The 144179-nt window shown below is 35.8% G+C and overlaps 1 protein-coding gene across 1 annotated transcript; it reads right to left on the bottom strand.

Moving 5' to 3' along the window:
• Nucleotides 1–26332: 26332 nt before the first annotated feature.
• On the bottom strand, nucleotides 26333–122536 carry LOC124361868 (bestrophin-4-like). The gene is given in 12 exon segments (XM_046815912.1): nucleotides 26333–28645; nucleotides 28647–29211; nucleotides 30958–31177; nucleotides 45937–46161; nucleotides 47896–48003; nucleotides 48911–49045; nucleotides 53803–54044; nucleotides 55493–55622; nucleotides 59158–59329; nucleotides 64138–64248; nucleotides 101610–101697; nucleotides 122458–122536. Coding segments are annotated over 11 exon segments (2106 nt in total). The 5' UTR covers nucleotides 101681–101697; nucleotides 122458–122536; the 3' UTR covers nucleotides 26333–28518.
• Between the last annotated feature and the right edge of the window lie 21643 nt (nucleotides 122537–144179).

The raw sequence follows: 144179 nt of genomic DNA, 5'->3' as shown, positions 1-144179 counted from the left end.
CGGTTTGTTACAATAAAACACATGTATAAATCCAGTTATGTTTGTTACACCTGTATGTTAGGCTGCACAAAATGTTTTAAGTGATGTAACAAGAAGCTGTTGAGTTAAAGAAGTGACATTTATTGTAATAAAGGGTACTTTGGGATTATACCGACCACACCAGTATGAAGAACACAAAAATAGAAATTTATAGAAACAAACATGATACAACGAAAAAACAACTCTTCAATTACAAAATTACAAACTTACAAAGCATTTCCAGGTATTGTGATCGGTATTGTTGTCGCTGTTATCTTATCATTCTCGAGAATCCTGATTACGGCAGGCCGCGCGGCATCACGTGATTTGCACGGTACATCATTGCCTTTCCATTACAATTCAATTTATATTTCTGATTAGCCCTCTAGAATTTGATATTTTTACTGATAGGTACTATCTCGAGGGATGTTTTTCTTTCGTCGACATCAGCGCGGGGCAGCACCGAAGGTGCTGCCCCGCGCTGATGGCCGGAGGCACTCGCATTTTGGGTGGCGGAATGTGATCAAGAATAAAAACAAGTTTTGAGTGTTTTTTTAATAAAAAGTTTAGTTTGGTAAATGTTTGTTTTTGTTGAATTTTTGTGTTTGGAGAAATGTAGAGGTAAAACACGGAAGTACAACAAAGCGATGCACCAGCTGAACGGGCGGCGAGACTCTGCAATCACGTTATCTACTAGACGCTCGACTTTGACCTCTGTCTGAGGATGGGGAGTGTTTTGCGATAAGACAATTCCTGTTTTATATTGACGAAATATTGTTCTACGCTAATCTAGTAATCAGTAGAAACGAAATGTGAAATAACGATTCATGTCTGGGTGTGGTCGGTATAATCCCAAAGTACCTAATAAAGAAATGAAAGAACCTATAATGAATGAAAAATGCTTTTATTAAAGATCCAGAGTTAATTCTGTCAAATCCACTCTAGCACTCAACCTCAAAAAATATTCAATTGTTTATAGTGCTACATATTTAAGATGAAATGAAAAGTTAAAAGGGTAAAATTATTAGCAAATACAACTGAACATACAATAATACAAATTTTAAATGGTATATTCTTTAACAAGGAATAAAAAGTATACACTGGAAATTAAAAAAGTACATGGGCTAAAATAATTAAGTGTATTGAAGTAAGTGTCATGTTCTGCCAAAAACAGTCAAGCGTTAAAGGGTTGAAATTAGACATTAGTCACACAATGAGATCATTAATAAGGTGTTAATTTTCAATGTTCTAATATAAGATTAGTTTACATACTAGAATGCAAACTATATTTTTATCAATATTTCACATGATTATTCTTCTTTAACGGTAACAGTGCATTTATCTTATATTAATCTTTCTTAGTTAATTGCACATATGTAATAAATGTCATGAAACCTATATCTTTGAGCTAATAATGGCCAAATGAGTTACTGTGTATATAGTTAGTGTAAGTGGGGCAATAAGGGACTAAAATGATAAGATAGTCACATCTACAGTCAAGTTTACTGCCTATTTTAAAATGATTAGGGAATTATGACAGTGAAACACAATTGTTAGTTTCCTTTTGTTTGTACACTAGAAAATTCTTTGTTGTTAATTCATGTGGCAAGTGAGTGATACCTTAACAACTAATTCATTTTTTTTAACCAAAATGTCTAATTGAGTTGGTCAGTTCCTAAATGAGTCTTGTCCACAAAAAATCGAAAATGAGATTTTAATGACTTTGGATTCAGAATTTTTAGTTCCTTTGATTGGTTAACAGATTTTGTTCCAAAAAAAAATCCTGTCCCAGTAATAATAAGGGTATAATTTAGTGGTTATTTCCAAGATGAGTCTTGTCCATGAACAACTTTTTCAAAGTAAGACATGTCCATTTTATCCACATAGACGTTTCAAACGAAGTCTTGTCCCATGAATACAGTTGTGACTTTAATATTTTCCTGATTGCACTGAATAAGACCGGCTGTTTGACTTTATTGCAGTACATAACGTGTTTAATTCTTAGTAAGAATTATTTTTTACACGTTGGCTAGCTTGCTGCTTGAGTATTAAAACATCTGATGCTGAAAACCTCCCATTTTTGGCTCTTCTTTCAGAATGTTACGTCTGTGTCTCTGTCCTTGTCTTCTAGTGTCAGGACATTCGTACATACCTCTCGATCGAGTATTCGGGAGGATAGAAAGGGAAAAAGATACGATTGTATCTCCCCAGGAGTATTTGGACATATTTTCTCAAGTAGCCATTGTTCTGAGGCCAGATATCGATTTCCAAATTTTTGATTGGAAGACAGCAAGTTTAAGTGTGTTAAAGCGACCAGGTAATTGGCATATCAAAATTCCAAGCAACAAAGAGATTTATTTTGAAGAAATCAAGAACTAATGTTCTTGTGCAGGGAGAGGCTGGTTATAGAGTAAGTATAGGAGTGCCCAAAAGTGTTTGTCAACAAGGGAAAACTGCCAGTGACATTGTCCCAGATGTTGTGCCGTTAGGTGTCAAGGTAAAACCGGTCAAGATAAAAGATGTAGAGAATCTCCTAGCAAAACACTTTGGAAATGAGTGGAAAAATAGACCCGATCTTAACTGGTATGTGAAAGTGCTGGAAAAAACAACAGAACTGTGATCAAAACCGTGAACCACACGTAGAAGAAGATGATGTACCAATGCTGGACATTTCTAACATTATTTGATTTTTAATATTGTTGCAGCTTTAATATTTTTAAGTATCACGTACTGTTTGCTCATTAATGAAGGCTACCATTTAGTACACCAAACATTTTAAAGCTAAAACTAATTAAATGCTGATGACATCATTTTACATTTGTAGACTAAAAGAATATTCCTTATGTTGACTATTTTTATTTTCCTGTATTTAATATGATTTGTTTCCATAGTAAGTCTTGTCCACAGCCAGCTGTTTCAAAACGAGTCTTGTCCAAAGTGACGTTCCAAAACGAATCTTGTCCAACATACAATTTGCTATAACTGCTTTATCTATATATGTAGGCCACTGAAAATTTATATAAAATGTTCAGATCATGCATACAAATATTTTAGTAAATAATTCAAGAAAACTTTTATCGTAGAATTAATTTTAAACGTTTTTTTTCGTTTACCGAAAGTTTTGGAAAGTGGACAAGACTCATTTAGGAACTGACCAACTCAATTGAGGCATACAATTTTCATTGTTTCAACTATCAGGTACTAGTAAATTTACATGTTTACACAGGTTTTGATTCAAAACACATTTTTATTATTATCATAGTAAATAATTTCATGATCGCAACAAGATTTGATACAATGTTTAAAATAATAAAGTTACACATGGTTTTTGCATGACATTTCCAGCTAAATAACAGGAATTTCATAAGCATATCTACTTTTTAAAGGAATAAGTACCTAATACCACTGTGATAGAATCTGGAAGTTATACAAAATCTCTAGTTGATTCATTTTAGTAGAGCAGTGTTTCGCGGCTCTCAGTGAAAGAGGTTTTAAAAGTACCAATGAAATGGTTTGGGTGTTTGTGCAACATTCCATGATTATTCATTGAATTGCTCTAACGAAATCAGTAACAATTTAATTATGAGTATTTTAGTCCAGCCTGATGCAATACAGGTTTCCATTGCCCTGCTTTTTAATATCTAACACTCCATTAAACAGTTAAGAAGTTTTATAGTACTAGCAGTTACCCGCGGCTTCAAAGCAATTTCGCAGGTTTTGCACCTGGATGAGTACTCTTGGTTCGTCGTAAGTGAATTATATTTCTGACGCTGTAGTAAGTTTGCCTTCATCGCACAATCAACAAATAACAGATCATAGAAGCCTACTTCTGTCAAAAGAGAACTAAATGTGTTGTATATCAGTTTTTAAATCTATTGTAAATGTTTTTTAAATATTTTAGATCATTTAGAGTTGGAGTAGGTAGATTAGTTCAAAAGAATAGTGCAGTCAAATTCAATCTAGTATAGTTTCTTACCGACTGTGTGGGAGTCTTCGGAGTCAAATTCTACCTAATGTTTTTAAGACTATTCTAAGGTAGATTAGTACTTAGGCCTACCTTATAGCAGAAATCTACCTAAAACTGTGTTAAAATTATTGTTACTTATTAGAATATTTACTTCCTTTAAATGTAAACAAATTGAAAAAATAGACAATGTTTACACAAAACAGTTGATTACATTTGACAGGCTCATTCAATTAATATAACATAACTTTAGAGACCAAGATGGGAATTTTTTGCTACTTCCAATACCAGTGGGGCATAGCTCGGAAGGATTTTGGAAATAAGAATAGAATTATATATTTATCCCAGAAACTGCAAGAATGTTCATGTAAAACCGAGAATTGCAGACAGCAATGTAATCCGCTATCTACACAGTTCTATCGATCACATTCGGAGTTCGGACTGCGTCAGTGGAATATGCACGCTATGTCAGACAAGCGAGTCCTTTTTGTCTTACTTTGGCGGTTTTATCGGTTAATCAAATGTTTAATATTGTGTTCCAAGATCTGACCAATAGGGAGGGATTAGTGTATATAGAGAATTGCAGACAGCAATGCAATCCGCTATCTACACAGTTCTATCGATCACATTCGGAGTTCGGACTGCATCAGTGGAATATGCACGCTATGTCAGACAAGCGTGTCTTTTGTCTTACTTTGGCGGTTTTATCGGTTAATCAAATGTTGAACATTGTGTTCCTAGATCTGACCAATATGGGGGGATTTGTGTATACCGAGAATTGCAGACAGCAATGCAATCCGCTATCTACACAGTTCTATCGATCACATTCGGAGTTCGGACTGCGTCAGTGGAATATGCACGCTATGTCAGACAAGCGTGTCTTTTGTCTTACTTTGGCGGTTTTATCGTTAATTAAAGGTTAATATTGTGTTCCTAGATCTGACCAATATGGGGGGGATTTGTGTATACCGAGAATTGCAGACAGCAATGTAATCCGCTATCTACACAGTTCTATCGATCACATTCGGAGTTCGGACTGCGTCAGTGGAATATGCACGCTATGTTAGACAAGCGAGTCTTTTGTCTTACTTTGGCGGTTTTATATCGGTTAATCAAATGTTTAATATTGTGTTCCAAGATCTGACCAATAGGGAGGGATTAGTGTATATAGAGAATTGCAGACAGCAATGCAATCCGCTATCTACACAGTTTCTATCGATCACATTCGGAGTTCGGACTGCGTCAGTGGAATATGCACGCTATGTCAGACAAGCGAGTCTTTTGTCTTACTTTGGCGGTTTTATCGGTTAATCAAATGTTTAATATTGTGTTCCAAGATCTGACCAATAGGGAGGGATTGATGTATACAGAGAATTGCAGACAGCAATGTAATCCGCTATCTACACAGTTCTATCGATCACATTCGGAGTTCGGACTGCATCAGTGGAATATGCACGCTATGTCAGACAAGCGAGTCTTTTGTCTAATCAGATGTTGAACATTGTGTTCCTAGATCTGACCAATATGGGGGGATTTGTGTATACCGAGAATTGCAGACAGCAATGCAATCCGCTATCTACACAGTTCTATCGATCACATTCGGAGTTCGGACTGCATCAGTGGAATATGCACGCTATGTCAGACAAGCGAGTCTTTTGTCTAATCAGATGTTGAAAACATTGTGTTCGTAGATCTGACCAATATGGGGGATTTGTGTATACCGAGAATTGCTGACAGCAATGCAATCCGCTATCTACACAGTTCTATCGATCACATTCGGAGTTCGGACTGCATCAGTTAATATGCACGCTATGTCAGACAAGCGAGTCTTTTGTCTAATCAGATGTTGAACATTGTGTTCCTAGATCTGACCAATATGGAGGGATTTGTGTATACCGAGAATTGCAGACAGCAATGCAATCCGCTATCTACACAGTTTCTATCGATCACATTCGGAGTTCGGACTGCATCAGTGGAATATGCACGCTATGTCAGACAAGCGAGTCTTTTGTCTTACTTTGGCGGTTTTATCGGTTAATCAAATGTTTAATATTGTGTTCCTAGATCTGACCAATATGGGGGGATTTGTGTATACCGAGAATTGCAGACAGCAATGCAATCCGCTATCTACACAGTTCTATCGATCACATTCGGAGTTCGGACTGCATCAGTGGAATATGCACGCTATGTCAGACAAGCGAGTCTTTTGTCTTACTTTGGCGGTTTTATCGGTTAATCAAATGTTTAATATTGTGTTCCTAGATCTGACCAATATGGAGGGATTTGTGTATACCGAGAATTGCAGACAGCAATGTAATCCGCTATCTACACAGTTCTATCGATCACATTCGGAGTTCGGACTGCATCAGTGGAATATGCACGCTATGTTAGACAAGCGAGTCTTTTTTCTTACTTTGGCGGTTTTATCGGTTAATCAAATGTTCGTTATTGTGTTCCTAGATCTGACCAATGGGGAGGGATTGATGAATACAGAGAATTGCAGACAGCAATGTAATCCGCTATCTACATAGTTCTATCGATCACATTCGGAGTTCGGACTGCGTCAGTGGAATATGCACGCTATGTTAGACAAGCGAGTCTTTTTTCTTACTTTGGCGGTTTTATCGACTAAAAGATTCGTTATTGTGTTCCTAGATCTGACCAATGGGGAGGGATTGATGAATACAGAGAATTGCAGACAGCAATGTAATCCGCTATCTTCACAGTTCTATCGATCACATTCGGAGTTCGGACTGCATCAGTGGAATATGCACGCTATGTCAGACAAGCGAGTCTTTTGTCTTACTTGGGCGGTTTTATCGGTTAATCAAATGTTGAACATTGTGTTCGTAGATCTGACCAATATGGGGGGATTTGTGTATACCGAGAATTGCAGACAGGAATGCAATCCGCTATCTACACAGTTCTATCGATCACATTCGGAGTTCGGACTGCGTCAGTTAAATATGCACGCTATGTCAGACAAGCGTGTCTTTTGTCTAATCAGATGTTGAACATTGTGTTCCTAGATCTGACCAATATGGGGGGATTTGTGTATACGAGAATTGCAGACAGCAATGCAATCCGCTATCTACACAGTTCTATCGATCACATTCGGAGTTCGGACTGCATCAGTGGAATATGCACGCTATGTCAGACAAGCGAGTCTTTTGTCTAATCAGATGTTGAACATTGTGTTCGTAGATCTGACCAATAGGGAGGGATTTGTGTATACCGAGAATTGCAGACAGCAATGCAATCCGCTATCTACACAGTTCTATCGATCACATTCGGAGTTCGGACTGCATCAGTGGAATATGCACGCTATGTCAGACAAGCGAGTCTTTTGTCTAATCATCATGAAACATTGTGTTCCTAGATCTGACCAATAATAGGAGGGATTTGTGGTATACGAGAATTGCAGACAAGCAATGCAATCCGCTATCTACGAACAGTACTATCGATCACATTTGTTTCGGAGTTCGGACCTGCATCAGTGGAATATGCACGCTATGTCCAGACAAGCTCGAAGTCTTTTTGTCTAATCAGATGTTGAACATTGTGTTCCTAGATCTGACCAATATGGAGGGATTTGTGTATACCGAGAATTGCAGACAGCAATGCAATCCGCTATCTACACAGTTCTATCGATCACATTCGGAGTTCGGACTGCATCAGTGGAATATGCACGCTATGTCAGACAAGCGAGTCTTTTGTCTAATCAGATGTTGAACATTGTGTTCCTAGATCTGACCAATAGGGAGGGATTTGTGTATACCGAGAATTGCAGACAGCAATGCAATCCGCTATCTACACAGTTCTATCGATCACATTCGGAGTTCGGACTGCATCAGTGGAATATGCACGCTATGTCAGACAAGCGAGTCTTTTGTCTAATCAGATGTTGAACATTGTGTTCCTAGATCTGACCAATATGGAGGGATTTGTGTATACCGAGAATTGCAGACAGCAATGCAATCCGCTATCTACACAGTTCTATCGATCACATTCGGAGTTCGGACTGCATCAGTGGAATATGCACGCTATGTCAGACAAGCGAGTCTTTTGTCTAATCAGATGTTGAACATTGTGTTCCTAGATCTGACCAATATGGAGGGATTTGTGTATACCGAGAATTGCAGACAGCAATGTAATCCGCTATCTACACAGTTCTATCGATCACATTCGGAGTTCGGACTGCATCAGTGGAATATGCACGCTATGTCAGACAAGCGAGTCTTTTGTGTAATCAGATGTTGAACATTGTTTTTGTGTTCCTAGATCTGGACCAATATGGGGGGATTATGTATACCGAGAATTGTGCAGACAGCAATGCAATCCGCTATCTAACACAGTTCTATCGATCACATTCGAGTTTCGGACTGCATCAGTGGAATATGCACGCTATGTCAGACAAGCGAGTGTCTTTTGTCTAATCAGATGTTGAACATTGTGTTCCTAGATCTGACCAATATGGGGGGATTTGTGTATACCGAGAATTGCAGACAGCAATGCAATCCGCTATCTACACAGTTCTATCGATCACATTCGGAGTTCGGACTGCATCAGTGGAATATGCACGCTATGTCAGACAAGCGAGTCTTTTGTCTAATCAGATGTTGAAACTGTGTTCCTAGATCCTGATTTGACCAATATGAGGTGTTATACTGACTGCACACATAATGGAGCTATCTACACAGTTCTATCGATCACATTCGTTCGGACTGCATCAGTGGGAATATGCACGCTATGTTCAGACAAGCGAGTCTTTTGTCTAATCAGATGTTGAACATTGTGTTCTAGATTTGACCAATATGGACGAGAATTGCAGGACAGCAATGCAATCCGCTATCTACACAGTTCTATCGATCACATTCGGAGTTCGGACTGATCATCAGTGGAATATGCACGCTATGTTAGACAAGCGAGTCTTTTGTCTAATCAGATGTTGAACATTGTTGTTCCTAGATCTGACCAATATGGGAGGGATTTGTGTATACCGAGAATTGCAGACAGCAATTGCAATTCCGCTATCTACACAGTTCTATCGCTCACCATTCGGAGTTCGGACTGCATCAGTGGATTATGCACGCTATGTTAGACAAGCGAGTCTTTTTGTCTAATCAGATGTTGAACATTGTGTTCCTAGATCTGACCAATATGGAGGGATTTGTGTATACCGAGAATTGCAGACAGCAATGTAATCCGCTATCTACACAGTTCTATCGATCACATTCGGAGTTCGGACTGCATCAGTGGAATATGCACGCTATGTCAGACAAGCGAGTCTTTTGTCTAATCAGATGTTGAACATTGTGTTCCTAGATCTGACCAATATGGGGGGATTTGTGTATACCGAGAATTGCAGACAGCAATGCAATCCGCTATCTACACAGTTCTATCGATCACATTCGGAGTTCGGACTGCATCAGTGGAATATGCACGCTATGTTAGACAAGCGAGTCTTTTGTCTAATCAGATGTTGAACATTGTGTTCCTAGATCTGACCAATATGGGGGGATTTGTGTATACCGAGAATTGCAGACAGCAATGCAATCCGCTATCTACACAGTTCTATCGATCACATTCGGAGTTCGGACTGCATCAGTGGAATATGCACGCTATTTCAGTCAGACGAGTCTTTTGTCTTACTTTTGGTAGTTTTATCGACTAATTAGATTGATGGTTTCACTTACAAATCAATGCTCTATTTTGCATAAATAATATACGTCCTAAATGGGCTGCCATTAGGTAATTAGGAAAAATGAGGAGGGTTTAGATGACGGGTCGCTTGTCGAGCGTTATCTGCTGGAAACATTGTTTATAATGCATGACAATGCAAAAATTAGTTCTAGAATATATCTATTGCAAACACTGTGTCTATAATTCCCAAATGTTAGGTAATTGTTTTTATTGTATGTTTATGCGCATAAATATTTGTAAATCATAAAACAAACTTTAGAATCAGAAAAAATACAAAATTGATAGGGCAATATACTTTTATAATTTTAATTCATCAATTGGACAAACTATTAGGCAAAATAAATTATCCTTTTTTACAAGTATTTTTTTATTGTATTACAAATTTATAATAGTCACGTTGATAACATCGACTATTTGCTAATTAACTTAATATCCTTTTAAATAGGAAGTGTAGAAATAAAACTGTTAATCATCTTATCAGCTTTTAGCACTGTAATTGTAAAATTACCATACAATATGTGCCTATACAAACATATTAACACATTTTGTATCTTCCAACATAACCTTAGGTGAATATTAATTAAATGGTTAACGTATTTAAGGAGATATAATTTAATAATATTTATTAAATTCACATCAAAGTACATATCACTCATTTGAGGAAATCAAGCCTGTACTAGGGCCATGAGATGATGAAGTGGACCTTATCTCTCAGTACGGGTTTATTTCACAAAATATAATTTTAGAGCGCTGGAGATGAATATAATTTTAAGTTACGTTTAACACGTAAAATACCTATAAATCACTTTACTGTTAGTTTATTCCTGTCTTTTGTCCATGACAAAATAAACAAAAAAATACTTTCTCCATAGATGAAAATTAAGAAATTTACCTCAGAACTAATTAAAAATACAGCTATATTTTTAAAACTTATTACGTTGGTATTTTTCTTAGGCCGCAATTATAGTCACAATTAAGTCATATTAAACGCTTTAAAAACATTAAGCCTTACAAAGTAAGCTAAATGACGTTGACGCCCACCGCGTCAATACGTTGACAGCAGATACCGAAACAGTTCATGTTGATCCGGTTCCTTTGGTACTTGATTCGGTGTTATCATTCGAGTGATTTCGGTGGGCGACGTAAATCTCGATATTCTTAACGTTCAGCCACATTTAATTTTAAGTGAGAGCTAACGAAATTTCCTTTCGCAGCAAAGCTAAAGAGTACTAGTAATAGACTTTCACGTGTAAGTGATATATGGAGGCTTAGCTTTGGCAATTAGTACGTGGTGCGATTAAATTGCAAACGTAATTAGTCAACACAACATTTCCGTTATCTAACGTATTTTCCTTGGGAATTAAAAAAGTGGGGATTTTTATATTGTGCGGAAATTAAGCAAAGCTACATTTCTATCAAAATCCAGTAATTTCCGGAGAAATCTGGTAATATGGCAGCCGTATTATACTTAAATGGGGTAGGGTACGATAAGCGGACCCGGTTTTTTATTTCGAAATTGGCAAACGATATTAATTAATCATAACCATCGATATAATCAACCGATAATGATTAATTATTTTGAACCATTAACTTAAATAATCTACATCAACAGCTGTAAACACTTTCAAATAATACTCGTAATGTAATATTTCAATTATTTACAAGTAACATTTTATTATTAAAAATTACAGTCAATTTTAGAAAACTAAACGACATTGCTTTGAAAGATTATTTTTTGTGACTTCAACATGTTGGATTCGTACCAAAAAACCCATTATGTAAAATTTGTGGGAAAGAAACAACTGTAACTGTGAGAGGAGTAAATATGGTCGTCTTCAGTTTTCCTAATGTTGGTTATAATAATTTGTTTGATCACTGTAAATATTAAATTCATATTTTAATTTAAAACATATGATTGTTATTGAGGACTATAGATACTTTTAATCGATTGATACTGTAGGATTTGAGATGCAAATATTAGGTATCGATGATTACATTCTTCGATATAAAAAACCGGGTCCGCTTATCGTACCCTACCCCTTAAATGATTAATGGGTCAAAGTAATAGCATGTATTATGAAAATGTTTTGTATTCGTAATTTAGCGTTGTTGGGTTGGTATGAAATTATCGTAAATTTCACGCATCGAACGTTGTATAGAACTGCTGCGAGCGCGTCATTTGTTGGCGCCAGACGCCGCAGTTTAACAGGTCTCTGAAAGTGTTTATGTTGTCCTATTTATGGTTAGGGACATGTTTATCACTCGGTGCTGATTGTACAACTTCCCTTTCAGTCCATTTAATGTAGCATTAGCCCCTTAAGCGGTAGAGGTTTTCGAAAATTCTAAGAATTAACCCCTTTTGCTGCTACAACCGGTAATAGTCTGTCAGCTAGTAATTCGTTACAATGTAACCTATAGCTATTGAGAAACTTGCACTGCCACGCCCTATATAAGTGTAGATTATTGAGAAATATTTTAGGAAGGAGAGTAACTACAAGTTGTCATTAAAAGGGTTAAAACGTTCTTTCTGTTGAAAACTGAGAGTATTTTTAGAGGCAATATTGCACTTTCAAGATATTGGATCTGTGTTTTATTTTGATTGTTTGGGTAACATGCCTGAAAAGAAATCAGACATGTAATTGCGTTGAATTTTTTGCAGAGCCCATGCTGCGTAGATTGTTGGAGGTAACAGAAGATTAAAAAACTGTAAGCTTTAATTGAAGACAAATACATTAAAGAAAAAAGAGTGATTTTGGATGGTGGGAAGATTAATAATCGAAGTAATTAGAAATATTTTGCCATTAGTCGTTAAATAACAATTTTGAAAATGTAAATAACAATATTATTATTCTTTGTTAATGGATTGTAGAATTCTACACATTTTTTACTATCACTGAAATTTGCAAGACTGAAACATAATTTTGCTGTCGTTATGTTTATTCTTACTAGACCGTAATTTAAAATGGGAGTATCACAGAAAGTTGCAATTACCGTGCATACTACTGTGTCCATATGGGACATATCGTTGGGACCTCTCGAGACTAGCGTGATACAGTGGCCTTGAGTGCAGATGGCTGGGAGTTCCATGTGGTATTTATTGTGGCATTTTGCACATTAGCGAGCGGCCGCTCCTCTCGACCTGGTCAGGGTAGGATACTATCCGTTGCTCAAGTCTTCCTAAGGAAACACAGACCATGAATTCCATGTATTATACGTGTCATTTCGCACATTATGTTCATCTTGGTTCAAGGGAGGACCCTGTTGATTCTTGGACCAAAAGATCGACAATCCGTCTGCCTGTTGGTCTATGCGCAACTCTTGTAAGAAATGTTCTCGAGATTTGAAGTATGACACACAGGTTCCTTTGGGTCCAATAAAGAACTATATTATTTAGGGATCAAAGGGCAATCCGTCGTGTCAGTATGTCTGTCCGTCTGTGCGTCAACCCTTTCGTTACTTTTTCTAGAGTCCTTCGATACTCCGTAGTGTTGGTTTATTTCTTATCATAAGCACTCTTCACAATGATCAATGTACTGCGGTTACCGTACTCTACATCTTTTTGATGAGAGTTATGTTAATTGATGTAGGCTTGTGGTAGTTACAGTTGACAGGACGAGTTGCTCATGTTGCAAATTGTTGTCAACCAATCTAAATTAGCTAAATTACTTCTTATTTACAAATAATTTGACCCAATTCTCCTACAGTTGAATATTCTTCATTGGGTTCCTTCTATATCACTAATGAAATGTTGCAATGTGATTAAATGCCTACCACAACTTTTTATAAGTTTTACAGCAAAATTTTATTACTATAAATTGAATTTAAACGGAATAAACCATCATACGTAATATCATAAACACTTGATATGAACTCCGGAACTCTGAGGTACAACTGGTTGTCTCTTTGATAAACATAGGTTGGTTAGCTCACTCAGCGTTTTCTCGTCTTATCAGTGAGCTAGTCGTTCACAATCAGCTTCTCCCATATCCAGGCCGTGAGCGCGCATGAATCACTCACTGGTGCGCCGTGTCTATCACATCTTCTAATATTAGCGCGCGTGTCATTGTTCTTTGATGCAACCGGAAGTGAGGTTATAATGGTGTATAAAACTGAAATTGGTAGGTACTCATAATGCTCTGTTTAACTGCTGACGACGTGTTTTTTGTTCTATCCAAATGTACGTAAATGTATTAACCTTCCACCTGTTACACGACTACTGACTAGTCGCTAAGAAATTATAACTTATTTTATTTCAATTCATTCTATGATGTGCAGAGAGTTTACCCGATAAGGCAATCGGAGGTTCTATAAGGACACTCTTAAATGCAGATTTTCGAAAATTCAATGAGAGAATTATTATCTGAATTGTACTAAAGATAGCGTCTGTGACGAATCCAAAACGTTGAATGGTTTGGGAGTGTGATTTAAGCACTGAATTAAAAATCTCAAATGTGTCTAAGTATAGTACTCGAAATTGGCTTCCTTGACATGGCTAGTTAAAAATGACTTTGTTCCCTTAGGACAAGAAGCTTAGAAATTGAATCTAGCCCTATAAGGACTTTGGCGCATGAAAGGATATTCCGGATGGGTCAAGTCGGGGGTAGGGGCCGCCTCCTGTCGAGATCCATGAGGAAGAATGTGAGGCACTAATCTCAAATCATTTCCTCTCAGAAGAAGGGGAAGCCAGCTCTGAACCAGCCTCCACAGTCAAAGCAGGCAGGGGGTGGCACACCCTTATGTCTAGGCTAGCAAGAACCAGAACTCCACCAACTTCAACAGTCATCTCCCGCAGTATGTAGACTAGACCTATCGAATTACCCTTGCGCCCCAGAATCTCGACATTTGCGGTTAGTGATGTACCGCTCCTGGACATAAGGTTGCCCAGATTTAAGTGGCATATCGGGTTTTGCTGTGCCCAGTGGTAGGTTCAACTGGAAGGTATAAACCAGTCAGAAGTGATACTCTACTGGGTATTAAAATGGCTTAGGAAAGAAACAGAGAACTGCCAATACGAGCCTTTCTTCCCGAGGCTACATTCCGAGGAAACGTTGAGCGCAGCAAACCGGACCTATTCCCAAGGTCATACGCAATAATACTTCAGTTACAGAGTGGAATGTTTTGAGGAAACAGTTGAGTGTAGAGGCCCGTGTTGCATTCTTAAGGGCTTCATATGACATTAGCGGCTGAGGACAGAAGGAAAAGAAGACGTGCAGCGAATGTACATAGAGGTTTTATATTTGCGATTCAGATTTTTACTGGACTCCATGTTACGTGGTAGGTGCTAGGGCAATGCACCCATCACCAGGGTTACTAATTAAGTAATTCAATAGCAGTTACTGAACTATTAGAAGCTATTTAACAAAATACTGTGGAAATGTACAGTGAATTTAGGACACTATCTCGGTCTCCTACTTCGTGACTCCAATACACGATGCTTTAAATTAAAATTCCAATCATTCGAGAGCGAATGAATACATGAGCATAGCTCAGCAGTGTTTGGTACCCAATTGTAATAAGATATGCTTATGAAGCACGTGTTATAAAGAATGAAACAGGATTTTTCCGAACATTTGGCATAGTTCAGTGATAAAAAAAAATCAGTAACACTACGTTTCTAGATTTGCAATCTGATCTCTTCTTCAGGTAAATAACTAACCCAACACAACACAAACTAGGTTAAAATAAGCAAATCATACCAGAGCGTTGTGACATGCGTAAATCAGGAATTACAACCACCATGTTTTGTTTATCAACTTCACTAACTGTAAAACATGCACATAATAAAAAACTAAACACAATACTGATTATTAAAACTAAACTGCAGAATACACAGTTCACAGTTTGTATTTCCTTTACAATCCTTCCATTGTCAAAAATAAACTTCAAACAAAGGACTTGTTATAAGGCAAAGACTTACAAAGCCACACGAAACAACTAGTGGTATAATACGAAATAGAAATGCTCTAAAAAGTTTGGTTAGGGTATTTTTATGTCAGGCATTGGGGTTGTCTACACGTATGACGTTTGTCCAAGTCAAACGTTCGACGAGATATAATTTTCTAAGGATTTTTTGTATGGAAGTCTTATTGTCTACCGATAGAAAGTTGCGTAAAGTCTTATTGTACACGTTTCACAATGTCAGTTGATGGAATAAGTTGAGTGGACCACTCGAGCCTGTCAGAGATAACTCTGATATGCCAGCGGCATGTGGCAGATGGCAGACTATGCGGCTTTACGTCCCTCACAGATAACTGAGTTTTAGTATACACAGAACCGCTAATAGATTGTATACCAGTTACCGTATCTCTTCACTGCTTAGGAAAATAATCGCTTTAAAGAGCTGTTTATGTAGCGCCGTGCAAAAAGACGTCGAACGTCTTCTTGTGCAGATTGATATGTTTGGTTTCATTAATTCTCAACCTTTGAACTTCTTAAAGTTCACTCACGAGTCTGTTGATTGCAACACTGACATGCAAAGATCACTCATTAAAGTGTAGAATAAGTTCCTTCAAACATCCCTTAAACTTTGATCCGTAGAAATCTACATTTTCACACTCTAATCAAGTAACATTGAAATGGACAGTATTTGATTTGATTGTATAGTTACACAGTTGAAAATCATTCATGCGGACGAGGTATGCTGAGGTCTTGGGGATAATTTTAGTTAGTTCTGAGGTCCTCCCCTAGGGCTGCGCCACGTAACTTTGATGACGTTCAAGTATTTATTACCTGACCCCTCTCACTCCACAGATGAGTCCGAGGGCTTATTTTTTCCCCTTCGTCAATTTATAACATTTGGGTGAGTTATCTATTGTGTAACTAATGCAATTAAAGGTATAAGTTACTGAAGCTTTGGTAATGAACAGAACAAAATGTTTCTAAGTGAGTTATGGTTAACATCTGGCCTGTTTAGAAGGTTGGATACAACATTTTTATATTACCTTTATAATAAATTTTTCGAATCTACAAAAATCCGTAGATCCGTTTTAGTTCGACCGGCGTCAAATACAGTTTGAGAGGTCTTTGTTTAACCAAATTTACAATAAGATATTTTTTATTAGCTACCACTTGGGTTTTGGTGAAATATATACTGAATTTTTAATGTCAATTCATAACAAATTGTGCATGGATTATAGAATTGCTTAGAAATGCTATTTGTTATTATTGTAAGCCTCATAATCAGTTGGCTAACTTTACATAGAGAGAATTAAGAAAATAAGTAAGAGGTGATCTTTAATATATTTTATGAAAGTAAACTTTCTTTAAATTGAGATACAAGGGCCGTTTTTTTAACCTCCGATCTTATGCCGTAACGACCAGACAAGTGGTCAGTGGAGTGCGCAGTAGTCGATCGCGCATCGTCCTCACTACATTTGTCGCTGCCGAGTTGAAGAAGAACTGCAGTCGCTTAATCATGGCCACCTCTAATGATTCTCCCACCACATTTAAATTCTGAATCATGATTTGTTTTCTGTAAACACGGCACATTTTGCGATAGATTCTGCTGTACTATTCCCTTCTGCTTGCAGGAAACGACTAAAACTCCTCAATTCACCTTTCGCGGGAGAATCAATAGAAGCGATTGTGTTTATTCGACTGCAGCTCGGCGCAAACTAACTAAATGAACTCAGTACCCAGCAGTGATAAATGTTGTAGCGGGGAAGATGCGCGGTCGACTACTGCGCACTCCGCGGATCTGCCACGTGTCTGACCGTCATGGCGCGAGATCGAAGATTTAAAAAACGTCCCTCGTATAATTAGAGTAATTTTCTACACTAAAACTCTGAATCTTGTCGTAAACCTTGCAATAAAATCTCGTAATAGAAAAAGAAGTTTGTAAACTGACACTCCTGTGTCATCGGTTTATTAAAAGGAATTTATTAAATTGAAAGTTAAAAAGGGAAGTTTTCCATGGATTTTTTAGGAAAAAATCCTTGTTTCGTTTATTGTATTTTGAAGAAAGTTCAAATTTTATGTTAAGAAAGTAACGTTCTGTACGAACGCAAAACGTGACTGGTCTGTAATTATTACCGAAATTACACATTGATTTGTAAACCGTATTACTTTATTTATTTTGCAACAATTTTTCATGCTAATAATCCAGGAGCCTAGAGCCAATTTGAACACATTAGAACACTACCTGATTTTTCTTGAGATTAATGGATAAACTTTTTTCTTTAACAAAGAGATATCAGTTTGTCAGCCACGCACATTTTTTTGGAAGTCGAAATGGAAAGGCATAGGAAGGGTTAAACTATGGAACGGTAATTTTTTTCTGAGATTATCTTTTTCTAGCCTGAGACACTTAAGGCCGAACGCCTGGTCCATAAATAATAGTTATATCACCAGATGATAGAGTCAATAGTCAGATAACCAGATAAAGAGACTGAGAGACGCTACTTTAAGGGCGTGTATATGGTTAGCAAACGCTGATTTGATATTTATTTATGTGTCTGACGTATGGTTTTAAGTGTGTCAAACTCAGAAAAATATTGACATGAGAATGAGATTGTCATTTTATATTTATAAACCATTTTATACCCACTCATTTCGACCTCCACCAAATCTGGTGTGGGCTGACATCTAGCGGAGATTTAAAAAAAGTCCATCGCTTTAAAGAAAACCCAGGTTGTGTACTTATATTATACAAATTAGCTCTTGGCGTATAGAATATTAGCGGTTATCAGATTCAGTTCATTGTTGACTGTCAGAATATGCCTCGTTATCTGCTGACACAAATACCAATACGTTCCATTTAAACAAATTGTTTTTATATTCATGTCACCACCTGTCAGTACTCGTAGCACTTGTCATACTGTCATCACTGACACGTGTGGACTCAATTTCGTCTTACTCCTATCAACTTCTACGTACATATCTTGTTGTCACCGACAAATCGTTACCGATTCCTTATTATTTTGTCCATAATGAATTTTGTGATAGCAGCTCAGAGTTCAAATGAAGACGACGACCTTGTTAGCCACAAAGATATGCGAGCTTATCTCGTGCTTGATGAGTATGCCAATGCTTTTTCAAGTGTGCTTTCAGTCGTAAAGCTCTGTCTTTTTTGTTTCGATTGACAGTCAGAGAGTGTTTGCCAGATTTCTGCACAAAACAAAGGGAGTTAGGAAAGAAAATATTGTTTCTTCGTCTACATAAAAATATATTCACGAAGCTATTCCAAATTCAAACACTTATAATAATGTTAAAACTGAACGTTAATGAAGCTACAAAATAAGAAGGTAAAATCGACAACCTGATTTTGTAATAGTAACCCAACTCTTTGTTTGAAGTTTGTTCTTGACGATGGAAGGAGCGTGAAGGAAACAGGATTTTCCGGACATTTGCCATCGTTCAGGTTTACCTGAAGAAGAGATCAGATTGCAGATGTCGAAAACGTAATGTTACTGATTTTTTGCATCACTGAACGATGGCAAATGTCCGGAAAATCCTGTTTCCTTCAGTAACCACCCGACATTAGTTTAGAAGACGATTATCAGCCGCGTGGTTTTGTAGCACCCCGAATGAATGGAAGGATATCGAAAGGATTAAAGATATCTGACAATAAGTTTTTCACGAGCCTATTTCTCAGCTTCACACTCTCAAGTCCAATAGTAAATAAAAGTAATCAGCGTCAGACTAAGAGGTAAAGAGCGACTATTTGGTGGAAAATTGTGCTTTCGGTTTAGTTTGGCTTCACTGTCATAACTATTATTCAGCTGTCTGAAGGTTGGAGACATGAAAAATGTTACGTTTGGTATGTTAAACCTTTTGATATCCTCTTGTTTCGTTCGACCTCCCATAATCATAATTTACGCGGCTGACGATCTAGTTTTCTTTAAAAACATTCTTCCATCGATTTCATGAAGAACTACGTTGTGTTCTATGTAATACAAATTTGCTCTAGGCTCCCGGACATTATTGAAGTGCTCTTTTTGATGTCGAGTAAAATTATTCGAAAATGACGATAATTTCGTTTTCAAAACCCCAGAAAGTGGTAATTAATGAATAATAGTAATTGTCATACTTGTTAATAGTAAGTGACTATTGCAAATGCAATAATATCACTCGATTTAATACAAGTGTAAAATTACATCACTTAAAAATGACTTGTTATCAGCTAACTTTACTTTTTTTGTTATTACGTGTACTATGTTTCACCGTATAGAGAGAAATCAAATTTGTTTCGATTGTTCATAAGTTATTAGTATTTCAAAGTTTCAGCAGTGTATCGTACTACAAAATATTTACATTTTACAGATTAAATTTGCACTTTGATTTATAGTATCGGGGACAATACGTGAATTCTAACACACGCCCACCTTCCATTGATCAGACAGTGTGAAGGTTTATTGTTACACTTAAACTGATTGGATCGCATTGAACACAGCATTGAAACGCGCCGCTCTCATCATATTAAAAGGCTGAGCGTGATACAGCGCCAGATGTTTTTGATAAGGTCTGTAGTGGATTGTCTGAAATACGATACCCAATTTAATAAAGGCTTTTTCTTGGCTTTTTTATACATAAACTCTTATATTTACAGTCTCTCAGTTAATATACTTGAGGCAATAAAAGCAAAATAATTTCAGTATGCTTATGCTTGGCATATTTTAACGTAATTTGGCTTATATACAATTTAAAAACACAATTGTCAAAGTGTGCGTGGTCACGGAAAGAAGTCAATTCGATATTCCTTTTATATCGATGCTTGGAGATTACTTCGCCCACGATCAGTTGAGGTGGAGCAAATTACAGTTAAAAAGTTGTAATTGAATACTGGACATATACAGGGTGATACACAAAGATATGCAGAAACTGTGGGGGCTTATTCTACATGAAAAATAATGAAAAAAATATATAGAAACATGGTTTCGGAAATGCTTTGTTAGCGAGTTACGGCTAACGAAAGAATTCCCTCGGATTTAAGCTATCCATGTAAAGCGAGGTCTTCCCTAAAATTCTGGTAAGCTAAATTAAGGGGCGAATTCAATAGTTTCCAATTTTTTAAAACTTGATAAATTGAATAAAACAGATCTCATAACTGTAACTTAAGTAGCTTTCTTGCTTCGTTATATTGTATATTCGATTTCTTGATTATCATTAATATATCATAAATATTTTTATGAGACAGAATTGCAATTTTTAAGAGGCGTGTGGTTTGTATTCGCGCCTACCTTAGTGGTGAAAATTGCTTAATGACGGTCGATTGACATTGGGAGATAAAATTTCTTGAAACCCTAGACAGCACAAAAACGTCTAAACATAAAAATATGAGCATAGCTAAACTATAGATATAGTATCTCCGTAGTTAGACCTCCTGTCTGCACACACAATTTTCTCGGCTGACGATTGAGTTTTCTCAAAGGAAATTCCTCCATCGATTTCATGAAGAACCACTTTGTGTTCTGTGTAATACAAATTTGCACTCGCCTCCCAAAGAGTTAGTAGCTGAGCAAATTAGTCATTGTTGGAATTAAAGTGAATCCTACATAATGTGGTTGCTCAGAAGAAAGGGAGAATTTTATTGCATCAGTTGGTTTCCATCCAAATATAATAAAACTATAGTTATAGCAATGGTAAAGAGTTACAGTTTTTGTGTGATACATAATATCAGTTGAAAAATGACATACAATTTGAAACAAAAAAAATGTCATGAAATATATTTTTCAAGTTTATTTTAATAGGTTTGTGGAAAGGATGATTTTATTCTAATTTTGTGCGAGTGATATTAAAATAAAAATATTGTTTGATTATCAAACCAAAAATAAATAAAATTTTCACCAAAGTTTGGTATTTTTTCTTACATTAATCAATCGTGCTGTTTTATGTATAGAATTTCGTGAAAAACGATTTGTAGGTCTACAGATTTAAAGCGTCCGCCATTTGCAAACTGATGTGTACATGTAATTCTGTTGACATGTCAGTCTCCAAAAATATCTTTGGGGGGGGGGGGGGGTGGGGGGGGGGGGGGGTGGGGGGGGGGGGGGGTGGGGGGGGGGGGGGGTGGGGGGGGGGGGGGGTGGGGGGGGGGGGGGGTGGAAATTAAACATATTTCCTGGTCTTTAGTTTGGGTACTCATTACATACACAGTGATATTTAAGTTTTTCAGTCACAATTTCATATACTAGAGTTCTTGATATCTGTGGAAATTTCTTTGAAAATCTGTGATTAAGAACCTTGTCCCTCGCTTAAAAATGAATTATTTGTTTGACGAATGTTCTTCAGAAAACAATTGGCCCTAGTAAAGCTCATAATGTCTTCTCCTTGCACAGAACACAATTCAAGATGAATTGCCACAGGTTGCATTTTTGTACCACAATAAATCTTATGACGCTATATAATTCACAGTCGGCGGAGAGTAGATTGAAGTGGCCATTTTGAACACTAGTTAAAAGCGCTTAGAATGGTATCACGACCTTCACTAAAAAAGTGCCACATACGCACTGAACGTAGCTAGCTACAAAGCACCACTCAGATTACGCTACTACCCGCACCCACTTGGCAATTAGATGCCTCTATAGATTACTTTCCGGACGACCCTCGTAATACAGTGGTAGTCAAGGAGCAACCTCTTGAATCAAATTTTGACCTAAATATATTTTCAAACACACAGTCGGAGAATTTCAATTTCTTAATTTTCACTTCCGAAATTAGACTTTTTGTATCACAAAGGAAAAGTGCAGTGAAGTCACAAAATAATGGAATGCATACATTTCTGTTATGAAATTTAAGAAAAAATATTTAGATTTTCAAAATTCTATTAGTAAACTGTTTCTTTACATCAAACAATTTTTTTAACTTGTTAATATTTAAGTAGAATAATATATTTAATATGACATTTAATGACAATTATTTAATTAATGTACCTAATTTAATTGTCTGACTCCCTACAGGGCCTTAGGTGGTTTTGGAAAGGCAACCTTTGGTAAGCTACCATTTCCAATGATCATCGGAGAGTTGTGTAATGGAAAAGAACCCTACCAGACTAGCTACATATTTTGTGTAATAAAATGCAATTAAATACATTTTTAACCTTATAATGTAGTAGGCTCGTGCTCAAAATAAATTTCGTTCTTCATTCAATTGCAAAAAGTTCATATCCTTGTACAGTAGCAAAATATGTTCTCAAATCACAAAGATCTAAGGCCTGCCTGATAGTTCTTGCAAACAAATATCACAGCCTGTTGTTTAGAGCCTTCTTTAAGGCGATCTCTCTTTGTATAAAATCAATATAGACCTAACTAAGTAATGAGTTCTTTCTTGAAATCTTAATGCACAAATATTTTAAATGCTACTTAAAAATAATTTGTTCGTGAGTAATGGTATTAGCTTGTTGCAAGTACCCTACATTACCCTACAGAACTTGCAAACACAGCAAATATAGTTGAACTAAAAATCGAACACGTCTATTAAGAGCCCTTTTTTATCTCCCACTCGTGCCTGAGTATTATTCAATTTTTAGTTCAACTCTTAGTACTATTTACAAGTAACTTAGGCCAGAAGAATGCAATACAATAATAATTACCTACGTTCTACAGTAATACTAGATTATTATGTACATCTACTATTGCTATCAGCTAAGATTGAACGTACAAAGAACGGACATCACAGTACAAATTCAGGTTTCTTACACAGACTCGACTAGCAGCTTAAAAAATAACTCAGCGTTAAAAAATTATTCACGGCTTATTTTCTACGATGAATTTCACCAACGTCATTGTGTCTGTTTGTCACTTCATTCCGATTAAGTATTGTTCATCGTTATAGGAAAGAATCTATTAAACATATAATTCTTTTAACTACCATTAATAAAATTCCTACTTTATAACCGCAGATAAAGCTAAAAATGATTAATAAGCTACATATTGTTTTTTTTTTTTTTTTTTCATCACATGTCATTCATCGGTATAAAACCCAGAAGTACTTTAAAAGTGAACGAAAATAAGCTTTGTGTAAACAAATAACATTTTCATACATCTATTTACTTGTTTTATTTTGTGAAAATCCGCTTCCAACTGGAATATGTCTTTATTTCTCAAGTTCGCAGAAAAATTTTGAATCTGGTATCAACCTGACAAAGGAAAGTATTAAAAGAAATGAATAAACAACTGTACAGAATTCAATTAATTAAAGTACGATCTTAGTTCTTAGGTTGCATGTCTAACATCTAAGGTTTTAGATACACACTGCATCAAGTCATTGCTTACACAATTAAATTCTTGAATTATTTCAACATCATTGTAAACAACCATCTTCAACGGATGTTAAACAAAAAATTTTTTCAATCAATCAGGCTGAAATATTTCAAACATTTATTTGTGTAAGCAATGTTTAGACATTTTATGAACTGGAAAAGATAAATTCATTATTCCAGGAATCCTGTGATCAATATTACTACCTTTAATACTATTCTCTAATACAGAGTTCTCTCAAATGTAATTAGTGCTTTTAAACTTTTAAAAGTACTAACTTATCGAGTTCCATTATTTTCTCCTGCTTGCGAAGTAACTTTAACAAATTCAATTTCATTTGATTAGCTTTAATAAAAAGGAAAATATTGGACAGTAATTTTAATGCTAAGATTTTTCACAAATAACAATCATATATGTAAACACTGGTGGATACAGTGTTTACATTCGACTTGCTTGTTCAATACATCTCATTGGATTTAGTATGTACTTCGTAAGTATTATACGAGGGGGTACCCAAAAAAAAACCGGAATTGTATTGCTGGCAGCCGGCAGCGTGTAGTACACATTCCTGCCGCTAGGCGTGTGTCGCGCAACCCATTGCGAGCTCAGTGACCCCAGTTCCGTTGTCCTAGTGCATTCTGTTCATTCGTAGTGACTGTTTTCGCTAACCCTGTTTTGTTCTTGTTTCGTTTTTTGTCATGGCAAGTTTAAGTGAACAACGTGCAGCTGTGAAATTTTGTTTTTTACTTGGTAAAAATGCTTCAGAAACTATTTTAATGTTGAATACAGCTTACAAAGATGATGCTATGGGGAAAACTCAGGTCTACGAGTGGTTCGCTCGATTTAAAAATGGCGACATGTCGATTGAAGACAAACCTCGTTCTGGACGTCCATCAACCTCTCGAACGGACGAAAATGTTGAGAAAATTCGTGAACTTGTGCTCACCGACCGTCGACAGACAATTGAGGAACTATCAGAGAGTAGTGGGTTAACTTGGAGCTCGGTTCAGCGAAAAGTTCGCCAGAAAAGACCCGATTTGTGGCAGACTGGAGACTGGTTCTTCCACCACGACAACGCACCGGCACACACAGCCATCTCAGTTAGGCAGTTTTTAGCCAAAAACGGCATGGTTCCGCTGCCCCACGCATCTTACTCGCCTGACCTCGCTCCAATGGGACTTTTTTTATTTCCACACATGAAAAGAGGCTTGAAAGGTCAACGATTTGACAGCGTTGAAGAGGTTAAGAAAAAAACGAAGCTCGAGCTTGCAGCCATTTCTAAAGATGACTACAAAAAATGTTTTGATCAATGGAAATACCGTTGGGACAAGTGTATTAGTTGTAATGGAGATTATTTTGAAGGAGATAAGGTCGTATTGTAAAAAATTTGATAATATATAATTTTTATAAAATAATTCCGGTTTTTTTTGGGTACCCCCTCGTACATGAGTAGATTACAATAATTAAACACTAACAGCACCAAACAATCATTGTTTAACTATTAACTTTACTTCAATTATAACATTATTCTTTATAATTTTACATATTTCACATTAAACGTGTTAATATCTATAATACTGAATAAAAAGCAAACCATTTCTTTAGTTAAATGATGACCAAATGCTTTTATGCTTATCAATGTCTAATAAGTAACATATAACAGTAAAACATATAACTACGTGACAGATAGTCCTTGAACTTACATTATCCTAGCAGGATTTGTCAATTTAAATTAATCTTGAGTCTTAATCACATATAAATGTAATTACATACATTATAGTTTTATTTAAATTATTTGTGACAAAATTCAAATTCCTTTCATCCAAATTTGCTTCTTAACAATTAATTATCTCATTTATGCTGTCTTACATTTACTATATTGTATTTTTATAATTTTTCAATGTGATTTCCCTTTAATAATAGTAGGAAATACTAATTGGATAAAAGCATTGTGTCTTTTCTGAGTATTCTACACATTGCAAAATATTTTCTCTTTGCTGAGTGCTTTTTCAGAAATTTAAGAATCAATCAGCTGAATTATTACATTTATATTTTTTTAAATCCAAAATCTTCAATACAAACTGTATTACATCCATGACGTTTAAATTTAATTATTACATTTGAGGCAAAAGACTTAAATCAAAAGAATTTTTACACTCTTTAATTATTAGATTATGAAAATTTTGTAAAGAGGTAATTGTTTTACTTACAAATTTCAAAATTTGTGATTGAATTTAACCTCAAAGGATGGTTTATACCACGCCTTTATAATGCTTGTTCAAACATTTCTACAATATTCTTCTTTAGTATTTTAAAGCAAAAAAATACATGTCAAAACTATTTATTGTCTTCTATATCTAAATGAATGAAACATTTCACGAATTTCAAGGTGACAAGATACATGATTTTCTATACTTGAACAATGTAGATTTTAACAAATAGTCACTTCGAATCAGTCTACAGAGTATTTATTGATTATACCTGAAATTAAGATGAACAGATTATGATTTAATTACAAGCTTATTGAGCATTGCTTACAATTGAGTATTTCAAAATGAGTGGTAAAACTAATTATTGAACATGATGTGAGAATTATTCAACTCTAAATGTGTGTGAACAAATGTAACAGTAATTCAAGAATTAAGAGGCACTGTTTCTTCCTAGTAGTAGTAAAATTTACTGATGATGAGTCAACGACCATTCAAAATTGTACAACGCAAAGTACTTAAAACACAATGAGAATATGTATTAATACTAATTGAGTTATTATTTGTGCAATATAACAACAAAACAGTAATCATTGTATGTAATTTACAAAAAAATACTTATGGGTCTACAAAAGACAAAAAATTACAAATTGCGGGAAACCTATTACATGACATAGGAAATGTTATGCCTACGGCCACAATTTTTATCTTTGTTCCGCTAAGAATAATTGAGTAATGAATAATTAATAAAGCTACTTAACCCTCTTACTGGCCTCAACTAAAATTTAGTCAATATGGCATGCTTCTTTTTTAACCAACAATTAATATTGTGTCATCTGTATTTTGTTAATTAAATAAACTATTAAATATTTATAGTATAAAGATATTTTGTAGGTGTTGATACATTATTCTAGTATTTCAACTTTGATACAGATAAAAATTAAAGTACCCAACAAATGCTGTTTATTAATCAAAATTTTGAATTCTTAGCTATAAGATAACATATAATTTGCAATAACTTTATTTTAACAAATATTAGGTAAATGTTTTATGTAAATCACTTTCCAATGAAAAAAGTGTTGTGCTTTTCTTCAATTGTCATTTTTTTAAATTTCAGTATCACACTATTAGGTCTTCTAAATACTTATCACTTTTAAATATACTTCCCATTTCTGGATATCTTGATTTATGATTAAATTATTTTTTGATAAAAACCATGGAACACATAAGTTGAAGTTTACAACAAAATTTTATTACTATACTAATTATTGTTATTTACCCTGTGTGAGCAATTTTATGAATCTTTTATAACATAACTAAATTTCTCATTTCATACTGAAAAAGCATACACAACAAAGATACTTTTGAGAAAAATAACATGAATCAAAGCAGTTTAAAGATCCTTTGCTTATCAGAAAATAGGCGTGATAGCACAATAAAATACTGTCAGTTATAGGGTTAAAAGTTAAAAGATACCTTTAATTTAAATCCTTCAAGGCCAAAGATTATCAATTATTCTCACAAATTTGATTTAAATCTGGCTAATAAGAGTGCCAATGGATAGCAAAAATTTCAATAATGTGGGATATGGAACATTTTATAGGTAGGATGTACACATTATTGACATCAATTTGAAATTTATTCAACCAAGCATTATCGTGTTAATAAATTATCCACAAAAGTAACAAAATGTGACAATCTTAAAATGTCTTTCATGAATCTTGTTACACTGAACTCGTCTGATAAAAAACAAAAACCGGATTCAAACCAGTTTTAACCCGTTTCACATATGAGCTAACTGAAATGTCTGCTCCATGTACATACATAACATATGTACGTAATGGAGAACATTAAGCTCTTATAAGAACACCAATAAAAATACAAAAATGAGCAGTTTTATAGATCTTATAAATTACTTAATTGTTGGTACAACATTGTAATTAAGGAAAAATCCATCCAAATTAATTCTAGAGATAAAAAATTGGACTGACACATAAATTGGAGTTTCTTTAAAATAATTAATAAAACCTAGCACCAAATTTACAAAACAAATGCATGTAACTAAACTGTTTGTCCACTTATTTTTATGAAGAATATTGGATTATTACAGCTAATATTTTGTAGACATTACAATTGCCTAAAATTTAATAAATCTGTTTCTTGCAAAACTTTGTACTATTCGATACAGACATGAAAACAAGTACAATTTGCTATTGCCACTTAGCATATACTCATTTACTTCACCAGATGTAAAATACTGCCTAGGTCTGAACGTAAACCTGATTGAGAAAAATAAAATTGCCTAGCAATGTAAAGCGGGTACACAGAGTTTACTTCTATGTCCGGTTATACAGTACCAATCACAAGTTTCTTAATACTATCCTTACTTATAAAGGGGAATGTTTAGGTTTATGTTGGCGATTTACTAAGATCACGACTCGCCCCTGTCTCCGTGCAGACTGTTCCTCGGCGACCGGACTGAACCAATCCTCGTGGAGTCCATCATGTTTGTAAGTAGAGATTCACTCTCCCCCTCTCCCCTCGGCCATGCCTTGCTGTGCACTGATGGAACGTGCGTACCGTATCCTCTCCTGCATCCTCGCGTGTTTCAGCCGTGTGAATTCGTCCTCCGAGGAGTCGGTGTTGGAACCGATACTGATGGTGTCCACACCGGCTCCTAGGCTACCACTGCCCAGTCCCGAGCTGTTGTCGTTGCCCAACCCTGGGGCACTCTTCATCGACAGCATGTCGGTGTAGGTAGCTACGGAGCGGGCGGGGGATAGAGACGAAGTGGGGGGCACTGCTGACGTGTTGGGGGCAGAGTGGGAGAAGTACGTGGACGTGTTCCGACCTGGTGGCACAGGAAGAGGAGCGGACGGCGGAGGTGGTCCTGTGTTGGGGAAAATGTCCTGTATTGTCGGTCGCTGCTCTGGGGGCCTTCCTGCCATCGAGGTTATAGTCTGCTGCTCGTCCACCTCCTCTATGACCTGGTCTGCAATTCGGTCCGCTATCCTTACGCTGCCGCCTGCCGTGTACTTGGCGTTCACCAGGCTGTCTGAGCTGCGGCTGGGGTGCAGACGGTTAGTGCTGCCCATTCCCTCTCTCATTGGTTGTCCTCCTCCTGCTGCAACAAACCAACCCGGCAAAACATATTAGTTAATAAAAAATATACGTTTCACTATATTAGGTACTATTTAACAAATTCACTCTAAAATTAAGTAGTGTCTTACAACCACAATTCCAGATTAAAATACTACATTAACAATCAATTAGATTTCTGAATGTACTAATAGATTTTTTTAAGTTTCACACTATCTACTAACTGCTTTCACTACTAATGTGTAAAAATAAATCATATATCTGTTAATTCTTAGAAAAACATATATCTTATTTACCTTATTTACAGGATAAACATGAGGAAGAAGGAAGGTTATTGGGAGTTCAGCAGGATGGCAATCATCACTACAATAATAGTACCTTGATTAGTATACAACACAGTTAAATCTACAGCAAATTTTTTTCCTATGGTATTCATTTTATCTCTATTTATAGAAATGAAAAACATAGAAGATAGGTAGAAAGATAGATAGATTTATAGAAGATTTTAATAACTGGGACAGTTTTCACTCACTACTGTTTACGTGTTTTGTTTAGGGCCAGTAGTTAAAAGCTCCAAAGTAAAAAATAAATAACAATTTCAAAAGTATTTTTGTACAATTATCGTGAATTTCTCAAGACTGTATAAAAACGGCCTATTCAAATCAAACTAATGCAAGTAAATTATCTACAGGATGTTTATGAACTATTCAGAGATCTTTTGGGAATATATGTTCTTCGGATCAAGTAAAAAAAAAAAAATGGAATATAAAAATGAGTCAGAAATGCCTAATTTACCATCTGTATGCTTAAATATGTTTTTAAGATGTTGTTTTTTATTTCGAAACCAGTAAAGATCAAAATTTAAATTAGGAACGATTATTGTTTTCACAGTATAAAATCAAAAGAAACTAAATATTATATCATTATTATTTTAAATTATTATTTTCATATTATGTTTCAAGATGGCAAAGGGTTAAAATATTTAAAGTTTAAAAACATAAACATTAGATTGTAAATATTGTAAAAGAACAAAAAATTGCTAAATATAATTGAAGAGAATCTGATTCCTAGATCATAAGCACCGGTCAGGAAATAATGCAGATGTAAGCTATAGTAATGTACAACACAATGGTTATTGTTTACAGCATTATTAAACATGGTAAATTAAGCATTTCTAACCCATGATTATATAATATTTTTCGTTTGCGTCGACCCAAAGAACAAATATTTAAAAGATCTCTGAGAGTTCATAAATACTCTGCATATAAAACGTTGTGATATCAGAGCAATGTAACAAAATTGTAATACCCATGGTAACTTTTAGTACAAATAAACCACTTTATGAGTTAAAAAGAAGGAACAATATAAACACAAAATCTCAATAGAAATTACATTTGGCCCAGTAATAATAATAACTCAAATTTTATACAGGCAAATTCTTAACGGTACATTGTTATTACCTTTAGTTTTTATTTCTACAGCTGAGCCTGTATTACTTTGAAGTTAATATGCTTTCGAAAAACGACTATTTCAAGTCATCAGGTGTCAGTGAACTTGATTATCCTTTGTTTATATTGCTTTGGAATTATCTCAAAGCAGATTATCATTTTAAAAAAATGGCAGTACCAGGCTTACCTTTACAAACTGCAGCTACAGAGTTTAGTCAAATCATTAACAGTTTCTTATGACATAATGTTTGACCCTCACAATGCAGTGTTCTGAAATACTAATTTAATACTAAAGTTACAGGATATGCGTGGTGAGGCAGTACCGTCGACGGTGGCACCAGTGGAGTCGCGGGAGAAGAGCCGCTTGAGCACGGAGGTGACACTACCGACGCGGTGGAGACTGTTCGCTGTGCTGCCCATCAGCTGGGTGTTGACACTCGTGGTGGAGCCGCCACTGTAGGTGCGGGGCCGCTCGTCCACCGAGCGTCTGCTGCTCGACCTCTTTGCCACAAAGTGTATCCCGCTCTGTGCGTCCTCACTCATCTGCAACGTGCCACCTGCCCCGTGAGACTTTGTACATGTGCATTCATGCAGTGCTCATACCCTCAACATCTTTGAGGGAAATACGAGTGTTACAAGTATCTAGAATGGTAGGAGTATGTAAATACAGCACAACACGTGCTGTATGACACATTTCGAGGATTTAAATCTATCGTCTTCATCACATAAGAAGACAATTATTAAACAAACATGCACATAGAAGTTTCAATCTGTGGCAATGAACTATCACTAAAATAAGAAAGAAAAATGAGGACAGAGTTCAATCCCCGAAACGTTGTGTTATAGAGTTTGTAAAATATAACAAAGACAAATGTTCTAAATCATATCATCCTTCCAAACAAATCGCTGCCTTGAGCAAACAAGTCCTACAATATTGTAGTTCAAAACTTCAAAAATTGTCCAATAATTTTAAACTTTCCACACTAAGTGCAAATCCAATAACCTAATGAATGCATCTTAGATGTTGGATGTTTTAATGTAATAGATTTAAAATTATTGCACAATTTTTTTAAGTTTTCTACTACAATAGTATTATCTGAAGTCCTATATTGTTCAATGATAAAATCACTTTAATCCTTTCTTAAGTTTCTGAACTTGTAGAAAAGGTGTAAGTGATATGTACATTAAGTGATTCAAAGGAGAGTAGAATGCTTAACAACTTGCTTAAGTCTTTTGACCTCCACTTAACAAATTTTACTCCTACTAGGGTAACTACTGCCTTGACAATCTGGCAACTAATATATAGATTACAGTCCAACATAGGCTGCTTTAAAGTATCTGACCATGATTTTATCTGGTTAAATACAGATGCCATAGTTGTAAAAACAGCCTGAACATGTCCCCAAAAATAATTCGCTTTAGCTAATGGGAAAAGGCAATATTGATCAATTTGTCAGTAGTTTAAATAATCTGAACTGGCTCAGATTGTTTGAGGTTGAAGATGCTGGTGCTGCCTTTGATCATTTTATGGATGTTGTATGTACTAACTTTAATATTTATTGTCCTTTAAAAAATAAAAAAGTAAATTTAATTAATGGTAGAAGCAAGAAAACAAATAATAAATGGTTTACACCTGAACTAAATAGGGTTAGGAATACTATGATAAATTTGTACAATAGGTATAAGTATACTAAGGATACTAGAGACAAAAATTGTTATTTAAATTGTGGGGCAACTTATAGAAATCTTATCAGAGGGCTAAGTATAAGTATAATGAAAACCTGATCAATAATGCAACAAACAAGTGTCAAACTGCTTGGAAGGTAATTAAAGACGAAGTTGGTGTAAAGAAACAGCAACCTTCTTCAATTTCAACAGATACGTTTAATGACTACTTTGTTAGTGTAGGTGAATCTGTTGCTAAGATGGTCCAAACAGTAGTGGCAATTCTGTGAAGCATAGTCATATTGACTATATGAATAATGTCAACGAAATAAAATCTAATCCAGATGCTAGAACAGGCCTGGGATCCAGCGTCAGAGCAGAGGTGTTGCATATAACTTCTAACTTGAAAGGTTTCTATTAGTCAGACTACTATGGCCTCTCAAACAAGATGATAAAGTGTATAATGCCAGCAATTTGTATCTCCTGTTACATATTTAATAAATAAAATTTTAGATCAAGGAATATTTCCTGAAAGTTTAAAAGTTACTAAAGTTATCCCAGTTTCAAAAGAAGAAGAATGTAGATGAACTTGCTAATTTTAGACCAATTGCTCTGGTACCAATCTTTTCTAAAATTATTGAGCACTTTATCAAAAGACGACTATATTGTTTTTTTGTACAAAATAATTACTTTACGAATGCACAATTTGTTTTTTAGCTGGTAAGTCTACCATTGATGCAGTTGAAAAGGTTGTTACTGAAGTTCTCAAGGCATTTGAAAAAAATTCTTTCTTGGCTTTGACTCTGTTAGATTTGAGAAAAGCTTTTTGATATTATATCGCACAAAATACTGCTTAAAAAGCTCTCTAAGTATGGTGTAAATGGCAAAGAATTAAACCTTATACGTTTCGTGACCTTGTGAACAGAAAACAGGTGGTTGTAATGGGGATCAGGTGTCTCGTATGCGGGAAGTGGTTAGAGGTGTTCCCCAAGGGTCCTGTTTTGGGGCCACTCCTATTTGTCATTATGATTAATGATCTTCCATCCAACCTCCCCCATCAGTCTGTCCTCTTTGCAGATGATACATCAGCACTGGTTAAGGGTTACTCTCTGGATTATGTGAAACGTGAATCTGCTCTATTAGTGGAAAGGGCTGGTGACTGGTTCTCAGCAAATGAGTTAATACTTAATGATGATAAGTCAGAACAAATCATCTTTACATTAAGGAAAATAGATGGAGAGTTAGTCAATCAGCATGTCAAGTTGCTCGGTATTCATCTAGACTCAAAACTTAGTTGGCATTATCATACTGAGCAGCTAATTACTAAACTATCTAGAGTGTTATACTTATTGTTTAAGCTTAAGTATAATGTTGATTCTGATTGTTTGCGTATGGCCTATTTTGCATTTTTTAATTGTCACTTGAACTATGGCATATTGCTATGGGGAAATAGTCCTGGAGCTAACAATGTATTTTTATGCCAAAAAAGGGCAATTTCGAGTTATGGCTGGTATAAGTCAGATAGAAAGTTGTAAGCCATATTTTATTAGTTTTAAGATTTTTAACTGTACCTAGCTTGTATATATTGTGTAATTTATTATATGTTAAAAAACATTTATCTGATTTTGTTGAACGCAATGTGTATCATAGCCACTATACTAGGAACTGTGATAATCTTAATTTACCAAGTACCAGACTCCAAAAAGTGATAAACAGTCATAAATATATGCAAATTAAATTGTATAATAGTTTTACCTGAATATGTAAAAAAATTAAGTATTAATGTATTCAAAACAATAATTACAAGTTTTTTTGGTGAGGACTGCACCATATTCTATTGAAGATTTTTATCATTATTGTAGTTATGACAATTTGTATACTGCATAGTATAGTTTAAGTATTAGTATGACAATGTCTATTGCTTGTAATATAGCCTAATGACAAATAAAGATTTGAATTTGAATTTGAATTTGTTTTTGAGTCAGAAAATTACTTTATTGTTCTAAATTACCTCAAACGTAAAAGAAAAAGAGCTATACAATTTTGAAACTCACATCTAGGTTAATATTGAATGAAATACTGTTACATACATCAAATTGCTTGTTCAGCACAATATGTTTCTTTATAAAGATTTAACCTTTTAACTATAGACGGTTTGCCTGTTCAACAACTAAATCAGTAATTAAAAATATACCATTTTTTTAACCGAAAATCCATAATTCAGGATTTCAATAGGAAATACTTTGGGATATTAATTGTCTTTCAATAACTTGTTTCACTTATGTGTTGTTAAAAAGCTAAATATAGTTGGTACGATCTCATTACCTTTTGGATCCCCTTTTCATAAGACAAATATCTAACAAAACACATGCAATGCATTCAAATACATTATAAATACAAAACTATGTAACTTGATATATCTTCAAACTTAGACGAAAGTACTACAATAACATTGACCATTTACATATAATACCACAGTTATAATTTATATATATATATATATATATATATATATATATATATATATATATATATATATCACAATTTTTATGTTTTTTCTATGACTTTACAGATAGTTTTGACTTTGTATTTCCACTCAAGGTTAAACACATTTCTTTAAGAAATAGGAAGTCAAGAGCAGATACATCACTCAAGCCTGGACCAATTAAATTAAACTGGTACACCCCTGAACTAGCCCATTTAAAGTTAGATAGCCCTTATTAAAGACAGACCTAAATTACTCCCTAGGTTGTGCGGGCTTCGCATAGAGTATCGCCTTGGTATAAAGAATGTCAAGCTTTCAACTAATGCCAGTTATATGTCAGTATTGCTTAACCCATGTAAGGCGGCGTGGAATCTTATCGACCCCAATATGTTTCTGATAATAAACTTGAAGCAACGGCTGATAAGGTAACACTTACTTTGTCCAATCTGTGGATGAAATTCTTAGTCAGATTCCGGATGTTCCAGCCTTGGTAACTGATTACTTAATGAATGTTCCTAATGTTGAAAAAGAGTTAACCTGGAGTCCTGGGGTCCCTGTCAAGAAATGTTGAGTTACCACCCAATATCTGTGATACTAATGTTTGCCAAATTTTTTTAGGCAGTAATTTTTTTCCCCAGTTGTACAGCTAATTTGAAGAGCACAGTCTACTAGAGCTGACTCAGTTTGGCTTCAGGAAGAAAAGCTCTACTTTACTTGCAGTGAAGTCATTGGTTGATAAGCTTCTGAATTTGTTTGGAATTAAAAATTCCACATGTCATTTTAAGTAATCTCTCTTGCGCTTTTGATTGTATTCCACACAATGTCCTTCTGATTAAGTTGCAGCATTATGGCCTAGGAGACAGTGTACTCAAGATGTGTAGCTTGTATTTGTCTAATAGGCAACAGATTATGAGTTTAAATGGTGTCAATTCGACTCCAGTTAATATAAAAAAATGGAATGCCACAGAGTTCAATGTTGGGTCCGTTGCTATTTCTGGTAGCAATAAATGATCTTCACTATAGTTTGCTGAAAGTGTTATTCTTTTTGCAGATGATACTACTCTTTTTTTCATCTGATAGTGACTTGACTCTTGTCAGATCTGTGGCTCGGGAATTATTGCATGTAGCCCAATAGTTGTTTAGTGGTTTATGCTGAATAGGCTATCATTGAATCAGTTGAAAACCAAAGAGATTATATTTATTCTGTCAACCCATATTATACCTTCTTTCATTCGATTTTAGCATATGGTACTAGGCTCTCGACATGCAACAAATGTTCAGAAATACCTTGTACTTCAAAAGAGAGTTGTACGATTAATTTCTGGACCTTATTTCCTTGAACATTATAAACCTCTATTTGCTCAAAAATGTATTTTAACTGCGATGAACAAGTACATTTTACAATGCCTTAATGAGATTAAAATCGGACAAGATTCATATCTTATTAATCACTGTCATGACACTAGACATAATGCTAATATATCTTTCCCTAGAAATAGACTTTCCAAGACCAAGATTGCTTTCCTGTTACAGGTTTCAGATTCTTCAAAGTCCTGCCACTTTAAATCAGAAACCTTCTTCATCCACCCAAATTCCTAATAGCAACTAAGAAATGTCTCCTTGTTCATCCTTTTCACAACCAAACATAAATTCTGTGAAGCCGATCACAATACCCTCCTTAGGTATTTAAGGGACTAATGAAGACATAGAATAAGATGCTTGATGTATCCCTACACCATAGATGAGGTACGGTGACTTTATTTTCTTCTTTTTTGTTTGATTTATGCATGAAGCGTGCATGTTTGTACATAGATTGTTTTTTTCTGCGATTGCATGAAGTGACTTAATTTATTGCTTGTTTATGAATTTGTTTTATTATTTGATTATGTATTGAATCTTAATTACGAACCTGTTGTACAGTTTGTATTTATTGGTGAAATAAAGTTTTAATGAGTCTTTAACTTGTTTAAACGTACACACGTACACACGCACGCACACATATATATGATTGCAGAATTTACTAATCATGAGCTATTTAAATTCTTAAGTGTTAAATTGTGTTTTTCTTAAAATAATACATTCATGGATCCGCATGTTATCGCCTCCACAATAACCACAGAATTTCTTCACGAAGCAGCAATCCTCAGTACTTCAATGTAGAATGCTACACTCCAGTAGACCTGTAAACTATCTCTCACCTTATCACTACACTGTACAAAAACATTATTGTTCTAATTTCACCCCAAGTTTATTTTAATTTAGAAATGGTCTTTCTAATGTTAAATTAATTATTGGAATCCAACTAGACTTATTTAAGCTGTATGTTTAAATCTAATTGCATGTGGATGCACCAGTTGTGTCAACTTTCAATTGTTACTACACCTTCGTATTTATCCTTTTTTTTATTTGAGGAGATTTTTCTGACATGGTACTAACTACTTCACAAAAAGCTTTATCGTAGAGCATTACTTTAGGTTATACACAATTGGGTGTATGAGTGGGCCAAGTTTGTCACACTCTATTACATTTTCATGGACATTTTCACATAAATCTGCCTAGTAATGCTATAATTATTAGTTGTTAAAAATGTTGCATTGTTACAGCAAGTGGTACAGTCACCGAAAAGAAGCCTAAACCGAACATCTTTGAAACTGAATATAAGCAATGCGTCATTGAGAAGAATGGTCAAAAACATTGATGGTCTTCCCTACAAAGATACAAATTTGGGCAATCTTTGAACGGTATAATGAAAATATTCACAGTTCCATACTTCACTTCAGTATTAGCAATGTGCTATGTAGTCCAGTCAATGTGTTCTTCTGGATATCAAGATATTCTACAGCTGACGTTCAATCAATTTTTTAATTGTTGGCCATTTGTTGAGAAGCTCAATGTGGACCATGTCTTGTCACAGTAAATCTGCTCTAAATCAATTATTTATTATTTGAATTAAATCATTTTGGTGTAAAGATTTTTTTATGAAAACTACACAAAACATGTGTGTAATTATTTAGTAAAACTGCTGGTTTTTAAGACATTAAAATTCAAATATTTGTAATGGTCACATTATACAGGGTGTATATTATGTCTGGAAACACCCAAATATATCCTTTAATAATTTAAATATAAATTTGAAACCTCTTACAATCGTGATAGAGATTGGGCATCTACTTTTTGGAACAATGTTTTGTTATGTCACACCAACGGGGGACGTCCTGCCGAGGGTATCGTGAATATTCTTAATGGAAGCCTATACCTTGTGATACATAATTTTAAAGGTAATGGCTTACTGAATTGAATGCCACAAACCGCATCTCAAAGGAATTATTCTATCAGAAAATAGAGCATTTTTAGTATTGAAAATTTACTGATGTTCAACAATGTAATTTTAACATGGTTCTTGCCACAAAATGTGTTACACTAATTTTTTAGCATTTTTTTAAATGTTCAATTAAATAAAACAAAAATTTCATTTTAAGCTGGTTCTATTAGCACAAATTTGCCAGTTTTTATTACAGTACAATTATGGAAATACTTATGTTATTGATTTCTTATTACAAATAAAAAATAATGTATGCTGTTAGAAAAGTCTTACAACAAACGTTTTACCTGCATTTGGTGTCAAAGCAATTGTTCGAACTGTGTTCCTTCTACGGTTTGACAATGAGCCAATCTTGTGTAAAATGATTCGACAGAGTTGCCTAACATTTCTTCAGTTATCAAAGCAATCTCCTCTATAATCCTGTTTCTTAGGTCTTCCAAATTATGAGGCTTTCTTCTATAAACATTGGATTTTAAATGACCCCATAGGAAATAATCGATTGGTGACAAATCCGGAGATCTTGGAGGCCATTCGATTTCTCCTCTTCGGCCAATCCATTTATGAGGAAACCTTAAATCCAAATACTCTCTTACCTGTCTCCCATAATGGGGTGGAGCACCATCCTGCTGAAACCATACATTATCAAAGTATTCTCCTGATGCAATTTGAATAGCTGGGATTATTTCATTTTGGAGCATATTGTAGTAAAGTTCGGCATTTAAATTTCCATTGATGAAAAAGGGTCCAACAATTTTGTTACCTAAAATTCCACACCATACGTTCAGTTTTTGTGGTTGCTGTGAATGGGACTCAGTAATCCAATGTGGGTTTTCACTAGCCCAGTAACGGCAATTGTGCCTGTTAACATTGCCATTTAGGAAAAAAGTTGCCTCATCAGAAAATAGTATGTTGGTCAGAAAATCTCTATTGTCATCACATTTGCGCATCACAAGTTCAAAAAACTCAACTCTTCTGTCGTAATCATCCTCACTTAACTGTTGGACTAAATGAACTTTAAATGGTTTGTATTTATTAATTTTCAAAATCTTACTCACAGACATAGGGTGCATATCATGTTGCTGTGCAGCTTTTCTGAGCGATGTATGTGGGTCTTCAATAAATGTTTGCAAAACATCTAGTGCATGTTCTTCATCTGTTGCAGATTGTATCCTACCCGACTTTGGCCGATTACGTACACTCCCTGTTATTTTAAAACGCTCAATAGTTTTTGATATTGTTGAAACACTTATGGGATTCCTTTCTGGGAAAGTGTCATTAAACAAATTACAAACTTCCCGATAAGATCTTTGACGATCGCCATATCCTCGCATCATCAACAGAGTAATTCGTTCTCTTTCAGACAATTCCATTAAAATGCCAAATAAAACTGAACTACTGTAATTAGATAACTTGTTGACAGCAATGCTTCAGAGACACTGATTAACTCGACAGGAATGATATGACCTTTGTCCATTTGAAATTCCCAAGCTTAGACCTGTCTAGTGAAAGCTCCATGCTCAACAAACTGAAACCTGTAGACCAGATGATTAATAACACAATAATGTTTCTCATAGGCTAGTGACCTTTGTCTCTTTAAACCTTCCTGCTGACTGGAAAACACCAAGTACAGATTCATAAGTAATCAGAGAAAGTGACTCATAAGTTTTATTCATTGTAATAAAAACTGGTAAATTTGTACTAATGAAACCAGCTTAAAAATAAATTGTTTATTTTATTTTAATTGAACATTTAAAAAATGCTAAAAAATTAGTGTAACATATTTTGTGGCAAGAACCATGTTAAAATTACATTGTTGAACATTAGTAAATTTTCAATACTAAAAATGCTCTATTTTCTGATAGAATAATTCCTTTGAGATGCGGTTTGTGGCATTCAATTCAGTAAGCTATTACCTTTAAAATTATGTATCACAAGGTATAGGCTTCCATTAAGAATATTCACGATACCCTCGGCAGGACGTCCCCCGTTGGTGTGACATAACAAAACATTGTTCCAAAAAGTAGATGCCCAATCTCTATCACGATTGTAAGAGGTTTCAAATTTATATTTAAATTATTAAAGGATATATTTGGGTGTTTCCAGACATAATATACACCCTGTATTAATTTCTTCATTATAAACGCATACACTCAGATGGGAAACTAAGCACTGGAAACCTATTTTCATACGATGAAATGTGTTTGCCTTGGCCTGAGCAGTAATGTGATATACCTTTGTCCAGAGAGTTACGGCACACCCTGTGCATAAATATTGTTCAGGAAAGGTGTCACAAACTTTTGTGGCTGATAGTACTCATGATTTTAAACAAAAAAATGCCCTATAAACATAGATCAAGAAATGTGTTGTTTACCCGCTAGTTACTATTTTTTTAAATTATTATTATTATGTCTAGAACTAGTAAACCTACAACAAACAGAAGTTATGACAAATAAGAGAAAAAATTCCAAAAAATAATAGTGAAATTCGCTTTAATATTAACAAAATGTCAAATAACAAAAACCAGTATAGTTTCAAAAATAATGGTAATTTTCAAAATACCAACTATTTTGCAATTTTATAACAATTCCAACGGTACTTTTTTCAACAAAGTCCGCCTCTCAGCTGTTTATTGCTCATGGCTTATGCAAGTGTACCTTTAAAGTGCTTGTGCTCACTTATGCATTGATGGGTTTAGTTTAAAAAAGTACAATTGCAATTATATAAAAGTAGGAAAATAGTTGGTATCTTGTACATTTTTCATAAACGATGCCAAAACAGCTGATGCCTTTCAACGAATAAAATATTTGTTGCTCCTAGCTTGTGCAAGTGTACCTTTAAAGTGGTCGTTTTATGTTTATAGAACATTTTTGTCTGGAATAATGAGTACAAGTGCCACAGAAGTTTATGACACCCTGTATATATGACACTTGTTCCCTACTTCCCTTATCTGCTCTGAGTAAGTCTGAAGTGCAGGTAGTGACTTGTTATGTTTAACATTAACAGTGTTCCAGAAATGTGAGTATTGCTAGTTTCCCATCAAACATAGAACAACTTTAAGGTGAATTTACAATGATTATTTTACACTCAGAGGATCCCATACTCATAGCTGGTTGCAGTATTAGGCTGTTGTATTCCAGTTCCAACATTCATAGTGCAGCTTCTGGTATTCCATGCTAAAGGTTTCAATTTTAGAAGATCGATTCACCCACAGACTGTAAACGAAAATGTTCCACTAAATTCAGCAGACACTTTTAATCCAATTAATTTATCTTTTAGTTTACTTAGAAACCGATATTAAATCATTTTAATAAATTTAAGTCACATACCATATCATCATTAGTTAATATGGATAATAATCCATACTATCCATAACAGACACTTCCATAGGACTTAGTGTTCTCAAGTATGAACTACAAAGAAACAAGGGTGTCAAAAGTACTTGGAAGAAAGCTTCCTCAAAATTAAAACTTCCAAAGTAATAAACACAAAAGTAGGTTCATACCTTATAGCTTGTATTCTTCGTAAACTATAGTACACAATATACTATCGTGAATTACACACAACGATTCAAATAAAGCTTGGAAATTTTTGTGATTTCCCTCCTTGAGTTTGATTTGTTCATATTAAAACTGAGCACTCCTTCAGATGGCTGCTTTAGCCCTTTCCAATCAGATTTTGTTTACCTATTCTCTCCATCAACTTGTATTTATATTAGCATATTTTAATTGAAAAACCAATTTTTATATTTTATACTAGTTTATTATATTTTAATTTATTGTATCACGCTATAAAAAAGATAATATTTTCGCTAACAAGTTTTCTATCGTAACCGGGTATGATATGTTTCAATATATTCTGCAGAAAGAAGACTAGGATGTTTTTCAGCAGATTTAGAGGTAGTACAATGTTTCCCTACAACTCGTATGTTGGACATCATCCGACATTGTAATGACATAATTTTTACTTAATTTTCAGCCGGTCTACGTTGTTTGTGATCGGTGCTATAATCAGCATTTTCAGGAACTAATAATAATGAAAACTGGATAATGCTCCACAACTGCTGGTTTTTTTTTTATTTTGTAGCCAGTTTCATAACCTATTTTGATACACATTAATGCCAGTAACTCAATATGTTGTTAACGAATACATATTTTCTTTCTCATTTCCAAGTTATTGCTGAGTCAGAGAATGATGATGAGTCTAGTATTTACGAAAATATACAATGCAATGATTACATTCTTCCAACCCTGGAAAACGTAACAGACAGTGACCGTAATAATTATAGCCTAGGTCTAGGCCCAACAGCAAATAGTGGTGGTAGTGATGATGGATTAGGTAACAGTTGATCTGCTTATGAAAGAGCTGATTTTCCCCATTTTCCTTATACACTGTTAGGTGGAAAATCATCTAATACATATTACTAACGATATATAAGGAACATTGCCCTGCAATCGTAACACCAATTTTAAACAATGCAGACTAGCGAAGAATGAAACAAAAGTGACGCCATTACAATGTTGGATGCAATCTGACATACAAGGAACGGCAAAATCAAGATGTTGGACATCATCCAACATACGAGACGTAAGGGTTAACACCCACACTGCGGCTCTGTACCGAATGTGTCAGTCGCAGTTAATATGTTAATGCCAATACATCATAACAAATATCATATACTAGCAGTTACCCACGGCTTCGCACGCGATTTCCTACAGAAAAATTGGGACATAGGAGGCATATTTCTTTTGAACGTCGTTATTACCCTTCTGAGATAAATGGTAGTCACTGAAAGATACTCCAAGATCATGATCTGTTAAAGATTTAAATTTTATAACAGTCTCAATATGCACCTGTGAAATAACTGGAATTTTTCTCCAATATTCTATGATTTTTGTATATAATTGAACTATATTACCCCAGCGTGGACAGGAGACAAAAAGTCGAATTCATTAGTGCACATACAATGTAATAAATGATGGCGCTCAATGTAATTTTGAAACGAAAATAGGCATATTGTAGGTACATATCACAGTCTAATGATTATGAGCTTCAGATGTTAAGCGAAGTTGTGTATGGTTTTTATTTTAGGCTTTGCACGTGTATCACTTCTGGATCGAATTAGTTATATCTCTGATGTCATGATTGAGCTTGCTTTGTTGTCTCGATCGAGAGAATATGTACACACGGAGTTTTGAGAACCAACTTTAAATGATGTAAACATATATTTCTTTTGTCGCATTATATATGTTTACAAAGAACAGCTGATTAAATTTGAACAGGCTCTTTCACTTAATAACATATGTTTGCTGCAATGCATTTCTTACGGGTATTTCTGTAACTTTTAGAGACCAGTGGGGCGGAATCCTGAATCGGGAACGGCATACAAAGTATCCTATGTCCTTCTCCCAGTTCTTAGCTACATCCCTACCAATTTTCAGCCAAATCGGTTCAGCCGTTCTTGAGTTATAAATAGTGTAACTAACACGACTTTCTTTTATATATATAGATTAGTCACAACAGTTTTGAAATGGCACAAAGTTGATCAAACCTTGCTATGAGTGCATTTTTCTAGGAAACTATCACATAATTCATTTTCAGTTCAATACTCAGACAGGTGTTGTCTGGGTAGGTTATGTGCAGTCACAGCTAACTAGATTAGCTTCATCATAATCTTTCATTACAGTTGACTTATGAGGTCCATTATGCTTTGATGTCATCAAATTTCAGTCTTCCTTACATTCCTCTTTATTTGAATTGACTAAAGAAAGAATGGAATATGGCAGTGATTAATTTTTTGCTACAAACTAGCAAATTAAGATGGCTGCTAAGCAGTTGTACTTACCATAATCAAAAATATTTTTACACAGACTTGGTGATACTTTGTAATTCTTTCCCAACTTGTTTGATAAAATTCTGTATCACACTCAAAGTTATTGCAGAAACTTTTTATGGACCGATTGCTAGTCAAGCACAATTAAGCATGCAAATTGTTTAACAATGTTTTGACAATCCATAAAAATGACACATTACCAATAAACATTTTACTGTATAAACGAAGAAACCACTAGTGCACTGTATAATTAAATATATGTAAAACAAAATCTTACGAACACCAACTTCTGAAATAAATTACCTGAATGATAAAAACAGACCCTTTGTTTCATCTTTCTGTGAAAAACTCAAACATTTTATTAGTTACAGTTTTAATGTGTTTTGTGGTCATAATTTTGTATTTATTTATTTTATCATTAAATGACAAATATATATTTTGTTTAAAACAGATTATTAACTACTGTATTCATATTTTTAATTGAACATGTATACTCTGATTAAATCACTTATGAATTACATAAAAAATATGTCATCTATGAATCCATTATGACAAAGAACAAGGAGCAATTTGAATCGATTTCCAAAAATACACACTTCACTAAAAACACTTCCCACAACAATTCACTGATAGCTCTGAACTCAAAATATGTTGCCCGACATTCATCTTGCAGAAGAAATGCTCACTAGGGAATCTTCAACCAGTGCAATGTTATTCTGAAAACATCTTGGATACACTTATATACTAATTTATTTGATCCCATTGTTTCATTTTAGGAATGATAAGTATATTTCAATGAGGAACTAGGCTACTGTAATTCTAGTATACATTTGCACTGAGAAATCATATTTAAATAGACTAACAGTATTCAGTTTTTCAGGTTGCACGAAGACAAAACTTGTAAAGTAAACTTCACTTAGAAAACCAACATATCACAAATCTCTACTATAAATTAAAAAGATGAGTTGATTTACCACCACCAAGTAATCTACGATGAGAATGAGAATGATGAATGATGTTAAATAAGCTAATAAAAAAATATCGTAGTCATGCAAAATTCAAAGCACCAAGTCCATGGCTGTAATTTTACAAATTATAATTACACTTTATCAATAAAAGCGCAATTTTAGAATTTTCAATTTTAGCTAAGTATTGAGTGAGAATGAAAGTTTTAAATTTATGTTCATCTACTTTTTATTTAGACTGAAATACTTATAGTATTAGGGTCTGGATGAATTCTGTATATATTAAGTAGATTGGTAGCAAATATAATACATTTCTATGCCAAAATACAAAAACCGCCCCTTCTTTTCATTTCTTAAATTTGTTTTTCTTAATTACCTTTTTAAAACCTATGATTTAAAATTCAGGTAACAGAGTGAAAAAGATAGAACACAGAAGTCTCGGAAAATTTCGGCGGTGCAATCCAATGGCCAGATCTAGGATGTACAACTGACGAATCTCAGTGAGACATCTGCGTTTAGACTGCTTTTGGAGTCGAGATACATATTTAAAGTTATCAATCTTTTTCAAATAGTGTGTTTATATTAGACAGGATCGTACTATTCATCTCCCGAGTTAGAGAAAGGCAAAAACTTTGTGTAAGATCAAGTATAAATGACCACTACTTAAACCTCCCATCAATTAATTCTAGATTGCCAACGAATCTAAATGTAATTTTTCCAGAAAACTCTCATATTTAGTAAATAGATAGGTAAGGTTTAAAGATTTAATAATAGTGCTTTCATATCAAAAAGATTGTTGTTACGTTTATTAATACAATCACATTGAATTGTTACCAAATTATTTTAAAACTTTTTACTTGAAATGTCAGACTCGACATAGTATGTTTATTATGTTCCACTGCCAGGACACTCCACTACAGTACAACACTACAAGCATGCAGGTGTAGATGCAGATGATGATGATGATGATGATGGTGATGATAAGGTGAGGTGTCAGTGGTCAGGACGGAAGACTGAGTGTCGTCGCCCACTCACCAGCTTCTCCATATCACCGTCTATTTTGAGGCTTGAGGGTGCCAGCAACTCGCTCTCAGCCGCACTCACTGCAATGTTGGCGGTACTGGGCTGTGGGGCCCGCTCTCGGAATGGCTCGGATGCCACCGTATACGGCAGCTCTGTGGGGAACACCTCGTCCCAGTACTGGTCCTTGATCAGTTCAGGATGCTCATGATGCATCTCGTCCACTATCAGGTACGAAACCTGTACATTGCAGTCAGTTATATACAATACACAACATTACCGAGAGACATTAGACAATAGAATTTAAGACTTTGAATAGTGGTGTTCAGTTCTGTCCTGGTAAATCCACCATATCTAAATGTACTAAATTATACTGTCACAGCAAAAATCAAAATTTATGAGATTAAAAAGTGAAAAAAACATTTATATGGTTTTACTATAATTTAATTTCTTCCTAACAAAACTATACCTTTTTGATAATTTCCATTAACATTAAAATTATTGCTTTCATAGAATCAAGGAATGTTCCAGCAGCAGATATTCATAGACAGATCAGTGAAGTGTACAACCTTAATGCGATGAGTGACAGTAAAGTGCGGAAGTGGATAGAAAGGGGAAAATGTTCATCATGAATCGCGATTTGGCTGGCCATCAGTAATCATGAAAGATCTGGTCAATGTCAACAATGATAAAATTCGTGAAGATCGGTGATTTACGTTTCATCATTATCATTGGAAATTATGACCGAAGTAAAACAACATTGAACAAAACAGTCTCTGAACATTTGAAATTTTGCAAATTGCGATCACATTGGGTTCCCAGGCTGCTTACTGATTAACACAAAATAAGTAGAATGGGTTGTGCTCTTGAGTTTTTGGTCCGATATCATGAGGAAGGCGAAACACTTTTAGAGAACATTGTCACAGGTGACAAGACATGAGTTTCTTAACTAACCCCAGAATTGAAACACCAGTAAATTGAATGGCATCACACAATGTCACCAGTTGAAGTCAAGACCAAACAAACAATTTCAACATTCTACGTTATGGCGACCATGTTTTAGAATAAACATGGAATATTGTTAGTTGATTTTGTGGAATGAGGAAGAACAATAATTGCAGCCGCTTACTCTGACTAAACTTTGATGTGCAACACAGAATAAGCAACTTGGACTATTGAGATCTGGAGTTCTCTTGTTGCATAACAATACCCTGCCATCCAAACCTAAAATCTCATCACATCATTTGATTGAGAACAGATTGACCACCCGCTGTGCAGCCCGAACTTAGCTCTAAGCGACTTTCACTTGTTTCGGTACCTAAAGGAGTTTCCCAGCGGTAAGCACTTCAACACTAATGACAAAATGAAAGAAGCAGTTGAAGATTGGTTTTCCTCATAGGCAGTAGACTTCTACGAAATCAGCATTCAATAGTTTGTAGAACGTTATGACAAATGTTTAAACAAAAATGGAAACTATGTTGATAAATAAAGGAAGATGTCAGGAACCAAACAAAACAAATTCTTGGAAAAATTTGTTCTTATTTATTTTTTATATGACAACAGACCTTATTTTCCGAATTACCCTCATAATAGTATAGCATGTAGATAGAATAGGTAAAAGTGTAACCTTTATGTTTCTGCAATTTGGCAACACCGAACAGTTCAAACTGAATCTCTCTCCGAAGTTGACGACAAAGTGCTAAGAACTCACAAAGTACCCCATTATTTGTATGTTTATTTTAATGTTGCTGTGTTACGAAGAAGATGAATTGCTTTACAAACTGGTTAAGGTTAGTCTTCTCTCTCTAACTTCTGACCATCTACAATACAGTTCAGCAACTTACGAACGTTGGAATCTCACTTGTCACCATTATTCTAACTGAACACAAAGGGAAATACCATGTATGCCACTCAGTCAATTGCAATTAACAGTGGTAGCAATGAAGTGAACAAAAAACTAAATAATTAACTTACAGTGACATTTCTGTCCACAATCCAGTTGACCTCAAAGTCGTCGTCGTCTTCACCGAAGGGGTTTATCAAGCTCTCTGCCACTTTCAGCCATCCCATGTAGAAGAAAAACTGCACAAAAAAAATTATTGATACACAATTTTGTATAAACACAGTATAAACTACCTATCTGAAAATTGTTCGCAAAATATTTGTATGTTTATTAAATTTTCTTTTGTGAAAAATATTTGATTAACTTTCCAGAACTGGCATACCTCAAGGAACAGATAAATTTCTCATTATTTATATTTTGTGTGAGGCCAGCAGTACTTATCTTGCACTTATTTTCGATGCCTCTATCCTATAATAAGATTATACCACCTCTACACTGCTTATCACCTCTTGATAGCTTTGTTATAATCTGGCAATGTTATTCACATAAAACATAAAAACAACTTCCATGTTAAGGGTTCTAACAAACGAGTACAATTTGTTTATATCCTGTGAAATAACTGTGTCTCAGAAGAAAGACTGATGAGAAATTGTTAGTGTTTATTGGAGAAATAAAAAATATGGCTTAATATAATGTTATTATTTTGTATTTCAAAACAAAAAGTATTCTAATTATTTTGAAAAGCATTAGAACTTTCATTAACCAAGTAGAAATTGTATGTTTTTTTTTTTTAAATTAGTTTATAAATAAAAAATTGTGATTAATTTTAAAACCATTTTATCTAATATAAGTAATGTTTATCAGAGATTTTGTAAGCATTAAAGTACTTTTGTTTTTACTTTAATTTTAAGTCTAAAAGTAAATTATGTATGCAATTTTTGAACATTTTAAAACAGTGTAAAGTCCTGAGGGTTCTTATGGATATATAGAAAACATTAAATACACATAGTCCACTTTATAACATGCTCTTCTGTGGTTAAAACATTGAAAGTTAATATTAAAATTTTCTGTATGTAATGAGTAAAAAGAAATGCTCTAACACTCAGCGAATAAGTTATACAGAACACTTTTAGATCTAAGGGTCACCTGGAGTGTAGTAAGCACAGGGAAGTAGTAGTCGATAGGGTTTTTGCGACTCTTTAAATTGCCCTCATTGATGTCCAACCACTGGCGACCCAGAACTGATGTGATGAAGAATGAGTAAGTGGCCAGGGTTACCACCTGTATAAACATCAACAATATCATGTATACCAAATCGTAGTTTCTTGTACATGTTTAATGTATTAAAAATAAATATGATGCACACTATAACAATAAAGACAACTTAACAATACTACTAGATAAATAAATAAATTTCTTTATTGCCGTAATAACAATTTTTACAACATTGCATGGCATGCGTCAAGTCGTGTAGGTATTTAAATAAAATAATATTGTAATGTTTTACAAAATTATATGTAAAACTAAACAAATAAAAGAAAGCACTTAAAATTTTAATTCTCAAATAAAACAAAACTTAAATAGAGAGAACATTATGGTTTATTGTGTAGGCCTAAAGCCTAGCACCCCCCACTCAACGGTTGTGCCAACTAACCTCCCCGGTCCACGAACTCGCCGACGGAGTAAAAGGCCCCTTGCACCAATAGATTCCTTAGCTTCCTCTTAAACAGTGGTTGCCCATTTTCAGCCTGTAGCTCAAGAGGCAACTTGTTGATAAGTTTGCCCCCGACCTCAGATGGCAGGGCTTCGAAAGCCCAGAGCCTGTGCTGCGCTGGTCTTAATGCATCCCTCCCTCTAGTGTTGTAGTCATGGACGTCTCTACCCCGCGTTACTTCACATTTGTAACAACAGTACAGGACAGTCTCGTACATGTAGAGGGATGGGAGCATTAAGAAATCGAGACTTTTGAAGTGCTCCCTGCAGGATTCTCTCATTCCTATTTTCGAGATGATTCGGATTGCTTTCTTCTGCAGGACAAAGCACCTTTGGAAGTGGGTGTTTGCGCATCCTCCCCACAACGTTATGCCATAAGACATGTGTAGGTACACAAGGCCATAATAGGCCATTTTTAGAATAGGAATTGCACAAAATTCTGCTAACTTTCTCAGAGCAAAGATGCCCGAGGACATTTTGGCGCAGACTGCGTCTACATGATTGTCCCACGTTAGACTTTTGTCAATGTGGATTCCTAAGAATTTAATGCTGTTTAGTTCTTCAATGACTGTGTCATTTAGCACAACTGATGGACCACAATCATGGGACACGCTCCGCCCTGAGAAATAGATGAAATTGGATTTTGAATCATTTGTCTGCAGATTGACCTTAGATAAGAACTGCAGAAAAGAATTTGCACTTACAAAACATTCCACTTCCAATGAGGCCCTGCATTTACTCTGAAAACAAAGAGTTGTGTCATCTGCGTACTGAATCATTTGGCGAGATGATATAGATGACCTGAGGTCATTAACATAAATTAAAAAAAGAGCTGGGCCGAGAATTGATCCCTGTGGGACCCCATATTTTACGAGGGCGTTGTTTGATGAAACACCATTTATATGGATTTGTTGCAGGCGGGAACTCAGGTACGACTCAAGCCATGAGAGTGGTGTACCTCGTATCCCACAGTCAGTCATGTAGTTTTGAAATGAGAGTCTGGTGGTCCACACAGTCAAACGCCTTAGACAGGTCAAGAAATACGCTAAACGTAGGTATTTGCCTCTCCAAGCCCTTCACAACAATGTCGATCAGTTTAGTGACTGCATCAATTGTCGATATTCCCTTCCAGAAACCAAACTGTTCCTTACAGAGAATATCATGCACGTCCAGAAAGTAGCATTCTAATGAGAAATAACTTCTCAAATATTTTGCTGATTGTTGGAAGAATGGCAATGGGCCTGTAATTGCTTGGAGATTTTGAATCACCTTTTTTGAAGAGTGGAATGATTTTTGCATTTTTTAGGCCGTTTGGAAATTGCCCAGTTTGGAAAGAAAATTAATCATTCTGGCCAATGGTTTCAAGATTGTGTGGAAACACTGTTTAAGAAGCCACCTCGACAACCCATAAACATAGATGTTTGGCTAAGATCGATACCAGTGATTGCAGCACATTGGTTCATGAGGAGCGTGTTATTTTGATGTTAATAAACGTGTAGTGCCAAACAAAACTCTTATGAAATTGAATAAATATCATGAATTGGATTGGACAAATCTACATATAATCAATATTCCTTTTTATCTTTAGGTTGTTTGTAAAGCCAGTAGCTAACTAACCAAATATTGACAAGAAGAAACCACAGCCTACATATGAATATCTCCCGATACTGAACATTTAGTTTTTTCACTTCCATCACAACCTATACAGTTTCGTAAATCCAAAATTGCAAAATTGTGTAAATTTCGTACATATTTTGAATGAAGCACAATTATTGAACAAGGATTAAATTAGATACACATAACATCAAGTTCGATATATTTTTGAGTAGTTTGCAATGTGTTGAAGGTGATTTTTTTCACCATTAATTAAATTACTAATGAAGATAAATGAAGTTATGGTAGTTTTGTATCACATTGTAACAAAACATATGGATTTCCACAAAGTGCATATTAAATTATTTAACTTCATTAAGAAATTATAAGAGGCAAGTAAGATATATGTAAATGCCCCCTAAATTGATTCTAATCGGATGGAAATCTTTTTTCGATTCAATAATTGCATTATTTACTAAAATGTTACATTTAAAATGCACAAAACCCTTGATGTAAACTCTCAAATAGGCTGTACTTGTGGACTAACCCTTGATGTAAACTTTCAAATAGGCTGTCCTTGTGGACTAAATGGAATCACAGAAACATAATCTGCCCTTACTTACCCCCCCCCATCCCCAACAAACCATTACTCTACACAGCTACCTACTTCACCTTCAGTAACAAAAATCTATATATTTCACACAGCCAGTGAAATTACACACAGCAACAGTCCTGTATGTAAACCACACCACTATAGTATGGACAGGAGTTTCTTGTTTGGAGTCATTTCCAAATGATTTACGTATAGAAACTTAAAACATAAAGCTGTATTATAACGTTTCAATTGTACATAGAAACAATCATGCTTAGTTTTCTTTTGATTAATTTCTTTGAGCCAATTCTAAATGGTTTATGTTTTTGAATTCAAAATTTAAATACATTACAATGTTTCAATCCTATTAAAAACAGTAGTTAAAAATAATTAAGCTTAGTTTTCTTTCAACTAATTTTTTCTTTTGAAAGTTAAGTTTTTCATCAACTGATTGTACTTGAAAGAGGAATAATGATGTGAACACATTAATGTGCTTGACAATGTACACATTTTGTTGATTCTATGAAAAGCAATTAGTAGACTGACTAGTGCTCTCTGCTATATAAGATAATGTTTTACATAATAATATATCAAAATAGAGAAATACATGTGTAATGATTACTAGCATACATCAACAATTTTTAAAACATTGAACTAATCTCATTTATAATACAGTAATATACATTCTTTAGTATTGTTAGAATTATTAATAGATTTTTATTTGCATAAATTTAAAGTTATATAAAGTTAATTCTCTATAACACGATTCCAACGAGAATAATAAATTATTTTAAGTTGCTTAAATTTCAACAAATAAAAATGTTTAATAGAAATTACTTAAGAAAGTTATAGATGAAAAAAAAATTTGAGGTTGTTCATGAAAATAAGTTAATATACATATTCAAATCTTAAACAATATTTTACCTGTGAGCTATATCCAGAAAGTAAGTGTACTGAGGCTCTCATGGTCAGAGGGATTTTAATTTCGACATGTTAGCTACATTACAGTGCTACACTTGATTCCTCCCCTCCACATTGAGACACAGGTTCGTACATTGAGAAATGTTTATGCGATAATGTTTCATGAAAAATGTTAGTCCAATCTATCACCAAGTGCAAATTATATGACGTCATCCATTATCTCTTTGGAAGTAAAACACTCTGGTTAAGGTTTATAATGAAGTAAAAACTCCATTTAGCGATAAAGCTAAGAATCGTAGGAGTAATTCAATTGGTTTCGTATGTTTAAAAATGGTCATACGTATCTGCATATCAGAGGAGCAAAAGACTTACAATTGTGACTAAAATTCTCGAAAAATTCGAAAATGTGCTCCTTAACGATTGCAGATTGACTGTGGATGAACTTTTTGTGATATTTCCACAAGTCTCTCCATATCTCTGCTACATGAAACCATCACAGAAATCCTTGGATATCGGAAACTATCCGTGTGGTGGGTCCCAAAACAGCTGACAGACCAACACAGGTTGAAACGAGTGGAGGCCAGGCAAGAGATTTTGAAACGCTAAAAACTCCATGGAGATAAATTCCTCCACTACATCATTTGGAATTATGCAGTTTTTACTTCTTTATAAACATCAACCAGAGTTTTTCCCTTTCAAAGGAGATAAAGGATGATGCCACGTATGTATTTCGCAAATGGGGGGAGATTGCATTGACATATTTCATGAAACGTATTGTAGCGTTGACAGTTCTCAACGTAATGACCACAAACTGAACTCGTTGCGGAGTGGAGGAATCAGGCTTGCCCAGTGGTGTAGCCAACATGTCAAAAATAATATCCCTCCGGCCGTACACTAACTTTCTGGATATGCAGTGTATGTATGTTTTGCCAAGTAAAGTTTTTTACTACAACTACTTTATGGGGTTAACAAAGTCTCAAAGATAAAAATTCAATTTACAGAGGTGAAATCATACAAATAATATTATTTAAAAATATATAATGGCTTAGCTATAATTCCTCGAGCTATAGGGTCAATCAGATTATACCTTCAATACATATACAACATTTTGCATTAAGATTATTTAAATCATTGTTATACTATGGTTCATTAAAGGAGAATCTTTGTGACGTTTTCAAGCTGTTAACGATTGCGTTATTGAGACACAAGAGGCTGGTACCTGAGTATAGACGAGTGGGACACTGATGGAGTCGTAGTTGAGCAGCAGTCCGCACTTGCCACGGAATGTATTGATCTCATCAATGATAGTCTTGACGGCAAAATCGTCTCGGATCCGGCCTTCCTTCCTGGCCCTCGTCACGATACTGGCAGCCCACACGATGGGCAACCAATGCTTCGAGTGTCTGGGAAACTTGTTGTTCAGATCTACGATGATTGCTTTCTCGTTTTCCAGGAGCAAACCTTACAAAGAGCAAGCAACAAAAATTTAGCTGATCATCAGTGTTAATGCAAATCTAAACTACATGTATGATCAAATTTTGAGCAATGCTCTGAAAAACCTAGTTTTTCACTGTCTTCAGATCCAAAAATAGTAAAATCAAGTCTAACATATTTTATACGACTAATATTCTACGCAGCATTTAATAATCTGCTCTATTTTAGATCTCACATAATTTAAACCTCGCTATGTGGCTGAATGAAAAAGTGTTTCAATTTGTGAATGCGAGATATGCCAAAATTTGCACAGACACTTGTCATAATATTTCAATTTCTTTTTAAGCGCTAAAATGTTTATTTAAAATAATAAAAATAGTAATCAACCACCACTGTAAATAACAACAAATTTCTTAAAAAAGACAATAACTGTAGTTTGATATAAAACTGCACCGCAGTGATGTACTAAAGATGATATCCCAAGAGGACTAGGGCACAATAAACTCATCTGATAATAGTATAATACCCTACCTGTAACTTTTTTAAATAAAACTGTACATTTAATGTATTTTTACTGATTGTACATTGATTTAGAAATAATAAATTAGCACTAATTGCTTCCAACCAACCTTAAACCAAACACAACTTTAACCACAGTGGTGCCATAAATATGGCACGGAGGATGGTCGACCACAACTGAAACTTGAACTCTATATTCACGTCATTGCACTTCAGACTTGTACATTTAATATTTGGTTAAAGCCATCTTGCCATACACATTTATAGAAAGAAATAAAATTAAACCTTGATTAAATCTTACTTTATTCACACCATTTTTTTTCTTAATGCACCATGGGCACATTGAACTAAGCAATAATTAGAATTATTCTCATTAAAGCTAGCACTTGATATGGAGGTATTTTCTGAGGTAACTGCCATTAATACAAGATTCAGTAAAGTAGTGTGGTAGTTTACATCATCCATCGCTACATAATAGATAGAGAGCACCTTTCAAGGCTGATATGGTCATGCTTCATAGAAGTAACAAGGACTTAAGAGGATAAAAGAAAATTTTTAACCATTTTTCAAAGTTTTGGTTTTCATTTTTCAAATATCTAGAATCTTTTATAACATTTAAAAAATAGACAGTCGATCAATCTTGCCCCACCAATGAAATGTGATATAATGTGTTTAGAACCCCCAAGAATAATTCTTGGATACATCACTGATCCACAGTGCTACTCCTATGTCACTAATCACTGCATAGATAATATCTGCAGATCTACAGCTGTTGGAATAACCTGCAATCCAAGATTAGGAGCTCAGCATAACGTTATCAACAAAGCATAACTGCTTATAAAGACAATCAACAAAGAATTCATTGCAGTTGGATCACAATTTGGTATACAATGGTATTAAAAAGATTAAATACAAACACAATACTTGTATTAAGAGAGCGACAAAGGATAGTGTACCTGCATCAACAAAGTGGTCAAGGGTAGGGAACCTCTTCTTGACCCGTGGAGAGATCATGGTAAAGACCATGGTGAGGCACAGGCAGACGTATCGCATGATTGTTCGCCTCATCAACCTCCCTCGCTCATCCTGTTACAATTAGACACAACCTGTTCAAACTAAGACTGTACAGTCGTATTTAATATACTATAATAATGTAATAAGGTAAACTTTTATTTCTATTTTATTTATACTCAATATTTTCTTTTACTTTAGAACTTCCTTTAATACACACATTGTTCAAGAGATCCTTTTACATTTATAAAATGTTGTGCAAATAAAAAGTGAAAATTATACTCTCAAATTAAACTAAAATAAAATGACTCTCTCTATAATATATGTAGTTAACTCCTTTATTGTGGGTCTATACTGAGTGATCTTTTTGTATTGAGCATAATATATTTGTTGGTCTACCACAGTCACCAAGGATAAACATATACATTTTCATTTCTGTATAGTTAACTTTAATATAAAGAGATTATAAAATACATAATTATAATTTATCTGATTGTAGGTTATTAGGAAAACTGTTTTTTCTGAGGATATGCTGAGTGAAAGGGAAGTAGGATGCAAGCATACATCAATTTTACAAAAGCACACATCATTTTTACATCACATTCACAGAAATAAAAATATTAAAACAACAGCAAAAGAATCAATTTTAATAAAGTATAGACACATTATGTGAGCTTAGATTTATTTGTATAGATGAACTTGTTGCTTTGTCATTTTGCGAAATGTGTTAATTAACGTCCTACATCTAGAAGTTTAGAGTTATACCTTTACAAAATTAAATTTGAAAGGAGTTCAATTTCTTGTAATACACCTTTTTTTTGTTCTAACATAATTATTAGTAACATTTTTTGTAAAACACATTACTTTACATTATTTTTCAGAGTTTTGTTAATCTAACTACAATATTTGCCTGTCTTCCTTTTTAAATAAAAAGTTTCCAAACAATAATATGGATTTCATCAATACAATCAATCTAGTTTTTTCTATTAATTTTATTTACAAACACTAAATTTAAACTATGTACTGTATACACTGTTGATCTGAAAAATATTTAGATGTATAATATTCAGGGGAAAACAAGATCAAAATAAAACCACAACACAATAAGATAGTAAATTCAGAAGTTGTGATGAAGCAAGAGTTAAGTCACTGTGTTTGAAGGTTGATAATATACTAAGTGAATTTTGCTTTAAACTAGAGGATTAAAATTCTAAAATATACACAAATATTATCGTAAAAATTGACAATATAATAATATTAAAGTTGTGTAACGCCTTAACATTATTTCCAACTAAATTTTTTATCCAATTACTTCTAGATTTTTTACTTTATTATTATAAATAACTAGCTGTTTCCCGCGGCTTCGCACGCTTTTCGTAAGTTTTGCCCGCGTATGCATAATGTATTTTATTACAAAGTGGTCTACCACTCAACCTTTAAGTTCAACCAAAAATTTAGTTTAGACAATTATACATATTAACTTAGCGCCTTCAAATAGTGTTTCACTGTTTAATATACGTATCTATCTCGTAATTGCAGGTTATAATGTGCAGGCGCTTTGAAAACTTTTCTTCATTTTATTCGTTTATATTCACGACATAAGCGAATAATTCAGATAATAACTATCCTATCTTCTAAGTTAGACTAAATTACGGATACATGTGAAATTTGATTGAAATTGGTTCAGTCGTTTTGAAGTTTATTGGCAACATACATCGTGACTCAAGATTTTTATATATATAAGATTTGTCACCTTGAAATGTTTTTTCAAAAGTGCTTTTTTAAGACACAGTTTTTATAGCTAGCATTATTAATTATAGAGTGTTAGAAAAAAATGAGAGGGAATTTTCACCAAACAGTTGTGCGGTGACATTCTGCCATTCTGACTAACAGGCCAGTATAATGTTGACTGGCAGTGCACCAAACAGTTGAACACCTGTTTGTTTGTTCTGTACATTTTTGCTGAATAATTCTTCTAAAACCAATACTGTAAACTAACAATTTATTTAAACTTAACATTTAGGAATACTATACTGAACATTCTGTTGCCCTATCAAAATTGTCTTGGCCTGGGAATAAAAAGAGCGAATATTCTTATATGTTCTTATGTTATTATACAGTTTATTGCAAACAGTTTGTAATAAAAACACAGAAACATAAGATTTTTCCAAATTTACAAATTTGTGCCACATTTATCCTGCCATTCCAAGCAGGTACTTATACACTTATAAATGTTGAATGAGCACATCCCAGGCACTCAAAGAGTTAATAGTTAATAACTAACTGACTGACAAAGTTATTCTCAGACAGAGTGTTAGCAAAGCGTACCATTCATGGGGCTGCCCAAGTTTTTTTTCAATATCTCAAGAATGAATTGAGATATAGAATTGAAAGGTTGTACATTCTGTTATCACTAGGAAGACCGCCACCATTCTTCTGTCTGACAGCATATATTTCTTTCTGTTTTCTGCAGAAAATATCAAAAACTAATTCAGCTATAGACTTGAAATTTTGCATGTAACTTCATTTCTACTTAGGTAACAATGAATTTGATGATGGTGCATGTCCATGGAATTTGACTGCTGAGAGTTAGTATAGCCTATCTGTCACCAGAATATTAAAAAAAAAAAAAACTATTTGACCTATAGAATTTCAATTTTGCATGAAACTTAAATTCTATCTAGACAAAATAGTTTGATGATGTTGCATTTCCCTCCAAGGGATTTGGCTAAACGTCACTAAATACTACAGCTTGATGCCTGAGTATTATACAAAATATATATTATTAACCTGTTACAAAAAGGCAATGTTAAGTTGCCTATAACAATATTTGATAAAACCATTGACATTATGCTTTGTACATTTGTACACACCTTAATATTATGTTACAGAGAATTTAGTACGGAAGGCAATGGTGGCTCTCCAACTTACTTAGTGTTTTAAATGTTGTTTTGTTACATAATATAATGGCAAAGTAAATTATATGGTTTATGTTACTATTACTGCAACATGCTTAGATATAAACATCAACAAACAGACAACAAATCTTTAATAAGAGAGCTAAAAGTTGAGATAAAAACACATTCCATGGAGTTAAATGTAAAAATTAAGAGCATACTAAGTATACAAAGTATTAAATTAGGCGTACAATTTTACAAAATTAACATAAAAAAGCTAACAATCTACAAGCTTATATTAGAACTAAGATGACAGTTTCAGTGTTATAAATTAAACATGATAGAATAACAAAAAATGAACTAAACATAAAAACAAATCATAATGGCTATAAACTAAATAAAACTACATGTACAAAATCATACAAAATTAGAAAAGATCTGATGAGTGCAGTGAAAAGAACGCAAAGATAGCTACGGATATTCGGCCAGGTGCCGTAAACGCTACCTGCCCATGGATGTGGGAACTGACAAACACAGCGCAAGGATCAGGCCAGGGAATGGCTATGTACTGGTTCCACCATCGCGCCATGATTATCGTAACGTAGAAGCCCAGCACAAAGGAGAGCGGAATCAGCTCACCGGACTTCTCGCAATACTCGGATATCTCCTCAAACAGCCTGTACCAATAGAGAAGCGTGAGTGAAGTGATGTACCTGCCCGTATATGTGGGCGCTGATGTAGACTGCGAGAGAGGACGTCCAAGGGATGGCGAGGTACTGGTCCCACCAGCGCACCATGATCAGCGCGACGTAGAACCCCAGCACAAACGACAGAGGGATCAGGTTGATGAACTTCTCACAGTAATCGGATACCTCTTCAAACAGCCTGAACAGAACGCATACTAACGTAAGCTAATGCTGTGGTTGTACCTGCCCGTGAATGTTGGAGCTGACGAAGACCGCGCAGGAGTCCGGCCACGGAATGGCTCCGTACTGGTTCCACCACCTGGTCATGATCACACTGATGTAAAAACCGAGCACGAAAGACAGCGGGATGAGATTACTGTATGTCTCGCAGTACTCTGATACTTTTTCAAATGTCCTGGAAACATCATTCACTATTAGAACATTCAATAGACCAACACACCAAGGAAAACTACTTGTTGAATAATTTATTGTTAAGTAATTTGGTAGTACAAATACTTTGGTAGTTACAAAACAAAATAACAAACAAAACTTGACTAAATGAAATTTTACTTCATAAAATAACAAAACTTCTCGGATATCAGTCCAGGGTGACCTCCATTACACCCAATAATAATCTCTGACTGTTTCGTTATTATTTCATCAATTGCCTTAATATTAGTTACTTAATTGGGTTACATTTAGACCACGCCAACACATACTTAACCAATTATTCTTGCAGGGTAATAAAACTGTTAGTAAGTACAATTAAATATACAATAAAAAATAATACTTTGTCATATAAGCATTAATATTGTTAAGTACAAACTGTATTATAGCAAGTCATATAAATGTACTGTTATAAAATTAAATAAATAAATATATGTACACCACAATGTAGTTAAAAGTTAAAATACAAGTTTAAAATAATAAAAGGCCCACAAATTAGAATTCTTTAAGAAGAAAGCAATATATTTGGGAGCAAAATATCTAAACAAATTACCATCTGTAATTAAAATGAAAAGTGCTTTAAAAAATTCAAAAGACACCTTAAAGAATATTTTATTGCTAAACCTTTGTATGCGTTTTCAGAATTTATTGTAATATGAAATATTAGTTTTAGAAAGAAAAATCTGTTAATTAGGTGCATTCTATGTTTATTAATTAGTGTTATGTTATTATAGGTATAAAATACACATATTCTCAATATGACACCATTCAATGTGCAGACACTTTTATGAACAAAGTTGTTTTCAATTCAATACATATTGACCAATTATGTCAATATTCTCTTGATGCTAATTAAAACAGATCTTCACAATAACATTTTTTACTTATTCAAAGAACTCATCAAGTAAATAGCCTTGGTTGTTGGATTGCCTAACAACCAATTATAAAACTTACGAAGGAACACACTTACTGAATAATATAATCACTCAATTTATGATATATTATTAGAGAGTTAACTACATGACTTTCAAGAGTTGCTTTACAACCTGTTATAATCTAATACAAAGTTTGTCTTATTCCTACTATTACATAAATGGGTGTAGGAAACAAAACCTATTATATCTTAATAGGTCAAAAATGAATAAATTAATTACTGTGTTAATTGGCATATCAATAAAAAGAGCATTGTAATGTTGAAAAGGTTGTGATTTTGTGATAGTCCTAAAGTCATTCTTCTTTAAAACGAATATTTAATCTATTCTAGATCAATTCCCGTGAGAAATTAGGCCATATCTATATACAGACTGAAAATGGCAAATTATGTTGTTTTGACAAATTGGTTATAATATATATAATTTATCAACAGCTTCAAAGAAATATCACTCTGGACATCTTGTCAGAAATGTAATCTATAACGGCACTCCATGATAGGCAGTTATCTATGTGAACCCCTACAAACTTCACATTACAACTATAATTATTTTGTAAATGTACATCCCCCATCATAAGGTCTAAGAGTGAACAAGATGTTCTATGTTTTCTTTTTTGAGTTTAGAAGTAAACCATTACTATTAAACCATTAAGTTGCATCATGAAGTAGTATTCTTTACAAGTATTACAAGTTGATCCAAAATAGAGCTTTTTTTGAAAAATTAATATTGTATGCAAATAAAAAAGTTGAAGATTTAACTGAATTGAGGTCATTTATTGTGATAAGAAAAATTAATGGTCCAAGGACAGATCCCTGGAGTATCCTCTTCGGACCAATGTCTATTGGTAAAAACCTTCTGTTTATGATTAGATATTGTAAAACATTTAACATTGATCCAGAAACACCATAAAACTTAAGTTTATGAAGATTAGAATGACTTACGCAGTCAAAGCCTTACTTACATTACATAGCGTGAATTTGGCAGTCTTTTATTTTAAAAAGCTTTTATTTATTTTATAAGGCTATCAATTACAGTAGATTTAACGTTTCTGAACCCAAACTGAGAAGAAATAAAATAATTGCCATCCATCATAAAATATTACACATATTAAAATTTGTTATTGTTATATGAATTCTTTTTTTGGATAGAAACCATTCTAAATACAAGATTCAATTACAAGAAGCAACAGATAAAATATGTTAATTACTTGAAATAAATAATAGTTTTGGGTTAAATTTATACCACATTAACACAAATTTTAACAATCATCCTTGCAGAGTAACAGTAAAACTGTTAGGTACTACAATGCCATTCTTTGTTAAATCTAAAAAAACAACACTCTAAGATTTTAAAAAGGTTTGTATGTTTTTTCAAATTTAAGAAGATAAAATTAATTATTACTGTAGTTCACAAGTTACAATAGATAAAATGTGTGATTAGTTCAAAACATTTACCCAGTTTACTTTCAGCAAACACAGCCAAAGATAAAACCAAAACAAACAAAATCACAAGGTGAATTCTTCATCTTCAACGCTAGCGGATCTTCTACACTGTTTTTCTACTTTAGTGTTGGATTGTGTTATCCTAGTCCACTAACAGAGTAGATTCGTATGTTTTGGATGGTTATAGCCATAAGTTTTCATTTGCAATAAAGAAGTGAATTTTGACAAAAATACATGACCACTTGGTTGGTAAGAAATGATACCATTGCGTGACCCCGCAGCCCACTCAGTAAAGGGGACCAGATGACAGCAGAAGGTCGAGGTCAGGCGAGATGTACTCCCACCACTTACAGTCACTTCAATTACAGTAATGAATGAATGAATGTGACATCCAACATCCACTTACCACCTTACACAGAACTTCACAGTTTCAGGCAGCATTTTACATCTTTCACTATCATATTACTTATATGAGTATCATATGAATTTATATTTTACATTATCTGTATTCTATAATCTCACACAAAATTACTGATGCTGTGAATAATATAAATTACTTTGGAAACTGGTTTAGAAAACAAGTATGATTGAGAAACTTATATATAAATGGATTTCACTTATAAAATTTTTTTTAACAGTAATGTAAGTATTTTTTTTAATTAAATAATAATGCTAATACAGAATTTTTTTTATTAAAAAAACTTGAAAACTGCTTGTAGAAATTCTAAATCTAATTAAATTAAACAACCATTTGTAATGTTACAAATATAGTACATTGGCATCCATAACATAACACAACAATAATAATACTTTGTTTAGTCTGTAAATAACGCTGGAAGGTTTGAAAGGATAATAGGGTTTCAGGCCTTTGGACATTTGGCATCGTTATAAATTACAAAATGTATAACACGATGGTTCGAGGAGTTAAATCTATCCTCTTTATCAGGTAAGGATATAATTAGTTCATGAAATGAGAAAGAAAATTATATTTTCTAATTATATCCTCACCTGACAAAGAGGATAGATTTAAATTATCGAAACGTGTTATACAATTTGTAACATAAAATTATGGAAATTTCCGAAACACTATTACTACAAAACAATACTGTTTATCTGATTGAAAATAATAATTGAAAGTATTGTTATTATAAAATGTATATGAACACAGAAAGATTGTGCAGTAAATTAGGAAATAAGTAACCATGAGTAATTTTTGCTATATAAGCACTATAAATCAAAATACAAAGAAACCTAGTATTTTTGTATTTGGAATATGTTTACACAAAATGAACAAATTCTTTTCTTTCCAAATAATAACTTTGTGATAAATGTTTGTGGAAAGTGCAGTGATTTAAAGGAGAACGTAACTCATTTCAAGCCAACGGAACCAATTAATAGTTTATACCACTGGTTGTGAATTTGTATAGCACATTGACACGGATATAGAGATGACACAGAAACAATGAATATCCACTCTATTACCCACTAAAACACTCTCTAGACGACATTGATAAAAGATTTCAGGGTAATATGAAATATTTTATGGAGCATTTATACTTCCATTTTGTCTAAATAATCATGGAAATTGAGTTCCAGAATAATCTAATGCCAATTATATTAAAGCTGACGTATATATTTATATGAATAGGGACAATGTACAGAAAACAACCAGATTGGCTAAGGTGAAACAGGTTGATGAAAATATTCCATTCACTAATTAACACAATAAAATCACCAACATCTATAAATGAGCTGTAAAACATGATACTTGAAACAATAATCAATCTGAAAAATTAAGCAATGTTTACTATAACATATCGGCAACCATTGAATTCATCCTCATGAGAATAAACAAGTTGGAGAACTGGGATTGACAATGAAAATTGTTACTATATAAACTATGTGTCTATTATTAACGCTTAATTTAGTGTGAAGCGTGGTCAAATACTTACACTTAATATGTATTCCATCACATTTCACCAGAGAAAAGGTTATTGATTTTGGCATCACAAAGAAAAGGAGGATTATAAAGATTAAGAATTTAAAGTTCTTGAAAAAATTAATTCCAACCTCTGATTTAGAAGCATTACTCACTCACTCAAACGCCACACAATTAAATATTATAATCCAGAACACCTTTGTACTTATCTTTAATATTTAAGCTGAAAAGAAAAAGAAAACCTTACTTTTTCTGGTCAGGATCCAAGACATATCTGTAGAGGACGCTGAGGGAGTAGTATATGGTGAGGAAAGCGATCAGGTCCGGCCATACTAGCTTGTAGATACTCCCCTTCCACCTGGAAAATATATCGTTTATTTCAGTTTTTGGAATTTACTTTGCATTTTACACAACTTTCATACTTTCATTTCATGAGGCCATTCGGCACCAAGGCTGTCTTCATCAGACACTTCACAGAAAGTAAATGCAAACAAATATTTTTGTATCAGTTAGCCACATGAGAGATTTTAATACTAAGCTATCTTGTGTGGTTTACTTTGTAAAATGTTCAATAATTGAGGTTCTTCTGTATGTCAAAATACACCACTCTGGGTAGTGGCAATAGACTCTTTAACTGAACTCTGGAACCTTAATATTTATTAATCCTTTTACAAAATTATTGTGTACTTTCTTATGCTTACAATTACGTACTTGTTTATTCATAGGCACAGCTTCCGTAATGTCAAATATTATAATTACCTTACCTATATTTTGACAAATTATTCAATCACTAAAACTGATAATTAACTATTTTTTTTTTAGATTAAGTATAGAAACTTTCAAGTTAAAAAGTCTTTTAGATGATAATTTATCATAAATTATAAGCAATCATATAAGCAACCTTACCACTATCCATTTTTACAACAGTAATATATCACAACACATACATAACATACACAACATTTTACAACTTACTCTGTTGAATTTTAATACACAAGTCACGGAGATATTTTTTTCCAACATAAGACGCTCTACATACACACAAATACATTTTAAAGTGAATAAAAGATACCGTTAAACAATGATGAGGGTGGTTTGCATTGTTTAATGAGTTGTGACACAACAGCTACACTAATTTTCCACTGAATGGCTCGATGAGCAAAATTGGAAATTGAAAAGCTAACTAGGATCACAATGTAGGTTCATTGTTTCAATCTTAGAATTTAAACACATAGGAAATAATGATTATACTCATTTCAAAGTATTATAATTTTATCAGGGAGCGAGTATATGACAGTGTGGTAAGCTGCAAAATAAAAGAGAGAAAAAGTCCCTTATACTATAGTTTCCAGTCTATATATAAATACCTTTTTAAAGAAGGCAGAAACTTTTGACACAGAAACACGCTTTCGCTTTCGGGTGAAGCAGGCTTAATGTGCTTTGGTGAAGTAGACTTAATGTGATAAGTGTTACTGAAAGGAGCTTTGGTAGCAAGTTTCCAATTTCTTAGCTCAGTTTAAAATAACTATAGTGGATACCGGAATGTTAATCAGAGCAATTAATAAGTGTGGGTTGAATTCAATAATAGGCACTTATTTTGTTTACCATTATCACAATAGTTCATTACTTTTTAATACACCATTCATCTCTGTAAGTAGAATCGCGAACGCACATAGATTTATATTGACATTGGCAAACATTCAATTTTTTTTTTAAATTTGTAACTGCTACCATTAGGTTTGAAGAATGAGTTGTAAGCAATAGAGTTATATAGCTTGTGTGCTTTAAATTAAGTAATAACTAAATAGTCAAATTTACCGAAAGTAGCCATTGAAAATACATATTCAAACGAAAAGGATATAATGTCATAATAAGTTATCTCAGTTACTCACTTAACACTGGTTTTATAAACTAGTCAAAAGCTGTACCCTGTTCACATCAACGAACAGTTAGTATTATAGCTTCCACAAATTTTAAGCATTTCCCATTAGTTAAAATAATTTTCTGGACAATTTGTATCAGATCCTATTAAAGTTATAGCATTAGCATAAAAACTTTCTTGATATTACTATAATTGGAAATATTCCATTGCTATATTTGAAAAGCATAAACGTGCTTCCTCACAAGAAGAGAATTTTAAATATTTACTAAAAGGCTAAACCAAAGTAATCAATATGACGGAGCACACAAGTACTAAACTACGGTCGTGATTTGCTTCGCCAAAACAATTACAAAGTCAACGACCGCAACCGCAATGTGATGACAGAGAGACACACAACCTCCGAGACTTGGCTTAGCTCCCGCTGCGATAAACAACCATATTGGAGCAATTAGCATTAGCATTGACCCGCTCTGGCTCTCACGTGTGTATTACACTACACAATGTTATCAGTATCGTCTCCCAGTCTAGCCGAGACTTGGCTTAGCTCCCGCTGCGATAAACAACCATATTGGAGCAATTAGCATTAGCATTGACCCGCTCTGGCTCTCACGTGTGTATTACACTACACAATGTTATCAGTATCGTCTCCCAGTCTAGCCGAGACTTGGCTTAGCTCCCGCTGCGATAAACAACCATATTGGAGCAATTAGCATTAGCATTGACCCGCTCTGGCTCTCACGTGTGTATTACACTACACAATGTTATCAGTATCGTCTCCCAGTCTAGCCGAGACTTGGCTTAGCTCCCGCTGCGATAAACAACCATATTGGAGCAATTAGCATTAGCATTGACCCGCTCTGGCTCTCACGTGTGTATTACACTACACAATGTTATCAGTATCGTCTCCCAGTCTAGCCGAGACTTGGCTTAGCTCCCGCTGCGATAAACAACCATATTGGAGCAATTAGCATTAGCATTGACCCGCTCTGGCTCTCACGTGTGTATTACACTACACAATGTTATCAGTATCGTCTCCCAGTCTAGCCGAGACTTGGCTTAGCTCCCGCTGCGATAAACAACCATATTGGAGCAATTAGCATTAGCATTGACCCGCTCTGGCTCTCACGTGTGTATTACACTACACAATGTTATCAGTATCGTCTCCCAGTCTAGCCGAGACTTGGCTTAGCTCCCGCTGCGATAAACAACCATATTGGAGCAATTAGCATTAGCATTGACCCGCTCTGGCTCTCACGTGTGTATTACACTACACAATGTTATCAGTATCGTCTCCCAGTCTAGCCGAGACTTGGCTTAGCTCCCGCTGCGATAAACAACCATATTGGAGCAATTAGCATTAGCATTGACCCGCTCTGGCTCTCACGTGTGTATTACACTACACAATGTTATCAGTATCGTCTCCCAGTCTAGCCGAGACTTGGCTTAGCTCCCGCTGCGATAAACAACCATATTGGAGCAATTAGCATTAGCATTGACCCGCTCTGGCTCTCACGTGTGTATTACACTACACAATGTTATCAGTATCGTCTCCCAGTCTAGCCGAGACTTGGCTTAGCTCCCGCTGCGATAAACAACCATATTGGAGCAATTAGCATTAGCATTGACCCGCTCTGGCTCTCACGTGTGTATTACACTACACAATGTTATCAGTATCGTCTCCCAGTCTAGCCGAGACTTGGCTTAGCTCCCGCTGCGTATAAACAACCATATTGGAGCAATTAGCATTAGCATTGACCCGCTCTGGCTCTCACGTGTGTATTACACTACACAATGTTATCAGTAATCGTCTCCCAGTCTAGCCGAGACTTGGCTTAGCTCCCGCTGCGATAAACAACCATATTGGAGCAATTAGCATTAGCATTGACCCGCTCTGGCACTCACGTGGTGTATTACACTACACAATGTTATCAGTATCGTTTCCCAGTCTAGCCGAGACTTGGCTTAAGCTCCCGCTGCGATAAACAACCATTATTGGAGCAATTAGCATCATTAGCAATTAGCATTGGGACCCGCTCTGGCACTCACGTGTGTATTACACTACACAATGTTATCAGTATCGTCTCCCAGTCTAGCCGAGACTTGGCTTAGCTCCCCGCTGCGATAAACAACCGTATTGGAGCAATTAGCATTAGCATTGACCCCCGCTCTGGCTCTCACGTGTGTATTACACTACACAATGTTATCAGTATCGTCTCCCAGTCTAGCCACGACTTGGCTAAGCTCCCGCTGCGATAAACAACCGTATTGGGAGCAATTAGCATTAGCATTGACCCCTCTGGCTCTCACGTGTGCATGTGTATTACACTACATAATGTTATCAGTATCGTCTCCCAGTCTAGCCGAGACTTGGCTTAGCTCCCGCTGCGATAAACAACCATATTGGAGCAATTAGCATTAGCATTGGACCCGCTCTGGCTCTCACGTGTGTATTACACTACATAATGTTATCAGTATCGTCTCCCAGTCTAGCTGAGACTTGGCTTAGCTCCCGCTGCGATAAACAACCATATTGGAGCAGCAATTAGCATTAGCATTGACCCCGCTCTGGCTCGCACGTGTGTATTACACTATACATAATGTTATCAGTATCGTCTCCCAGTCTAGCCGAGACTTGGCTTAGCTCCCGCTGAGATAAACAACCATATTGGAGCAATTAGCATTAGCATTGACCCGCTTTGGCCCTCGCACGTGTGTATTACACTACACAATGTTATCAGTATCGTCTCCCAGTCTAGCCGAGACTTGGCTTAGCTCCCGCTGCGATAAACAACCATATTGGAGCAATTAGCATTAGCATTGACCCGCTCTGGCCCTCACTGTGTATTACACCACACAATGTTATCAGTATCGTCTCCCAGTCTAGCCGAGACTTGGCTTAGCTCCCGCTGCGATAAACAACCCATATTGGAGCAATTAGCATTAGCATTGACCCGCTCTGGCTCTCACGTGTGTATTTACACTACACAATGTTATCAGTATCGTCTCCCGTCTAGCCGAGACTTGGCTTAGCTCCCGCTACGATAAACAACCATATTGGAGAAATTAGCATTAGCATTGACCCGCTTTGGCTCTCACGTGTGTATTACACTACACAATGTTATCAGTATCGTCTCCTAGTCTAGCCGCGACTTGGCTTAGCTCCCGCTGCGATAAACAACCATATGGGAGCCATTAGCATTAGCATTGACCCCGCTTTGGCTCTCACATGTGTATTACACTACACAATGTTAATCAAGTATCGTCTCCTAGTCTAGCCGCGACTTGGCTTAGCTCCCGCTGCGATAAAACAACCATATTGGAGCAATTAGCATTAGCATTGACCCGCTCTGGCCCTCACGTGTGTATTACACCACACAATGTTATCAGTATCGTCTCCAGTCTAGCCGAGACTTGGCTTAGCTCCCGCTGCGATAAACAACCATATGGAGCAATTAGCATTAGCATTGACCCGCTCCTGGCTCTCACGTGTGTAATTTACACACACACAATGTTATCAGTATCGTCTCCTAGTCTAGCCGAGACTTGGCTTAGCTCCCGCTGCGATAAACAACCATATTGGAGAAATTAGCATTAGCATTGACCCGCTCTGGCTCTCACATGTGTATTACACTACACAATGTTATCAGTATCGTCTCCTAGTCTAGCCGCGACTTGGCTTAGCTCCCGCTACGATAAACAACCATATTGGAGCCATTAGCATTAGCATTGACCCGCTTTGGCTCTCACATGTGTATTACACTACACAATGTTATCAGTATCGTCCTCCTAGTCTAGCCGCGACTTGGCTTAGCTCCCGCTGCGATAAACAACCATATTGGAGCAATTAGCATTAGCATTGACCCGCTTTGGCTCTCACATATGTATTACACTACACAATGTTATCAGTATCGTCTCCCAGTCCTAGTCCGCGACTTGGCTTAGCTCCCGCTGCGATAAACAACCATATTGGGCAATTAGCATTAGCATTGACCCGCTCTGGCTCTCACGTGTGTAATTACACTAACACAATGTTATCAGTATCGTCTCCCAGTCTAGCCGAGACCTGGCTTAGCTCCCGCTGCGATAAACAACCATATTGGAGCAATTAGCATTAGCATTGACCTGCTTTGGCTCTCACATGTGTAAATTACACTACACAATGTTATCAGTATCGTCTTTCAGTCTTGCCGAGACCTTGGCTTAGCTCCCGCTGCGATAAACAACCATATTGGAGCAATTAGCATTAGCATTGACCCCGCTTTGGCTCTCACATGTGTATTACACTACACAATGTTATCAGTATCCGTCTCCTTAGTCTAGTCGCGACTTGGCTTAGCTCCCGCTGCGATAAACAACCGTATTGGAGCAATTAGCAATTAGCATTGACCCGCTTTGGCTCGCACGTGTGTATTACACTACACAATGTTATCAGTATCGTCTCCCATTCTAGTCGAGACCTGGCTTAGCTCCCGCTGCGATAAACAACCATATTGGAGCGCAATTAGCATTAGCATTGACCCGCTTTGGCTCGCACGTGTGTATTACACTACACAATGTTATCAGTATCGTCTCCCATTCTAGTCGAGACCTGGCTTAGCTCCCGCTGCGATAAACAACCATATTGGAGCAATTAGCATTAGCATTGACCCGCTCTGGCTCTCACGTGTGTATTACACTACACAATGTTATCAGTATCGTCTCCCAGTCTAGCCGAGACTTGGCTTAGCTCCCGCTGCGATAAACAACCATATTGGAGCAATTAGCATTAGCATTGACCCGCTCTGGCTCTCACGTGTGTATTACACTACACAATGTTATCAGTATCGTCTCCCAGTCTAGCCGAGACTTGGCTTAGCTCCCGCTGCGATAAACAACCATATTGGAGCAATTAGCATTAGCATTGACCCGCTCTGGCTCTCACGTGTGTATTACACTACACAATGTTATCAGTATCGTCTCCCAGTCTAGCCGAGACTTGGCTTAGCTCCCGCTGCGATAAACAACCATATTGGAGCAATTAGCATTAGCATTGACCCGCTCTGGCTCTCACGTGTGTATTACACTACACAATGTTATCAGTATCGTCTCCCAGTCTAGCCGAGACTTGGCTTAGCTCCCGCTGCGATAAACAACCATATTGGAGCAATTAGCATTAGCATTGACCCGCTCTGGCTCTCACGTGTGTATTACACCACACAATGTTATCAGTATCGTCTCCCAGTCTAGCCGAGACTTGGCTTAGCTCCCGCTGCGATAAACAACCATATTGGAGCAATTAGCATTAGCATTGACCCGCTCTGGCTCTCACGTGTGTATTACACTACACAATGTTATCAGTATCGTCTCCCAGTCTAGCCGAGACTTGGCTTAGCTCCCGCTGCGATAAACAACCATATTGGAGCAATTAGCATTAGCATTGACCCGCTCTGGCTCTCACGTGTGTATTACACTACACAATGTTATCAGTATCGTCTCCCAGTCTAGCCGAGACTTGGCTTAGCTCCCGCTGCGATAAACAACCATATTGGAGCAATTAGCATTAGCATTGACCCGCTCTGGCTCTCACGTGTGTATTACACTACACAATGTTATCAGTATCGTCTCCCAGTCTAGCCGAGACTTGGCTTAGCTCCCGCTGCGATAAACAACCATATTGGAGCAATTAGCATTAGCATTGACCCGCTCTGGCTCTCACGTGTGTATTACACTACACAATGTTATCAGTATCGTCTCCCAGTCTAGCCGAGACTTGGCTTAGCTCCCGCTGCGATAAACAACCATATTGGAGCAATTAGCATTAGCATTGACCCGCTCTGGCTCGCACGTGTGTATTACACTACACAATGTTATCAGTATCGTCTCCTAGTCTTGCTGAGACCTGGCTTAGCTCCCGCTGCGATAAACAACCATATTGGAGCAATTAGCATTAGCATTGAACCCGCTTTGGCTCTCACGTGTGTATTACACCACACAATGTTACCAGTATCGTCTCCCAGTCTAGCCGAGACTTGGCTTAGCTCCCGCTGCGATAAACAACCATATTGGAGCAATTAGCATTAGCATTGACCCGCTCTGGCTCGCACGTGTGTATTACACTACACAATGTTATCAGTAATCGTCTCCCAGTCTAGCCGAGACCTGGCTTAGCTCCCGCTGCGATAAACAACCATATTGGAGCAATTAGCATTAGCATTGACCCGCTCTGGCTCTCACGTGTGTATTACACTACACAATGTTATCAGTATCGTCTCCCAGTCTAGCCGAGACTTGGCTTAGCTCCCGCTGCGATAAACAACCATATTGGAGCAATTAGCATTAGCATTGACCCGCTCTGGCTCTCACGTGTGTATTACACTACACAATGTTATCAGTATCGTCTCCCAGTCTAGCCGAGACTTGGCTTAGCTCCCGCTGCGATAAACAACCATATTGGAGCAATTAGCATTAGCATTGACCCGCTCTGGCTCTCACGTGTGTATTACACTACACAATGTTACCAGTATCGTCTCCCAGTCTAGCTGAGACTGGCTGAAGTGATTTTCACTATCTTTGCATTTTTAATATAAACTTCGTAACAGCAATTAAATCCATTCAAAACATTTAGGAAACGTGAATCTTTCGTTTTGTCAATTAGTAAGTAACATACTACAGGTCCAATTACCTGTATGATTCGGGGTTCACTTTAATCAACAGGTTCCGCGAATCAACCTTACTGATAACTAAATATGTTTAGGGTTGTAACAAAATTCTGCTGCAATATAATAAGCGGCCACCACGCAAACGAATTAATCGATATGTCTGATTATTTAAACCATCGGACAATAAAAACAAAAATGTAAAACCGTATTACATTACAGGCATTTTAAATTATTATACCATAGTTCAGCTATGGTTTTATACCTAAAATGTAATAATTTAACGATTTAAAACCACGTATTGTGTATTTATTTAATGTAACAAACAAAGCAGTGTAGAACTTACTATTTTGAATGATAAACATGTCTGACAACTTGATACTCAAATAACGCATATTCATCTTTACTGTGCTTGCGGCCATTACTCAAACAAATACCACACAATTATTTTTACTATATTTAATTTATTAATCTCTTAACAATTTTTAATATCCACTTAAAAAGTCGACAATAACTAATTGTAAATAACTATAATTAGAATGCTTTTGTGTCCGATACTTCAGGTATTTCTAATCGATTTTGGTTCACTAAGTCGATTGCCGTGGTGGCCGCTTATTATACTGCGGGCCTAAAGTCCACAATTTGTTATAATATAATTTATATGAATATAGGTACTAATAATTTTTGACGGATAATTTTGAATTGAGATTTGGAGGTTTTAACATCGAGCCTAACCGGTATAAATAGCGTATTTATTTAACTAACTTATCATTGATACTTTTAAAGTTTTTATCAAATTCTGTTTAACCAAAACACAATTAACCAAGATTTCGAATTGATTGTAAACAAAAATATTATTTGCCACATACATAAATAAATAACACATAAATAGCGATCTATGAAAATATGAAGCATAGAACTTAGCACAATTTATTTCCAATGTAGTATCGCGGATCTGCAGGCGCAATCCATGCTTGATAATTATACCCTTTTCACTGCATAAAAATTATTTTCATATTATTCCGTATTAACCGAATTTTCGATTAACCGAATTAATTACCTAGGTCCAAACAAGTTCGGTTATACAAGACTTTATTTTAGTGCGTTTAACCGTCGTAGAATAATGTCTGAAATTTATGTAGTAAGCTATCTATAGAATTCCTTCGGTGATTTAACAAAAGCAAACAGCACCATTCAAGGGATATGCAAGTAGAGCGTAAACTGACTAGCAAGGTTGGCATGTCAACCCACAATCGATGTGTGCTGGGTCAATAGCCGGTCACTTCCGGTAGTGTATCATCGGTGTCGACCAACAAGTTCTCTCCTCGACTGTGGATAAATATTTCACTTTCATACCATACAGATGTAAACTTTTATAGACCCGCAATAAGTATAAAATTGATATTCAGACAAAACTCTACCAAGAATTTAGAGTTCGATAAGATAAGGGAAGTACAATCTGAGGACAACGCACTATTCGTACCGGATGGAAAGAAGTTTGTGATAAGACTGACCGCACCGAATCCATGAAGAGTTTCAAAGATGGCATGGTTAAAGGATATGATAAAAACAATTCTTTCAAATAGAGGAAGAGAAGCCAGACCTTCGGGAGTGCAGGGCTGGGATCAGGCATCCAGAGACTTGCGAACTTAAGGGAATCCACGTGAAAACTGAGTACAAAGGGTTTGGGGACCAAAATAAGAGAATGTACAGAAATAAGATTTCATAAATTACAACACTACATTAGATTTCTAATATAGTAATGGCCAAGGGCAAAGGAAAAGGATAGAGTGAATTGGATAGAGACTTACAGAAGGAAAGACAAATTTAGTTCTTGTACCTTGAATAACATATCTTAAAGATCCAGTGTTCTATATTTTGGAAACTAGACAAACAAGTCTCAAAGAGCTATCAGAATCCGAAACACTGGGGTCCGGGGCTTTAACGAGAGTTTGGATTGTTGGATATTATTGGGCAAAGGAATCAAAATGTATCAACTGGGTTGAGAATTCTGAGGCTTTTGGACACGATCAAGTGTTCGTTGGAGCCCGATCTCCCGAAATCAAAATGTTGCTTTGTAGAAGGTCGCAGTTACAGCGGTTAGCTAATTTAGAACGTAACACGATTTAAGTAACACTGTAAAAGATGTACGCTCAGGACATCTAAACACAATTCTCACGCATAGTATTTTAAAACTACTAAAAACTTTTGTTAGGTATATTTAGGAGTTACGTTTCTACCGTCCAGTAATTTTGAGGAAATGATTGGGCTGTCCAAAAACAAAAGTAGGCAAATTTTTAAATGCGGTTCTGTTACATCTGGTACTATAATTATGTGTGGCGATATATAATTTTCAATAATTGACTTTCTGAATGCTATAGCTGGTACAGAGACATTACCACTTCCACATTTTAAAGCTACCTAAGCCTGTATTTCTTAAAACTTTTCTAAACAACAAAAATGTAGTGTTTGTTTCGTACAATTTGGCCAGCGGTATACAACAAAGGGTGGCGTGAATACCCCGAGTGCGTCCTTCCGTGCAAGACGTTGACTTCCGCCAACATATCGACCGGGGTCGGTGAATAGCTAAGCATAAGCAACGATGTCATTAGGTCAGCTTTACCCACCCACACACTGTTTATAGCGCTCTCGACAATACAAAAGGGCTGTTTATAGCGCTCTCGAAAATATAAGAGAGCTGTTTATAGCGATCTCGAAAACACAAGAGAGCTGTTTACAGCGCTCTCGAAAATACGAGAGAGCTGTTTATAGCACTGTCAAAAATACAAGAGAGCTGTTTAAAGTACTTTTAAAAATACAAGAGAGCTGTTTATAGCTCTGTCGAAAATACAAGAGAGCTGTTCATAGCACTGTCGAAAACTAAGAAACCTGTTTATAGCGCTCTCGGAAATACAAGAGAGCTGTTTATAGCGCTCTTGAAAATACAAGAGAGCTGTTTATAGTGCTTTTAAAAATAGAAGAGAGCTGTTTATAGCTCTGTCGAAAAACCAAGAGAGCTGTTAATATCGCTCTCGAAAATACAAGAGCTGTTTATAGCTCTGTCGAAAAACCAAGAGAGCTGTTATATCGCTCTCGAAAATACAAGAGAGCTGTTTATAGCACTGTCGAAAACTGAGAAATCTTTTAAAGCGCTCTCGAAAATACAAGAGAGCTGTTTATAGCCCTCTAGAAAACACTAGAGAGCTGTTTATAGCTCTCTCGAAAATATAAGAGAGCTCAGTTTATAGTAGCCTCACAACAAAACCTACTGCATAACATAAAAACCCTCTAGAGAAATGCGGATAATCGAACTAAAACCAGTTTTCAGGGATACTGTGGAAGTGTTTTCTTGGAACTATGAGTTCCATGCAATAAATATCAACATTTCAAAATATAAACTAAATATATATTATTTATCCTATATGAAGCGGTTTGTTAGCATAAGCCTTTATTCCTTCTAGAGCTGAGTTTATGCCTAATTAAAAATCCAGCTCAATAATTCTAGTAGGAGCATGCCAAAGTACGACGAAAGAGGTATCGCTGAGATCGCATGCAAACTTTTAACTCTATAGCTCATTAGACAACACGTGTTACTCAATGTTCAAATGTCATATGATTGTACTCACCTTGTTTACAAATGTTTTTCTCGTTGTCATCATGGTTACCCATTGAAATTCTTGCTAACGCTCATTGCAAGCCCATGAAGTTGACATGTACTATCACCAAATTTGATGCTGCTTGTATAGAAATGCACAATTTCGAAGTATTGCATTGGTGAGTTATCGTGCGGACAGACAGACAGACGGAAATTAAATTTTTGAGCCATTCCTACAGTGACAGACTTCGCCAACACTGAGCTAATTAAATTTGTTTTTAAGAATGGTTTTCTACGATTTTACATCAATGAAAGAGGAAAGAGCGCACGAGATGCCCGTAGCGACTCGTCTGCGCAAAGTAACTCACACACAACAGGACTGCGGCGTTAAATAAATCCTTCACCGTCACCGCATGTTTGAGAATGGAAGGCTCTTTCATATTGCATGTAAACCCAGGAGGGCTGAGTACAGTTTACATTTGCAGTATTTAAACACATTGCCTTGAGTGGCCGCAGCCACCGACGTTATTGGCACACAAATCACAAAAGGAATAAGGAAAGTGAATTTAAAAAAGTGTTTCCTTTGTATTATGTACTTATAGTACGTCTTTATCGTTTGTGATCAAATTTTATTTATTATATTTGCTAAGAAACTAATGGAATGTTATTGATGTATTTATATTTCGTTTCGTATACTTATAATTGTTAAAGAAAATAATAAAGAATAAAATAATAATTGTTTAGTAGAGTGACAAGACTGCTTTCATTGTTTCTATATTGGATTCGATCAGGAGAAACTCCAAAAGGCACGGAGCGGCGGTACCGCAGGCGCGAGCTTAATTGTGCAACTTTAAAGCTGTATTAATGTAGTCATAATTCTGAGTAGTACGTTTATTCATTCGGTTTGAACCCTACTTTCTTTTACTATAGGCGTATTTACGAAAATAAAATTAGATATCCATTAATTTCAATAATTCTGTATTGTTATTATTTTCAATTATACAGAATTTTATGACATGCGTCACTAATCCTATTTTTCAGTAAAACATTTAAAATTAAAATTAAATAGACATTTCAAATAAGTAATAACACATTTAAAAATCTGTCATATCAACTAAGTCGCACACCCTTCAGCTCCCCACATCTTTCAGCTCTGACGCTGGTTTGCTGAGTTCCAGGAACTCGCCCCAAGGAATAAAATGTGTTTGCTATTAAATATTCTTTTACGCCTTTTTTAAGTTTGATTGATTTGTGATAGATTTGATTTTTTCTGGTAAACAATTAATAAATCTGACACCCATCTGAGATGAGAGTTGGCCATGAAGCTGTAGCCTGTGTTAAGCAACTCTGTAGTTTTCTCCAGCTCTTGTATTATAACCATGGACATCCCTACCTTGCACCAACGTACACCTGAAACGACAGAACATGCTCGTCTCAAGCACGTACAGCGCAGGCAATGTCAGTAATTTGAGCTCCTTAAAGGATTCTCTACACGACTCTCGGGAAGTTAAGTTATTAATCATGCGAACAGATTTCTTTTGTAATATAAATAATCTTTGAAAATACGAATTTGGACAAGTACCCCACAGTGTAATCCATAAGATATATGCGTGGAAAAATGAGTTCCATAGTAGGCAGTTCTTAATAAGGGCTTAGGACAATGATTTGATAAGTGTCTTAGCAAATATATATTGGACGAAATTCTTTTACAAATATTTTCAATATGTGTACTAAAGGACACACAAAAATCTCAAATAAGATCTGGAATATTTATTTATTGTCTATTCGGTTAACATACCTTGCGTGTGTTAGGAATAAGAGCACGATTCAAAAATGTTACCCATCACAACACAGTAGATATGGGTACATATTCCTGCACTCAATCGACTAGGTGACGATCACATACACTGGCAGAAGAAGCTATTTCTTTAAGTACAATTTTTGGGTAATTAATTTACATATTTCTCAAAACGTAAGTTAATAGGTTTAGCCCGCCTATACTGACATCCTGGGAACGCCACTAAATTAACAGTGAGTAAAGAAAGCCACGATTCAGACACAATTAGAAGCATAAAGTTTATGAATTCCCACCAAGTTGATGCGTCCGAACAAATCGTGAATATGTAAGCGTGAACGTGGAAAATACATGAAATAAAAATGAAATTAATGAAAAATTCTTTTATTGAAGAGGCGGAGTTAGGGCTATAGAGCCCTCTCTACCACTCAACCTCATATTGTATACAGTAAATTCACAATAATTTGATACAATTTCGGTAAATTATTAAATTATCATTTAAATATAAAATAACAGAATTTCTTAACCTACTCAAAAGTAAATGAGGTTAAAGTAAAAATCTACATATTGAAATTAATTCAAAACTTAAAATACAAAAGAAAAAATTTATATACATATATATTGTAATTAATACAAGAAAAATACAAAATGAAGAACAAGAAGAATAAGAATGAAGGTTTAATCACTCTAACCACATGACCGCAACAAGCAGCACCACCCGTCACCCCCACAGGCCCCCCAGCAGCAAGCCCCTAACCCCTGCTACGAAGCGTGCACAGTCCTCAATACATCTAATATCATCGGGGAGAGCGTTCCAAAGACGACAAACTTAAACAGTGATACATACACACATTTGTTCAACGATTCCAAAACATGTTTAAATTTCATTTCGTTCGACAATATATGGATAAAGTTATAGTTTTTATGAAAACTTTCATCTCTAACGAAAAATTCCAGATCTCGGCCGTGGTGATTAGGTTACGCTGTGCAGCAACGCCGTAAGTAACCCATGTCAAGCCCACTGCACACGTCCCGACACGGCTATTGTGACACAACCGACAAGGCTGGTTATCGCTCGGACAATATTTCACAACTTACGGGGAACACTTGCAGTAACCGTTAGCCTGCAATCCAGCGACCGGGGCCCACGCCTCTGCAGAAATTCGATTTAATCACGGTCCGCCGTTCGCGTACCCGGTTAGAATGGGAAATGTATTGCGGGCGCCAGCCTTGTCGAGCTCCGAGACTCATTGTACATACGACCGATACAATTGGAAAAGTACGTAAATGGCTCGGTACCCTGTGAGTCACCTGTTATCTGTTATCTGAGCTTTTAACTGTTCATTTGACCTTTCTAGAACGTGACGTCACGATTCTGCACACTCACCCACGTTCTTATCTTACAACGAGACTAGATCATCGTCTACCTTTCACGTACCCTTTCTCCCTTTAGGTACTAATTAATACTACCCATACTATTGAAGTTGACAAACGTCCTTTTGGCCCCCAAGATTTCAAATGTATTGTGAAAACTTAAGTCACTAGATCTTTGAAAACGTTGTTTTTCCGTTACAGGAGAAAATCATAATTTGAGAACTTCTTTAATGCCAAAAAATGGCTTTTGGGTATATTCATAAACTAGACACAAGTGCAAGATTTCTTCACAGTCACATTATATATATGGACAATGTTACGGTATGACCCTAAGTACTTTTACACCACAACTTTAGTAGGAAATGTTTAACTGCATAAAGGTAAGGTACAACTCACAAAATCTTTGAAAGGGTTGTTTTTCTATTATACCGAAGGCATTGTTGTCAGGTAAAAATCATAATTTAAGAACTTTTTAATGCAAAAAATTGTTTTTTTGGGTATACTGGTATTCATAAATTAGACATAAGTGTAGGATTTCTCTACAGTCACATTAACCGTATGGACAATGTTACGGTGTGACCTCAACAACTTTGACCCCACAATTTTAGTCGGAAATGTTTACCGCATAAAGTTCAGGTACATAACCTTTAAAACAACTATCTTCTTCCTTAAACTTCCGAATTGGCTAATAGATCCACCCATACACTCATTCAAGAAGTTATTTGAACTTTTATAAAAGTAGAAGCCCTAAAATTTAAATTGAACTATTACCAAAAAGGTTTGTCGTGTAATATGCAGTAAATCACTCATCACAGTGAACAAATATACCATCGGTTATGCTTCGTTCCGACTGAGACATGACAATAATACAGCTGCAACAAATTGCTTAGAACATCATAAAATCTACCTTAGGATTCAATTTTCTAAACAATTTCAACTACATGCGCTATTTTTGTGCGATTTAGCAATCTTTGGAAACCATAAATCAGGCGGCATAGTAAACCTAACAACCAAACAGGCTGTTGTTATCTTTAGTTTATGAGTTATAAAATAGGAATCTATACCGCTAAGCGATGCAACTTTAGTCACTATTACGTTAGTATCTCAGGTAGGCACGTTTACGACACAATCAAATCTCCATTTAAAACAAAAAATAACAAATTTAACGTTCTGGCAATGATACTAAGTGGCTGTCAACATAAACGGTATTTATATTGCCACTGACGGAGACTATTAATAGTGACAAACTTGTTTATTTACAACGTGTTGCCGGGTAACTGTGAAGTAAGCGCGTCGTTATCTCCATCGCACAGAGTTCAAGATAGCTTTGATGTCCCGAACTTGCCCAACAGGACGCTATTTCTGCCGGCCTGTCTCACACTATCACCCCCGATACTCGAATCTCGCCGGCCTTACTATTACAGTGATCTTTCCACATCACAAGGAGTTCAAGATAGCCTCCATGTTCCAGGCTTGCCCAACAAGACACTATTTGTGTCGGTGCCGGTTTGATGCTATCACGACCGATACTCGAATCTCGCCGGTCTTACTATTAATGTGATCTTTCCACATCACACAGAGTTCAAGATAGCCTCCATGTCCCGAACTTGCCCAACATGACGCTATTTCTGCCGGCCTGTCTCACACTATCACCCCCGATACTCGAATCTCGCCGGTCTTACTATTAATGTGATCTTTCCACATCACACAGAGTTCAAGATAGCCTCCATGTCCCGAACTTGCCCAACAGGACGCTATTTCTGACGGTGTGTCTCATACTATCACCCCCAATATTCGAATCTCGCCGGTCTTACTATTAATGTGATCTTTCCACATCACACAGAGTTCAAGATAGCCTCCATGTCCCGAACTTGCCCAACAGGACGTTATTTCTGCCGGCCTGTCTCACACTATCAACCCCGATACTCGAATCTCGCCGGCCTTACTATTAATGCGATCTTACCACATCACACAGAGTTCAAGATAACTTCCATGTCCTGAACTTGCCCAACAGGACGTTAGTTCTGCCGGTCTGTCTCACACTATCACCCCCGATACTCGAATCTCGTCGGTCTTACTATTACTGTGATCTTTCCACATCGTACAGAGTTCAAGATAGCCTCCATGTCCCGAGCTTGCCCAACAGGACACTAATTCTGCCGGTCTGTCTCACACTATCACCCCCAATACTCGAATCTCGTCGGTCTTACTATTACAGTGATCTTTCCACATCGTACAGAGTTCAAAATAGCCTCCATGTCCCGAGCTTGCCCAACAGGACACTAATTCTGCCGGTCTGTCTCACACTATCACCCCCAATACTCGAATCTCGTCGGTCTTACTATTACAGTGATCTTTCCACATCGTACAGAGTTCAAAATAGCCTCCATGTCCCGAGCTTGCCCAACAGGACACTAATTCTGCCGGTCTGTCTCACACTATCACCCCCGATACTCGAATCTCGTCGGTCTTACTATTACCTTGATCTTTCCACATCGTACAGAGTTCAAGATAGCCTCCATGTCCCGAGCTTGCCCAACAGGACACTAATTCTGCCGGTCTGTCTCACACTATCACCCCCGATACTCGAATCTCGTCGGTCTTAATATTACCTTGATTTTTTCCACATCGTACAGAGTTCAAGCTAGCCTCCATGTCCCGAGCTTGCCCAACAGGACACGTTCCACATCATGTTTTCCTTTGTTCATACAGTCGCTGTTCGCTTAAAATTTCCATTTGAGATAAATAGCAATCAATATTTTAAATTTGAGACGAAGATATATTTGTCATCTTTGGCATATTCTTGTGTAAACAACGATATTGGTAAAATTACTGAGTCAAGACACAACAGGTGTACTGCTCTTTCAATGGTTGCCCAATGCCTATTCTGCCCTCATGAGCAGGTCCTACCCTGAGGGTCGGAAATCATTTTTAAGACCTTGTATCCCAGGTTAAATGCTAAGAGAAAGCTTCATAGTCATAACTGAAATAAAATCTTCTTGTCTTTTAACTTCGAATATCTGTTATGGTCATATTAAAATAACTGTTTTAAAAATGCTCATAATCTCTTTTTTGGAATTTCATCATCTCAGAGATTTTCGGCTAGTCGTCATTGGAGGAGGCGAATACGCTCTTTCTTAATATTTTTAATCACCATAGGAAAATAGTTACAATGAAAAGTAATTCTGAAAGCGTGTTTTTTAAATCCTTGGTCTCAGAAATCTTTAACCGTGTAACCTCATTAAGGGAGTTACAATAGTCACTACAAGTACCAGGTCCAACATCAATGAGGGATAATCTCTGAGTGGTAATCATAACTCTCATTCTTTCGACTCAAAGAATTCAAAGCTGCAAACTAATTAGTTTCCTCGTGTTTCATTTTAGAACAAATTGGAATATACTGTTTAACCCAGATATGCCTGAATTATTTTTTTTTTAATTTTTTTTAATTCTACAGTTTTTTTTATACTATAAATGTATTCTTCAACACATTTTAAACAATAATTGTAAAAAATTTCATCGTCGTTTAGTAAATAATGGGTGGCCTATATATAGGACAGTAGGAAAATATGAGTGAAATGCTAAAATATTCCAAAAATGCTTTTTATTTTTAGAAGGGTTACATTTACATTGGATTATATATGTTTTATGTACTTAATTCAACTGTGTTTTTTAACAAAGATATATAAAACAAGCTTAAATAAAATTTTTAGTAAGTGCATTTGTAGTTTATGGCTTTGTGTGGTAATCAATAAAACATTTAGTATGAAGACCAACATCACACTTTTGGCATCTGGTAGTGCACTTGGCATGGCAATGCCCACATCTCGTTTGCTTTTCCTGAGGAACAACAAGGTGGTCCAATCTGTCAAACCTGGAGTCCACTTTTGATTGTTTCGATGGCCGTCCAGCCTTTGACGCGCACCCTTTACCAAATGTTTCTAGCAGGTTACAGGCAAGTCTGCGTCTGAAAGACAATGTGGTCAAGGTTCCCTCCCGCATGGCGGTGAAGTTGCCAGGCATTTTGTTCTGCACTGTCAATGCAGTCACAGATCAGAGGGAAATACCACTTCTTACCTCTGATTTGGATTCGGTACAGGCTCATATTTTGATCGCACCGGTCCACTCCGCCCATTTTTTTGTTTGTAACTGGTGTATGAGGTTTGGTTGAGGGATGAAAGCATGTTTTCTTGGCTTTAAGTGAAAAGCGTTTTACCTGATGTATGGGTTGTACACCAACAGCATTTGAAACAACAGTGACAATACTGTTGTCATTCCATCTTGCAATAATTAAATTTTCATCACATACTTTTTTCGTATTCAAAAGTTCCCCTTTCTTTTCTTTTTCAAATCTTTACTATCAGTCAGTGGGCACTTTGTATTCTGTTCTCTCTCACCGTACCAATAGCTCTTATATTCTTTTGGGACAGTTTCTCAAACAAAGGTAGACCAGAAAAAAAATTATCAAAATACAAGAAGTACGGGAAATCACCATTCTTTCTTCAGAACATCACAGTACTGCAAAACAACACTGGCACCAAGGCCCAAGTGTTCATACTGAGGGTCCAAGGTGTGGCTGCTCCCTTGGTAGGGGTCTTTCCAAACTACATAGCCATTGGGTGTAGCACCAACCCAAATTTTTGTAACCATACATAGCGAATAGGTTTGTTTTCTGATGAATTGTTTCAAACCATGCCTCCCAAAATATGGGACCATAGACTCATCAACTGAGTGGTGTTCCTCATGTGGTGCGTAATCAAAAAATGTTTTGTTCAATGCATCAAACAATGGACGTACTTTTGCATACTTGTCATCAGCATTGAGGTTGTCATTATCACAAACATGCAAATTTGACATAATAAACTCAAATCTGTCTCTAGAAATTGCATTTACAACTAATTCATTGCGAGTGTCCAAAGCTGTTTCCCAAAACATTCGTCTTCGAGGTAATGGAACATAACCACTCAACAACAATACTCCTATGAAACATTTCATTTCATCGACAGTTACATCACCTAAACGGTTATGTAATGCCGCATAACGATTTGTTTTCTCAACTAATAAATCTACAATATCATCATCGAAAAATACAGAAAAAAACTGTTCCATTGGTGTTAATTTTTTGTTGTACTTCCTGTCTATTACTCCAAATAGTATCATCTAGTTTTAGGTCCTCTTTGACCCATTTGTACTGCTTTTTAGTGAATGGCTTACTACTAACCTTTTTTTGCTGGTTTCTCTTCAGTGAAATTCTGAATTTCGTCTTACTTTTTTATTTGGTGGCTGTGCTATGTCCATCTTCGCTGAACTAGAGGGTAAGGTTGGTTGTGATAAAGAAAGGATCCTCTTCATCTTTGTTGTCACTCAGTTCAAATTCTTGGGAACTTCAGCCGGGGCCAATAGTTGGTTTCCTGGAAGATGATGGATTGAAGTCATGTCCTCATCCCCCAGAATCCTCATCAGTGACATCATCAATTTGCATTGATTTGGTGGCTGAATATATACGCCAATTTCTTCATCAGGTGGCACTTGGATCTCTTCATCTTCTAGCATCGTCAAAATTTCATGAAGGTTCAAGTTTCCTAAAAAAATTCAAAGTACGATAAATAACAAGGTTTTTTCAGAATTTTTTATAAAATAACTGTAAAAAATTGTATTGATGCTTTAAAACAAAAAGTTTAACCCAATTACTAAAAGTCAACGACTTGAAATACAAGGGTCGAAACTCATTTGAGAGTGGGAAGCATTATTGTTGTACATATGCCTACTGGACTACATGTAGGACGGGCCAATTCCAAACATAACCTATAAAACGGTCTGAATTTAGAACGGTCACATTTCAAGATAAATGTAATAACTAGTTAGTCAGTTATTAGGAAATGTACTTAAATTGGTTTAAAACTACGAAATAATAGTATTGTACTTACTTTCGCACATGGCGCAGAGCTCATGAAGTTGATTGGAAATCCTAAATTTGTAAACTAGTCTAAAGAAACAAACTAGTTGAAGCATTCACTTGATTGTTGCTCAGATGCATTCAGTAGCTCTTACTGAAGACAGCAACCACCCTGCCACCTGTTGGAAAAAGCTGAAACTACTTCAGAAGTAAGCTTTATGGAGAACACTACAAGTGTCCTAAATATAGGTCACTAGGCATATCTGGGTTAATGGGAGTCAGTATCACTCTTAGATTTTCCAATTATTTCTTACCAGAGGAAAACCCCGTCTAGAGAGAAACCTTGAAAAAGCATCGTGACGTATTGTCACGCTTGGAATAAATTGAGAGTCATTGCAACCTAAGTACATTTACTGCTCCTGAGTAGGGCGGAATACTTCCAGATGTGTCTTCTGCAACCGAAAATCAATTGTAATTGTGCATCGTAATTGATGTACCGCTGAAATCAGTCGGAGCAAATCCGATAGTTCAACTAAGAAGCGCTGTTAATTTTACATACCAAGGGAAACGTAGGTGTGGTCTAAACAAATAAACAAAGAGTACTTTTGGGATTTTCCGAGAATAACTAATAACAAGCAGCGTGGTATAATTTTGGCAACTGGTGTCTCAGTCCGTGCCAGCTCCTGGGGCGAGACGATCCTAAACACAGTCTCAAGACATTCTACGGTGGGGAATTAACTGCAAATGTGCAATTCTTTACGACTACAGACAGATACTACATTCGTTCTGTTCATTACACACGGTGACCGGCCCACTCCTAAGGAGTAACTGCGAATACCTCGAGTACCATCGACAAACGTGCGCTTTAAGTATGCTCGGGAATTCTTAATTGCGGCTGGTAGCGTAGTCGGATAACGTGTAAAATGTAGATACAAGGCCACGATATCTTAAACCACCGGTTGTCAGATTGCCCTTCTGTATACAAAAAAAATTCAATGCTATTAGTTCAGTACATTTCTTAACATAACTGTACTTTTCCTGTATAAGGCATTATACGAGACTATATATATGAGAATAATGCCGTGCAACAAACCACGTTGCGGTTCTTGCAAAATTATGACAAAACTTTAGGTAATTCAAAAGTAGCGTAACTGGTTTAACATATCCCAACATTGGCAAAGTAAAATGTGACTCTAAGAATGTAATTTACCAAATTAATTATAAATTTGTAATAATCGGCACATGGGCAAATATCTAACCACCTTAGAGCCAGAATAACAGGGCACAGATTTGATATGTTTCATAAAGACAGAGAGAAGCCATGGGCCAAACATGCCGCTGAGCACAAAAAAATACAAAATTGAAGAGTGTTATGATCTAAAGCCCATCACTTACTTCTAAAATCTAAAGACCCAATTTAAGATAAAACTAACTTTTACGAATTTCCCTTCTGTGTTATTAATAATATAACAACTGGGTCTTTGAATGTTTTCGTTGCGTATTTACATTTGCGGTTATTTTCTTCTTATATGATGTGTTTCTTGTTCCTTTCATACTTTTATTTTGCTACCTGAAGTTGTGGGTATAAAACCCTAAGAAATATAGGAGCTTTACATCTTTGTTTTTTATTTTTATTTCAATAAGTAATATATATATATATATATATATATATATATATATATATATATATATATGAGTTCCATCTTCTGTTGAGAACATTTAAATTCTACATTTATCTCACTACTAAGCACAACCACATTCGTACTATCCAGCTTCTTTGAGGCACATCAACTACATTAAATCATGTAAGGAACTTGATTTTTTTGGAGGGAGGCAAAAATAAAAAAGTTCACTTACTGTGTGACCTCTATTCATATATATATAATTTTTTTGCGTTATATACACATCATTCTCCAATATTGTTTCGAGATGGCCTTAAACGCAACTTGAAACACTTCCTAATACATCTCTCTACCTCTGACCTCTTTCTGATCATCGTGAAATCACGTCCAAGAGGCCTCGTTACCTCAATCGTATCGTTACATCACATAAAACACAGGAGACTCACTTGAGCATTGATTACAGCGCGATTCTACGGCCAGGCTCAGTACTACCATATACGGAACCTAGTTTAACACCAGGGCATTCTATTGAGTGGTTCTAGTTACTAACAAGAATCAGACTTCTAGTTTGTATTGGCTTTCACGTATGTTTATTTATTGGATCACATAGCTAAGTACATTGTTCACCGCTGAGGACTTTCTCTTTTTGGTTTTAGCTTCGTACACATCTCCTTCTCATAATACTTCTCTGCTTTCTTCACAACAGCCGATAGATATCTAAACTAATAGATATCCATAAATATTAAACTATCTAAGTTCTCAATCGCTTTAATTCACATGTTCCATAACTTTCGATGAAACAGTGGGAAAGCGGGTGTGAATTTTTACAAATGATTATCGTTCATGAATCTTGGAACAATCAGTTCAAATTCTGCATACATTATTTTTTGTTTACAACAAAGAGAGACTGTTATTCGGTCTGCGGTAATGATAGTTGAGGTCGTCCTGGAGGAAGCAGAATCCACAAAGTTCCTTAGACTGATCCTCGATCGGTTTCTAACCTGGAACAACCAGTCTGACCAAGTCTACAGTAAGTAGGGTTACATCGGGTCTATGTGCCTTGCGACATATTGCTTAGCTGGCATATTAAGCATCGCCTACTACAGTCTAATTTACCCAAAACGTTCTTGTAGAATTGTAGTTTGGGGTAGCTGCGCTGAATATAATTTTGAAAGTTTATTTAGGCTATCCGCAAACTTAAATTTAGAGAATCGTGAAAGAATACCTTCGGAGATCACGATGAACTGACTTTGCCTTGCCATTATATCGTTGAGGTGTCAATTTATTGATGGTCAAAGTGTAGTATGCTACAGACGAGAAACTTTTATCACTATGAGACCCAGGGGCAGGGACAATTAATTACAGACCTCAAGAGTACAGACTAAGCCTTTCAAAGGTTACCACCGCAGGTTGCTGTCTGATTTATCAACCGACTCTCTGAGGGAATTAAATATTTCATTAAAATCAGCCGGTTCAAAGCTTGCCTGAAACGCTTATTGGTGTCTACTTAGTTGATGAGTTTATGAAGGGCGCTGGGACGACTAAAAACCTGTTTTCGGCACCGGTACTCATCGTAAATGGCGGCTTGACTGTAAAATTGAGTTATTTAAATTAAATTTGATCATATATTTTTTTAATTCTCTTTTGAGCCTCAGTGTTAGCTACGCCGGCACTGAAGTACATTGTTTTATCGACGAAGTACACTGTTTTTATCGACGAAGTCCTCTGTTTTATCGACGAAGTACACTGTTTTATCGACGAAGTACACTGTTTTATCGACGAAGTACACTGTTTTATCAACGAAGTACACTGTTTTATCGACGAAGTACACTGTGTACCGTAAATTAGTTAATTAAATTTCATATAATGTAAATTTTTGCAGTACAATATAATATTATTTTACATCCATTTCTTCTAACCCTTTGTAGCAGCCCAACTACGTGACCGATCAGACCTCGCGCGCTTTGTCCGTAAGTAAAATTTATCTTTTCGTATTATTAAATTAGCCCTTTGATGCCAAACGTATAAAAATGAATGTAACGTAAAGTAAAGTTGTAAATAGTAAAGTAACGTACGCTTGAAGATCTTTTATTTGCTTGAGATAGATAAAAGTTGTGGCGTCATCCTTATGGCGAACACGTTTTTATAATAAGTAATTTGTATCATTAAATGGCTAATACCGTCGCGAATTTGTTTTAGGCGAGTTCACGTAGTTCACGTAGCTGATGTATCTCACGTGTTGTTTGAGTAGATGGCTACCACTTTCACAACTTCTACTCCTCTTCTAGGAATAACCGTTCTTAGACTACAGCTTCAAAGTCTCGTGCCAGGACGCCGACGCCCGGGTTGTGAGTCTACATATTGCAAAGGGAAGTGGAATCTTATTGTTTTATAAAGTAAAACATCGTAGGCATAATTCCACAGAACATTGGATATTTTAGGCCCACCTAGCAGATATACATTTTTAGTTCTTATATTCTAATTGGCAGCAACGTGGCATTACATACTTTTCCTTTACCATCTAAAAGTGGTGCTTGTAAGTATTCATAATTAAACTGAACTTATAAGTAAACTTTGCAATTCGAGTATTTATTACTACGACCTCAGAAGTCACCACCCCCATGTGTTATCGTCAAACGGTACAACTGTTTTATCAACGAAGTACACTGTTTTATCAACGAAGTACACTGTTTTATCGACGAAGTACACTGTTTTATCAACGAAGTACACTGTTTTATCAACGAAGTACACTGTTTTATCAACGAAGTACACTGTTTATATCTCTATACATGATTGGACCTCTCCTGGATTTGAACCCGTGATCTCTCAGTTAGAGAGCTGATACTATATCCATTACAGCTCTTTCACACGATCCGGCGCACGCCGTGCGGCGCCCGCCGCGCGGCGCTCGCCTGGGAAGCTGATTGTTTTCACACGAGGTCGGTTTCGTCCGGCGCGTGCCGTGCGGCGCTCCTATGTTTTGACTGTTCAGTACATGCTCAACTATTGAAATGTTAACACCGCGGAAGAATAAAGTGCTAGCCATGTACTTACTGTGGAGACGGCGAAGAAGAAGAAATAGGCGGTATTGGATTCACCCATTGCTTCAAAATCTACATACTTCTGGATCCTTCAAAGTTTTATTCAATTCATTACTTTCGTATGTCAATCAAATCGTATGATGAACTTTATGACTTTTTCCATGTCAATATCTTCATCAGTCGACTGCCACTACCTCTTATGTTTCACTCATTTTTACTTTACAATAGCCCTTCGCAGAGTAGTCCGGCGTGGACGCCGCGTGTCAGGCGTAGGGGAGTCCGGCAGGAATTTGTGCGCCGCGCGGCGTCTGCGCCGTGCGGCGAGCGCCTGATGTCGTGTGGAAAGACTCATCTACTCCCATAGCCCAACGCCGCATCAGGCTCGCGCCGCACGGCGCTCGCCGGATCGTGTGAAAGAGCACTTAGTCTACGAAGGAGAACACGTTCATATGTTAATCATAATAATAATGTTATTCGAATTTGTATCGTTCACTATTATTATTATTATTATTTATTGCTTTCATGATGCATACAATTTTATAACTGTTAACTAATTTTAGATATACTTTTACTCTTATATCCTTTTAATTTATAGCTATTAAAATAACATTTTGCTTGTGCACACTAAATATTGCACAGTATTCCTTTTCGTTCAAATCAAGATCTTTGGAACCAGCCGACTACGATAAGATAGCAGGCGTCTTAGGAAATCTGAAATCGATACGGCGTCGTGTCCCAAGTATGCTATGATTCCATTGGAAAATATGCGTTGCAAGTTACTGATAATTCAGAAATCTGCTACAGAAAAACCTAACACATACTTCGTTCGCTAAATCGTCGTTCGCGAGTTACTGGTATATCTCAAAGAAATGTTTGGTAGTTCGCGGAGACATTTCAGACACAGCTCTTCGTTTGGCTGATCTGATTTGACAACTTGACAACAGAACTAGTTTCCCGCGCATCCGTCACTCGGTTTCTATTGTTTTAGCGAGTGAGAAGTTATTTTATTTCTCGTGTGTCAAATGTATACTTTAGTCATGAGTTTATTGTTCATATACAGTACTATTCTAATAATATGGCGAGTTCCAGAAAACATTTAAAAAGTTGTTATTTTCATGTTCAATGGGAAATTTTCGATTACTTTTTTACTTACGTAAAGATCTTTTCAAAAAAAGGAAACGTTGAGCGTCGTTACAAAACCGTTCATTCCAGTATAGAAAAGGATTTCTCTCCGAATTCTTTGTTAAGGGTAGAGAATGTTATACAATTAAAATCCATATTAAATGCTCAACATTCTTTTAAAGAAATTAGACAGCTTTAAAGGAGCGAACTATGCATTTTTTCGTGTTTCAAATATTATTGAAAGGTCTTACGAAGATGGCGCCAAAGCCGCATGAAAGAAACAGGATTTTTTCCGGAAATTTGTCACCGTTTAGTGATACGATACAATCAGTAGGACTACATTTCTAGATCTGCTGTTCGTTTACCTACGTTGAAGTCATGCATTAGTTTAGTCATTTATCTGAAGAAGAAGAGATCAGATTGGAGATCTAGCCACGTAATGTTACTGATTGTATTGTATCACTGAACGATGGCAAATGTCCGGAAAATCCTGTTTCCTTTACGATCCTTCCATAGTCAAAAACAAACTTCAAACAAACAAAGTCGCCTATTTTGAATGTGTTAATACATTAGTTAACAATTATTTTTTTTAAACAATATGATATAATTTGCCTATTATTTTATATATATATATGTATATATATATATATGTATATATATATATATGTATATATATATATATATATGTATATATATATGTATATATATATATATGTATATATATATATATGTATATATATATATATATGTATATATATATATGTATATATATATATATGTATATATATGTATATATATATATGTGTATATATATGTGTATATATATATATATATATATATATATATATATATATATATATGCCACTGAGTGTAAATGCAGATATGAGAAGAGTAGAATCAATGAGTTCTGATGTGTCGTTTCACGACTTAAAACTTAAAACTTGTAAATGATTCTTATTACTGTCAAACTACAGTATAGCCAACTGTAATATACAAATTATTTATCAAGTCCTCAGACCGACCTACTGCTTCTTCGTTAAAACAATTTGTCTTTATTTATGTACGCACAGGAATTCTACAATAGTTCAACATTTTCATATTGCTGCGGTTATTTATCTACTTGTCGAATCAACAGATAAACTTTATACAGTTCAGCTGCCCATGTTTTAAGAATAGCTTTTTTGTTATTTCCAAAAAAGGAAGGATTGGTAAAAGTTGTACTCTTGAAGGACATATGTTTAGCTCCTACAAATCCCGTCAACTCTTGAGAATTTTCCTATACAAAAGTTAAACTGAGTCTTTTAACCTGGTCATATACAGAAGTTAAACTGAGTCTTCTGGCGGCTTGGTCCTATACAAAAGTTAACCTGAGTCTTGTGGCGGCTTGGCAACCGATGGAGATCCAGCGATAATAGGCAGCGATAAGGATTTCATTGCCTTATGTGGATTACACAATTTCGGTCTTAACATTACATAGTACACCAGCAGTTATTATGCGATAAGGTTTTAAATATGGGTAAAGTGATAAAAACTGTGGTAACATTAGTAAAAGAAGTGAGAGCTCATGCACCTCAAAAACGTTAATTTCAACGTAGACTATAGAGTAATAATGCCAGAATGGTAATCTACTGCTTCATACAGAGGTTAGTTAACTTACTAGAGTCAGAGTTTGTAACGTTTCAAAGAGTTACTTCCTGCTTTAGTGGAATTTTAGTGAATAATTAAGACAAAGTGAATAATTCTCTGAACTAGAAAATCTGGTTTGGCTGTGGGGTCTTGCTTTTCTTGTACACATAAGTGCAAGCGAAATACCCTTAGCTTGCATCTTGAGGATAAATATAAAGGAGGGACCATTTTAGATGAGGTTTCATCCACAAGAAATCTAGAGCTATGGGGGACAATCTTTGCCAGGCTAACAACACTTTGCACCAGAACATTATTGACCAGAAACGCCATTCCCAACTTCAAATATATTGCAGCTGTCTAAGACTTGCAAAATCAACCTAATTAACCCCTTTGAGACTTCAGAGACATTTAGATAGCACAGTTCGTCACACAGATTTTTTGTAGAGATCTATGCTGAAGAATTCACTACTTCAGAGTGTTATGCAGATCACTCACTTTAAGCAATGAAAATATTAGGCCCTTTGTTCGTCAGCAAAAGTGCTAAATTTAGGTTCAGGGAAGTTTATAAGTGAAAGCAATGTTCAGCTGAATACACCTGTATGAGATTTAATTGTCTACAATGAAATTCATTAAAAACGAGTACATGAAACTGTAACTAATGAATATTTGGAAAACTCTATTCGAATAGCTACCGTATGGGCTACACCACTCACATTAAACTACTGTACGTTTTACGAATGAAAATATTTATTTTATTTAAATTTTTATGCAAACGTCAATCCTACACTGTATGTGTTTGGTAGTGATATGTGTGGTATATTCAGCGAACGTCAATCCTACACTGCATGTGTTTGGTAGTGATGTGTGTGGTACGTTCAGCGAACATCAGTCCTATACTGCATGTGTTTGGTAGTGATGTGTTTTGTATGTTCAGTGAACGTCAGTCCTACACTGCATGTGTTTGGTAGTGATGTGTGTGGTACGTTCAGCGAACGTCAATCCTACACTGCATGTGTTTGGTAGTGATGTGTGTGGTACGTTCAGCGAACATCAGTCCTATACTGCATGTGTTTGGTAGTGATGTGTTTTGTATGTTCAGTGAACGTCACTCCTACACTGCATGTGTTTGGTAGTGATATGTGTGGTACGTTCAGCGAACGTCAATCCTACACTGCATGTGTTTGGTAGTGATGTGTGTGGTACGTTCAGCGAACATCAGTCCTATACTGCATGTGTTTGGTAGTGATGTGTTTTGTATGTTCAGTGAACGTCAGTCCTACACCGCATGTGTTTGGTAGTGATGTGTGTGGTACTTTCAGCGAACGTCAGTCCTATACTGCATGTGTTTGGTAGTGATGTGTGTGGTACGTTCATTGAACGTCAATCCGACACTGCATGTGTTTAATAGTGATGCGTGTGGTACGTTCAGCGAACGTCTATCCTACACCGCATGTGTTTGGTAGTGATGTGTGTGGTAAGTTCAGCGAACGCCAATCTCACACTGCATGTGTTTGGTAGTGATGCGTGTGGTACGTTCAGCGAACGTCAATCCTACACTGCATGTGTTTGGTAGTGGTGTGTGTGGTACGTTCAGCGAACGTCAATCGTAAACTGCATGTGTTTGGTAGTGATGTGTGGTATGTTCAGCGAACGTCAATCCTACACTGTATGTGTTTGGTAGTGATGTGTGTGGTACGTTCAGCGAACGTCAATCCTACACTGCATGTGTTTGGTAGAGATCGCGTACAGTGCCGCAGTGACCTTGGTTCTCGGATAACCACTGCCTGTGACCGCATCCAATTATCCGAAACCGGCTCAATCGACCTCTGCACGCATTTCACTTCCTTAACTCGGCTTTGCTTGTATCAGTGCGACAAATAACAATCACACCTGAATCTGCAGTCCTTGCAAACTTGGGCAGTATATTTGGGCTAAGGTAGACAATAGTTAGCGCGATCAATGTTGACACGGATAATGTCGCACTGGCTTTTCACGTCGTGCATGTTAAAGGTCGAGAGCGGAGATTAGCATGTTTTATAAACAAATAACTACAGAGCCATTCACTAAATGTTGATACTGTGTACTTCCAAACATCGCTCCCACTTTCATGGACACTGGATCATATATTAACTTTAACAAATAGAATCAAAATGAAGTGTTGTGTTACAAACGATTTGATCACTAAACCTCAGACATTGAACAATTTAATGTTTCATGACCGAGATACTATTAAACATGAATACAAAAATACACGGTATCTGTAAGTACCCCGAAATACTCAATACAGACTATTGGGTTTATTATTATTCATATAAAAATACAATAAAATTTAACTTTAACACATAACTCGAGTGAGAAGAAAAAATAAATAATCTCGCAAAATATAACATTGCGTTAAGTAAGAATAAATACTTTGTTCTGAACTCTCGATGCATAAACCTTAAATTCCCAAGTCAAAAACCCCAAATAGGAAAGAAAACTTAGTAGTAAGATATAAATTTCGAGTATGTCTGTAAGACAAACATTTATTTATGCTTACTCTCCTTAGTTATATTAATTTTGTAATTGTATTTTTTGACTCGTGTAATTGTATATATAAGCTCTTATAAATTATCTGAAATTATTTATAGTATTTCTAGCTAAGCGGAAAGTAATTATGATTTCAATTGGTGATTGTAAACTTGTATAATATATTGAATGTTTATTGTATTTGCTTGAGTTGCTGCTATATTTTTTTCAGTTAATTGAAAGTGTGTAAAATTCTCCAATCAGGCATGCCTGGGAGATTATATCTTTATTTCTCAGCTTTACCCTATTGTGTGCATGTTGTATTCATATGGTATAAGAATTATATTGTATTGCATTGTATTGCATGTAATTTTGAAGAAAATAAAGATTATTATTATTATTATTATTAGTTTTCTGCAAACAACTCAAATTACTCTCCATCACAAGAAATGTTTTTGAGTGCAAGATAGCAAGTGTTGACTGAAAGTCATTCGTTTTTGACATTATCGTTCACTTAATATGAAAAGGTAAAACTGTATAAATTACGCAAAGAATAACAGTGAAGATAGTCAAAGTTACTTTTCATAGGATATTGACAAATAACTTGTGCAAACTATTTCGTTACATATTTACACTTCACCCACCTCAATGATTGTTCGTAAACCTAATTTCACAAAAAAGAAAGATTCAATAATACAGCTTCGTATCTTTCGTTTCAGACATATTGTTTGGTATCTAATACAAAAAATTATTGCACGATTAAACGCTTAATTTGGTTTGTCTTGAATGGTTAACTTAACTCTATTTTCTGACTGGCACAGTTCAAAAATCTTTTTAATCTCTATTTGTCGCACTATGCTGAAATGATGGAAAACGACGAACCGTATTAAACTGTGATAACCCACCGAATGTCCAGGTCAAGTCATATTTATCTACATCGGATTAAATGTGATTACAGTTCTAGCGCGGTCATATTATTTATATCTGTATCTACAATATAAATACTTTCTAAGCAATGTAAAGTAAAGCTGCAATATTTATAATAACTGACTAACCACAGCCTTCTGCTTCTGTTCTGCTCTGAATATTTTACGTTAAAGGTAACCATGAAAGGAGACAGTATGTTCTTACTTTGTTTCAATGACGAAAACGAAATGTACATGTTGAAAAAATAAATCGATAAATCGACCGACAGATACAACCCAAAATGTAAACTCTTTGATTGAATAATTTAAAACAATCGAGAAGTGTACTAATTGTGTGATAATATCATTGCAAGCAACGAATGAGCTGTTGCACCGCAATCTATAAAAGTGCGTAACAGTTGTCGAACATACTTCACGTATTAAACCAATATCGGCCGTAAATACAAATGTTTTCCCGTCTAATTCGATTCAAGAGCGGTAAAGCAGATAATCCTATTAGCGGAGCACAAATTGTTGTCGACAGAGCAATAACTCACCAGCACGACGAGATAACAAAGTTGTAAAACATGTCTCAACATCGCTGCAGATATCAGGCCGAGAGCAACAAATTATGAATGACTACATTCAGCCAACATTCGACCCGAATAGTAATGTTTCCACTGTTGAACAATATCAGTTATAAAACAGATAAATTTTAGTTTTATATAATTTTAAAGACAAATTTTTAAAGTAACTCAGATAAACTCGTATAACAAAAGAGTTCTCTACGAATGTTAAATTCAGCTCCATTTCACCTTCTACTTAGTGCAGCGTCTGAAGAATATGTATTGACTCCTAACCAGATTTGACTCCTGTAGTCTGGAATCAACATCCATCTGAAGAGATCCATAACAGTCGGCTTCGAAGAAGTTCAAATCTTGTGCACCTGATGAGACAATGAGAACACCACTTCATCTGGATTACATTTTTTTGTAGTCCAGGTATTTCTGATGTCGAAACGATGTATATAGTTCGTGTTGAGCATCTTCGACGCCGACTGTTTTGGATCTCTTCAGATGGATGTTGATTCCGGATTCCAGAAGTCAAATCTGTCACAGCGTTCGATTTCAGACACTGCACTTAGTGGAAGGTGAAATGGAGCTGAACTTAAAATTCGTATTGAATCAATCCTTCCCACCATTGCTGTGTAAAAGAATTCTCATTTTATACTAAAATTTGTAGGAGAGGCAAAAAAATGGATTATGTTGTAGCAGTGTTATTAGAAATATCTTGACATGCGAACATTCCATACTGCGCACTTCCAACTCGACCACAACTTTAATCCTTTCAAAGCCCTAGATCGTTAAAATAAATTGTTAAGTTTGCGTACATACATAACAACCGCAACCCAAGTTTAAACTTACATAAAGCGCGTCAAGGGGAAGGAAAGTTAAGGGAGTGAAATATTACATCCGTGATCCAAGTACAGTGTTATCGATCTTGGAAAGGAACTCACTTCTTTTGGGAGGTAATGGGAGAACAGAAAGGATTAAAGCTGATCGTTAAAGTTGTTAAAAGGTCAACGTAAGTGTATTTATGTTTTAACAGATGAGAGAACATTGGTCTGACTTATATTAGTACGACTCTGAAGATTGCCCACCATAAACAAGGAGTGGGCTTTTTAGGACTCTCTGCCGCTGTATTATTACTGCCAAGACATAACTTCAAAATACAGTTTTTGCTTTATTACTCTTTCTCAGGCACAAGAGGAACCCTATGATTTACAAACTTTAATGTGATTTCTTACGTGTCATGTTAGAGACTTCGGGAAAAGCCGCAACTTGACCATTTGGCTGAATGAAAACTGACAAGTCTTCTGTTGACTCAAGCTGTTGTATATCGGAAGTAGCGTGTTCACCACAAAATATAAAGTAAAAGTGTTATTGGAACACTGAACTCAGCGCGATCCGACGGCCAGACCTAGGAACTACAGTGAGACATCTTCGTTTGAATTACCTCTGTGGACGTTTACTGTAATGAGGTAATTTTTTGCTATCCAATAGTTGTACCGCTTATTATAAGTAAATAAGTAAGTTGCCTCAAATTTTCTCTAAATTATTTAAAAAAAATAAACAATTGAAATAAAACCGATATCCACCTGAGTCTCACTTGAGAAATTCAGTACAAATATGTTTCGTTGTCTTTAAATACAGGGTGTGCCTCAAACTGAACAATTTTCATCTCCATTGCTTGTGCTCCTATTGGTCTCATTGATAAACACAAACAAAAAAGTGAGAAACAGGTTGGAAATGTGGCTTCCTCAAAAGTTATGATAAAATTCACATCCAGCCACAGATCTTACTCATGGCCATAATATCATACTTTCATAAACTAATTAAAGTACAGTTCGCTAAAAATGTTCCAAAGCTTTAGGTTTATCATCAAAAGTGTGAAACGGATTAAATTTGACGTTTAAAGTTTTCCCTTTAATAATTATTATTTTGAGATATTGCTACAACACACTACAATATTCTCAAATAATACCCCGAGGTTTCAGCGAATGACCAGCAGTTCATGAAAATTATTAATAACTTTTAGGAAATGAATCACCTTATTTAAAAGGAAACAGGATTTTTCCGGACATTTGTCTTCGTTCAGTGAAACAAAAAATCAGTAACACTACGTTTCGAGATCTGCAATCTGATCTCTTCTTCAGGTAAAACCTAACCTAATACATAATTACCTAGGTTCTTATTAGGTTAGTTTTTACCTGAAGAAGAGATCAGATTGCAGATCTCGAAACGTAGTGTTAATGATTTTTTGTTTCACTGAACGGTGGTAAATGTCCGGAAAAATCCTGTTTCCTTCACAATCCTTCTATCGTCAAAAATAAACTTCAAACAAAGGAACTTATTTAAATTCTTGCACCATCTATAAAACTAAACTGATCGTGATCAGTTTGAGACAGCTTACTCATACATTAAGCATTCGATATATCGATGAAGGAAATTTGTTTATTTTATTCCTCATGACGCTTGGAATATTCACGTATGAAGAACCAACATTTACTGGAATTTAGGTATCGTTAAATGTTTAGCTAAAACATGTCTACCTCCAACAGTTACATAACGATGTTATTCATCGTTCAGTTCAGCAGTGCTAAATCATTTACTCGGTAATGCTGGCGGCGCACCAGATCTCTTTGGCGCCAGACAAAGAAAAATTAGCTAATTAACTAAGAGCCACAAATATATTGTGTGCACAAATTGTGCCGACATCTTGGACTAAGAGCTGAACCGTGTACAGTACTTAACATTTTAATACTCAAGTGAGTGCATTTACCTCGCTTTACTTAATCAAAGATAAGTAGATAAACATTCCATTAGTTGTGAAATCTAAGTGCGGTACTTCGCTGGCTTCACTTAGGTACCTTTGATTCATAAAATATCGATTTCAATTCCTTTGGCACGACAGTTATAAGGATTTTTATATGAGTTTGATTCATAGCTATTCATAGTTATGACGGATGGAAATAAATAATTTAGATTTTGTTGATTAGCTTTTGAGACACGCATATATTTCTATGTAGTGAATAAATTGAAAAATTCTCCAATATTTCACGTATTTAATTGTAACAATGCATTTACTTCAACGCGAAACAATCAGCCTGATATACACCGAAACATACTGGGTTATATATACATCAAAACATGTATAAGTAGATATATTATTTATATCCTGTTTATAGAAAACACTCAACACTTGTTTAAAAATACAAAGATGTAATATTTAAGTGTACGAAACCAGTTTCATTAGATTTAGAAAATTGTACTCTATGCAATTTATGGTACTACACTTCTACATTCCTATAGCCTTTAAGCACATAATGTTTAAATTATACGTTTATGTAACAACATTATGTTCAGTTAATGTCGATCGGTATCTTGAAAATTAAAGAACTTACTGGAAATGAAGAATTATTCAGATTAATGTTATGTATATAATTCTATTTTACCTAAGCAACAGTGTGTACAATAAGAACAATATTATTGACAGTGAGTTAACAGAGTTATTGGATTACTTGAGTGTATTGCAACAATGAAGATGTTCTGTTGTCACCCACGAGCAAGCAAGCTACAGAGGCATTAACAAGGTACAAGCCCGACACTACACCGACATGGGCAGGGTGGGGGGGGGCAACTCATCTACAGATTACAGACTTCTGTGATTCTCGCCCTCATGCTCGTTTCATTAGCCGCACTATTTCTAGCCGCATAACGATAATTTCTTATTTTTTACCGCAGCCGATAGAAGTGAGATCATTTGTGTTTACATCACCCTGAGCATGGTAACATTCTGAACCAGATGCGTTAAGTTCACACACAAAATCCATGCCCTTGCCACCTTTTGTTCCCTTTACACTTGAATTTTCCAAATTATTATGAAAATTTCGCTAAACATTTTGATTCTTCCCACCTAAACAGCTCGTACCGCAAATTTTAAAGATTTCACCTTTTTGTGTAAAGTACTATAGTAGAGTAACTTGTACTACCATATTTAATATAGTTACATCCAGTGATTAAAACTTGTACAAGTTTTAAAGTTACTAAAGTAGCTGTGTAACAAATATTTTTTTCTCTTTCGATGGTGGATATTGACTAAAACATAAGTGAAGTACAAGTGTGCTTATTTACGATTGGGCACCATCGCTTAAACTTGGTGAATATTTTTACAAAACATTAAAATGTGTTTCAATAGAAACGTTCCCCGGAAGAAAGGTTCACTTCTGGCTGGTTTTATACCTTCACGTTGAACCCACACTGGGTACACCAAAAACCGATGTGTCATTTAAATCTGGGCAACCCCTTGGCACTTCACTTAAGTCCACGAGCGGCACACCACTAATCGTAAATGTCGGGATCTTAGAGTAGAAGGTGGTTCGATAGCTCTACTGAGGAGGATGACTGTTGGAATGAGTGAAGCTCCCTAGTATTAAAGGCTGTTGTTAGCCTGGACATGAGAGAGAGAAAAAGAGAGAGATAGATAGAGAGTGAGAGAGAGGGAGGAGGGAGACAGACAGAGAGGGAGGGAGAGATGTTTCATCTTCGCTTTGATTTGAAGATGATGAAACAGAGCACGCATCTCCTTCTTCCAAGTGTAAATTTCTTACATCTACAATTTCACCAAAATCAGTTTTTCTAATATGAAGACAACATTTCATTATTGTAAGTTATTGCATTCCTTCGCTAACGTATGCTTGGGATCAACCAACAGAAAAATCTTCAAATCAACCTGCGACAAAGGCATTGCTCACGCTCAGCCCATAATGGGTGTACTTTTTTCCACTCGGCGTTATGATTAGATCAACGCCCGGTCTAATAAACGTTTGTTCCAAATAATTTTCGGTCAACTGGAAGCGGTAACTGTATTGTGAATCATGATAGGTAACCTGTACTCTAAAGCAGTACTTTTCACCTGTAGGAATACATGATAATAAGGACTCTAGTGCCCACAATTTAGAATTTACCATCATTTAGCTAGTCCATCAAACTCGGCTATAAGGATTGGCACCTATTTGATCTAATGCAGCACCTGCAGCTTCGATTGTCACCTTATTCCACCTACGTTTGTGGTCACAAAGCTTCAGCAAACACAGCAATACACTAATCACAAATCTATTACCTATAGGTTCCACACCGTGAACACAGCACAACTCACCTGACGAGGAGTTTGAGGAAGCAGCCGAAACCCCTGCAGGTGGCAACCTCTGCAGTGTAGGTGACAGTCATGGCTCGTTATCTCATCACTGGAACAGCACAAATCAATACATGTGTTATATTGCAATAAAATGTTCTTACTAATCTAATTACAACAGTTTGACCACAAATTCAAGAGAATCCGTTAAGCTCTGTGGAAAGTTAGGTCTACCGCGGAGCCACCATGATGTTCTAGAGGCTGTCCCGCCATAGCCTCGGCCAGCGGTGGTCTTCAGGGTGAACAGGTGGTGCATTCCCTGCAAAGCAGTTTATAATAATCTGTATAAAGTATAATTAATCTATTAACTTTTGAAATCATCATCGTAAAATTCAAATAAACACAACATTTAGTTATTACTTCCACCTGGAATCCTATGGATCAACACGAATTCTCAATCGGTTCTTCGCATCGATGTATATTTGCTAGTAAGAACCAATTTACAAGATATCTAATAGTACTTAGAATTATACATTTAATTATTTGTTTGGAATCCCTTTCTTTTTTATGTCCAAAAACAAAGCATACAAACTTATAGAAGTAAAATTTGACATTATTTTAATCTTGTACTTGACACTGACTTGGTTGCTGAAACAATAAGTTTCAGATTTTTATCAATCCGAATGCCGAAGAGGAATTCGAAATTACCGTCTTTTTTTCTTTTTCAATAGACATACATTTGAATCATACACACCACGCTAAAAAATGATGACACGACCTCGATAAACGAATTTTAAAATACATTTTTAAACTACCTCCTTAATTTCTCAGAAATACTTTTTCAGATCTAATTGGAAAATTAACAAACCGGAAATATATTCCAAAACTGGAAATTATGAAGTTCATCGCCAAGAGAATATTGTGTTAGTATTATTTTACCAATACAATTTTTATCCTACTTCAACAACTGTCAAGGTCAAAGCACGAATTTTGGGCTGGTCAATGAAATTACTACGTATTTTGTCTAAGCCAAAATGTCCAACATGTATCAGATTGTAAAATTTGTCTTTGACTAATTCCTTGGTCTATAGTAGATATTCCCTCAAATTGTTCCAAATAACGTTTGAACGTGATATCCAAACCTCCAGTTTGAATTCTCATGGGCTTTTACTAGAAAAGCTATGAAAATAAAGCTAGTTAAAACAAATATGGAAATAGTCGACTCTCTCATTACACCAAACTTCCTACACAGACACGGTCCCCACGATAGCATGCAGCTTTGCATGAGTCATAAGTACAGTAATCATAAATATTCCACTATTCAGGGAAACGAACGAAACACTCAGCACTCCGTGTAGATAATAACAGTCTGAAAAATACTCGTTGAGAACCACGCAAAACAAGTTTTACAGAAGCTTGATGACTCGGAACAAATTTAAACTTTTCCTGTAAGAACTTGCCATTCAGTGTTTGGTTATTAGCTTGCTATATTTTCAGAAACTAGGATTTCTGTAGTTGCCTATCAATAAAACGAAATAAAACTCAAACAATATTGTTTGTGGTCTTCGATTATTGTGTGTACTTTCTACAGACATGTTCGCGTGTAATTCTGTATATCAAAACAGCGGCATGATCACACGTATCAGTAAAGCAACGCTCAACACTTTCTCATGCAGCATACGGGCAGGCGCTCTGGGCATATTGGTGGTGCAACCTCTTAATTGTTGTGAAAGTTGAGTTAAGCTCCAGTTCACCTTCCTCTTAGTGCAGCTTCTGTGATCTGGCGCCGTCACAGACTTGATTCCTGGAATCTGGAAACATCGTAGTGCACTCAATTGTGCACCTGATGAAGCAATGAGAATACCTCTTCACCTAGATTACGAATGTGTAAAATACCGCGTAACAGTTGTTGTGTAACGGTTGCGCCTTCACAACGGTTTTGGGTTGAACCGTTGTCTGATATTGACAGTTACAGTTGCAAGCTCGATTGTGGTACTGTCGATGTATACAAATGCTGTCGTTGCGCTGCACATTGCATATCTGTTGGAACTGAAACTATACGCAATACCGTCGGTCGTCGTCAATTATCGTTACCTAGAGAAAAAACAAATTGCTGTGTTGTTCAAGACTGATTCACTACGTTATCTAACAACGATCTATCGTTGTATGCTACTACGTGTTAGTACTTCGTTTATTTAGGCTTACTTTGTAATAGCAACTAAAATACCCACCATCACTATAACCGACTGTTAGAACTGTTGAGTACTACACAGTACTTTCAGTTCCACTTAAAATTTTTGTGGAGCAATTTCAAAACACAACTATTTGTAGACAATTTCTGCAACTAAACAAGTCGGTCGACGTTCAGAAACTATATAAGTTCACCGCTGCAGAGAACTGCTTCTTCCCAACAGTTGTGAACCGTTGCTTTGTGAAGCAGTTGCGACGCAACGGTTGTTTGCAACTGTTGTCTGACTGCTACTGAAACTATAGCAACTGTTGCGGAGTTTTACCCATGCCTTACCTAGATCACACTATATTTTGTGGTTTATGTCTCTCCTGTCGTAACGACGTAAAAAGTTTATTTTGGGCTTCTTCGTCAAGAGAAAGGTGAACTGGAGCTAAACTCAATATTCACAATGAATCAATCCTTCCCAATACAGTTGTGTTATGTGTCTTAATTGATGTTATTTTTATATTGAATTTTGTTGCAAACATCTTAGTTTTCAGGTTAAGGAACAGTACAAACTAACCCCTGTCATTCTGCATGTATGAAATACAATAAATCAAACTGAGCTTTTCCTCATTTTGAATGAAAGATGAACAATTATGAAGTGTGTCTAGATAAGAATAAGTCGAGGTGAACTAATATTACTAAATTAAGGTTTGCGTATAACACTGTAACTAAAAATAGATTTGTTTAAAAGCTATTACGTGTCAAGCATTATTAAGCAACTATGTAGGTTAAACCCCCTATTAACCGGGGAATACGTTTTTAATGGACTAATAAAACTATTACAACCACGCGAAGGCTTAAAACTCTGACGACACACACTGCCTAGATAAGTGCGAAACACATCTACACCAGGTTTAGAGGTGACAAACAAACTTTCCAACAGGTGGCTAGGTTTAAATAACTCGATGTGTAAAGATTTTCTTTTCATTAAATTAAAACTATTTATCATTCCACCAGCGCAAGAAAGCACTGGTTAATAACATTTACCCTGCAATTCTTTTAATGATAGTTCCACGAAACTTTCTGATGTATAAAGATGAGAAATGCCTGATGATTACAAAACATTTTCAATTTTAAGTCCACAACCCGCTAAAACGAAAAAAACATACAATTCAGCTGGCACAAAAAATTCTCAAAATAACTTTTCATATTTACAATAGTCTTAATTAAATTATAATGGAGGGATACTGATAAAGAAAGCGTGAAGGAAACAGGATTTTTTCCCGATTTTTCCGGAAGTTCTAAAAATCCTGTTTCCTTCGCAATCCTTCCATCGTCAAAAATAAACTTCAAACAAAGAAACAAAGCCTACTTGTTCCACTTGTCTTAAAAACAGATATTTACATAATATATGGTACTCATATATTATTATTATTATACAAATTTCATTTGTTTTCAAATCTTGTTACATTTATTTGTTGCTTTTTGTAACCGCACTGTACAACACATACACATTCCCTGGAGAAGGTGAGAGACTGACTATCCCTGGGAAGTGCGGTATGTGTTACGTAGTTTATGACTGATCTACCTATTCTAGGTAGGTAAATGCTTGTTTTTTTAGTTCACCAATTTTTTCTGCTGTCCACTTTGAATTTGGCGAATTCATCACCACAAATTTGCATGATTTTAATTTTTGTTTTGGCTCAAAAGTTTTGCCTTGTGTTTTTATTGGGACCCGGATATGAGGATCGATTGGATCTTCGAAGCATTATGTTCTAATTCTTTTTACATTAACACAAATGCTGTGCGTTTCAAACCTGACTTCGTCTAAAGATTCAGCCTATACATATTTTGGATTTTACGTTACTATATCAATTTGTTGTAAGATTTAAAACAAAATTATGTTTATCCAAATTAAAATTAAATTCTTTACATCTGCCACACTATTATTACCTCATGCCATTAATAACTTATTACGCCATTCATAAGTCGGGGAAATATTACTGAATTATTAGTCAGTATTTGGCTATTGAATAATAAATCAAATTTTTATGAATATGTGCAGTTTATTGACTTTCCATCATAATTTGCCTACAAATCTTAATTTCTCAACCTGTATGGGTTGTTACGCAGTTTGAAGTTTTATAACTTTTAATGTTTCTTTTTGTAATAATCTAATGAATCCAATTTTACATGTTTCTGCAGAGATCTTGAACTTAACCTAGCAACATTAAATCTTTAACTTTATTCTCCAGCCAAAGTCGTGTGTATGACATCGACCCGTCCCGCTGCCGCCACGTGCCTCCCCCTGGACCGTTCTCAATCAACCCCCTCGTAACTTAAAACTCCCAAGGTCATTCCTTTTAACACTAGTCTTAACTACCTATGTAAGAATCCATACTTTAAATAGCTTCCGAACTTTACGCCATTGCAAGTCTTATGAAACGCTTTTGTCTTCATGTATTTTACCTAAAAAACAATTAAACCAAGCTTAGGCCACTGAGCCGTAAGTGGATAAACAAAACACAGCTGTAGGATTCAATCAATCTAAAGTATTGTATACGTGTTAAGAAAATCCACACGTAAACAATAAGGCATCAAAATTCTTTAAAGTGTATAAATATTGTAGGTCTAAAAAGTTATCCTTTGGCTTGTCTGAATCGTTACGTTAAGGTTTTATATATACATTAAGTAGACTTCTTTATATAAATTTCCTGTAATATTTCGTCACTCTCAAAAAGGATTAACAAAAAATAATAAAATAGTACGTCAAACAAATAAAATTAACATAAATAAATAGAAATGTACATATATTTATTTACATCAAGACGTCTACTTAATGTTTATAATAGAGCATTTGTACAACCGAAGTGAATATATATCCCCTTTTATCTTCTATTAACGGTATTCTGATCGCCTTTAAGGACACCAAAGGATCTTAAGGACCATAAGACAAGCACGGTCGCCAGCCCTCCTATGGTTTTATATATATATATATATATATATATATATATATATATATCATGTTTATATAATCATGTCATATATATATATATATATATATATATATATATATATATATATATAACCATAGGAGGGCTGGCGACCGTGCTTGTCTTATGGTCCTTAAGATCCTTTGGTGTCCTTAAAGGCGATCAGAATACCGTTAATAGAAGATAAAAGGGGATAGGCATCTTTTTTCACAAAATCTTTTACGCATTATCAAGAATTAGTAAAACTTATGTATTTTTAATAAATCTTTTTATTAAGTAGTTGACCATTGAATTCATACTAAATAACATATGGTTATTATTCTTTGTTATTATTACACACCTTGCAACACTCAGTTTTGTTCTGAAAATATGTCTCGATTTACGTAACGAGAAAAAATCCTAAACGTGAACAGACTACACATTGTTACCGTTTGCCTTGAATTGTTTTGGGTTACTGTAACTGACAAAGAAACAGTAGAGAGTCAACTCGTCGATATTTCCAGTACCTATTGTTGTTGAGTCTCTAGAACGGTGACTTATTCCTGGTAGCTAATACTTTGGAGAAGCTTAAACTTCTCCTTAGTCAAACCACTGCTGTTAAATATGTGTAATGAATTTTTCTATTGTATGAAATATAAAATACTGATATCAATTGTTAAAAGCTTTATTTTTAAATCGAATATTGGCTCGTTAATTGTTTTTTCAGCGCTTTGTTTATCCGTATTTGTAGTCTTGCCACCCTTTCGCTCGCGTTCTGAAATTTCACCTGAGAAAGACAGTAATAACAATCCTCGAAACGTTATTTTAACGATTAAATTCCCGTAGCAATGTTTAAACGCCCGTTATACTATCCATTATTTTAAACTGTACTTCGAAATTCAAAAACATAACAAAATAACCGCGGATTTCCTTGTGATCTCATCACCAATCAGTAAACGTTATCTAATACATATTTCAGGACAAACAATAAGCAAAAAAATAAGCAGTATAGTTTACACTGACATCCTGTACCGGCGTCCTACTTGATTAGTGTCAATATATTGAAATAGTATCTGCACAGTGAGGTCAAGCGAAATACTGCACTGTTAGTTATTTTTTGCTTTAGCTATTCATTACCCTAGCGTCCTTAAGACCACTTGGTGGAGCAACTGATTTCTTCTAATTTATACTCACTAGAAACAAAAAATAACACAATTTTCGCAATCCTCCAGAGGAAAATTGACGGAATTATATGTTATTAATAAAATGTGACTTAAAAGTGTGTCAATATTTAATAACATATGATTTTATAAATAAATTTAGGTCATTATACAATATAATTTTACAACATTTCGCGAGGAATTCCGCGTAACGTGATAACAGGATTTTTTTTCCTTTCTGTATGTATACTGCGCTATGACTATAAACTTAAAAAATAATGCAATCAACTATCGCAACTACCATATGACGCGTTACACGTAATTCCCTCGTAAAAAATCTCATTAATTCTTATGAAATAGCGTTTGGTACATTATGAAATATTTTACTGGTCAAATAAAGAATTCACATTAATTCAAGGACGTAACCAGCGAGGCAGTCTATGAATTCCATAACCCCCAAATTGTAATTGTTTTCTATTATTATTTAAGCAAACAGTTATTATTATTTTCAACATAATTCACTATTGCTGACATGTACTGCTGACAGATCGTTCTTAGCATTAAAACGGGTCAAACACTTTGTAATAAACAAAATAGGGAACAAGCTGTTGACTGTACTTGCCTTACTACGGAAAAATATCAGTCGTCTAAACCCCCGCCCTCCAAAATCTTTTTTCCTGGCTACGTTCTTGCATTGATTGAGATCCGAAATCAAAATAAGCCGTGTTAAAATCGAATTAACATATTTTATCATAACAATGCCTTCATGTAACATTGATAACATTAATTTTTCATTATGTAACTGTAAGTCAAATGAAATACATTACATAGAATTGCTATTTGATAAATATTGTTTATTTTCAGTCTATATATACAGTATATATGCAATATTAAATACCTAACAAATATACGTTAACTGTATCACGAACATTTCTTTTATACATAGTGTAAATGCATCTCACGTTTTCTCATAATTGTCTTCAACTCATCCTTAATCAAAATATAGGGTTTCTTTCGTGACCAAACTTAGCATCATGACTTGTCACTTCGGAATTTAGCATTGCTACCAGCGTAAAGCGTGGAGCGATGCGCTCTTTATGCATTTGTTTCAGTAGTTCTGATATTTCTTGACAATACAATTTTACAGACTTGGATGACTTTAAACACACAATATCGTGTCAAAAGCACAACAGTAATGTAACAAACGTACATCACACAAGTAGGCAGAGCCCTGTTTAGCATGCCCTAGAGAGAAGTAAACACACAATGATTGTATTCAGTTATTCGCGGAAGCTTGTTGACTGTGCACCTTTCCACGCTGTCCTTAAATATATCGCTACACCTTTGTTTAAAAGCAGTCCGCGTTCTTGAGCATTCCTTTGGTTGAGTTACAATTGTCTTTGACAAAGTCTACTCTCCACTTCAACTGTCACAATTATGGAGAACTGGTTAAATATTGGATTGAATTAATTACGCTAATCAAGTAGTTTTGCATGATATACTTATCAAACAAAGGATCATTAAATCGAGTTTGAAAAACACCTAAGGGAGGAATCATATGGGGTTGAAGATCTCTGATGTTGTAGTGATAAACACCGCAATATTGCAAAGTCTTCTAACAGGTGTAATTGTGAAAAACACTTACAAGCACCACTTTTAGATGTTAAAATAAAATATGACTTGCCACGTTGCTGCCTAAATAGAGTAATAATTAACCAAAATTATATCTTTGGGGGGGGGGCTGGTGATTCTTATGTTCTTTGGAATGTTGCCTGCGATCTTAAGCACTTAAATTGACTTCCTTCGTGTTGATGTCGACTTACACACACGCACGGTGTCAGCATCTTGGCTCGACATTGCAGCTGTAGTCACGAAAAGGAAGATTGAATCAAAGTAGTCCTAAAAGAAGTATCATTCTAGGACTCAAGAATTCGATGATGAGCTCAAAGTTGGACTCAACCTCGCCTAAACAAAATCGCAACGCTATTACTCATTCATCGAGACAACATATAATCACGACAACGCGGTCTCGTCATAAAGATATCACCACAACTATATCTGTATTAATCTGGCAAATAAAACATCACCATAGGTAGGTTAATTTACTATTTACAATTTGACTTCATAATACATTCATAATAGATGTCTCGCATGAATGGGCTAATTTATAATCCAAAAATGTAAATTTTATTTGTGGACAAGGCGCGCGAGGAGTTGCTCGGCAGCAAGATCTTCAGTTACAAAGTTAGAGATAGAAAAAAGTACGTACAAAGCGTTTCAATTAGGTTTTTATTCCGCCAAGGATTTTGTTCCAAGAACATCGGAGAAAAATATTACTAACCAGTAACGAGTAACAGGGTTGCGAATATATAAAATATGCAACTAAACAACGGCACAAGTTAATATTATACAATTATAACTTGAACTGTACTTGCATTTTATCATCATCCACAACCACTAGTATCACGTCATTTAAAATCTCTGAGCGTTCGTGTTTAAAAGCGTTTTTTGTCAGCAGTACATTTATGTAATTACTTGCACAACATGAGTTATTGATTCAAAGGGAGTGAAACCTCCATAAATAAAGTAATGGAATGTGAAGGTTTGCGTCCTATAACTCAAGTCACATTGATTGTGTACGTGCCGATGGCCGGCCACTACGAGTCACAATAAATCAGTGCACTACTGCAGTTTGCAGTCTAACTCAAGTCACATTGATTGTGTACGTGCCGATGGCCGACCACTACGAGTCACAATAAATCAGTGCACTACTGCAGTTTGCAGTCTAACTCAAGTCACATTGATTGTGTACATGCCGATGGCCGGCCACTACGAGTCACAATAAATCAGTGCACTACTGCAGTTTGCAGTCTAACTCAAGTCACATTGATTGTGTACGTGCCGATGGCCGGCCACTACGAGCCACAATAAATCAGTGCACTACTGCAGTTTGCAGTCGGTATAATGGTACAGTCAGGCAATACAATGCTAGAGTCCGTGTGCATACGTGCTCAAACATCCAATTTGCATTTCCCCGAACAAACGGGCGCGCCTTCGCTAGGACAGATCGCAGCCAAGGTCAGCCGTGTAGAGGTGCACAGAGACAGACCGTCAACCTCACTCTTCATGGGCTGAGTCCAGTGAGAGAGTCGCCCGTGATATCAGACCATAGCGAAATCCTTTGGGCGCAATTAAGGGGGTACAAGCAGTTCTTTATTGTTATATAGAACAATTAAATAGAATAGGTCCTGAAACTAACTTTTGTAATGTAGAAAATAAGAGCATATACAATTTGAAGTTGTTTTAAGTTTTTACAAATCTAGTAGTGAACAGTTCGATAAGAATCAAGTATTTCACCCTTACAATACAAGGAATCAGATACTACACTATCCTGTTCATCGGTTAATACTCTTTGAGCAGGGGGTGTATTATTCTGCATTAGAACTTTACAATAAATTGCCAGAATCTTTAAAAACAAATAATTTAAAAATTCCTTAAAATGCTACCTTTTCACCCGGGCATATTACTCTGTTGAAGAGTATTTAAATACTTAATTTATATTTCTTATTTACCTTTAATAACTTTTTTGGAGCAAAAGTGTAATTTGTACTTTTGATTTCTCACTTCTTTTTATTTGTTGTGTTGACTGTGACAATAAACATGTTTATTTTTAACTCTGCTAAAGAATGTAAACACGACGTGAAACTTTTATTGAATAAATGAATAATTTAAAAAACGAGGTCAAAAACCCCTTATTTATATATCTGACACAAACCTCGAATACACAAGTAGCGTGTTCTGACAAATATTTAGACAATTTAAATTTATATACAATAGTGTGAATTTTGCACATAACGTGTACAAATATCAGATTAAACTAACTTTTATTTTGAATCAGAAACGTTATTTAGTAACACGATTTTAAATCAGAATGTATATGTTACACTCAAACACCGAATTCGGACAATGTCCGAAATTTTTACTCACTCCGCGATGTGGACAACGTGAATTACCCACGTCGCGGATTGAGCATTTTTTTCGGACATTGGCCGAAGCGAAATACCCAGAACGCGTTGTGGGTAAGCGAAAGTACTCAAGAGACGAAATAAACACGTTCATCGGAGATTGAGCAAAACCATAATACCCATAACCCGACGTGGGTAATCTAATTTGCCCACGTCGGGTTGTGGGTATTTGTAATTTGCGCAAACGCCGAAATCCGTTTCCCACAGTCCAGACGTGCAGGTCGAGACATGCGCCCCCCCCCCCCCACTATCGTCACTGTTAGCAACAAATAGGCCTACTGTCTATTTTCATTGACATTAGTGCACTGTCGTTATACACAAGCAGTTTTTCTTTGTTCTGTGCGTAAGTGGCGTGTGTTGACTTATTTTAAAGTGCTGTTGTGTTTTTGTGATTTTGTTTGAAATGAAGGAATCATTTCACAGTAAATTGGAAGATCTGATGTCCAAGAAGAATGGTCTCACAAGTCGAAATTTTATTATCGAGGAGCCACGCTATGAAGAAATTATCAGCGAAGTAAAGGAGGCAAAACAGAAGAGGAAAAATGGTCAGTCCTTGATGTCTAAAGATTATCGCCGAATCAATCGGTTTGATGTCATAAAACATTGGCGATAAAGAAATGTTGATTGAAAAAACAACTGAAGAAATGACAGATATAAAATATTTCTGTCGCATTGATCAAATGTATGACACAATTCATTCAGCTCACTTACGAGTTGGTCATAAAAAAGAAAAAGCTATGGAAGCCGAGCTAAAAAAGAAATTTTGTAACATTACCAGGGAGGTAATTAAAATATATTTGGATCTTTGCGAACCTTGCGCACTTAAGAAAAAGTCAAAAAGTAAAGGGCTGGTTGTTAAACCCATCATTATGACAGCATTAAATTCACGCTGCCAGGTAAGATATCATAGCATTTCTCTAAATAAGACAGTTTCTCCTTTGCTGACAAATACCTAAGCGTATTACGCACTGGCAGTTGTTATAATGAGGTATATGGTATAGTTGACATAACATTTATGTTGAGTCGATTTATGTATTTTTATTGTATTTTAGGTGGATCTAATTGATATGCAATCAGAGCCTGACGGCGAATACAAGTTTATCCTTAATTATCAAGATCATCTCACCAAGTTTGTTGTTCTACGTCCCTTGAAAACTAAAACTGCTGATGAAGTATCCGACATCCTTTTGGATATATTTTGCTTATTTGGGGCTCCATACATACTTCACAGTGATAATGGACGGGAATTTTGTAACCGGGGTAAGTGCGTAAAAACAAATTACTGTAGTGAAAAGATTCCACCCTAGAATTTAGTATTTTTGTAATGGTAATGGTACGGTTTTCAGGTTATCGAGAACCTAGCCAGTAAATGGAGTGCCATAAAACTAGTACATGGAAAACCAAGACACTCGCAGAGTCAAGGGTCTGTCGAACGGGCCAATCAAGACGTTCGAGATAGTCTTGTGGCTTGGATGACTGATAACAACACCTCAGGATGGGCAAATGGTCTCAGGATCATTCAGAATACTAAGAACAACAGTTACCACAGTGGGATCAAGAGAACCCCTTATGAGGCAATGTTTGGTTCACCACAGAAAAATGGATTATTAGATTCCCCTTTGACAGCCGACGTCGTAAAAAAAATAACTACTGAGGAAGAACTAGAAGGAGAGTTCTCTAAGCTTGAAAAAAGTTTTAATGAAGAAGACAACGAAGAAATAAATGCTGTGGATGAAGATGCTTCGGAGATTTTGACAAGGACTGTAGAAAACAATGAACACGTAGAAAAAGAAACTATGTCCAGCGATAACTTAACACTCTGTAATATAGATTGTGACAAAGCAATAGATTGTGACAAAGCAATAGATTGTGACAAAGCAAACAGCTGTTTTGAATGTGGTCAGCACATACATTATGAAGTTTTAAATAACGAAGACCTAGGCTTACCTTTGTGCACTCTTTGCTCAAGAAAATCTGCCATAGACACAATACGAGAAAACTGTGTAACTGCATTGAAAAGTCAGGCAGCCAAAATGTTAAAGCGTACTGAAAGAAAAATTAACTCCAGTCTCAGTCGGCGATAACGTTTTTTGGTAAACATTCCTGATGTCGACCGGGGCCGACTAGCTCCAAGAAATGTAATGGCTGTTGTAATAAATAAGAACGATGATTCCTATACCCCTTGGTACAAAGCATGGAGTTCTTGACAAAACAGTTTTTCCAGAAACCAGTTCCAGGTAGCTCCTAATAAATTTATTAATAACATCGATGTACCTGATGAACAGCTCAATGTCCGTAAAGAAGCAATGAAGTCATCCGGGTCCAAACAAGGTTTCATCAGATGTGGATGCAAGAAGAAGTGTTCGGGCAGATCTTGCAAATGTGTAAAATCAAATTTAAAATGCAATTCTAAATGTCACGGTAGCACTTCTTGTGCTAACAAGTAAAGTGAATACTTTCTGAAAAGAACTTTAATAAACATTGAAAGTGGTACATGTGTGAAAAAATAACTTTTTTTTCTATTTTCAATAATAAGATACTTGTATTTTACTGTTTAGTTTTTGTTTTGATTGAAATAAATGGAATTTTCAAGGAAAATTTGATTTTATTTTACTTGTTATAATGGAATTAGTGTAGGGTATGGTATGGTTGTGTTTGGAGGCTTTTCGCGTTTGCGCAAATTACAAATACCCACAACCCGACGTGGGCAAATTAGATTACTCCCACGTCGGGTTATGGGTATTATGGTTTTGCTCAATCTCCGATGAACGTGTTTTATTTCGTCTCTTGAGTACTTTCGCTTACCCACAACGCGTTTCTGGGTATTTCGCTTCGGCCAATGTCCGAAAAAAATGCTCAATACGCGACGTGGGTAATTCACGTTGTCCACATCGCGGAGTGAGTAAAAATTTCGGACATTGTCCGAATTCGGTGTTTGAGTGTAACATATATATTACGTTGTATTTTATAGCAAAAATAATAATATTGATACCGGTACCCGATAAAAAGTTGGCAATACTCTAAGGGGCACGATTTTTAATTGTCAACATTTTCCACCCAACTCAGATCTAAGACTAATTGTATTTCTGTTAATAAAAGTGTTTACATTTCATAAGGACCATACTGAATATAAATAGTTTTCCACTCAAAATACTACAACACAAAATCATTTGTTATTTAGTACATATACAGTGTTACCAACTTTATAACAGTAAATTTATACCATAGGAGAGCTGTTGCTTTTAGATTGAAAACTATCTCAACTTATAAATGTTAAAAGTCATCATTCCATGAGCAACGGAACAAAATGTTCCACTTGGACGCGATATCTGTCAATAGATCCACAAAATCACAAATACTCGATAGATGAGCTTGTGGGAGAGTAGAGTTGGATTGTCCTACAATTATTAGCTAGCACGACCGTGAACTGTAAGAGGTGTTTACTCCAGAGAGACAACACTGCCAGCGATCAACGTTGCTCTCATGTCAGCACCGCCGCGCCGCGCCGCTCGGACAGCTTGTTCCAATTTGTATGTAAATACGTTACTGTTTCAACGTTCAATCCCAATCTGTCCAGCATTAGCTTTACCATTCGTGGAAATCTACTGCTTGTTTTCGGGAATGAATCATGGGAAATTCCTCTGCCTGGTGGATTACCGATTTGGGGGACTTATAAACAGGAAAGTCCCAACAACACTTTCCTTTCATCAACAGGCGCACTTTCTGTCAAAGACATACCTACTCAGATAACGAAAGGATTTAAAACCTCGTTCTATCTGAGTTTCACATGCCTTACCCAGCAGGGGTCACCTCTAGCTGGTTTATACCTTCGAGGTTAACCTACCACTGGGCCCAGCAAAAACCGATGTGTCATTTAAATCTGGGCAACCTTATGAATGTCCGTCCAGGAGCGGCACATCACTAACCGCAAATGTCGAGATTCTGGGGTTCTTGGGCAATTCGATAGGTCTAGTCTACTGTGGGAGATTACTGTTGGAGTTGGTGGGGTTTGTTCCCTAACCTCAGAGGTTCTTGCTAGCCTTAACAAGGATGTGCCAGACCCTGCCTGCTTTGACTGGAGAGGCTGGTTCAGAGCTGGCCTCCCCTTATTCCGGGGAGACATGACTTTGAGATGTAGTTCCCTAATTCTTCCTCATGGATCTCGATAGGAGGCGGCCCCTACTCCCTAACCTTACCCATCCTGAACATCCTATCACTCCGGAAGTAGCGCAAAGGTTCTTACAAGACTAAGTGCAATTTATAAGCTTTTTATCCTAAGAGAACAAAAAAAGATGTGTTTTCAGGCTGTATCTGCTTATCTACGGACCAGATGGTCATGGATGAAGTTGACTGTACGAAACTCCTGGGAATACACCTAGATAGAGGGTTGACCTGGAGAAACCATGTGGACAGTGTTTGTGCGAGACTATCAAGTAATATCCCTGCAGAGTTCTTTCCGAATACTGTTCATATCAAATAATTCAGACTGCATATTACGGTTTTGTCCACCTACATTTATCCTACTGTATTGTATTGTGGGGTGGCTGTTCAAATAGCGACTTCCACAGACTGTTTGTCTTGCAGAAAAGAGCAATCAGAATTATTGCTAAATTAAAGTTTAGAGAGTCGTGTAGGAATTCATGTAGGGAGCTCAAAATACTAACATGTTTTGTATATACTGTACTGGAAACTACTGTACACTGTCGGTTTAAGAGCCAAATGGTTCGAGGTCGGGACATTCACAACTACGATACAAGGTATCGTGAAAATCTCAGAACTGCTCAGCATAGATCGAGAAGATACGATCAACTTCCTTCTCAAGCCGGCATAAAGTTTCTAAATAGGCTCCCTGAAGAAATAAAATCAATAAATGATGTAAATCGATTCAAAAGTGCATTGCGATACTTTTGAGTGTCCCATTCATTTTATACAGGTGCTGAATTCATGGACCATCTCACTAACTTCAATGTGTGATAGTACAGGGGCGTTGACATCCAAAGTTATTGTGAATATATATTCCTCGTATTTATCCACTGATAACTGTATAGGAAGATATTTGACGAGGGACTTTGTTGTAAGCCCTACCCTATGAGTACTGCAAGACATGTACACGACTTGTGTCACTAACATCAAAGCAGTGATTATGGGAGTGGCCGTATTAAGTAGTTTGCACGCAAAGAAGGGTGTAAGCCATTGAGTTAACTGTATAGAAAGATATTTGACGATGACGAGGGACTCTGCTGTAAGCCCAAATGAGTGCTTGCAAGACGTGTACACTACTTGTGTCACTAACATCAAAGTAGTGATTGGGAGTGGCCGTGTTAAGTAGTTTGCACGCTCAGAAGGGTTTAAACCATCGAGATAACCAATAACATGAACTGTCTCTGTCCCAACAATATAATGTTGATATCGATGACATTTCCTCCTCGCTACTTACAACTTGGCACAAAGTCTGCTCCCTTATGTCAATGTTCATACTGCCGTAATGTTCATCCATTATTTCATTATTTATTAATGTTCGACCGCCATGATTCATGCACGCTCATCACGCTGACATTTACTGCAACAATGGGCCGAGCGCTCACGCACATGCAAATCGATAAACTGACAGTGTTCTAGGAAATGTGACTAGGTAAATTGGAATATTGTCTATATCGTCAATGCATACGTCATTGCAGTGGCAATAAAATTAATTTATGAATAATGTAATGAGACATTGATTAAGGAAATGTGATTTTTATCAAAGAAGAAATTTATAAGCAGGGCACTGGTTAATCATTTCTAGCTCTCTAATCGGAAATTCAGTGTTGTTCTTTCACAGCTTACGAGTATTATACAAAGGTACAACTCTTATAGCTTTGGCGTTTCTATTAAATTCAGACCGTAACAATATTACTTGTGGAAAATGCTAAGTGTTTGAATTCATTGTTTTTTAAATGTACTTTTCACAGACTTATAAAATTAAGTATGTTTTAGTAGAAGTTTTATTAAGCCACTTCGAAGGTTTCGATCAATATTAACTTACTAGTACATTAAGGCTTAACTCATTTTTCAATGCTAAAGTGTTAATTTATCAGTCTATCTCGTGTTTATCCTGTTATAATATATCTGCTTGCAACACTTGATAAATACCAAGCATTCGATTAAATAATGCAATATTAATATAAAATAAAATTTGTAAATAAAAAAATATACAGTACAATACTTCTGATCCGATAACAGTGCAACAATAAAAAAATAACATCAACAAACTCAACAAAATGAATAACAAAACAAATAAACAATAGTTTCTAACATTTATGTAATCAAAAAATATAACAAATAATTATTGTAACAATTAAAGAATAATTTTCACATGAAAATCAGCTCATTTACATGAAAAAAGTGGTTTACAACAAATGATTTTACCTTTATTTAGAATTCTGGCTTACCCTAAAACAATAAATTACTAGCAACTCAACTAAGAATCTATTAAAGTGACGTATGCCTGCATAAGACAACTGTTTCCTACGCATTTCCTTAGAGTAATTTGGAACACTATGAAGTTATTATATTTTAAAGAACTTCTCTAAAACTATAGGTTTTATTGTGTAGACAAACATGATTAAGTATACAACAAATATACAACTTTTATAGATTAAATATACATTCTTTTTCAAATAAATGTGTTATTGGATCACACTATGTTAACTTTGAAGATTTCTGACAGGAATGTTGTAAAATGTATAATTCCATATATAATAGTACCTTCAAACCTTCAAAGAAAGTATAAAACTGTTTGAGTTGTTAAGTTTTAAGATAATTTCTCATATAGTATAATGCATAATTTATTTTTCTCAATTTATTATAAAAAAATATATGAAAAAAGATACATATTTATATAAAGCTGAGAAATATATATAATTTATTAATATAATATACATATATATATATATATATATATATATAATACAATATAATTAAATTATATATTTCTCAATTTTATATTTATCTACTATATATATATATAATTGAATATATATATTTTCAGAAAAAAGATACACATTTAGATTAAATTGTGAGAAATATATAATTGAATTATATTATATTTTATATATATATATATATATATATTTATATATTCAATTTAGTAGAAAATATATATAATATATTTCTGAAAAAGGATACTTATTTATATAAAACTGAGAAATATATATATATATATTCAGAAAAAAGATACATATTTAGATTAAATTGTGAGATATATAATTAATTTATATTAATATTATATTATATATATATATATATATATATATATATATATATATATGTAATACATATATATATATATATATATATATATATATATATATTATGTGTATATATGTGAATTGAATTGAATTGCATTTATTCAAGAAATTATACATTTCTGAGGCCCCGCTAAGTACAATACTTGTCAGCGGGAACCTATATAACTATATTTAACTACAGTTGAGATACATAATTACATTTAATTATCTTTCAGGTCCTTAACGTAGTATTTTTAATTTAATTGTTGTGAACATTGGTATATAATATACATACAACAGTGAAATTATTAATTTGGAGTGATTAAAAAATATTGTCTGATTATTACTATAAGTTAATACAGTACATCATTCCCATAACACTATTAAATATTTAGAACATTCTGTTGATTAAGTTTTTAGATAAACTGAAAAGTTGAAGAAAAGTAAATAAATTGGGTGAATAGGTCGATGGTATTGACCGTGGCGAATAGTCAAAAGACTCGGTCAACTAAGTAACTCATTAGTCTTATCAGTTATTACCCATTCCTATCCATTTGTGTAATAACCATTAAAGATGTTGGGTTATCGGAAGAGGTAGACAAATATTACGTACAATTCAAACGTACAATAAAAAGTTTTCAAAAACGATTAATTTCCGTGCATTGGGCAACAACCAACAGTCATGTCGTGTAGCCTACATACTGACTGATCGAGGTGAATTGATATGATATAAATGTGGTTCTTACAATTGTTTCAGCTATTCTAATTTATTTATTTTATAGAAATTATGTATATCAAATTTAGTCATTCTTACTTAATAACTTTTCTTCGCATACACGTATTTGAACATATGCTGGCGTACTGTGTGTCGGTTATGTCTTTGTTTTATATATACATAATACCCGTGTCATAGGTATTAGGAGCACGTGAACAAGCGGTACATTAATATCTTAATAGTTAAATAGTTAAAGAGCTAATTATTTAGAGTCCCGTGAGTCACGATGTTAATGTTAACACAGCGCGATATTGCAGTACACGTGTTTACACGCCGCGCCGTGAACTCGCAGTTAGCACTGTCAGATAAATTACTCCACTCGTTACGTCGGTACGCTCAACTGATTTTACGTTGCTACCTTCACACGGTTCGTTTCGTGTTCAACAAAAACACCGTTTATCTCTACAAGCGATCAATTGAATCTTTTTGGAAATTGTTTGGCAAATAGAAAAGGAGGAATTGAAGCTTGCTCTGTCTATGGAACTAATGTAGCTAATTATAACTATGTGCAAGATTGTTTGAAATGAAAATCCCTTTCCTCTCTGTATTTCTATCTTCGTACATACGATAACTGAAGGAAACAGGAATTTTCCGGGCATTCGCCATCGTTCAGTGATACAATACAATCAGTACGGTAACACTAACGTTTCGAGACCTGCAATCTGACGTCTTCTTCAGGTAAATGACTAATCCAAGACTACAATCTAAGTAAATGAAACTAAACCCAGATTTTAGTCATGCATTAGTTTAGTCATTTACCTGAAGAAGGGATCAGATTGCAGATCTCGAACCGTAGTTTTACTGATGGTATTGTATCACTAAACGATGGCAAAAGTCCGAAAATTTCGCAATCCTTCTATCGTCAAAAACACACTGCAAACTAACGGTGCGATAAAACTTGATAGAGACTTGAAACTTGAAACGGTTCCTCGTTCCAAGAAAAATTTATATAAAATTTTAGGTCCTAAAGTCAAAATTAAAGGTAAATTTAAAATTCTAACATTTTTACATAACCTCGTACATCAGACACAATTTTCTTCTTCTAATAATATTTACAAAGAAATATTTCAAAAATCTGTATCCTTATATGTGTATATGACTCAATTCACACAAACATTTCTAAACTTCCAGCTATAATACAGTATTTCTGTTAATAGACAGTCTTATTGAACATCTTGTTTTAGGTTAACAAGCATAACACTTGCACAGTTACATTTAACGGTAGGGCGAGTATTACTTAGCATTTTACTTGATGTTCATTACACGTGGGCTAATTTCATAAAAGATTGTTTAATTAGAGAAGGAAATTAACACCCTAATAATATTATATATGTGAAAGTGCATTTATTTGTATGTTTTGTTTTCACGCGTAAACTACTCAACCGATTGTATTTAAATTTTACATGGACATTCTAACAGTTCTTGGGATGAACTATTCTATTTCGAAAATCTCTCCGGGCTACGCCCCACTAGTCTTTAAAGTAGCGAAAAATGCCACCTTGATTCCAAGTTGTGTAATATTAATTGAATGAGCCTGTTAAACAAATTTAATCAACTGTTCTGTATAAATATGTTTACATTTATAGTGAGTGATAATATGTAAGGGATAGCTATTCTTTTCAGAATTTTTTAGATTTCAACAATTAGATAAGTATACTCATCTACCTTACAAAATAGCCTAAAACATATAAGGTCAGAGTATGACTCAGCAGACTCCCTTCGAAACAGTCGACAACTATGCTAGATGAAATTTTTCTGGACTGTTCTTTTGAGCTAATGTACCAATTCCAGCTCTAAATATTCTAAACTATAAAAAAACTTTCACTATAAATTTAAAAACTGGTATAAACCCCATCTTCGTTATCTTTTGACAGAAGTAGGCTTCTCTGATCTGCGATATATATTTTCTTGATCGGGAAACAAAACAAAATCAACTATGAAACAAAACGTACTAAGAACGAAGTAAATTACAACGGCCATACTCATAAACTTTTTGGCGTATTTTCTTCATCGTGGCAACAAGGCAAACTCAACATAAAATTGCAACGCGTTCTAAATTGCGTGCAAAGCAGCGGATGACTACTAACAGTAGAAGTATAAGAGACAATGTAGTCTAACTTTTTTGATACACTTCAAGACTGTTATGAAACCTATCAAAGTTATCTTTTGACAAAAGTAGGTTTCTCAGAGCTGTGTAGGTATGTACATCGTCTTGATCAGGAGAGAGGCTTCAACTTTGGAACAAAAAATACTAAGACCTGAGTAAATTAAAATGACCATATATATACACTTTTTAACATACTTTCTTGATCGTGGGAAGAATTCAAACTCAACATTGGCGTCGGAAATACAACCAGGAGTGCTCATACAGGTGCAAAACCTACGAAATTGTACGTACTTGCAAGTGTATGCATAATTACGAGATAAAACCCATAAACTGTTTATAATGAGTGCACCATAATTGAAACCGATAACTTTTGACGTTTCAGTACTTACCAAGTTCACAGTGCCTCCTGTATCGCTCCCCTGAGGTCCCACCGCACTGACACTGCCGCCGCGAGTGAGGCCGTGAGCAGATGATAACAGAACGCTGGGTAAGAGAGATAAGTCTGCAAGGTCGACTAAAACCGACTAGGTGATTCATTATTCTGTATGTGTGCGGGGCTTGCGGCGGAAACTGGCGACGGTGACGTCATCGCCGCGGTCACGTGATCACAAAGCGTGCCGACACGTTTATGGGGTTTTGAGAAACTGGTACGTCTATAGCAAACAGCCCCCACCTTCGTTTGGGAAGCCCACATTCACCAGCCCACTGTTATAAAACGTAACCATTAACTAAGCTTATAGATTAAGAAAAGTAAAAGAAGACACTTCACACTTCATATCAACAAAATCGCAAAAAAATATCGAACTAGGTCACATTAGACGAATATCGAGATTTTTAAGGTATCAAATTGATCGCCTTGGCTGAAAAACCGTTAAAATGAAATATATCACCAGTTTATCGGCCAATCTTCTAAAACAAATACTACATCAACTATGGAACCAAACCTTATTTGTTAAAAAGTTGTACCTTATTTGATAAAAATCAAAATCAACCTGACCTGCAGTATTCGTAGTCAGTTATGTGACTACGGGATCAACGCACGTACGTAGGGATCAACGTACGTACGTAGGGCGACACGACAGAGTACTAGGCGCCACGCCACCTTGCCATTTGGTAACGTACGGCAACGCTAACGAGTACCAGTGCTCACCACCTTGCCATTTGGTAACGCACAGCAACGCCAACGACTACCAGTGATCGCCCCCTTGTCATTTGGTAACGCACAGCAACGCCAACGACTACCAGTGATCGCCCCCTTGTCATTTGGTAACGCACTGCAACGCCAACGACTACCAGTGATCGCCCCCTTGTCATTTGGTAACGCACAGCAACGCCAACGACTACAGTGATCACCCCCTTGTCATTTGGTAACGCACGGCAACGCCAACGACTACCAGTGTTGTTAATTTATTGTAATGACCCAGGAATACTGTAGCATCCCACACGCTCGCCAGGGTCTACAAAAGTGCGTACATGTCTTTGTCGTCACGGCCGCCGAGACATTATATCCACAGTGCCAGTGTTTTCTAAATTACGACCCGTGAACCGCACAAATCAATCCCCCCTCCTCCTCCAGAAGTAGATAATTGAAGGACTACTGATAGACCATTTACTACTGTTAGGTCAGGTGACCTTTTGTTCCAGTGATAGGAAAGTAGAAGGACCAAGAAATTTTCAGTGAATATTGTCTCAAGAAGAAATGCCAGTGCACACAACCATGAGTGTTAACGACCAAACCGGCCAGCTAAATACAAAAAAAAAAAAAAATAGAATGGTCCCCCCAATGGACTTTAAGGACTTGATGGTCAGTGAAACGACTGAGTTTTACCCCAGAGAAACAAATCCAACACTTCGTAGAGTGATGGTAGATGTCTCGTTGTAAAGATATGCAGATGTGATTGATATGCTTCCAAACTGTTATCCATTTCTCTTGTAAAATCTTTACGATTAGAGTTTAGACTTTGATTTCCAGTATCGAGAACAAAATGTGAATTCGAAACACACGCCCACCTTCCATTGATCAGACAGTGTGAAGGTTTATTGTTACACTTAAACTGATTGGATCGAATGAAACGCGCCGCTCTCATCATATTAAAAGACTGAACATGATTCAGTACCGGATGTTTGTCGAAAGGTCTTTAGTGGATGTACGAAATTACAACACACTATTTCATAAAGGCTTTTCTCGGTAAAAAAACTGTTATAATTACAGTCTCTCCTTTAATATAGTTGAGCTAATAAAAGGTAAATAATTTCAGTATGCTTATACATGACATAATATGTTAAGGTAATTTGGGTTATATACAATTTAAAAACACAATTGTCAAGTGTGCTTGGTAATGGAAAGAAGTCAATCCGATATTCCTGTAACATGAATGCTTGGAGATTACTTCGCCTACGGTAATCAGTTGAGGTGAAGCAAATTACTGTTAAAAAGGTTGTAATTGAATCCTGGATACATACAGGGTGATTTACATTAAGATATTCAAAACCGTAGGAGCTTATTCTACATGCAAAAATAATGAAAAAGTGTATATAAACATGGGTCCAGAAATGCTTTGTTAGCGAGTTACGGCTAGCGGAAGAATTCGCTCGGATTCAAGTTATCCATGTAAAACGAGCTCTTTATGAAATTCTGGTAAGGTAGATTGAGGGGCAAATTCAATCACTTCTTATTATTTTTAACTTTATAAATTGAATAAAACATATTCAGGTATCCAGAACTACAAGTTAAGTAGCTTTTGAAAAAACCAGTTCAAATGCAAAAAATGGAATGAAAACCCCAAATTGTCCATCTTTTGGCAGCAATAACTTTATTATTTCAGCAATAGTCGGCGGACATTCTTTTGAAAATGTACTGTAATTTGGTTAAATAGGTTTATATAAATGTTTCCGGTTAATTTTATTAAATTTTTCTATGACTTTAATGAATAAAATATTTTATTACATTCATTTAATCAAATATCTATTTGCTTTTTGTACTTGACTTACACTGGTTTGTCCAGAATAACATTTTCTACAAGTTTTATTGGACATTTTGATCTATTTGTTGGTGAAATAACAAGGTTATCGTGACTCGAAGTTAAAAAAATGTGTTCTCACTCCGTTTTTTGCATTTTACACATATGTCCTCAAAAAATACTTAACTTAAAGTTCTGGAACCTGTTTTATTCAGTGCATCAGATCAAAACCACAAGAAACAATTGAAGTCACCCCTTAATCTACCCCTTAATTGTTTAACTTTACAATAATCTAGTTTTACTTACTAACTGATAAAAGAAAAGAAAACTTACAATACCGAAATAATTTAACTTTAAGGTTCATCATGTATGAATATATGTACTCTGATTACAACTCTTACCATTGGTCAAAATTAAACAGGTTGAATAATCAAGTTGTGTCTCATGATTCCATGACTAAAAGTAAGGTGAAAAATTATTGTTAGGCGCTAAAATCAAGATGGCCGCTATTACAGTCGGCTCCCAAGTGCCGAAAGCACTGCCGTACTACAAGTAATGTATGAATGTGTTAGGGTTACGCGGAACTAGAGATAACCGCACACAAAGGAAAAGAGCCAAAGGCAAATTTACATATCTTATCGTTTTTTTTAGTTTCGGCCAATAACACGAGATATAAAATTGTGTGTGCAAAACAGACGCGCTACTATCCAAGGTCAACAAGGCTCGAACTTCTTTGTCCCTAAATTGTTACTTTTCATTAACTATTCAAATAACATATCCTTAATAGCTATATGTTTCATAGACCATACACACTGCATAAGTACACATTACGTTATCACAATGTGTGCGTAGTAATCTTTCTATAGTAACAACGTAGTTAGGTTCGTTTTATTTCCAAGAGTTGCATCCCGAGTTACAAGAAAATACGTACATGTGGTTAGTCATAGTGAGCACCGCCTGGAAACAGAGAGGAAATGACGAGCTGTATTATGTGATTGTAATAAATACGTCAGAATTAAATCTGACAAATTACCGCAACATAAATACAGCTACATCCGCAACAATAAAATTATACAAAATGAAAGTTTAAAATCTATTACATTTTAACTGCATTTATTGAAATCTTTCAATTCAAGAATTTGCTTAAATGTAATCGTCTTAACATGGTATTATAAAATTAAAATTGTGTAAAAGTGATGTTGAAAACGCGTTTTTGGTTCTAACGTGAATGCTATTCGAATTGGAAAAACAGTGTTTTATTTAAAAAAAAAAAAAAAAAAAAAAAAAAAACTAAACATATTGTTGTTTATTATACTTTATGTTCGTATTTAAACATTTTGAAACATATTTTTAAATTTTTCAAAATTTATGCTGCGAGAGCAACAAAATTCATATAAAAATGTTTACCAAAATAAAAATGAATTATTGTTGAATTACATAGAATAAGAAACGTCTTTTAACTTCATACCAACAGGCAATATCGTGTGATACACAAACTAGTAAATTTCACAGTTTTCAGGAAATATTTTAACCTGTAAATGATTTTATTTAACTTTTACTTGCACCAAATTGTTTGAATTTTACAAAGAGTTTAAAATTATGTATCACATTGCATATGGTCACATTTGAAAAAACTTGAGAATAGAACTCCAAAACTACTGGATTTTGGAATACCCTGTATTTAAATATATTTTTATATTGGTAATTGGTGTTTTCCCACAATAGATATGAGAAACCTAATATGAAACACCCTGTACGATTGAATTTGAAGAGAGTAGTAAATAATACTAATACTACACAACAATACTGTCGAGTTAGATTAAAGAATTAATGTATAACTAATTGTTAGTATCAAATAAGAATACATCAAGTAGTTCCCACTTCTGTGTTCGCGTAAATCTGCGACATAAACAATACATTAAACCAGAACAACTGAAGCTACGTGTACACAATGTAACAAAAATGTAAACAGCGACGTGTTACAACCACACATTGTAAACACAGCGTATGTGCTGGGAGCGCATCATCTACAACACATTGTAGTCAGCCACATTGTTTAGAACATTACAAGGTGTTTACGAGAGCACTGCTTATTGTTAAGAGAGCCCCGGCTTTGGTGTTTTAGTAGACGAGTGATGGAAGCATCACTAACTGAAGATATTTTTGGAGACTGACATGTCAACAGAATTACATGTACACATCAGTTTGCAAATGGCGGACGCTTTAAATCTGTAGACCTACATATCGTTTTTCACGAAATTCGATACATAAAACAGCACGATTGATTAATGTAAGAAAAATACCAAACTTTGGTGAAAATTTTATTTATTTTTGGTTTGATAATCAAACAATATTTTTATTTTAATATCACTCGCACAAAATTAGAATAAAATCATCCTTTCCACAAACTTGTTAAAATAAACTTGAAAAATATATTTCATGACATTTTTTTTTGTTTAAATTGTATGACATTTTCAACTGATATTATGTATCACACAAAAACTGTAACTCTTTACCATTGCAATAACTATAATTTTATTATATTTGGATGGAAACCAACTGATGCAATAAAATTCTCCCTTTCTTCTGAGCAACCACATTATGTAGGATTCACTTTAATTCCAACAATGACTAATTTGCTCAGCTACTAACTCTTTGGGAGGCGAGTGCAAATTTGTATTACACAGAACACAAAGTGGTTCTTCATGAAATCGATGGAGGAATTTCCTTTGAGAAAACTCAATCGTCAGCCGAGAAAATTGTGACAGGAGGTCTAACTACGGAGATACTATATCTATAGTGTAGCTATGCTCATATTTTTATGTTTAGACGTTTTTGTGCTGTCTAGGGTTTCAAGAAATTTTATCTCCCAATGTCAATCGACCGTCATTAAGCAATTTTCACCACTAAGGTAGGCGCGAATACAAACCACACGCCTCTTAAAATTGCAATGCTGTCTCATAAAAATATTTATGACATATTAATGATAATCAAGAAAACGAACGAATGTACAATATAACGAAGCAAGAAAGCTACTTAAGTTACAGTTATGAGATCAATTTCATTTAATTTATCAAGTTTTAAAATATTGGAAACTATTGAATTCGCCCCTTAATCTAGCTTACCAGAATTTTAGGGAGACCTCGCTTTACATGGATAGCTTAAATCCGAGGGAATTCTTTCGTTAGCCGTAACTCGCTAACGAAGCATTTCCGAAAAACCAGGTTTCTATATATTGTTTTCATTATTTTTCCCCCATGTAGAATAAGCTCCCACAGTTTCTGCATATCTTTGTGTATCACCCTGTATATGTCCAGTATTCAATTGCAACTGTTTAACTGTAATTTGCTCCACCTCAACTGATCGTGGGCGAAGTAATCTCCAAGCATCGATATAAAAGGAATATCGAATTGACTTCTTTACGTGACCACGCACGCACACTTTGACAATTGTGTTTTTAAATTGTATATAAGCCAAATTACGTTAAAATCTGCCAAGCATAAGCATACTGAAATTATTTACCTTTTATTGCCTCAACTATATTAACTGAGAGACTCTAAATGTAACAGTTTATGTATTAAAAAAGCCGAGAAAAGCCTTTATTAAATTGGGTATCGTATTTCAGACATCCACTACAGACCTTATCAAAAACATCTGGCGCTGTATCACGCTCAGCCTTTTAATATGATGAGAGCGGCGCGTTTCATTCGATCCAATCAGTTTAAGTGTAACAATAAACCTTCACACTGTCTGATCAATGGAAGGTGGGCGTGTGTTAGAATTCACGTATTGTCCCCGATACTATAAATCAAAATGTAAATTTAATCTGTACAATGTAAATATTTTGTAGTACGATACACTGCTGAAACTTTGAAATACTAATAACTTATGAACAATCGAACAAATTTGATTTCTCTCTATACGGTGAAACATAGTACACGTAATAACAAAAAAAGTAAAGTTAGCTGATAACAAAGTTATTTTTAAGTGATGTAAGTTCACACTTGTATTAAATCGAGTGAGATTATTGCATTTGCAATAGTCACTTACTATTAACAAGTATGACAATTACTATTATTCATTAATTACCGCTTTCTGGGGTTTTGAAAACGAAATTATCGTCATTTTCGAATAATTTTACTCGACATCAAAAAGAGCACTTCAATAATGTCCGGGAGCCGAGAGCAAATTTGTATTACATAGAACACAACGTAGTTCTTCATGAAATCGATGGAAGAATGGTTTTAAAGAAAACTAGATTGTCAGCCACGTAAATTATGATTATGGGAGGTCGAACGAAATAAGAGGATATCAAAAGGTTTAACACACCAAACGTAACATTTTTCATGTCTCCAACCTTCAGACAGCTGAATAATAGTTATGACAGTGAAGCCAAACTAAACCGAAAGCACAATTTTCCACCAAATAGTCGCTCTTTACCTCTTAGTCTGACGCTGATTACTTTTATTTACTATTGGACTTGAGAGTGTGAAGCTGAGAAATAGGCTCGTGAAAAACTTATTGTCAGATATCTTTAATCATTTCGATATCCTTCCATTCATTCGGGGTGCAACAAAACCACGCGGCTGATAATCGTCTTCTAAACTAATGTCGGGTGGTTACTGAAGGAAACAGGATTTTTCCGGACATTTTCCATCGTTCAGTGATACAAAAAATCAGTAACACTACGTTTCGACATCTGCAATCTGATCTCTTCTTCAGGTAAACCTGAACGATGGCAAATGTCCGGAAAATCCTGTTTCCTTCACAGTCCTTCCATCGTCAAAAACAAACTTCAAACAAAGAGTCGGGTTACTATTACAAAATCAGATTGTCGATTTTACCTTCTTATTTTGTAGCTTCATTAACATTGAGTTTTAACATTATTATAAGTGTTTGTCTTTGGAATAGCTTCGTAAATATATTTTTATGTAGGCGAAGAAACAATATTTTCTTTCCTAACTCCCTTTGTTTTGTGCAGAAATCTGGCAAACACTCTCTGACTGTCAATCGAAACAAAAAAGACAGAGCTTTACGACTGAAAGCACACTTGAAAAAGCATTGGCATACTCATCAAGCACGAGATAAGCTCGCATATCTTCGTGGCTAACAAGGTCGTCGTCTTCATTTGAACTCTGAGCTGCTATCACAAACTTCATTACGGACAAAATAATAAGGAATCGGTAACGATTTGTCGGTGACAACAAGATATGTACGTAGAAGTTGATAGGAGTAAGACGAAATTAGTCCACACGTCAGTGATGACAGTATGACAAGTGCTACGAGTACTGACATGTGGTGACATGAATATAAAAACAATTTGTTTAAATGGAACGTATTGGTATTTGTGTCAGCAGATAACGAGGCATATTCTGACAGTCAACAATGAACTGAATCTGATAACCGCTAATATTCTATACGCCAAGAGCTAATTTGTATTGTATAAGTACACAACCTGGGTTTTCTTTAAAGCGATGTACTTTTTTTAAATTTCCGCTAGATGTCAGCCACGCCAGATTTGGTGGAGGTCGAAATGAGTGGGTATAAAAGGGTTTATAAATATAAAATGACAATTTCTTTCTCATATCAATATTTTTTCTGAAGTTTGACACACTTAAAACCATACGTCAGACACATAAATAAATATCAAATCAGCGTTTGCTAACCATATACACACCCTTAAAGTAGCGTCTCTCAGTCTCTTTATCTGGTTATCTGACTATTGACTCTATCACCTAGTGATATAACTATTATTTATGGACCAGTCGTTCGGCCTTAAGTGTCTCAGGCTAGAAAAAGATAATCTCAGAACAAAATTACCGTTCCATAGTTTAACCCTTCCCATACCTTTCCATTTCGACTTCCAAAAAAAATGTGCGTGGCTGACAACTGATATATATCTCTTTGTTAAAGAAAAAAGTTTATCCATTAATCTCAAGAAAAATCAGGTAGTGTTCTAATGTGTTCAAATTGGCTCTAGGCTCCTGGATTATTAGCATGAAAATTTTTTGCAAAATAAATAAAGTAATACGGTTTACAAATCAATGTGTAATTTCGGTAATAGTTACAGACCTGTCACGTTTTGCGTTCGTACAGAACGTTACTTTCTTAACATAAAATTTGAACTTTCTTCAAAATACAATAAACGAAACAAGGATTTTTTCCTAAAACATCCATGGAAAACTTCCCTTTTTAACTTTCAATTTAATAAATTCCTTTCAATACACCGATGACATAGGAGTGTCAGTTTACAAACTTCTTTTTCTATTACGAGATTTTATTGCAAGGTTTACGACAAGATTCAGAGTTTTAGTGTAGAAAATTACTCTAATTTATACGAGGGACGTTTTTTTAAAATCTTCGATCTCGCGCCATGACGGTCAGACACGTGGCAGATCCGCGATGTGCGCAGTAGTCGACCGCGCATCTTCCCCGCTGGAACATTTGTCACTACTGAGTTCATGTAGTTAGTTAATAGTTTGCGCCGAGCTGCAGTCGAATAAACACAATCGCTTCTATTGATTCTCCCGCGAAAGGTGAATTGAGGAGTTTTAGTCGTTTCCTGCAAGCAGAAGGGAATAGTACAGCAGAATCTATCGCAAAATGTGCCGTGTTTACAGAAAACAAATCATGATTGAGAATTTAAATGTGGTGGGAGAATCATTAGTGGTGGCCATGATTAAGCGACTGCAGTTCTTCTTCAACTCGGCAGCGACAAATGTAGTGAGGACGATGCGCGATCGACTACTGCGCACTCCGATGACCACTTAGCTACCACTTGTCTGGTCGTTACGGCATAAGATCGGAGGTTAAAAAACGGCCCTTGTATTTCAATTTAAAGAAAGTTTACTTTCATAAAATATATTAAAGATCACCTCTTACTTTTTTTCTTAATTCTCTCTATGTAAAGTTAGCCAACTGATTATGAGGCTTACAATAATAACAAATAGCATTTCTAAGCAATTCTATAATCCATGCACAATTTGTTATGAATTGACATTAAAAATGCAGTATATATTTCACCAAAACCCAAGTGGTAGCTAATAAAAAATATCTTATTGTAAATTTGGTTAAACAAAGACCTCTCAAACTGTATTTGACGCCGGTCGAACTAAAACGGATCTACGGGTTTTTGTAGATTCGAAAAATTTATTATAAAGGTAATATAAAAATGTTGTATCCAAACCTTCTAAACAGGCCAGATGTTAACCATAACTCACTTAGAAACATTTTGTTCCGTTCATTACCAAAGCTTCAGTAACTTATACCTTTAATTGCATTAGTTACACAATAGATAACTTACCCAAAGGTTATAAATTGACGAAGGGGAAAAAATAAGCCCTCGGACTCATCTGTGGAGTGAGAGAGGTCAGGTAATAAATACTTGAACGTCATCAAAGTTACGTGGCGCAGCCCTAGGGTAGGGCTTCAGAACTAACTAAAATTATTCCCAAGACCTCAGCATACCTCGTCCGCATGAATGATTTTCAACTGTGTAATTATACAATCAAATCAAATACTGTCCATTTCAATGTTACTTGATTAGAGTGTGAAAATGTAGATTTCTACGGATCAAAGTTTAAAGCATGTTTGAAGGAACTTATTCTACACTTTAATGAGTGATCTTTGCATGTCAGTGTTGCAATCAACAGACTCGTGAGTGAACTTTAAGAAGTTCAAAGGTTGAGATTTAATTAAACCAAACATATCAATCTGCACAAGAAGACGTTCGACGTCTTTTTGCACGGCGCTACATAAACAGCTCTTTAACGCGATTATTTTCCTAAGCAGTGAAGAGATACGGTAACTGGTATACAATCTATTAGCGGTTCTGTGTATACTAAAACTCAGTTATCTGTGAGGACGTAAAGCCGCATAGTCTGCCATCTGCCACATGCCGCTGGCATATCAGAGTTATCTCTGACAGGCTCGAGTGGTCCACTCAATTTATTCCATCAACTGACATTGTGAAACGTGTACAATAAGACTTTACGCAACTTTCTATTGGTAGACAATAAGACTTCCATACAAAAAATCCTTAGAAAATTATATCTCATCGAACGTTTGACTTTGACAAACGTCTTACGTGTAGACAACCCCAAAGCCTGACATAAAAATACCCAAAGCAAACTTTTTAGAGCATTTCTATTTCGTATTATACCACTAGTTAGTTGTTTCGTGTGGCTTTGTAAGTCTTTGCCTTATAACAAGTCCTTTGTTTGAAGTTTATTTTTGACAATGGAAGGATTGTAAAGGAAATACAAACTGTGAATTGTGTATTCTGCAGTTTAGTTTTAATAATCAGTATTGTGTTTAGTTTTTTATTATGTGCATGTTTTACAGTTAGTGAAGTTGATACACAACATGGTGGTTGTAATTCCTGATTTACGCGTGTCACAACGCTCTGGTATGATTTGCTTATTTTAACCTAGTTTGTGTTGTGTTGGGTTAGTTGTTTACCTGAAGAAGAGATCAGATTGCAGATCTCGAAACGTAGTGTTACTGATTTTTTTTGTATCACTGAACTATGCCAAATGTTCGGAAAAATCCTGTTTCATTCTTTATAACACGTGCTTCATAAGCATATCTTATTACAATTGGGTACCAATCACTGCTGAGCTATTCTCATGTATTCATTCGCTCTCGAATGATTGGAATTTCAATTTAAAGCATCGTGTATTGGAGTCACGAAGTAGGAGACCGAGATAGTGTCCTAAATTCACTGTACATTTCCACAGTATTTTGTTAAATAGCTTCTAATAGTTCAGTAATTGCTATTGAATTACTTAATTAGTAACCCTGGTGATGGGTGCGATGCCCTAGCGCCTATCACGTAACATGGAGTCCAGTACAAATCTGAATCGCAAATATAAAATGTCTATGTACATTCGCTGCACGTCTTCTTTTCCTTCTGTCCTCAGCCGCTAATGTCATATCAAGCCCTTAGGAATGCAACACGGGCCTCTACACTCAACTGTTTCCTCAAAAAATTCCACTCTGTAACTGAAGTATTATTGCGTATGACCTTGGGAATAGGTCCGGTTTGCTGCGCTCAACGTTTCCTCGGAATGTAGCCTCGGGAAGAAAGGCTCGTATTGGCAGTTCTCTGTTTCTTTCCTAAGCCATTTTAATACCCAGTAGAGTATCACTTCTGACTGGTTTGTACCTTCCAGTTGAACCTACCACTGGGCACAGCACAACCCGATAACTCACTTAAATCTGGGCAACCTTATGTCCAGGAGCGGCACATCACTAACCGCAAATGTCGAGATTCTGGGGCGCAAGGGTAATTCGATAGGTCTAGTCTACATACTGCGGGAGATGACTGTTGAAGTTGGTGGAGTTCTGGTTCTTGCTAGCCTAGACATAAGGGTGTGCCACCCCCTGCCTGCTTTGACTGTGGAGGCTGGTTCAGAGCTGGCTTCCCCTTCTTCTGAGAGGACATGATTTGAGATTAGTGCCTACATTCTTCCTCGTGGATCTCGACAGGAGGCGGCCCCCTACCCCCGACTTGACCCATCCGGAATATCCTTTCATGCGCCAAAGTCCTTATAGGGCTAGATTCAATTTCTAAGCTTCTTGTCCTAAGAGAACAAAGTCATTTTTAACCCATGTCATTTGGCCATGTCAAGGAAGCCAATTTCGAGTACTATACTTAGACACATTTGAGATTTTTAATTCAGTGCTTAAATCACACTCCCAAAGCATTCAACGTTTTGGATTCGTCACAGACGCTATCTTTAGTACAATTCAGATAATATTGCTCTCATTGAATTTTCGAAAATCTGCATTTAAGAGTGTCCTTATAGAACCTCCGATTGCCTTATCGGGTAAACTCTCTGCACATCAATAATGTTATAGAATGAATTGAAATAAAATAAGTTATAATTTCTTAGCGACTAGTCACTAGTCGTCTAACAGGTGGAAGGTTAATGCATTTACGTACATTTGGATAGAACAAAAAACACGTCGTCAGCAGTTAAACAGAGCACTATGAGTACCTACCAATTTCAGTTTTATACACACCATTATAACCTCACTTCCGGTTGCATCAACGAACAATGACACGCACGCTAATATTAGAAGATGTGATAGACACGGCGCACCAGTGAGTGATTCATGCGCGCTCACGGCCTGGATATGGGAGAAGCTGATTGTGAGCGACTAGCTCACTGATAAGACGAGAGAACGCTGAGTGAGCTAACCAACCTATGTTTATCAAAGAGGCAACCAGTTGTACCTCAGGGTTCTGGAATTCATATCAAGTTTTCATGATATTACGTATGATGGTTTATTCCGCTTAAATTCAATTTAGAGTAATAACATTTAACCATTAAAGTCATAAAAGTTGTCGTTGCCACTCAATCACATTCCAACATTTCATTCGTGGTGCAGCAACTTTGCAACATAGAAGGAACCCAATGTAGAATATTCAACTGTGTAGAATATTCATAGAATTGGGTCAAATTATTTGTAAATAAGAAGTAATGTTGCTCATTAGGATTGGTTTGCAACAATTTTTTAAACGGAGCAACTCTTCCTGTCAACTGTAACTACCACAATGCTACATCAATTAACATAACTCTCATCCAAAAGATGTAGAGTACGGTAACCGCAGTACATTGATCATTGTAAAGATTGCTTATAATAAGAAATAAACCAACACTACGGAGCATCGAAGGACTCTAGAAAAAGTAACGAAAGGGTTAACGCACAGACAGACAGACATACTGACAGACGACGGATTGCCCTTTGATCCCTAAATAATAGCCTATAGTTCTTTATTGGACCCAAAGGAACCTGTGTGTCATACTTCAAATCTCGAGAACATTTCTTACAAGAGTTACGCATAGACCAACAGGCAGACGGATTGTCGATCTTTTGGTCTAAGAATCAACAGGGTTCTCCCTTGAACCAAGATGAACATAATGTGCGAAATGACACGTATAATACATGGAATTCATGGTCTGTGTTGCCTTAGGAAGACTTGAGCAACGGATAGTATCCTACCCTGACCAGGTCGAGAGGAGCGGCCGCTCGCTAATGTGCAAAATGCCACAATAAATACCACATGGAACTCCCAGCCATCTGCACTCAAGGCCACTGTATCACGCTAGTCTCGAGAGGTCCCAACGATGACTGACAGTTTTGCTGAGTTAAAATGTTATTGTAAACGTGTACCCGCATAATGTTCTCACTCTTAATATTTGTCCACGGTAAGATAGAATTACGATTTTTGAACTCGGTAGAAAACACTCTGTAGAAGACGAGTCTATGAGTCCACGGTAAGATAGAATTACGATTTTGAACTCGGTAGAAAACACTCTGTAGAAGACGAGTCTATGAGTCCACGGGAAGATAGAATTACGATTTTTGAACTCGGTAGAAAACACTCTGTAGAAGACGAATCTATGAGTCCACGGTAAGATAGAATTACGATTTTTTGAACTCGGTAGAAAACACTCTGTAGAAGACGAGTCTATGAGTCCACGGTAAGATAGAATTACGATTTTTGAACTCGGTAGAAAACACTCTGTAGAAGACGAGTCTATGAGTCCACGGTAAGATAAAATTACGATTTTTGAACTCGGTAGAAAAACACTCTGTAGAAGACGAATCTATGAGTCCACGGTAAGATAGAATTACGATTTTTTGAACTCGGTAGAAAACACTCTGTAGAAGACGAGTCTATGAGTCCACGGTAAGATAGAATTACGATTTTTGAACTCGGTAGAAAACACTCTGTAGAAGACGAATCTATGAGTCCACGGTAAGATAGAATTACGATTTTTGAACTCGGTAGAAAACACTCTGTAGAAGACGAGTCTATGAGTCCACGGTAAGATAGAATTACGATTTTTGAACTCGGTAGAAAAACACTCTGTAGAAGACGAGTCTATGAGTCCACGGTAAGATAAAATTACGATTTTTGAACTCGGTAGAAAACACTCTGTAGAAGACGAATCTATGAGTCCACGGTAAGATAGAATTTACGATTTTTGAACTCGGTAGAAAACACTCTGTAGAAGACGAGTCTATGAGTCCACGGTAAGGATAGAATTACGATTTTTGAACTCGGTAGAAAAACACTCTGTAGAAGACGAGTCTATGAGTCCACGGTAAGATAAAAATTACGATTTTTGAACTCGGTAGAAAACACTCTGTAGAAGACGAATCTATGAGTCCACGGTAAGATAGAATTACGATTTTTTGAACTCGGTAGAAAACACTCTGTAGAAGGACGAGTCTATGAGTCCACGGTAAGATAGAATTACGATTTTTGAACTCGGTAGAAAACACTCTGTAGAAGACGAGTCTATGAGTCCACGGTAAGATAGAATTACGATTTTTGAACTCGGTAGAAAACACTCTGTAGAAGACGAGTCTATGAGTCCACGGTAAGATAAAAATTACGATTTTTGAACTCGGTAGAAAACACTCTGTAGAAGACGAGGTCTATGAGTCCACGGTAAGATAAAAATTACGATTTTTGAACTCGGTAGAAAACACTCTGTAGAAGACGAATCTATGAGTCCACGGTAAGATAAAATTACGATTTTTGAACTCGGTAGAAAAACACTCTGTAGAAGACGAGTCTATGAGTCCACGGTAAGATAAAATTACGATTTTTGAACTCGGTAGAAAACACTCTGTAGAAGACGAGTCTATGAGTCCACGGTAAGATAAAATTACGATTTTTGAACTCGGTAGAAAACACTCTGTAGAAGACGAGTCTATGAGTCCACGGTAAGATAAAATTACGATTTTTGAACTCGGTTAGAAAAACACTCTGTAGAAGACGAGTCTATGAGTCCACGGTAAGATAGAATTACGATTTTTGAACTCGGTAGAAAACACTCTGTAGAAGACGAGTCTATGAGTCCACGGTAAGATAGAATTACGATTTTTGAACTCGGTAGAAAACACTTCTGTAGAAGACGAGTCTATGAGTCCACGGTAAGATAGAATTACGATTTTTGAGAACTCGGTAGAAAACACTCTGTAGAAGACGAGTCTATGAGTCCACGGTAAGATAGAATTACGATTTTTGAACTCGGTAGAAAACACTCTGTAGAAGACGAGTCTATGAGTCCACGGTAAGATAGAATTACGATTTTTGAACTCGGTAGAAAAACACTCTGTAGAAGACGAGTCTATGAGTCCACGGTAAGATAGAATTACGATTTTTTGAACTCGGTAGAAAACACTCTGTAGAAGACGAGTCTATGAGTCCCACGGTAAGATAGAATTACGATTTTTGAACTCGGTAGAAAACACTCTGTAGAAGACGAGTCTATGAGTCCACGGTAAGATAGAATTACGATTTTTGAACTCGGTAGAAAACACTCTGTAGAAGACGAGTCTATGAGTCCACGGTAAGATAGAATTACGATTTTTGAACTCGGTAGAAAACACTCTGTAGAAGACGAGTCTATGAGTCCACGGTAAGATAGAATTACGATTTTTGAACTCGGTAGAAAACACTCTGTAGAAGACGAGTCTATGAGTCCACGGTAAGATAGAATTACGATTTTTGAACTCGGTAGAAAACACTCTGTAGAAGACGAGTCTATGAGTCCACGGTAAGATAGAATTACGATTTTTGAACTCGGTAGAAAACACTCTGTAGAAGACGAGTCTATGAGTCCACGGTAAGATAGAATTACGATTTTTGAACTCGGTAGAAAAACACTCTGTAGAAGACGAGTCTATGAGTCCACGGGTAAGATAGAATTACGATTTTTGAACTCGGTAGAAAACACTCTGTAGAAGACGAGTCTATGAGTCCCACGGTAAGATAGAATTACGTTTTTTGAACTCGGTAGAAAACACCTCTGTAGAAGACGAGTCTATGAGTCCACGGTAAGATAGAATTACGATTTTTGAACTCGGTAGAAAACACTCTGTAGAAGACGAGTCTATGAGTCCACGGTAAGATAGAATTACGATTTTTGAACTCGGTAGAAAACACTCTGTAGAAGACGAGTCTATGAGTCCACGGTAAGATAAAATTACGATTTTTTGAACTCGGTAGAAAACACTCTGTAAAAGACGAGTCTATGAGTCCACGGTAAGATAGAATTACGATTTTTGAACTCGGTAGAAAACACTCTGTAGAAGACGAGTCTATGAGTCCACGGTAAGATAAAATTACGATTTTTGAACTCGGTAGAAAAACCACTCTGTAGAAGACGAGTCTATGAGTCCACGGTAAGATAAAATTACGATTTTTGAACTCGGTAGAAAACACTCTGTAGAAGACGAGTCTATGAGTCCACGGTAAGATAGAATTACGATTTTTGAACTCGGTAGAAAACAACTCTGTAGAAGACGTGTCTATGAGTCCACGGTTAAGATAAAATTACGATTTTTTGAACTCGGTAGAAAACACTCTGTAGAAGACGAGTCTATGAGTCCACGGTAAGATAAAATTACGATTTTTGAACTCGGTAGAATAACACTCTGTAGAAGACGAATCTATGAGTCCACGGTAAGATAAAATTACGATTTTTGAACTCGGTAGAAAACACTCTGTAGAAGACGAGTCTATGAGTCCACGGTAAGATAAAAATTACGATTTTTGAACTCGGTAGAAAACACTCTGTAGAAGACGAATCTATGAGTCCACGGTTAAGATAAAATTACGATTTTTGAACTCGGTAGAAAACACTCTGTAGAAGACGAGTCTATGAGTCCACGGTAAGATAAAATTACGATTTTTGAACTCGGTAGAAAACACTCTGTAGAAGACGAGTCTATGAGTCCACGGTAAGATAGAATTAACGATTTTTGAAACTCGGTAGAAAACACTCTGTAGAAGACGAGTCTATGAGTCCACGGTAAGATAGAATTACGATTTTTGAACTCGGTAGAAAAACACTCTGTAGAAAGACGAGTCTATGAGTCCACGGTAAGATAGAATTACGATCTTTGAACTCGGTAGAAAACACTCTGTAGAAGACGAGTCTATGAGTCCACGGTAAGATAAAATTACGATTTTTGAACTCGGTAGAAAACACTCTGTAGAAGACGAATCTATGAGTCCACGGTAAGATAAAATTACGATTTTTGAACTCGGTAGAAAACACTCTGTAGAAGACGAGTCTATGAGTCCACGGTAAGATAAAATTTACGATTTTTGAACTCGGTAGAAAACACTCTGTAGAAGACGAATCTATGAGTCCACGGTAAGATAAAATTACGATTTTTGAACTCGGTAGAAAACACTCTGTAGAAGGACGAGTCTATGAGTCCACGGTAAGATAGAATTACGATTTTTGAACTCGGTAGAAAAACACTCTGTAGAAGACGAGTGTCTATGAGTCCACGGTAAGATAGAATTACGATTTTTGAACTCGGTAGAAAACACTCTGTAGAAGACGAGTCTATGAGTCCACGGTAAGATAAAATTACGATTTTTGAAACTCGGTAGAAAACACTCTGTAGAAGACGAGTCTATGAGTCCACGGTAAGATAAAATTACGATTTTTGAACTCGGTAGAAAACACTCTGTAGAAGACGAATCTATGAGTCCACGGTAAGATAAAATTACGATTTTTGAACTCGGTAGAAAACCACTCTGTAGAAGACGAGTCTATGGAGTCCACGGTAAGATAAAATTACGATTTTTTGAACTCGGTAGAAAACACTCTGTAGAAGACGAATCTATGAGTCCACGGTAAGATAGAATTACGATTTTTTGAACTCGGTAGAAAACACTCTGTAGAAGACGAGTCTATGAGTCCACGGTAAGATAAAATTACGATTTTTGAACTCGGTAGAAAACACTCTGTAGAAGACGAGTCTATGAGTCCACGGTAAGATAGAATTACGATTTTTGAACTCGGTAGAAAACACTCTGTAGAAGACGAGTCTATGAGTCCACGGTAAGATAGAATTACGATTTTTGAACTCGGTAGAAAACACTCTGTAGAAGACGAGTCTATGAGTCCACGGTAAGATAGAATTACGATCTTTGAACTCGGTAGAAAAACACTCTGTAGAAGACGAGTCTATGAGTCCACGGTAAGATAAAATTACGATTTTTGAACTCGGTAGAAAACACTCTGTAGAAGACGAATCTATGAGTCCACGGTAAGATAAAATTACGATTTTTGAACTCGGTAGAAAACACTCTGTAGAAGACGAGTCTATGAGTCCACGGTAAGATAGAATTACGATTTTTGAACTCGGTAGAAAACACTCTGTAGAAGACGAGTCTATGAGTCCACGGTAAGATAGAATTACGATTTTTGAACTCGGTAGAAAACACTCTGTAGAAGACGAGTCTATGAGTCCACGGTAAGATAGAATTACGATCTTTGAACTCGGTAGAAAACACTCTGTAGAAGACGAGTCTATGAGTCCACGGTAAGATAAAATTACGATTTTTGAACTCGGTAGAAAACACTCTGTAGAAGACGAATCTATGAGTCCACGGTAAGATAAAATTACGATTTTTGAACTCGGTAGAAAAACACTCTGTAGAAGACGTGTCTATGAGTCCCACGGTAAGATAAAATTACGATTTTTGAACTCGGTAGAAAACACTCTGTAGAAGACGAGTCTATGAGTCCACGGTAAGATAAAATTACGATTTTTGAACTCGGTAGAAAACACTCTGTAGAAGACGAGTCTATGAGTCCACGGTAAGATAAAATTACGATTTTTTTGAACTCGGTAGAAAACACTCTGTAGAAGACGAGTCTATGAGTCCACGGTAAGATAGAATTACGATTTTTGAACTCGGTAGAAAACACTCTGTAGAAGACGAGTCTATGAGTCCACGGTAAGATAAAATTACGATTTTTGAACTCGGTAGAAAACACTCTGTAGAAGACGAGTCTATGAGTCCACGGTAAGATAGAATTACGATCTTTGAACTCGGTAGAAAACACTCTGTAGAAGACGAGTCTATGAGTCCCACGGTAAGATAAAATTACGATTTTTGAACTCGGTAGAAAACACTCTGTAGAAGACGAATCTATGAGTCCACGGTAAGATAAAATTACGATTTTTGAACTCGGTAGAAAACACTCTGTAGAAGACGAGTCTATGAGTCCACGGTAAGATAAAATTACGATTTTTTGAACTCGGTAGAAAACACTCTGTAGAAGACGAAATCTATGAGTCCACGGTAAGATAAAATTACGATTTTTGAACTCGGTAGAAAAACACTCTGTAGAAGACGAGTCTATGAGTCCACGGTAAGATAGAATTACGATTTTTGAACTCGGTAGAAAACACTCTGTAGAAGACGAGTCTATGAGTCCACGGTAAGATAAAATTACGATTTTTGAACTCGGTAGAAAACACTCTGTAGAAGACGAATCTATGAGTCCACGGTAAGATAAAATTACGATTTTTGAACTCGGTAGAAAAACACTCTGTAGAAGACGAGTCTATGAGTCCACGGTAAAGATAAAATTACGATTTTTGAAACTCGGTAGAAAACACTCTGTAGAAGACGAGTCTATGAGTCCACGGTAAGATAGAATTACGATTTTTGAACTCGGTAGAAAACACTCTGTAGAAGACGAATCTATGAGTCCACGGTAAGATAAAATTACGATTTTTGAACTCGGTAGAAAACACTCTGTAGAAGACGAGTCTATGAGTCCACGGTAAGATAAAATTACGATTTTTGAACTCGGTAGAAAACACTCTGTAGAAGACGAAGTCTATGAGTCCACGGTAAGATAAAATTACGATTTTTGAAACTCGGTAGAAAACACTCTGTAGAAGACGAGTCTATGAGTCCACGCGGTAAGATAGAATTACGATTTTTGAACTCGGTAGAAAACACTCTGTAGAAGACGAGTCTATGAGTCCACGGTAAGATAAAATTACGATTTTTTTGAACTCGGTAGAAAACACTCTGTAGAAGACGAATCTATGAGTCCACGGTAAGATAAAATTACGATTTTTGAACTCGGTAGAAAACACTCTGTAGAAGACGAGTCTATGAGTCCACGGTAAGATAAAATTACGATTTTTGAACTCGGTAGAAAACACTCTGTAGAAGACGAGTCTATGAGTCCACGGTAAGATAGAATTACGATTTTTGAAAACTCGGTAGAAAACACTCTGTAGAAGACGAGTCTATTGAGTCCACGGTAAGATAAAATTACGATTTTTGAATCGGTAGAAAAACACTCTGTAGAAGACGAATCTATGAGTCCACGGTAAGATAAAATTACGATTTTTGAACTCGGTAGAAAACACTCTGTAGAAGACGAGTCTATGAGTCCACGGTAAGATAAAATTACGATTTTTGAACTCGGTAGAAAAACACTCTGTAGAAGACGAGTCTATGAGTCCACGGTAAGATAGAATTACGATTTTTGAACTCGGTAGAAAAACACTCTGTAGAAGACGAGTCTAATGAGTCCACGACGGTAAGATAGAATTACGATTTTTGAACTCGGTAGAAAACACTCTGTAGAAGACGAGTCTATGAGTCCACGGTAAGATAAAATTACGATTTTTGAACTCGGTAGAAAACACTCTGTAGAAGACGAGTCTATGAGTCCACGGTAAGATAGAATTACGATTTTTGAACTCGGTAGAAAACACTCTGTAGAAGACGAGTCTATGAGTCCACGGTAAGATAGAATTACGATTTTTGAACTCGGTAGAAAACACTCTGTAGAAGACGAGTCTATGAGTCCACGGTAAGATAAAATTACGATTTTTGAACTCGGTAGAAAACACTCTGTAGAAGACGAATCTATGAGTCCACGGTAAGATAAAATTACGATTTTTGAACTCGGTAGAAAACACTCTGTAGAAGACGAGTCTATGAGTCCACGGTAAGATAAAATTACGATTTTTGAACTCGGTAGAAAACACTCTGTAGAAGACGAATCTATGAGTCCACGGTAAGATAAAATTACGATTTTTGAACTCGGTAGAAAACACTCTGTAGAAGACGAGTCTATGAGTCCACGGTAAGATAAAATTACGATTTTTGAACTCGGTAGAAAAACACTCTGTAGAAGACGAAATCTATGAGTCCACGGTAAGATAAAATTACGATTTTTGAACTCGGTAGAAAACACTCTGTAGAAGACGAGTCTATGAGTCCACGGTAAGATAGAATTACGATTTTTGAACTCGGTAGAAAACACTCTGTAGAAGGACGAGTCTAT

This window comes from Homalodisca vitripennis, chromosome 5 (assembly GCF_021130785.1).
Source record: "Homalodisca vitripennis isolate AUS2020 chromosome 5, UT_GWSS_2.1, whole genome shotgun sequence".
Taxonomy (NCBI): Eukaryota; Metazoa; Arthropoda; class Insecta; order Hemiptera; family Cicadellidae; genus Homalodisca; species Homalodisca vitripennis.
The sequence above is the reverse complement of the archived record's forward strand: the minus strand, read 5'-3'. Positions and strand labels throughout refer to the sequence as shown.